This window comes from Vanacampus margaritifer, chromosome 19, assembly GCF_051991255.1.
Source record: "Vanacampus margaritifer isolate UIUO_Vmar chromosome 19, RoL_Vmar_1.0, whole genome shotgun sequence".
Lineage (NCBI taxonomy): Eukaryota > Metazoa > Chordata > Actinopteri > Syngnathiformes > Syngnathidae > Vanacampus > Vanacampus margaritifer.
Genome location: NC_135450.1, coordinates 14,645,969 through 14,782,949, shown reverse-complemented (window position 1 = coordinate 14,782,949; position 136,981 = coordinate 14,645,969). Strand labels below are relative to the sequence as shown.

Below are 136,981 nucleotides of genomic sequence, written 5' to 3'. Positions count from 1 at the left end.
AATTTACATTTTTGTTCCCAGTTTATAAAGCAAGGTACAATTGACACACCACATAAAATATGTTAACAACCTTAAATGCTTTTAAAATCGTCACGTTGAAGCTTCATGTGACTTAAGTCATTTCATTTCTCAAATATTGTGGGCGTGTCCGCCGAATGCTCTTAAAATGTATACAATCTGGACAAAAAAATCGATGCTTCTTTGCCTAGCAATTTTTTAATTTTTTTTTTTTTTTAAGAGCAGTGATGCTGAGCATGAACAAGTCCGAGAAGCTGTTAAGATGAAGAGAGGTTTTGCTGGAAGAAGGTAAGAGCTGAGTCTGAATTGTTGAGGAAAATATGCAAGAACAAACAATGTGACACTTGAATGAGGCCTCTACATCATCAGTGTATTTTTTTCTTTGTGCCGAAGTAATATTTTTTATTGCAAAAAGTGAATATATTATTTGCCTAAATTTGATTTGTTTTGCACCAGGGAAGCTGCTCTTTGGAGAATTAGATTTTTTTGTCAAGTATTTAATAGTTTAAGTTTGGTAGGATATCAGCCATTGAATGGATGAAGAGCCTCCTTGATTATTTTTTTTTAACTTCTACTTGATGGACTTTTAATTGTATCAGGTACCAAAACCTTCAGAGTGTCTCCATAAATTATCCAAGCACCAGCTACTCCGGTCTGGCCAAGGGTGCCAGGCTTCCTCCCAGGCTCTTGTTGAAGGAAATGTGGCCTCACAGTAGAGGAACCTCCCAGCTTCAGGACCGGAACTTCCACTCCTGGACTCCAGATGGAGAACCAGCTCAGGGGCAGCTCTGGACAGACGAAGCGGGACATTCGGGCCGGCAGAACATGTGGACAGTCGCAGCAAGCAGGGACAGCAACCAAGACCGGTATCAGGCCAGCAGGGGTCCCTCTTCACAACCAGACCGGACTTGGAACCCCAGCAGAAATATCTTCTGCAGACCTGGTGATTTTTACGAATTATTTATAGTTATTTTTAAAGACTGAAACTAATGACTGGTTTATACAACGCTTCAGAAACTGTAGCGGCAATTGTTGGAGGTGTCCAAAACGACGTGGATGTGTCCGTGCTTCAGCTCGCTGAGGAAGAAGAGAAGAAGCCACCAGTGGTCTCCAGCAAGAAGCAACCTCCAACTTATCCTCCAGGTAGGCTTGCTGATACGGCATTAACTCATTTCACTGGTGTGGACATTTATTGGGGAAGTCTTTTTTTTATTTTTATTATTGACAATAATAATGTTTTATGTGACCTCACTAGTCCAAACATGACATTCTGATTAATATTACATTTGTGGAATAAGAGTTATGAAGCAAAATCCAGCAATTTTTATCCATCTCAGGGGGCGGCCATTTTGCCACATGCTGGACTAAAAATGACATCAATGTTGCTCAGGTCTCAACCAATCACAGCTCAGCTTCAGAAAACAGGTGATCTGTGATTGGTCGTTGCCTGAGCCCTGAGCAACATTGATGTCATCTTCAGTTGACAGCAAGCGGCTAAATGGCCGCCCCCTGAGATGGATTAAAAAAAACGGCTGGATTTTGCAGCTTTTAACTTATATTACACAAATGCAACATTAACCAAAATACCATATTTAAACCAGTGTAGCTGAGTCAAAAATGGGGGGGGGGGGGGACTTGTCCTTTAAAATCGTCAACTGGAATCTGAACTTTGACTCCTACCACAAGTTTATTCTTCTGTTAGGCATGAAATTGCTTCTCGGCCAAGTAAATTGTTAATTTTTAACAAAGGGAGCCAGGAGGAGCGTTGGCAGCTCCAGATCGTCGCCAGAGGCCGAGTCAATTGTCCCAAATGTAAAAGTGTGAGCAGGAAGACGGTGGAAGGTCTCAAGAAGCACATGGACAACTGCAAACTGGTCAGCATTTCTCAAGTTGAATGTTTGTCATCTATTTAAATTGACAATAAAATGTAACTGTAACAACAATTTCAGCAAGCGTATTCGTGCCAACACTGCGGGAAGCAGCTCAAATCTTCCACGGGGATGAAGTATCACCTCATGGCCGACCACAGCAATCCGGTAAGTGCCATGGGTGGCGAAATACTTCGGCGTCTGAAGGCGATTCTAAACGTTGCGTTTTTCCTGGCCGCCAGCCGTCAGTGGAAGACGCCCAGGACATGGACGAACGCGCCGTCAAAGACAAGCTAAGGAAAATCCTGAAACAGTTGGGCAAGGTCAAGTGCTCCAAAGAGGTAAAATGGGATTTTGTTTGTTTTTTATTAGTGGAATTTTTGTTAGTATTGCAATACTTAGACATTTGCACAGTTGTAATGATTTCATTTTATTTTATATTGTATTCTGCCCTTGCTACGTCCCCGCTGTAGCCAGACAGATAGATAACTCCTTCAATGAAATGCTAGTTAATGAATCTTGCTACTTTATTCACCGTGGAGATGACTTGAGAAGGTGTAAAACTGTAACAACAAAACACACTTACATGCTGTTGTAAAATAAAATACAACAAAAGGTTGGGTCCCACTTGTTTGCTGTATGCTAAATAACACAATGAAATAGCATGCTAACCGTTAGCTCCATGCTAACCGTTAGCTCCATGCTAATCGCTGCCCTGAAGTAAATAAACGTTTCTAGTATATCTTTAATGCAAACGATTAACCCCTAATGGCTCCACATTTAACACAAAACATTTTCTATATACGTCACGCACAGGCTGTGCTTAGCTCAGACTTGAGGACACGGAGCAGCAATCTGTTTGCGTAGCTTTTTGACACGACGCTTAACAGGAAGTGCTTAACCCAACAACATCCGGTTTTCCTTTCACAATAAACGTAGAATTACTTTGCAAAAAAAGGCCGCTTTGTAACCATAGAAACAAAAAAAAACAATACATGGCTCTTCAGAAGCCAGTACATTGGAATAATTTTGTTAATGTAATCAGTCATACTAAGGCGGCACGGTGGCTACATTTAAAGAATATGTGGTTTACACAATATTTTGTTGTTCTGCATGTTTTTCCAGGGCTGCACAGCGACGTTCAGCAGCATCATGGGCTACATCTACCACATGAAGAAGTGCGGCAAGGAGCAGGCCGAACTGGACAAGATGCTGCTCAGTTGTTCGCACTGCGGGAAACCATACAAGTCCAAAGCCGGCCTGGAGTACCACCTCAAGTCCGAGCACGCCCCAACGAGTCCGGCGCACCAAGACGAGGCGACAGGGGTTCAAAGCCAGGCTGAGGCCGGCGGCAAAGTTCAGCGGGCTTCGGCGCTGCTGGCCAACTTCAACATGTCCAACAAGGAGCCATCCAAAGACGGGCCCAAGAGGAACTTTCAGTCTGACTTGGTGCCTGATGACAAAAAGGCAAATATATATAAAAGGTCCACAAATAGTGGGGGTTTACTATAATTTGTCCTTAAATGAGTTTTCTCGCTTTCAGTTGAAATACTCGCGACCTGGCCGGCCCACCTTCAGCCAGGAACTGCTGAGGAAGTGGAAGAACGAATTGAACGTGCACAAGAAGGTCCACTGTCCCAACCAGGTCATACATACCTTTATTCTGAAATTGTGTAACATTTCCTGCCTTTAACGCATATTTTCCATAACAGTCAGATTATAAAATATTTACTCAGCTACTCAAATCCATCTTCTATGTTTGTATAATCTTGTGTGTTTCAGGGTTGCGGGTGCACATACACCAGCGTGTCCGGACTCAAGGCTCACCTGGGACTGTGTACAAGGGTGCGGTCACCTCCTCCATATATCTGAATGTTGTCTTTTCAGATTCAAGTGCTATTTTGGAAGAAACAAACAAAAAAAAAAATGTTTTACCATCGTAATGAGGATAATCATGCGTGCCATTCCCTTGCAGGGCGACTTTGAGGTGGGAAAATACCGATGTCTAATCTGCGGCAAAGAGTTTTACTCGGAGAGCGGTGTGAAATATCACATCAACACCACGCATTCGCAGGTTACAACACACACGCATGCACCTAAAATACTTTTGATTAATTAGATGTTTAAAATGATGACGTACTACTGTATTAGCAATGCTATTGGTTAGCCCGTCTATGGCGTTTGCATTGTGTGTTAGCATCAAGCTAGCAGAAAACAAACTTGTGTGGTTGTTTCAAATATATGTCTTTGTTTTATTTTTTAGTTATCTGGGAGTGGCACTAAATAAATAAAAAAAAATCACACTTTTCTTGCTGGATGACATAATCTTGATGATTTATGGTTTTATGCTTCAGGAATGGTTTGTGACCAACAAAAAGGCTTCCATGAAGTTGAAAAAGCAACACAGAGAGACAGTCCACCTTGCAGAGCAGCAGATCATGGACCACCATCATCATCATCATCATTATCATCATCATCATCCTCACTCCCAGATGCAGCACCCGTCCACACTTCTGCTCACCCCTGTGGAGCACCCTCACGGTCCCATCTGGCTGGACAATGACGTGAGGGCCGAGCAGGCCCCAATCGAGGTGGAGGACGCCGACATGATGGCGGAGGGGAACCAAAGGGAGCGCGAGGAGAGGCAGAATGACGGCTTTCAGCAATGTGGCCGACACAGACCGGCGTTTCGGTGGAATCAGCGACAGTCGGACGGGATGGAGTTCCACGCCGAGGCCTCCAAAAGACAAAAACTGGATTAAAAACAATCAGAAGAGAGCAGTGAGTTGAGGAAGGTGAGATATTGTCATTACATGTACAACAAATGTAGTTAATGTGTGTTTTCTATGTATGTAACCCATTGTGTTCACCTACTTATTATAGAATGCTTTCGGCAGAACTTGTTACAATATGTGTGCCTCTTAGATTTAAGTGGTATCCATAAAATTTTAGTTGGAACTGAAATATTAGATTCAAATTAGCATCACCCATCAGTCTAGGAATCAAGGGAAAGGTGTTAACTCGTTAGTAGACAAGGCAGGAAAAGCACTTTGAGAATGTTGAGAATTTAATAAAAACTTATAAACGTGATGTTTGCATGTCTGACTATTTCTCCTTAGTCACGGTCATACACACATAAACTGTTTAATTAAGGAATACATGCTCAGACGGGGACTCAAAAAAGTGTGAAAATAACTTGACGTCCACTCGTGTCTCAAATTGGCGCATGCGTATTGGAGCGCCATACTATAAAGGGATGCAGTCCTCCTTTGCATCGACAGGGGGCGATGTGAGCCTCCCCCTCTCCTACTACAGTAAATATGGCGGACTGAAGGAAGCTGAGCGTGAGTTTGAATCAAAACAAGAGCTGACAATGCCTCTTTTATGTTTAAATCGTTTTTGTTTTTGTTTTATCACAATGTTATAGTAAAGGTGGTAATTGTGAAAATATTTGGCCTTTTTATCGCGTAGCTGAGCTTTCCGGGTGGGGGACTCGAACCCGCATGTATTGATCCGAACATCGTGGACTTGTACGCAGATAGTCAGCCTTCGCCACCAAAAAAGAGTGGACGACTGTACATTAGTGTGCTTTTATCTACCTCAGTTTTCCAAAATTTGAACTAGTTGGCAAGTGACATTTTAAAAAATACAGTATTTTAAATAAGGACTAACGGGGACCCGGAAAGCCACCCACTGTCTCCTGCGCAAATTAGCATTAGCCGTGTGGTGCTAACCCCGCTTGCGTGACACTGACAGGACATGTTTGACGGGAAGTGTAAATTACAAACAAAAATGTGCCACTGGTTGTATTTATTTTCTTACAAACCAATGCCGAATGAAAGAACGTGCCCATCTAAGCATAATTCCTTGTTCTGTTGAAGACAATAAAAATCGAGCCGTTTGAAGGAGGCTGTACAACGTAAATTTGTCAGAGACTTTAATGGTGTTTGGTTTTTGAGTCTAAATTCACAGAATCCATGGTTGATTTAATTTTTAACAAGTTTGCCTCAAACTGTAGTATAGAACAGTGTCTACTTTTTACCGGCGACATTAAGTACAGTAGTACATACAGTCCAGGGTGTAAAAGTCTAAATGAGGAAAAGCACTACTCGAGATGATGGATGGATACATTGATTAAACTTGTGCGTGTAATGATGCAAGGTTTCAGCTTACCAGCAGCATAATAAATAAGTGTGTGTGTTCCTGACTTGTTTTCAGTGTAGCTGCACTGCCGACGTGGGAAGACACATGACGGAACATCTGAAAACATAATGGTAAAGGAAACGGTGCTGGAAAATGCCGACGACCCTGAGCAAGGTTTGAATATTCAGCCACAATTTGCCATATTTATTCTTCAGCATCCTTTTCAGAAATGTTACATAACTTAAGAGGCACTCCAGACACAGAACTATTTGTATAAAGACATTATAGGGTAATGTCAATTTTCCGTAATATGTCTTTAAAAATACAATGGAATGATAACATGCTTATCCCGCAGGTCAAGAGGCGCCGTCCAAGCCCTACTACGATTTAGCGACCAGCTCAAGAGGTCGGCAACGCAAAAAGAACTCCAGATTTCTCGACTATGACACCACCGATGCAAACGAGGACCCAAAGGAGGAAGAGGTGCTGCCGAGGAAGCCCCCAGCAAAGGCGGAGACTCCCCGGAAGACGCCTGGCAAGAGAGGACGTCCGAGAAAGGTTCCGCCGGCGAGTGCGGACGTCCGCGCTTCACCTCACGTGCCTAATGGCGACATCTCGGCCCATACGAACGTTTCCCCCTCGCCCGTCACTGATGGCTCTTTGGAGAACGGGACGCCGAAGCCAAAGAGGAAATACGTGAAGAAGCGGATCGTGAATGTGGAGCCCGTCACGCCATGTGAGGAGGTTCAAGAAGAAGAACCTGAGGAGTTGCCGCCAGGAAGACGCCCAAGGAGGGGCGCTGCTAAAATGTGAATCACTGCTTTTGATTTTGAAATTAGCTTCTAACGGTATGAATGGAAATATTAACACTCTTCTTCAGTTTTAATTATCCTTAGTAAGTCGCAGTGTCCTAACTTATCAACATAGCAAAAAGGCACCCGTGTATGTGATCATCTTCGGACCTCCTCCTACCTGTGTACAACTGCTCGCCCATCCCCTCTCTGCTCAGCTGAGGAGAAGCGAGAGAAGAAAGTGCTTATTACCAGTGAAATTTTGGGCGAAATTATTATTATTATTTTTTTTTTATAAACATGGTAAACCGTCTAACTGCTAATCACCCCATTTGGCCCATGAAATTAATCTATTGCTCAAGAGAATTTTTTTAATAATTATTTTTTTATAGCATGCATTTCTTACACTAACAAAATGGCTGCAAATGAGAGGAGCTAGTTTTTTTTGTTTGTTTTTTTAGCACAGTTGGTTGTTATAACTTGGCAACTTTTCTGGCTAAAATTACTTTTAAATTTAATTAAAATGAATTAAAAAATTGTATTTTAGGCCATATCGCCCAGTCGCACCATGTTCCAAAAATCCAAGATGGAGTCCAAAAGGACCCCAATCCTGGCCTTAACATTATGTCCTCTGTGTTTGTCCTTTCAAAAACATTTCAGGGCGATGAAGTTCCTCCACACGATGGTGCAAGAGGAGGTCAGTTATTCCTCGGAAGGTCCGAGAACCACCAGCGACATCATCGCCAAAGCTGCACCGCAAACTACAGATGAACAAAATTCTCAAAGGACGAAAGGTACGAAATTGTGCGTCACATACGTTTTTTAAAAAGTAAATGTAATTTGACCTCCTCCAGGCCGCAGAGGCCAAAAGAGAAAATGTCCCGATGGCGACGCTGCAGACGACGAGGACTTTGTTCCTGATGTTGCGGAAACCGAGCCGGAGGAGGAGGAGGAGGAGGAGGAAGAGGAAGATGACGATGAGCAGGCTGACTCTGAATATCGTGATGATAAATACGATGGCCTTGTTAGTACTTTTTTGTCGTCCTTTAGACAGGAAGTGGCCATATTTGGTCATGTCGTATTAGATTATTATTTTTTTCAAAGGTTTAAAAGGGGTTAACTTAATGATCGATTTCTCTTCCAGGCCGCTCGAGTCCTCAAAACACCCGCCCTCTTGACCGATGCCGTTTTGGAAACCGTCAAGACTCACAAGAAATTGTAAGTCTTGTGTAGATTTCCCCATTTTTTTATGACAATTAATTGCGCCTAAAAAAAAAATTTTTTTTTTGTTGTTGTTTTGTTTTGTTTTGAAGCCGTGACGAGCAACTCAGCCGCTGGGTGTTCCCGGAGTGGCTGCCTTCCTCCAACGCCTGGCGTCGAGTGCCCTCCAGGTGCTTCCCACGGCAGCCATGTTGTTGCCCTCGCCGTTGGTAAACGCGTGGTGACGTTGGCGTGCCTTTTCCGCAGCGAACTGGAGTCGTACCTACCTCGGGAGAGGGTCTCGGCCGCTTTCAAGGTGTCCCGGGACGGTTGTGATGAGGGGAAGCCCCTGCAGAGACTCGACAGGTATAACGCGGCAACGCAACTGCTGGGCCACAAGTTTGCTCGTTATGAAATAATAGACGCTCATTATACTTCTATTTTATTTATTTTTTTTTTTTCTGGAGAGCTCAGTATTGTTCATTCGGCAATTTTACCGATTTGACATGTCATCATCATTGCTCTCCTTTTTTTTTTTTTTTTGTATGTGCGAGTGTGTGTGTATTCATTAGTTCACCTAAAACCTATTTTAAAAAATCCCATACCGTTCACCTAAATCGAACACTTCCAGCCAAAGTCGTGAGGCCGTCAGGAGACCCGAGGAAGGACCAAAGAAAAAAAAAAAGACTTCTATTTGTTTTTGCGCAGGTTCGAATCGTTACCCGTCCACCCGCAGTGCTGGGACATGCACCTGTTCACCGGCGGGCCGGTGTGGGCCATGGAGTGGTGCCCGACGCCCGACGGCGCGGCGGCTTCGCAATACTTGGCCATGGCGTGCCACAAGGACGCGGGGGACGAGCACTACTTTCAGGAAACGTGTCCCGGGCCGGCGCTGGTGCAACTGTGGGACGTGGGCACATTGGAGTACAACGCCAGGTTTGCATTTTCATGGGTTTTGATCAAACTATTGGGACGAAACCCTTGAGCGTTTCCTGTTCATGTGCAGGCCAAACTCACAGGCTGTTTTGGCGTACGGTCTGGCTCTGGACCAAGGTTTCATCTGGCACTTGAAGTGGTGCCCGTCGGGAGGATGGGAGCCGCCCACGTCACAGAAAGAGGTACGAGGTGGTCTTACGCGTCAATTTTGTTGCACTGAAATGTAATTGTGTTGGATTGGATTAGAGCCTCCTCTTATGTTGTGAGTCGAACGGACCCATTTCAAAGTGAAAGTAAAAAGTTGAAAGCTTATTACGGAAAAAATTCAATAATTTTTTATTTTTTTTTTATACTTTGTCCTTCACTCCCACAAACGTATACTGTATATACGTTTAAAAAAAATAATTATGATAGAGCATACAGAAGGATTTGATACAGCTTGAAGAGGTGGCTTAAAACAATGGTAGTTATTACAAAAAACGGCCAGCAGGTGGCAGCAGATTATAAGAGATCAACCAGGGCCATGCTGCAACGAGCTCTTTTTGTCATTGTTTTTTTAACAGGTTTGTGAATAATGATGACGCTTAGCTATATTCTAATGCTAATCCCTGCAAACGGAAACAAATACAAATATACTTTTTTTTTTCCTGATGAAAGAAGACACGCTAATCTTTCTTTTGGTAGGTTCCATGTTTTAATAGCATTAAAACAGAATATTCTGTGGACCTTGCGAAATCAGTCACAATTCAGTAAAACAGCCGGGAGCGAAGGGGGTTGCTTCAGTGAAAATGAGCTGGGAGTGAATGAGTTGATCAAAACCCGGGTCAAAATGATTTAGCATTATCATTGCTGTTGGGGGACAAAAGGAATCACAAGAGTGTTAGATAAACCGGATTACACACACAAAAAAAAATTCGGGCACTTTTGGATAATTCCACACGACCCCGGGCCAAATAAACCCAGGATGTAATTACTAATCCAGAAAAACAAAAGCAACACACGGGATGAAAAATTAAATATTGTCTTTGTTGTTAGCTAATGTGCGTCCACATAAAAAAAGAGTTCAGGATACTTTTGGATAATTAAATACACCTGCGGGTCATTTTGACCCGGAAATATTGTTGCTGTTCCTAAGAAATGACTAAGCAGCTTTTTACAGTTAACTTGAACAAAAGTTGAACAAACTATTATTTATCCTTGACGTCTGATTTCCAAACTGGTTCTCCATCAGTTGTTGTCCTGATGTAATAAACTGAGTTTAACACCCCTATTGTATGAATAAACAGTACACACATATGCCGTAAATACATACGCACATAATGCTAATAACGTCACTCATTATGCTTTCAAGGCCCCTCTACTTCCAAGACTCGGTCTCTTGGCCGTCGTCACCTCCACGAGTGTGCTCGCCATCTACACCCTGCCCCATCCTGATGCTCTGCATGCCGGCCAAAAACAAGCAGACACCGGTAAGACCAGCATACGCCTCCCCCCCCAAAAAAACTACAAATTGCAGTACATCTTTTTGTCCAGCAGAGGGCGGTGTTGGCCACACTTTCAGTCCTCAAACTCCAGTAGTCAACCCTTTCATTTTTTTTGTCGTCTCCTAGCATATATGACGATTATGTATGTCCATTGTCAATGTAAAGGTACATCGGCAATCACACGCAAGCATCGCCGTCAAGTCAGATTGGACCACATCACATATTCATATTCTTTTCTAATAATAAACAGACATATCCAACATATTAGTCTTTCCGAAAATCAGAACGAGCATTTCTCACATTATTAATAAGTATAGGTGTCTCTCCAGTAAGCATGGTTTTAGGAAAAATAATTCCACTTGACAAGCTTTGACCGAATCCATGGCAATTATTACAGATGTGATTGATCAAAAACTATATTCTATTGGATCTAAAAAAGCATTTGATACAGTAAATCATGAAATATTGTCTCTTTTTTTTTTTAGAGAGAGAGAATCGGAATTAAAGGTGTCGCTTTAGACTGGACACGAAGCTATTAATCTAAAAGATATCAATATGTAGGGAGCATGTCGAATAGACTCAAAGTCACATGTGGTGTACCCCAGGGCTCAGTTTTGGGTCCTTCATCATTTATACTATACATATATGATATTATACTCTAAATAGAGGGCTGAAAATCTCTTGTATTTAACTCTTTGACTGCCAAAAACGTTAAATAACGTTTAGTAAAATCCTATGGAGGAGTGCCAAAGACGTTAAAAGACGTTTTTTTTTTCAAAACAGAGGTGAAACTAACCATTTTCTATTGTTGATTACTCAAAAACGGAATAAGGTAGAAACAAACTTTTTTTTCTGATGAAAGATGAGAGTCCAATCTTTCATTTGGTAGTATGTGTGTTTCCATAGTCCAAACACATCATTTTCTGTGGACCTTGAAAGATCAGTCAAAATGCTTAAAATCGGCTGGCACCCACGGCATCCCTTTTCTGAAAACGTCTGGCAGTCAAAGAGTTAATATGATTGGTTTGGCTTTATAGGGTTAAAAACAAAGAAGCAAAGTCTTGACATTTCTCAACTTTTTTTTTTTTCTTCTCCACCCTCCCTCCAGCCACCCCCCCCCCCCTCGCCCAGTGCGCCATGGCCTTTCGTTAAAACTTTATTTCGTAGAAGCGGGTCATTGAGCGACTCCATCAGCCCGCCGCGTCCAAGCATAGCTGACGCGCATTAGATAGACTCCATAAACACACACACACAATATTACACTCTACTGAATTAATGTGCTGTGTGTGTGTGTGTGTGTGTGTGTGTGAGAATGTCCCAGAGAGAGACAAGTCTGTGTGTGTAAATGTACGCTTTGGCGAACAGATGCTGCTTGAGGACCTTTTCTTGCACAAATTTCCAGGCAAGCAGCGTCACATTTGCTGGTATTTGGGATGACATGAAACGGTCTGACGTGAACACGAGCGCGTTCACAGCAGATCATGACAAATGCTTTTGTCCTATGAATGAATGAGGTGTGAAAGAGAGGAGGAGGAGGAGGAGGAAAAGGGGCGGGGGGGTGTAAAAAGACAGAAGGTGCAAGGCGGCTTTGGAGTAATTGACTTCTGGTATCCCCCCCCCCCCCCTCCCCTATCAAACTGGGATCTATAATTGAAATGACAAAGAAGATGCATTACACGGCTGGTTGTTAGCGTCGCAAAGCTGTGAAATTTACGCCGCTCCTCTCACAGTCCTGTCGGTCATTCTGAGCCAACACACACACAAATTTTTTTTAAAAAAATGCAAGAACTAGAATACTGTATTCGTGTGGAGATGTGACGAAATGCGATTTTCATTTCGCAGGCGACGCCGGCCGGCCGACCTGCGTTTATAAGGTGAGCGCTCTGGTTTTCGATGACGCCGCCGCCCTCCTGTTGTTTACGCTAACGTCTTCCCTGCAGTGCGAACCCGTGGTCACCCTGAAGCTGGGCTCCTTGAAGGCTCCTCGCCTGCAGCACAGCGGCCAGATTCTGGCCATGGACTGGCTGCCCGTCAAGCCACATGACATCATCGCCCTCGGGTTCTATGACGGTAGCGTGTTCGTCTTGTTTCCTCTCAGAGAAGGAAAGCATTTTGGCATTTTAAGATGAATTAAATTTTTAGTTTACGTAGATTTTCATTGCCTAAAAAGTTGCCTTTTTGTGACCCAATAATTACTTCTTCTTTTTATTATTATCTTTGTTTTTGTTTTTTTAAGTGAGGATGATTTTTTTTTTTTTATAACGGAATTGTGATTTATTTATTTTTTCTCCCTTGATATTGTGATTGCGATTTAATATGCGATTATCTTTCATGGTCCTTTTCCAATATTTTTTTTTTTGCCAAACACATGCAGTAAATTAATCTTGATTACAATAATCAATATCAGATTTACTACCTAAAAATGTTAGTCTTAAATAAATAAATGAAATATTCATGTTATAAAAAAAATTAGGGATGTTCGATACCACCTTTTTCCAGACAGATACCGATACCAGATACAGACACCACAAGTACAAAAAATCCCCCCCACCCAAAAATACATATTTTTAAATAAAAAGACGTATAAATCCCATTATAGTATTTTTGCTTTAGAATTGCATGAAATTTATGGCAATTTTTTTATTCCTCAAATTTCTAGTGTCTGATTTGTAAAACGGCCACTAGAGGGCAGCCGATGCTGGTATCGGCCACCGTCCAGAGTACCAATACCTTAAAATAAGGCTGGTATCGGCACCGTCCTCGCCCATCCCTAAAAAAAAATATAAAACCTACTGACTGATTGAAATGAAGCCTTTGTTTTTTAATCTTTTGCGATTTTGGAAATCACATATTGCATCGCGACGTCAATTTGAATTTGATTAATTGTTCAGCCCTAGTTTTAAGGTAAAACCTAAAAGCCTTTTAATTAATAAGTAGAGGTTTTTTACACAGAAATATTGTACTTTTATGGCCAAACATATTCAAGACAACTTTATTTATATAGCACATTTGATACATAACAAAACTCCAAAGGTGCCAAGTAAAGAGAACAAAAGCAGCTTCCTAAAAATAAAAAAAATACATCGACAACATTTAAACGCATTTACAAACCAAATATTTTGAATAAAGACGTTAAAGTTGCAGTGCAGCATAACAGCTAAAAGCCTCCTCACCGTGTTTGCTTTAAAACTATAACTATATAAAATTATGAAAATCTAGCAATATTGTGGCAAAGAAATGAAAACTTAACCAAAAAAAAAAAAAGCATCCGCGTTTGTCAGAAATTCGTCTTCTCTCGTTTTAAAGGTATGGTTGGTCTTTGGGATCTGAACACCAAATCGGCATTGTTGCGCATCCAGGACTCGCAGGACCCTCCCATCTTGCTGCCGTACAAATGTTTCCTGGCTCACGATCACGCCGTACGAGTGCTCATGTTCTGTCCCGCCAGCAGGTAAGACGACGGGCGCGTTCAGAATGTGATCCCTTTTGCGGAAATCCACCTTGTCTCGTGTCAGACATTTTGTGGCAACCGCCGGGGAGGAACGCCTCCTGAAGACGTGGGATCTGCGCAGGCTCTACGGGCCAGTCACGGTGCAGAAACGTTCCTTGCTTAATGAGATGTGCTGGCCGGCCAGTGCGCCAGGACTGATGTGGGCCCAGGACGGCGCCTTTTCTGCGTAAAACACCTTTTTTTTTTTTTTTTCATCTCATCTGACTTGATCCTTAAATCCTAAGTATGCATGCTAGAAAATGTCACCAGTTTAGATATTGGTATTGGTTCTTACTTTTAATCTTTTTAAAACCTGCTTCAGGCTGAAACATACATAATGAATATTAACCTGCTTTTTTTTTCTTCTTTTTTTTTAGTTGGCATTCGAGGTCATAGCAAAAAAAGGACATTTTAACTGTTCTGATTTCACTGCTGTTTTCCATTTTTAGAATTTGATCAAAGGTGTCATTTTCAATGTGATGTTTTAAGGAACAAATGTCAGCTATTGTGTATTATTATTTTTATTAATTTATTTATTTTTAATTTATTTATTTTTAATTTATTTATTTTTAGCTCACTTAAATGTACAGAAATGGGGGAAAAAAAGTCCCATTTTTGATCAACAATCCATTTAGACTCTTAAATTTCCATTGTTATATTTGTCCACCAGATGGTGCTATTTCCGCTCATTCAAAGCATGAAGCAACTTTTTGTTGCATGCTTTGAATTTGTGGTACATTTTTTTTTGTTACTAGGAAAATCAATGTGTCCAATTTTGGGCTGGTTTGACATTTTAAGATTATTTACAGAATCGGGGTGACAATTCAAACCACGTTTTAAGGTCCTAGTGAAGAAGAAAAAAATACTTTTTTTTTAGTAAACCAAAAATAACGCAATCGTTTATTTTAACGTTTCAATTTAGACACCTGGATTCGAATTTATTTGTCCACCATGTGAAGCTCCTTCACTTCCATTCAAAGAATGGAGCAAAAATGTTGCTGCATGCTTTAAATGGAATTAAAAAGTTTTCTTTTTTTTGTGTCCCTTTTAACAACTGTTTGATTTTTCAAGTGTAGCTGTCAACATTTTAGGCTCATGTAAAGAGCATAGATGACAATTAGTCAAAATATGTACATCATACAAAATATCCCTGTAGCATCTCTTAAATGTATTTTTTGGGGGAATTTTTGGCTTCTATGTTTATTCACATTTGTCTTGCCCTTTTTTCCCTCCAGCAAATATACAAATGGAGTCCACTACTATGACCACCAAATCCGCTCTTACCTTGCAGTACCCAGGATGGCCACCATTTGGGTCTGTCCACGTGTGTTGTTATTATTTACAATTCGTATTTCAATGTCGGCCGGCCACGCACTCATGGCTTTCCTCTCTTGTCGCAGTCCATCTCTTACTCTGATTGGCTGAACGCTTTGCTGGTGTCAGACATGATCGGCGAGGTCATCCTCTGCATGTTACCTCCTTTGTTGCCCTGTGCTCTGCACGTGAAAAAGCCCGTGGAAAGGAGATTTGTAAGTATATATTGCATACATATATCTCGACAGGACTCGCACCTCCATGCTCATGCACCTTGTGTCTCCCCAGCCTGTCTACTTGACATCTTTGGAGCGCCGCGCCGCCGCCGGGGACAATAAAGAGGAGGAGCCGGAAGTGCAAGAGCAGGAGGAGGAGGAGGAGGATGAAGCAGAGGCAGGAAGAGGCGGCGACGGGAAGGCTGACATCGAATGCGGGCCCTCTGAGTTGTACAAAGAAGCCAAGAAAAAATACTACCTTCACCACACGGACAACAACATGGTAGGTAGCAGTGTGAAACTGTGAAGTCAATTCAGAGATTTCTTTCTAAATTCGTTATTGATGAAAACAGAGACTGAGCACTATGTAGTGTGAATCGGGTCAATTAATTATTGAATTAATTGATTGATGAATTAATTTCCCTCTATAGAACTTGAGCACATTGCGACTGGCTGTTCGCTAGCTCGCTAAACCCAAACATTAAAAATGCATTTTTGTCTTTGGATAGACCGTTGGCCTGGCCGCTTTAAAGCGCTTCGTTGTCTGCCATGAGTGCTTGCATAGATTTTTATTTTATTTTATTTTTTTTAGAAAGAAAGATATTCGCGGAATGAGCAATTTCACACAAAAGATGGGCGCAAAAATGTGCACATTTGGTGTTAAGTAGAGAAAGAAAAAAAATGCTTTAAAGCGCTTCGTTGTCTGCCATGAGTGCTTGCACAGATATATATATATTTTTTTAGAAAGATATTCGCGAAATGAGCAATTTCACACAAAAGATGGGCGCAAAAATGTGCACATTTGGTGTTAAGTAGAGAAAGAAAAAAATTGCTTTAAAGCGCTTCGTTGTCTGCCATGAGTGCTTGCACTGATTTTTTTTTATTTTTTAGAAAGATATTCGCGGAATGAGCAATTTCACGCAAAAGATGGGCGCAAAAATGTGCACATTTGGTGTTAAGTAGAGAAAGAAAAAAATTGCTTTAAAGCGCTTCGTTGTCTGCCATGAGTGCTTGCACTGATTTTTTTTTATTTTTTAGAAAGATATTCGAGGAATGAGCAATTTCACGCAAAAGATGGGCGCAAAAATGTGCAAATTTGGTGTTAAGTAGAGAAAGAAAAAAAATGCTTTAAAGCGCTTCGTTGTCTGCCATGAGTGCTTGCACAGATTTTTTTTTATTTTTTAGAAAGATATTCGCGGAATGAGCAATTTCACGCAAAAGATGGGCGCAAAAATGTGCAAATTTGGTGTTAAGTAGAGAAAGAAAAAAATTGCTTTAAAGCGCTTCGTTGTCTGCCATGAGTGCTTGCACAGATATATATATATTTTTTAGAAAGATATTCGCGGAATGAGCAATTTCACACAAAAGATGGGCGCAAAAATGTGCACATTTGGTGTTAAGTAGAGAAAGAAAAAAAATGCTTTAAAGCGCTTCGTTGTCTGCCATGAGTGCTTGCACTGATTTTTTTTTATTTTTTAGAAAGATATTCGAGGAATGAGCAATTTCACACAAAAGATGGGCGCAAAAATGTGCACATTTGGTGTTAAGCAGAGAAAGAAAAAAATTGCTTTAAAGCGCTTCGTTGTCTGCCATGAGTGCTTGCACTGATTTTTTTTTATTTTTTAGAAAGATATTCGCGGAATGAGCAATTTCACACAAAAGATGGGCGCAAAAATGTGCACATTTGGTGTTAAGTAGAGAAAGAAAAAAAATGCTTTAAAGCGCTTTGTTGTCTGCCATGAGTGCTTGCGCAGATTTTTTTTTATTTTTTAGAAAGATATTCGCGGAATGACCAATTTCACGTAAAAGATGGGCGCAAAAATGTGCAAATTTGGTGTTAAGTAGAGAAAGAAAATAATTGCTTTAAAGCGCTTCGTTGTCTGCCATGAGTGCTTGCATAGATTTTTATTTTATTTTATTTTTTTTAGAAAGAAAGATATTCGCGGAATGAGCAATTTCACACAAAAGATGGGCGCAAGAATGTGCACATTTGGTGTTAAGTAGAGAAAGAAAAAAATTGCTTTAAAGCGCTTCGTTGTCTGCCATGAGTGCTTGCACTGATTTTTTTTTTTTTTAGAAAGATATTCGAGGAATGAGCAATTTCACACAAAAGATGGGCGCAAAATGTGCACATTTGGTGTTAAGTAGAGAAAGAAAAAAAATGCTTTAAAGCGCTTTGTTGTCTGCCATGAGTGCTTGCACAGATTTTTTTTTTTGAAAGATATTCGCGGAATGAGCAATTTCACGCAAAAGATGGGCGCAAAAATGTGCAAATTTGGTGTTAAGTAGGGAAAGAAAAAAAATGCTTTAAAGCGCTTTGTTGTCTGCCATGAGTGCTTGCACAGATTTTTTTTTTTTTGAAAGATATTCGCGGAATGAGCAATTTCGCGCAAAAATGTGCACATTTGGTGTTAAGAAAAAAAGAAAGAAAAAATTGCTTTAAAGCGCTTCGTTGTCTGCCATGAGTGCTTGCACTGATTTTTTTATTTTTTTTTTAGAAAGATATTCGCGGAATGAGCAATTTCACACAAAAGATGGGCGCAAAAATGTGCACATTTGGTGTTAAGTAGAGAAAGAACAAAATTGCTGTAGAGAGAAATTTAGTCTTTAAATATTGTAACAAAAAATGTAATTGGCCTTAATGGGATTGTTAGGAATTCCTCAAAAAAAAAAAAAATTTGAGTGTTAAAAATTCCAACAAAATGTCATGTTTGGTCTCCTGCAGAAACACTTCAACAAATTGGGGAAACTGTGGAAGCAAATGAGAGACACGGAGCTTCTCAATAAGCTCGACATGGATGTGATGCCTTTGGCTTCGCTGTACAAGGTACACACACACACACACACACACACACACACACAGTTCAACAGCACATCATGAAAAGATCAAGTCCAAGGAGTGATGGACCAAGAGCCTCCTCGTGCTCCCGGTGTGTGCGCGCGCGTGTGTAATGATGTGTAAAATAAGAAAAATGTCGCCCAGGGTGGAAGTCGGCGGCTGTGGAGGCTTTTTGTGTGCTTAGTTTGAACAGAAGATGAGAAGGAGGAGGGGAGGGGGACCGCCAAGGTGATGATAGACGCTCAGCGGGACGAAACGCCGCAGGGTTTTTCTTTAAATGCTGCCGTGTGAAAAAATTTACTTTTAGTGGAACCAACTTCAACAAGAAATGCTAGCAAACAGCTCGAAGCTTCCGTTTCGTCACAATAATTTTGGCCGAGAGGCAGGGCACACCCTGGACTGTACGCCACCCAATGTCTGGATGTGTGGACAAACAACTGACTGGTCGCCAGCAAATGTCGAGACACGCAGACAAGCAATTGACTGGTCACCATTCAATGTTAGGACACAAAGACAAAACAATTGACTGGTCACCGGCCAATGTCAGGGCATGTAGACAAATATTTGACTGGTCACCATCCAATGTCTGGACAGATAGACAATTGACTGGTCGCCATCCAATGTCAAGACATGCAGCGGGGAAACAATTGATTGGTCGCCATCCGACGTTAGTACACAAACAAATATTTGACTGGTCGCCATCCTCTGTCAGGACACATGGACAATTCTCCAATGTCAGGACAGTTGATTGGTCACCAGTCAATGTCAGGATGCATAAACTGTAGAGTAAACAATGGACTGGTCGCCATCTAAAGTCAGGGAACCTATAGAAAACCAATTGACTGGTCGCCTTCTGTAGTTGGCGCACATTTGAACAAACAATGAACTGATCTCCAGTAAAGATTGGGCCACATATGGACAGACTCGATCGGTCGGCATACCCATCAAAGTCATAACAGGCACACTCTGGACTGGTCGCCAGTCAGTGGCAGGGCACATACAGACACCCTGAACTGGTCGCTGGACAAAATCAGGGCACATATAGACAACCAAGAGATTGGTTGTCAGTTAATGCCAGGCCGCCTATAGACACACTTTCAACTGGTCGCCAATCAATAGTAAGACACAAATTGGCACACCCAGGACTGGTCGCCAGCCAAAGTCTGAACGCAAAAATCCTAACTATAAAAAAATTTGAAATCAGAAACCCTGCATTTCTTTAGGTTGCTTATAATAATAACAGATATGTAAAATGTAAACAAATGCGAGCTTGCATGAACAGCACGCATTTGCGGCTCTTTTAAAAACATCCGCTGATGGCTTTGCCCTCTCCGGTGCCCGTCCTCGTCCCTCTTCATCGTCCCTCAGGTGCGTTTTAGTCCAAATCTGAGCTCCCAGACATGGATGGCGTCGGGGGGTCAGGCTGGCCTGGTGCGCCTTAACTGCGTCATGGGCCTGAACTACAAAGCCGTGCAAGACCTCATCCGTCGGGCCCGAGGTGGCCCCAAGGAAACCCCTACGGATGTCCCCCGGGAATCCCCCCAGGACGTTCCACCCGATGCCCCGCAAGACACCCCCCAGGAAACGCCACAACCCACTCCTCTATGACCACGGCCGCGCATTTGTGTCTTTTTCATCCCAGGTCTAAACATTTTTAGCTGAAAAACAAACGTTTTGTGGACGCCGTCAGCTACGGAATTACTTGAACGCACCGTGACCTCGCTGGCGTTGTTGTATATGTTTTAACAGAAAATGTCTTTATCATGAAGAGTTTGTTAGCCTCACTTTTGCATCTTGTTTACAGTCAACGGCGAGTTCCAACAGTTCCGTATGTCCCTATATACATTAACGTATATTAACAATAAAAGAGTGGATATCAGCTTCTTGTACAGAATGTATACACAATTCTAGTTGTTTGAAATTTCTTATGGAAAACATACTTTAAATATAGATTTTTGTATTCAATGTATTGTTTTGATGAATAAAGGAGATTTTGAACATTGGCTCATGTTGTTTGTTATGTTTACAATTTCTTACTATTCACTTGCTTCCTAGCTTAAATGCTAGCTTAGCTTTGAGTAAATATTGGCCTTAAAGGAGTTGTGTATTTTTTTTTGTAGTATTATGGTGGACTTTAGGACCATGCCTCTCACCCAGCAGGCATACAGCAGGGGGCGTGTTAATTGAAATGTTTGTTGGCGCGATATTCGCCATTCTGTTGTTGGCAGTGTTAAATAAAGACGTGTTTACCAGTCAGTCGTGTATGCTCCTTACTACTGCCACAGTATTAAATAGTTCCCATAAATAATTCAATAGTTAAATAGTTCTTCATTGTGGCATTTACACATTTACAGATGTCTACTGTAGCTCCTGTTATCGTAAAAAAAGACTTATTCCATAATGCAAACCAGGCAATAACAAGCCCCTCCCGGCATGCTCGGCAACATGCGGGCAGTGTTTGGGCAACGGTGATGTAACATCCTGTCAAAAATCAGGCCTTCAAAATAAAAGCAAGCCAGTACAATAATAATAATTCATCAGTCGTCTCAAGATATTTTGTGCTTGTTTATTAAGTGGGACTGCTAAATTAGCTAAACTGTTATTTTTGTGTGTGCTTTAAATTAATCTGAGTCCCTAAAACTCATTCACTGCTTTCGAAATCCAAGAAGATGCATTTTAACTTGGCTGTCAAGTGAGTTAAAAGAAGCCATTGTCAGTCCGTCATGTGCAATCTTTTATTTTGTGAAGTTACAAAAAAAAGTTACGACGTCACACAAAGACAAAAGGTTGAAAGTGTATTTTTACACGTGTAGACAAAATATTTACACAGACAACACGACACGGAGCGTCCACAAAAATCGGAAACACACTATGGTCATTACATTCATGAAATGTGTGTGTGTGTCATATTTCAGGAGTTTTCCCGCGTGTGATTGGCACTTGAGCACAATATATAGACACTCACAGCTGACGAGCATGCAAGCGTAGTATTTATCAATTAAAAATAAAATAACTCATTGGCTTTTTGTGAGATTAAATAAAATGTAAAAAAAAAACCCTCTTGAAGTGGCTTCACTTCCTGTTCCAACATAAAAAAAAAAGTCATTTATAGATGTCGGACATCAGTGGAAATGGGCAAGCTTGATTGATTTTTTTTTTTTTTTTATGAAGTAATTTTTCAATTGTCTTGATGCAGCATCAATCACAAACAAACACGCAACATGCGCTGGAAAAACAAGACAACAAACAACCACTGACATAAAACGCTTGCTTCAAATTGCACTTGTGGACAAATAGATCACATTTCATAACACATAAACGGACTTTTCATTAGGTACACCAGCCAAACTGTTCGTAATATTTTGTCCCTATAAACAAAGTTGAATTGGAGGCCATTTTGTTGGCGTACCTAATGAATTGTCTGGCTTGGTTGATCCCAAAATGGAGGGGCTTTAGTTGCTTTGGTGTTAAATGGGGTGCAGCCCTTTTTTTTGGGGGGGTGGGGGGGGCAAATCAACCGCAACAAGGTGATTATCAATCATATTATCAATTTTCCGATAAATGGCAGTGGATTTGTCTTCCCTTCAGACAAGTTCGGCAGTGAGTTTGAGCGGTTATGATCAGTGTTATTGATCACCAAGATATATGATCATGAATCGTCTGATGATTGGAATTGTGTTGTATAAGATGATTGGACCCACGTAATCAATGACATCAGCACCATAAACGGTGTCAGCAAATTTAAAACAGTCATGCAAACCACATGGTACATTGCATGTTTGATACATTTTTGCTGACCAGGATGGTTTAACCCTGGAGTGTGGGGGGTGGGGGGGGCAGCAAGTGAGGAACATTTAACATTAATTGGGGGGGGGGGGATCAGCTTGTCATCCAGATGAATCTGATGACTGTTTTGGTTTCAATGGAGATGTTTGTTGGACATTCCGCAGATTTTTTTTAAATTTTTTTTTGAGAGGGACGGGTGGGGGGGGGGGGTCTGGGGGTCAGTCCAAGGGGTCCTGACAGAGTCCGCAGTTTTGCATGTCGCTGTGGTAGCGTTCCACCTGGATGGTGACGCTGTGGAAGCCAAACTTGGTGTGGAGAAGCTCCGTGGCCTCCTGCAGGACCAACTGCGTGTCAGCGCCCTCATCTGGATGGTGGCGGTACAACAGACACAGTCAGTATACAACAAAAAACACAACCACACAAATATTACAGTACAGTGATGTCCATGCCCGTAAATGAAAACACTCGTTTGTAATTATATTTCTTGCCCGATTGAAATCAATGGAAATGGAATGAATCCATTCCAACCAACTCTAGGTTAAAAAAAAAATATTGTAATGTTAAAAAGGCAAATAGCACTCTATTTTACTTTATAAGCACATGTAGCAAAAGGGCCTGCCCAATTTAATCAATAAATATTAGCTGTTTTTAAATTGATATAAGAACATTTTTTGCCAATTTTTTTTGTTTTTTAGAGAAAATATTAAAGGCCAAAATACTGTAAAACGCAGAATGTTCTGCTTGTAATTTGCAACTTTATTAATATAAGCGTTGAGGGACCAAAATAACACCTCATTTTATTCATGATAAATTTTTGTTCATTAATTGGCTGATTAATTGGCTATCGGAATTTTATTCTGGCAAATACCGGAATTGGCATCAGCCTAAAAAATCCTTATCAGTTGGCCCTTAGTACTAAATAATTCCAATAGATTGTAAAAAATAATAATAATTTGTTTGTGCATCAAGATTTATTGCTTCAATTTAATTCAGTGTGCTGCTCCTTTTGGTGTGCCTATCTTGGCCACCGGGGGCAGCATAACACAGTCCTAAAGACACTGACTCGCCACTATTTTCATTAAGATGCATAATATTGAAAAAAAAAATTTTTTGGGGGGGGGGGGGGGGGGGGAGGACAAAAAAGATATGTTCGACATTTTTGCTACTTACCGACAGCCAGGTGCACGGAAGCCAGTGTCTGTCCCAGCGTGAGCGCCCAGAGGTGCAGCGAGTGGGCCGAGCGGACCGCCTTCACCGACAGCAGAACCTCCTTCACCGATTTGAACTCGATGGCTTTAGGAGAACCTGCAAATAGGAAGGTGTGTTTGCTTTTCCGTTGGCTTTGCGGGGTCTTGAATTATGGTCATGCGAGTATTTCGAAGTAAGAAAAGCTTTTTTTTGACTGTGTGGATTCTCTCATCCGCTTACTGTAGTTTGTTATTTACACACCACACCTTGCTTATTTCGCAATCCGGGTGGGAGCAACCCTCAAATTAGCGCGTTCACTTCCGCATGTGTGTGCATTTGAACAAAATGTCCACCTTCCATGAGTATCCTGAAGACGTCTTTGAGGATAGTGACGGTGGTGCACAGGACAAAGATGGAGAACAGGAAAGTGCAGATGGGATCGGCCACTTTGTACTCGGGCTGCCGGTGGCAAAAAATAGCTTCTTAACCAGTTAGCACACATTAAGCATCATATGTAACGTGCTACTAGTAAGCCCCCCCCCCCCCCCCCCCCGTATCAAAAAATCTGGTCTGACCCGGAAGTAGATGACAATAGCGGCCACCATGACGCCGACGCTCTGCAGCAGGTCTCCGACCACGTGGATGAACGCCGCCCGGACGCTGGTGCTGCCATGGGTGCCGCCCAGGAGGGCGTGGCCATGGCCGTGGCCGTGGCTGTGATGGGGCTGGGGGCTTTGGGCGTCGTCTTCGATGTGCTGGTAGCCGCGGCCATGGGCGTGGAAGGTGGTGGAGTGGTGCAGGATGTACGCCATGCTGAACAAGAGTGGCCCAAAAAAAAAAATAATTGGCTGTGAGTGCATGCCGAAGCAGTAGGTGGCGCTGAAACATTGAACTCACCATTTTAAAGTGTCCTATATAGTGAGGTGGCCATTTTGTAGCTTTTTAAAGTGTCCTATATAGTGAGGTGGCCATTTTGTAGCTTTTTAAAGTGTAGTATTCTCCAAAGTTAGTGGCGTTGGCCGCTTTAGAGCGCCTCATTGTCTGCCATGAGTGTGCACACGTCACAGTGAGAAAGGTAGAAGCATCATGAAGGGGCAGTTTCCTTTTAAAAAGTCTGACTATACAGCCAGCGTTTGGACTGGGGCTTCGATCTGGCGAAGCCATGTTAGAGTGCCTCATTGTCTGCCATGAGTGTGCGCATGTCATGAAAAATGCAGAAGCGCCAGGAGAGGGCAGTTTCTTTTTAAAAAGTCTGACTTAACAGCCAGCGTTTGAAACAGGGCTTCGCACTGGCGTTGCTACTTTAGAGTGCCTCGTTGTCTGCCATGAGTGTGCGCACGTCACAGTGAGAAAGGTAGAAGCATCATGAAGGGGTAGTTTCCTTTTAAAAAGTCTGACTATACAGCCAGCGTTTGGACTGGGGCTTCGATCTGGCGAAGCCGTGTTAGGGTGCCTCATTGTCTGCCATGAGTGTGCGCATGTCATGAAAAATGCAGAAGCGCCAGGAGAGGGCAGTTTCTTTTTAAAAAGTCTGACTTAACAGCCAGCGTTTGAAACAGGGCTTCGCACTGGCGTTGCTACTTTAGAGTGCCTCGTTGTCTGCCATGAGTGTGCGCACGTCACAGTGAGAAAGGTAGAGGCATCAGGAGGCGGCAGTTTTGTTTAATTTTAAAAAGTCTGACTAGACAGCCAGTGTTTGGACTGGGGCTTCGATCTGCCGTAGCAGCTTTAGAGTGCCTCGTTGTCTGCCATGAGTGTGCGCATGTCACGAGAAAGGCAGAAATGTCAGGAGGGGGAAAATTTTGTTTCATAAAATCTGACTTGGCAGCCAATGTTTGGACCAGGGCTTTGCACTGGCGTGACTGCATTAGAGCGCCTCATTGTTAAAAGCCATGACGACCCGGTAGGACATATTCCCTTCACCAGAAGCTTTTAGCAGATTTAGATCATGAAATTAGCTCCACTAGTGCGACATTCAGACCAAGCTACATAGTTGAACTGTCCAACTCACAGAATGTTGACGACGACCGCAAAGGCGGACGTGAGCAGCATCACGTGTCCCTCGATCTCGTAGTCGTTGCGGACAATCCTCTCGATGGCCAAGTAGACCAGCACGCCCGTCACCATCCAGATGGACATGACGGACAGCAAGGCACCGAGGATCTCTACGCAAGACACGGAGAGAAAATAGCCATCCCTCCATTTTGTCCTCATGAGGTGTCGGTCTCACCTGAGCGGTGCCATCCGAAAGTCATGTTCTTGCTGGCGGGTCTGGAGGAGATCCACAGGGAAAATATGCTGACCAGCATGCTGCCCAGGTCGGTCAGGAGGTGGGCCGCGTCAGTCATGATGGCCAAGCTGTGGGCCAGGTAACCTCCGATGATTTCACCAATCATGAAGACCAGGCAAACTGACGACGCAATGTATAGTTTCTTCTTTGCCAATATGGTGTGTTCGCCGCCGGTGTCCTCGCCGCCCGCCACCGCTACCGCCATGTGGTGATGGCAGTGAGCACTGGCCGGCCGCTTGAGATCCGCGCTGCCAGCCATGCCGCCATTCTTGAACGGGAAGTCGGGGAAACGCTCGCTCGGGTCTGAAAAGGAACTGCAGAATGATTGAATGACTGAATGGTTGCTTGGTTGACTGACTGACTAGTTTACAGTTTTTTGTAGCACTGTGTGAATTTAAGTAATATTAATAATCCATATTTGATATAGTCTGTTATTTTACAAATAATTTGGTAATGAATTTGTCTTAAATTTAAATTAAGGTTAGGGGATAGTTAGGTCAGATTGTACTGTACAGTACACTCACCATACTGATTTTCTTTTGAAAAATATTAAATAATAATAATAATAAATAATAATTATACTTCTTACTTACCATTTCAGTGTAATGTTATTGATATGTGAACATTTTGGGCTGTCTGGTTTTGAACTCAATTATTTTCTTCGAGTTGTCTGCTTTTGCGATGACATGACATCAAAGATGCTAGCGTGCTAACAGCACACAAGCTAACATTAATGCTACATCCTCGTGTTTACTTTTTGTGTGTGCTTCTACATTACATCCACAAAGTGGTACATGTGAGTATCAAACACACCCACATTGCCATGTGGGGGCTGTGGGGTGGGGGGGGGGCATGGTGATGATATGTTTAATGAGGTGGAATAAACCTCATTTGGACTCACTTGAGATAACCAATACACACGCGAGCATTTCATGACGATAAGGCTTTAACACGCACGGCACACACACACACGCACACTTGTCTTTGTATCATCGTGGGGACATCTCATTGACATGATGCATTTCCTAGCCCCTTCCCCTAACCCCAACCATCAAATTTTTTTGCCCACCCCCCATTCCTTACCTTAACCTCAACCATAACCCAATTCAAACACAAACTCTAAAACCAAGTCTTGACCCTCAAAAAGAGGTCTGAACTTGTGGACCAACCAAAATGTCGCCACAATTTCAAGTCGGTACCCACGATGGTAGTTAAACCTGGGAAAAAAACACGCGTGTCTGGGCCCCACAATGTAGCAGACAAAAACACACACACACAAGTGGAGAGGGGTCGATGTCCAATGTGAAGAAAAGCATTGAAGTGCGAAAGAGATTGTGCTGAATGACACCTTTGGGATGCGAATCTGATCTCGCTCACATGCACGTCTATTCTGTTACCCCACCATTTATTTTGATACATAAATCTAAGCTATATATATATATATATATATATATATATATATATATATATATATATATATATATATATATATATATATACTGTATTAAACAAGTTACACGTAATGTCACTGTGCAATGTTCTTTCTCTCTCTCTCTCTCTCTCTCTCTCTCTCTCTCTCTCTCTCTCTCTCTCTCTCTCTCTCTCTCTCTCTCTCTCTCTCTCTCTCTCTCTCTCTCTCTCTCTCTCTCTCTCTCTCTCTCACACGCGCACGTGATTGATGACCATCGAACTGGAAATGCTCGCTCGTCACCTTAAACCTGACATTTTCGTATTAACTTGACGTTTCACACTTTGCAGAAAAAAAAAAAATATACAGTCGTTTTTGACAAAATGATATGGTAATACAATAATCAGCAAATATTAACAAAAGGTTTAAATAATGTTTTTTTTAATTTTTTTTTTAAATTTTGCTGCAGGGCATCCTCATTCTTGAACAGTGAACGCCGCAGCGTTAAATTCTTGAAAATACGGTCTGGGTTCCCTTTTTTACAAACGACTCATAATAATCATCCGAATGTGAAACGTGCGAGCGAGATTTAATTTAAAAAAAAAAAAAAGAAAAAAAGAGAGAGAGAGAGAGAGAGAAAAACACATAGTCGGCCTTTCCTAGAGCAAAAAGTGCAGCAGTCAGTCAACACGCGCGCGCGCACGTTGCAAATGGTGCATGAAATGTGGTGCCAGATGCACCTCGCGGGCGTGCACGCGCGCGCGCACATATCTCTTCATCTCTCTTTTATTTAAAAAAAAAAAAAAAAACTGAAAATGAAAATGAAGCGATGATATCCGAAGCGTTTTATTTTTATTATTTTTAAGTGCTTTGCAAATCCTTCTTCAGCACGTTATGATTAATAAACGTAATTTTTTTTAAAGGTTCAATATAATATTATGGATGGCTGCGGAATAAAATAGAAGGCCACAAATATGCTGGTGTGCTATTGAAGGCCCATTTTCGTCCGTTGAAAGAAAAAAAAAGTTTAATTTCTTACGTTAAAAAAATATTATTTCTCTTGTAGAATTTTTTTTTCAAAGAGATGAACAACTGAAATAATTTTGCGGCAAAAAACTCTTTCAATTTTTATTTAAATCGCACTTCATTCGGTACAGAAAGGAGACAATAATAATAATGATAATAATAATAGTGCTACTTTATTTGGTGCTCTGTTACATATAAAAGTAAGAATTATTTTCTTCATAAATCTTAACAGCATGAAATAATCTTCATATTTCTAATCGTGCCTTTTTCCATTTAGTTTTTTTTTTTTTTCTGCGTATAAGACTTGCTTAGCAGGTGTGCTAATCGACGCGCAATTTGTCACGCAAGCTGTCCACGAACGAGCCACGCGTGCAAATGAACGCGAACCCGGGCGGAAAAGCGCGTGCGTGTGTCGTCTCCCACCTTTGCACGTGCTCGCAGTAGCTCTTGTGGTTCTTGTCGTGGATCAGCTGAGACTTCTCCGAACTTGACGCCTTTGCATCCATGGAGCTGCGCAGGAGGTTCTGGTGAATTGGGAGGTGGTCCGCCACTGCTGCTCGGTCCGGTCGGTCCGGTCGGTTGGGTTCGATAATCGACGTAGCCTAATCACTGGCGGAAGCGTGCAGGGAAAGCTTCATTGCTGAGTTTTAGTTGGAGGAGGGGGGGCGCGCGCCAAGAGTGAGGCACTATTTATTTATTTATTTTTTCTAGTTTATTTATTTATTTATTTTTAATAAATTGGGCTGCAGTTGGCCATGAGCAGCAGTAGGAAGGATAGGCAAGCACAGTGCACACTGCGGGTTTCCGGACGCGACAAATAGGTCCAGTCAAGCCTCAGTGCTGCTCAGCACGTCCAATAGCACGCGAGCAGACATTCTATTGGCAATACAGGTGCAATATACATAAATATATACGTTTTTTGTTTTTTTTTTAGGGCACAACATGTAACAAATTTCGCAAAAGACATTTTACACACATTGATAAAAACAACAACAATTTGCTCATTTATAATTATTTTAGTAGCATACACCAAAAATCCGATTATTGTTGATTTTTACTTAACCCACTGATGCAAATGTCCACCTTCAATAATCTTCACTAATATTTCTTTCTTTCTTTCTTTGCCACCTGCACATCTTTGGCTTAGTTTTAATTAAAAGTCAATTACGTTTATTATGTAATTTATGGCAGAAGATGCGACTTTTATATTTATTTCTAGTATATTATATTTTAAAGAATGTTTATGTTATGTATATTTTTAAGCTAGTCGCCTATTTGTTCACTGTAAAATGTCAAATGTTGTGTATTTGTATTATGCATGACAATATATTCAACATATATGTGAAGCAGATCTGAATCAATAAAATTTGCACGTGGATACATTGGAGGCGTCTGTGGATGGTCCGTTCAGGGCCACTGGAGGGATTCGTACATTTTAATACGCAAAAGTGACCACCTAATAAAACTCCCATTCTCTTGCCAAGTACACATAAACGTCATACATGGCGTGTTGAAAAAAGAAATTTATAAATAGACAAATTATTGTTGGATGTAAAGTAACAAACTAGTAGAATCCTGTCTATCTTTTCAAACTTATCCAAAAGCCCACGACACTTGAAGTACGCTCCCGCTTTACGTGCTGTTACGTCATGACGTCATCCATGTTTGTGTTCCGCGCCGTTCGGGGCAGACATGAACCCCACGTCGAGCGAGACAGAACCGGACGAGCTGTTTCCTCCCTCCGGTGGCGTGAAAGGTTCCGACAGAAGCATGTCCAGCCCCGACAGGTAGAAGCGACATGTGGGAAACGTGTTGTGCGTTGTGACGCTGAAATGGAGCGGAAACTGCAGGCTAGGCGTTGGGTGTTAGCAGGCTAATGTGGCTGGCTGGACAGTGGCTAGCTCTCTCTTGCTAGCAGCAGATAACTTCACACAAAAAACGTGACGTATTAAAAAACTTATGTGAGAGTTGACGTCACACACGTTTATATGCTATTGTGAGATATTTTTCATAAAAATCGTTAATGCCGTTGTCCTTTTTCAACCAATTGTATTCGTTATTGTTCATTCTACAGCGGACCCCCGCGTATTCGCGTTTCGGCACTCACCTATTCGCGTATTTTTTTCAGTATGTTTTCTTTTTATTCGTTTTATATTTTTTTCACCCCTTTTTCTCTGAAACCGCTTATTGAAGGTTTTCCTTTTTTTTAAAGAATATTTTGGGATATATTTTTTTGATGCTTTCTTGTAGCTTCTGCCATGTGATGACAGCCTTACTCATGTGATTTGCAACCCTACGTGTCAGCTGTCTCCTGGGCATCGTTGCGTATTCCTGGGGAGGGTCGGCACCCCCATATCACCGCCCTCCCCCTCAAGCGCACCGACAACAAAACCACTGTGGAGGTTTTTTTTTTGTTTTTGGGAGGGAGATCCCCGAGTGAGCGGACTTCCTGTCCTGCTTCCACAGGAACAGCGGCTGCAGGTCCCACAAAGTTTTTAATCATCATCATCCGACTGTTTTTGACTTAATCCATACACTGAATTTGGACAAAAGTAAGTTTTTTTTTTAATGCATTTTCAAATAAAATTAAAGGCTTTGTGGATCCTGAAGTTGCCACATTGACATAAATGCCTGTAAAGGAACAGTGTGGGGTCGCTATGAGCACATCGGGCATATCTGATGGCAGTAAGCACAGAAAATAATTTATCTCCTCCTTCTGCATTTCATGACTGATTTTCAACCCATTCTAACTTTAAGGCTCAGCATCTACATATCAACAGTCCAATTAATTCCACACAATACACAACATTTCGGTAGAAATGATTAAAAGTCAAATATTAATGTTAGCATGAGTTTTTTTTCTTTCTAATTTGTTTTGCTTTAAAACATCAGCGGGAGTGGCGAGGATTCCCTGGACGGCCTCAGGAGCTGCATCCCTCGCTGTTGCCCGCTGACCCCATCCTTGTCGCCCCAAAAACGTGCCACCAGCCAGTCCCAAACGGAGCCCCCGCTGCTGAGGACTAGCAAGAGGACCATCTACACAGCCGGCAGGCCCCCCTGGTACAACGTCACCGGGACCACCTTCAAGGAGGCCTTCGTCATCGGTGAGAAAATTGTGATTCAAGATTGTTATGCAAAAATATTAGGAACAGATATCATCGTTATCAAATTGTCTACTTTACAAGCTTTTTTTTTTGTGTGTCAGTGTTTTAATGTTGGCAACGTGTCAAGCACCAGCTGCTGCCATGGCTATGCTGTGTGCAGTGTGAAAGGGACTTTACATCTGGTATATAAAATAACGTTCTCCTGTGCCTCCTTGGGTTTTCCGCCTCAAGATGCGTCCATATGTTTAATCTCTCTCACACACACACGTTCACGGTTCGTTTCTCAGCTGCTGGGACTGTTTTACAGTGTGCATCAGTGAATAAAACCACCCACAGCGCCCTAATTTCCTTTCATTAATACTCTGAAAAATAAAATTAAAATACACATTATATTACAATTTTTTTATGGTTAAAATTGCCAGTATAGTAATTTAGGATTTAGTGTTATTTGTATGCCCTCTTTGCATTTTTTTCATATTCATAAAACACTTCAGTCAGTGGCGTAGAGTAGTCAGATGGCCATGAATTTAATCATCCTATTTTAGGTGGGAATGAATCTAATCTGTTTCAATTTAAGTCCTTAACTCATTCACTCCCAGTCACAAATTTATTTAGAAATGTGAGTAAAAAAAAAAATTTTTTCAACATGGCCCTGGTTCATCTTGTTTGCTCTGCTGCCACCTGCTGGCCGTTTATGTAATGACTTCAACCATTCTTTGCAGTTGAGAGCGGCTGCAGCAAAGCTTTCTGTATGCTCTAGCATTTAAAAAAAAACAAACATATAAAATGTGTAAATACGTCTTTAGGGCACTTAAAACATTTAAAATAGAACATATTTATACGTTTTTGGGAGTAAATGAGTTAACAAACTTCCCGAATGGCTGGAACGGGTTTGGTGGTTAAGAGTCTCTAAGTCAATGTGTTTTTTTTCCCCTTAGGTCTGTGTGGAGGAAGCGCTTCTGGGAAAACAACAGTGGCCAATAAGATCATTGAGGCTCTAGATGTTCCCTGGGTGGTTCTGCTTTCTATGGATTCCTTCTACAAGGTACTCAACAGGTGGCAACGTGAAAAAAAGTCTACACACCCTTTTTCGAATGCCATTTTATTGTGACATAAGGAATAAAACCAAGACAAGTAATTTCAAAACTTTCCACCGTTAATGTGACCTATAATCTGTACAACTCAATTGGGAGAAGTACTGCCTCTGGTTAACCCCAAATAAGTTGTTTGTGTGTTTGACAAGGTACTGAACAAAGAAGAGCAGGAACTGGCGGCCAAGAACGAGTACAATTTCGACCACCCCGATGCCTTTGACTTTGAGCTGCTGGTCAACGTCTTGCGAAAGCTAAAGAAAGGAAAAAGGATCAAAATCCCCATTTATGACTTCACGTCTCACTGCAGACGCAAAGAATGGGTACGTATCGCTCGCGTGTGTCTGGCTTTTCACAATAAAACATTGGCCGCAGAAAGTTAAACGTAAGTAAGAAGTGATGCCAGTAGATAGCAATAGAGTGACTGTTTTACTTTTTCATAGAAATTTTAACATTTTGCCAAACTATCCCAATATTTATTTATTTTTGCAATTTTCATCAAAACTTGCATTTTTTTGTATTTTTCCATCAAAATATTTTTTGTCAGTGTGGTGATTTTTCATCAGAATTTTTAAAAAAATTTTTTTTTGCTGTTTTTGTGTGTGTGAATTTTCTCTTTTTTTCAGCAAAATCTTCAATTCCCCCCTTAAAATTATTATTATTTTTAAATGTTTCTTTTTTATTTTATTTACTTTTTTGGTTAACAAAAAAAAAGAAGTCAATTTCGTCATGTATTGAATTTTTCAGTTTAATTTTTGTAATTTTGCCTCAATGTTTTTTTCCCCCTCAAAAATGCGTATCGGGATTTTATACTTTCATTTAAGTCATCTTTTTTTTGTCATTAAGATTTTATTGTCTTTTTTTGTCTTAAATATTTTGTTCGGAAGTTCTTTGTCAAAATCATCTTTTTTTTTGGTCAAGATTTATTTTTGTCATTTTTCATTAAAATTTTTAACTTTTTGACACTTAATGGCAAAACATTCCATTTCAGCAGATCTTTTGCATCGTGTTGGTGAGATGAAAAAATAAAATGAAAAAGAACAGAAGAAGCATTAGTGAGTGTAAATAATCGTGCTAGTTGGAGTGAATTTTTTCATCTACACTTTTACATTCAGACTGACTGAACTGTATGTACAAAAACAATAATGTAAGTTTTTATATAATAGTAAATTGTAAGATAGTATTATCATCATTACTTCCCGGCGTGCCTTGTGTACATAATTAAAAGGCCACCAACATGTTTTCTTCCATTAATGTGCCAACTGTGCACGCTAATGTGCTAATTATCACAGCGTTAGCACAATGCCCTTCTCACACGCGCGCACGCATTCAGGAATCAATCCGGCAGCGACAACTGTTCTCTATTTCTTGGCAATGTAATTTCATGGCTGAAAGGCACAAAGCCTCATGGGAAATGGCCTGTCCACACTCACAAATCCTTTTACGGGCGCTTTGCACCGGCTGCTGGTAATTAAAAGCCTGAAACAACCCCCATCGCTCCCCTCGCGGGTGCCGCACGCCCTCTTTTTCTCCTTCGTCGTCTTCTGTGGTGCATCAAGGAACTTCAGTGAGGTTCGGACAGTCGCACTTGAACGTGTTGAGCACGCACTAAATCAGGTGTGAGGAGAGGGCGCGCGCGCGTGTGCGCACACACACTCTCACTAAATGAAGCGGTCGATAAACACTCATCGGTTTCTTTACAATTCACAAAAAGCGCGGGCCGCTTTGTCTCGGCTCGGCTGCGCGTCGTTGGTCAGCTTTATCGACTTTTACGCGACACTGATGGAGAAGCTGCCTACTGACGATGGTGCGCCCTCGCCTCCATTTTTTTCTCTTTGAAGCTACAGTATGCTTTTTAGTCATGTTATCAGCATTTGATAAAATAGGTGTAGTTGGTTGAATGATTTTTAAAGATACAATAAATCTTGAAATTGATTAGTTTTTTCCCCTCAATATTGTGATTATGATTTAATTCTTTCATTCCCGCAGATCAGAAAACTCATCAAGTCAAATCATGACATATTTTCCCCCTTGTCAACGTTTTTTTTTTTTTTTTTGCAACGGACGGGGGAAAGTCTTGTTCTTGTGTACCTCTGGTTAGGGCTGCTTGATTATGAAGAAAATATTCATCACAATTGTTATAATAATTGAAATCATTATTAGGACGATAATTAGTTTTTTGGTTTAAATGTAAAAAATAGTAGGACAAATAAATGTATTTGAAACACTATAACTATGCAAGTTTCTTTTGGACCAAACATGATTTATTAAATTATTTTAAAATAAAAAAAATGTACAAATACATACAACTCAAAATTAGTATTAATAATCTTTTATTTTTGTTTATGATTATGCCAATTTTGTAATTGTGGAGTGTAATAATTGTAATTGAATTTCGATTAATTGCACAGATCTACTTTTGGTTTCATCTTTGAGCTGGGGAAAAAACAAAAGAAAAATACAGCAGATAGCAGCATTTTATAGCTTTTGCAGCAATGTGATGACTCGTACAAAAAAAACATGGCGGATCTTACGAAATACGTTTTCATGTGCAATTAAATTTTAAAAAAATGCAGTCTTTTTAAGCACTTACTACGACATTTTGCAAAATTCTACTAAACAAACGTAAATCATAAATTAGATTACAATAGCGCAAACAAATCTGTGACTTTCTCACGCTCAGCTTTTAATGTTTCATGTTTTTACTACGGATTTTTTTATTCACAGAAAACCGTGTACGGGGCCAATGTTGTCATCTTTGAGGGCATCCTGGCCTTCGCCAACAAGGAACTGCTAAAGGTTGTTTTTTGTTGTTGTTGTTTTTGTGATTTGTGAAAGCTACCTTCTTTTATAGCAGTGTGTCCTGCCACACCACGCGTTGCCTGTGTGTGTGTTTTGTGAGCTGGACCGTGGCGATAAGGCCTGCAGTCTCCCATGGGATCCCCCCCCCCCTCCATCACAGTTAATACCGACCCATGTCCGGGTGGTGATGAATGATGTTTAGTGGACCTCCGTGCTTACTAGTCGCAAGGATGGGAATGGAATGATATGCTAATGAGGCGCACTGGTGAGCGATAGCGTGTATGCTCGTGGTGGACCACTTCATTAGGTATGCTTGCATGGTCCCATGAGATCCTTTCAATTTCTGAAGTCTATTCCAGATGATTGGTCGCAAGGGGTTGTAATTGACATACATGAATCAATAACGTCATTGATATTTTTTTCAATTGGAACTATAAGGCGCTCATGCTAAAATGTAGTAGTTCACCGTGCTGTTGGTCTAATTAGCCGCAAATGTAAATATTCTGAGGTTAGCTTAGCTTGCGTTGATGTTGAATTTAACCCTCAAAGCCGACTGTCTGGTAAGCAGCCCATTCCTCACGAGCGCCATCTTGTGGCAGGTGGCATGTTTAGATTTACAGCACGCGACAACCTCCTCGCTTCATTGTGCGACTGAGTTATACGCGCGCACTCCTGGGAGACTCTCGTGTAAATCACACAATAGTTCCTTTTCATCTGGCCGTCCGGCAATGCCTCATTTTTGTCAGTTTTGTACCCCGTCATCGTCGTCAGAATTCGTTTGGCTCCGTTGATTTATTTTATTTTTTATTTTTTGCTGAGTGGCAGGATCACTTTTTAACTCTTTGACTGCCAAAAACGTTAAATAACGTTTAGTAAAATCCTATGGAGGAGTGCCAAAGACGTTAAAATACGTTTGTTTTTTTTGTTTTTCAAAACAGAGGTGAAACTAACCATTTTCTATTGTTGATTACTGAAAAACGAAATAAGGTAGAAACAAACTTTTTTTTCTGATTAAAGATGAGAGTCCAATCTTTCAATTGGTAGTATGTGTGTTTCCATAGTCCAAACACAATTTTCTGTGGACCTTGAAAGATCAGTCAAAAATGCTTAAATCGGCTGGCACCCACGGCATCCCTTTTCTGAAAACGTCTGGCAGTCAAAGAGTTAAAGACACAAAAGTAGACTCTATTTCTTCGACATGATTAGACTATTTTGTCCTGACCGTATAGCAATCTGTGACATTTCGATCTGTTTTTTTTTTCTTTCTTAAATTGTTTTTCTATTGGCAAGGTGAGGCTGTATGGCCAAAAAAAATGCTTTTATTATCTTGGGCGCTTCCTGAAAGAAAAAAGTGAAGATATTTACAAATCTTATTTTGTCGGCCAGCTGCTGGACATGAAGGTGTTTGTGGACACCGACTCGGACATCCGGCTGACACGCCGGTTGAAGCGGGACGTGTCGCAGCGCGGGCGGGACATCGGCGGCATCATCAAGCAGTACAACAAGTTCGTCAAGCCGGCTTTCGAGCAGTACATCGAGCCCACCGTGCAGCTCGCCGACATCGTGGTGCCCCGAGGTCCGCTCGACTCCGCTCGAGGGTATCCGGCCACGTTTGAAAATGACGCTGGGATGAGATGCTCTTTGTCTGGCCACAGGTGGTGACAACTTTGTGGCGCTGGATTTGATTGTTCAGCATGTTCACAGTCAGTTGGAGAAGGTAATGCCAAATATTTTACGCAAACGGTATTTGAGCCACCCCTCCCCCCACGGCCCCTAATCTCAGTGTATCAGATAAATAGTCCGCATGTGACTTATTTTACCACTTGTGTGTGTGTCCTTGTATGTGCATGGCCCTCCCACCCTACCTGGCTGAATATTGTGACCATCCCAGCGTGAGATCACAGTGAGGTACTACTATATTTTTTTATGACTCTTTACTACTACTTTCCACTCAAACTCAAACTTTTAAGATGAAAGCTGACACCAACTCACTTAATTTCCTTGCAAATTTAAAACAGACTTTCAAACCAAAACTCAGCTCTTGCCGCTAAGATTTTATTTTGAAATGATTTTTTGCAAAATTAATGCAAAATCCTTCTTTTTTTTATTATTGTTATTGAATGCAGCCTTTCAAATTAACTCTTTGACTGCCAGACGTTTTCAGAAAAGGGATGCCGTGGGTGCCAGCCGATTTTAAGCATTTTGACTGATCTTTCAAGGTCCATAGAAAATTATGTGTTTGGACTATGGAAACACACATACTGCCAAAACAAGATTGGACTCTCATCTTCCATCAGAAAAAAAAAAGTTTGTTTCTACCTTATTCCGTTTTTGAGTAATCAACAATAGAAAATGGTTAGTTTCACCGGTTTTGAAAAAAAACGTCTTTTAACGTCTTTGGCACTCCTCCATAGGATTTTACGAAACGTTATTTAACGTTTTTGGCAGTCAAAGAGTTAACTCTTTGACTGCCAAAAACTCTCCTAATACTGAAATCTAATGCCAGCCTTTCAATCTAAAAATCGACATTTTGCCTAAAAAAAAAAACTTGTCTTTTATTTTGAAGTGCAAATGAGCAGTGTGACTTTTAAGTGATCTTGAAATGTGGCAGAAAAAAAAGCAGTGAAGGTGAAAAAAATTCACCTCCGCGAAAGTGTCACAGCTGTGATGCCGTTGGCTGTTTGAGTTACTCGCTCATTCCTCTCCCTCCTTTTTCTGTCCTCTCCAACGCGTATCATCACTTCCTGTCACACCATTGAAGCGGCGCTGGGATATGTGAGGCACCTTGTTGCACTCTGACCTCGTTTGCTGTGCATTTCCACACCCTTGCTTTACCCCGACAACAGTGTGCAGCTTTCTGTGTTTCTGTGCCTGTTTGACCCGAGCAAACAATTTTTGTTGCGATAAACCTAACCATGTTGGAACTCACAGTGACCTCCATAATACCAAATCACTAACCTTGTCAAATCTAGACTGAAAACACACTTATTCCGGACTGTTGACTCATTTGAACATCTGTTTGTAATTGCTTGTTTTTATGTCCAGAATGTTGCCTATGAGTGAAATCAATTATTATTACTTTTAAAATAACAAGTAATAAATAGATTGAATTTGCATTAAAAGAGATATATTCATTAAAGGCATTCAAATAATTTTTCATTATCATTTTGAAAAAAAATATTCTTTAGAATTTGAATGAATTATTAAATAAATAATATTTAAATAAAAATAAATAATTGCATAATTATTGTAATTATTTAACATAAATAAAAAGTACATTATTATGCAATTAATCAACAAATTATATACCTAATAACAATCAAATAAAGGCATACAAAATACATTTGATTTATTTTAGTTTAAGTTTTTTATGGACAAGCTGCTAAATGAATATGTGAATGAATTAATTAGTTATTAAATAATACAATTAAAAATAAATAATTGCATAATTAATGTAATTATTTAACAAAAATACAACTATTATATACCCCAAAAATTTATTTTAAAAAAAAATTAGGGACAAACTACTAAATGAATAGAACAAGAGGTAATATATGGCCCGCAGCCCATCTTTTTACTACCATTCTTTTAAAGCCAATTTAAAAAAAAAAAAAAAAAAAGTCTATTTTCACTGAACATTTAATTGACATTACATTGATTTACTTCTGAGTAGCTCAGTCAATCAGCTGCTAATGACCAACTTGTTTGTGTAGCTCAAATCAAATTTTCATTTTCAGGTCTGCTCTGGCGTCGGCTCACCAAGGTGAGCCTCTACCCGACACACTGAGCGTCCTGAAGAGCTCGCCGCAGGTGCGCGGCATGCACACCATCATCAGGTAAGACAAAAGAGTTAATGATCACATTTTGTTATTTTTACTACCCCTCCTCTCATCTCTTCATTAGGAACAAGGAGACCAACCGTGACGAGTTTGTCTTCTACTCCAAAAGATTAATGAGGCTCCTGATAGAGCACGCCCTCTCTTTCTTGCCCCTCCAGGTGTGTTTGTCTTCATTTATGTGTTGTTGAGCAGCCGGGGATAACTACGACTTCTTTTTGCCTACAGCCCGCATCTGTAGAGACGCCTCAGGGTAGCGTCTACCACGGCAGGAGGCTGAGCGGGAACAGAGTAAGTCACTTTTCTTCATTATCAAAGTTTCCGCGGGGGCAATAAAAAGCATTAAATGGATTGTGCTGGAACTAAGGCCTTAAATGGCATTTAAAAAAATTTAATCGGATGTCCAGCAGCATTACAAATTTAAATACAATTGATGTAAAAAAAAAAAGCATCACTATAACACAATTTAGCAATAATAAATATGATAAAAAATATATTTATTTGCTGGGACTGATGACTAGTTGTAATTTACAATGAACTAAATAAACAAGTTGCTTCCTGTTCCAAATATAATTTGCTCTGAATTTGGAAAGAAAAATGTACTGTTTGTTTCAGTAATGTCCAACATGAAACACTAATGCAATCTAGTGGCAGAAAATTACCTCAGTACAAAATCTATGTCTCGATGTTTCACAGTTCTTTTAACTGTTTAGTGTCTCTTTTTGACTTCAACTATAACTTTATGAATTGCTTACTATAAAATTACTGTCTCAATGAACTAAACCATACAATCACATTAGTATTTGGTAACCATATTTGAACACATAAGACATGGGCCACAAATGAAAGCCTTCTTCATGCATATACTGTAAAGGAAAAAGGGTCTTCTTTTTTTTTTTTATGGAACCGAAATGACATTGGGGTAAATCTCTACTCTGTAAGATTTGCTATATTAAAAAAAATATTTGTTGAGTTGTGTTGTTGTTGTAGATTACGGGCGTGTCCATCTTAAGGGCAGGAGAGACCATGGAGCAGGCACTCATGGCTGTGTGCAAAGACATCCGACTGGGGAAAATCCTCATCCAGACCAACCATGACACAGGTGAACCGGAGGTATGCCGCCTCTTAACCGCCACGATCAATTATTTTTATTTATTTATTTTTTATTATTATTATTTTTATATATATATATATATATGTTGTGACTGTAGCTGCACTACCTGCGACTGCCCAAAGACATCAGTGAGGACTTTGTCATCCTGATGGACAGCACCGTGTCCACCGGCGCCGCTGCTCTCATGGCCATTAGGGTTCTGTTGGTGAGTATGCTGATTGTCATTCAAACTCCGGGCCTGCAGGGGGAAGCACCTGCGCCTCGAAGGAGAAACCTAAATGAGGATTTGGTAGGGACTGAAGTTCAAGTCGTGTGGGAAAGAAATCAAGCAATGTCACCAACTAGCTGAATGTCGTGAAATATTTTGCGTATTCTATTTTTGACGCTGACATTGATGTCGAAAGGACCATGACGTGGCGGAGGACAAAATTTTCTTGCTTTCACTGCTTATGGCGGAAATGGGCGTCCACTCGGTGGCCTACGCTTTCCCCAAAGTGCGCATCATCACCACTGCCGTAGACAAGGAGGTCAACCACCAGTTCCACATCATCCCCGGCATCGGTAAGAGGAGAAAAAAAAAGCATTTTAAAGAAGAAGTTTGCTTTATTTACACAGTTTTAAAGTGTTGTCAGGAAAAAATAAAATACACAAAGATAAAGAATTACAGCACACTTTTGTCACACTTTGCATTGCAGCTTTTTAGAAAATGTAATTGTGGTTTTATGACCATAAAAGGAATACAATATATTAAAAAGTGACTTTTTATGTAATATGCCCCCTTTTAACATTGTCTCAAAGGTAATTTTGGCGATCGCTACTTCGGCACCGACGCCCCTTCGGATTGGTGCGAAAGTGACGACGGGATGGACTTGTGACTGGGCCTGAAAGCAAAATCTCACCGAGCCTCTCAGGTCCACAAGACAAACACTCACGTGCCAATAAATACTTGATTTCGATTTTTTTCATGTTACACGTTATGTATTCATGTGCTTTGTTTTAGTTCTAGTGTTAAGCTACATGACATCAGAGAAGGAGGCTCAGTTTTTTTTTTTTTAATCCGTCCCACATAGCATTTACATTATCAAGAGTCTTTCAACTAAAACCACATGGATTCTGCCTGGATTCCGCATTATCTTATGATTAGAGTTAGCATCTCTGATGACAACATAGCAGTAGTAGACCAGCCTATACGACTCCTGTGTTGTTTCAAACACATGGTTCTTTAGTTTTTGGTAACTATGTTCAGTAATGTGACCAAGTTTTTGTCCTTTCATTGTTTACCACTGCCTTATTTGTTGTACTTTAAGGAGCAATTGACATTGTGCACAACTTCCTCAAAGGATTATAACAATTCGCTGTACTTAAATTACAAGATGATTTATGGTTTGTTTACCAATTATGTGCCATGTTCATTTTATTGTGCCTTTCATTATATTTGTGTAATTTGGAACCATTACAGCATTTTTTAATGAGCCAAGCTCTAAACCTTTAGTTATAAAATGACAGTCAGTTGTGTTAATTTTGCCGTTGTTAATTTTAATTTAATATTTATTTTCTATTTTCTGGTTTCAAAACAAAATGTCAAGTATTTGGAACAGCAACTGGTTGTGACCACATTTGCTGCCATTTCGAATGTTTTAATTTATTTTATAATTGACTGACTGACTTTACAGCCCATTTAGCTCAACGAATGTTACATTTTATATGATGGCATTCATTTTGTGAGAACACCAATATTTGAGAAGCTGTATTTCATCTGCTCTGCTCCACTGGACCAGAACATACTTAAAGGGAATTCACACCTCATGAATTGTTAGTGAAATAAACTTTTTGTTGTTAAAATTTTTTGTTTTGTTTTTCCTTTAAACTTTACCGCGTGCTTAAAATTAAATTTGGTTTACAATACCGGTTATTTTACTGTCTGAAACGTGCGATATTGTCCACCAGGGGGCGGAACACTTAGTGAACTTTTCTAATAAAGCGGAAGTGACGACGATGCATTCGAGTGTGGCCTTCAAAGGCTGTAGAAAATAATTATGGAAGTGCGTTTAAAAGTCTACCCGTGTTAATAGGTAGTAGGGACACGTTTATACTTTAACGCTTATGTTCACTATTTCGTTAGGTGTTGGCTATTATTTTCAACTGTGACGTTTTTAATTCTACATTTACAGCTAATATAACGTTGCTATCGTTATCCGAATGATCTGCTTACTATATTTTGTTTCATCTCTTGTAGCTTTGAATTACATTTGACAACTAATTAAAGTGTTAAACTTACATCATGTGTTTGTCACTTTACAAGTAGGATAGGAAGGACTTACACCGGTGAAGGTACTTGAACGCATCATCAGCCTCCAGGAGTGAGGCTTATCGGAGAGGTAAGTAAACAATTTAACTACTTTTAGAATGACGTTTATTCAGCACAGTCGTTATTTTGTAATCATTTAGAGAGAACACCGAAACAAACTTGGCTTCTTGCAACATTTTATAGAATTACCGCATTTTACGTACTCGTCTAGCTAGGTGACGTTCCAGTTTACCGGTAGCAGCACGTGACGCCGACATGTCAGTCAGAAACATCAACATTTGAAGTAGATTCCTTGTTTTTGCAAACACAATGATTTGTCACGGGAATACTACATATTTATTCTTTATTTTAGTTACCGCTCTATAATTCGGTGTTGTGGTCATCAAGGTTTGTTTTAGCACTATATTTGAAGTATTTTGCTGATATTGCGATGGATGCTTTTAACCTCCAGTCTAACAAGTTAATTGAATGACCGACGTAACGTCACGTATTTGCAGAATGAGTGAAGTCACGTTGAGTTTCATTGTAGCGTTATTACACTTATTCCATGACTGCTGAAATGTATTTTAAGATGAACGTTTGAACCATTACTTTAAATACATTAAGTGTGTGTGTGTGTGTGCATAGCTTATACATAATGTTTTAAGTTTAGGAAGATTCTACCATAAACTGCATTATTTTTCAGGCTCACTTCTTCCTGAAGCAACCGTTTGATGGCAATTGTTTTGTCTGTTGTTTTGTTTGACAGTGAGGATGGCGGGCCTGTGGCGGGCCTACCAAGCCCTGATTGCAAGACGCCCCTGGACGGTGCAGATTGTGACCGCCGGTGAGAGCAGTGCACCACACACAAACACAAAACTATATACTTACCTTGACTTTCAACTTAACTTAATTTTTTGTGTGCTTGGTTAAAAAATGACACAAGTGAACTTTACAGAGTCAACAAAGGCAAAGAACTTTGAACGTAACACACGTGCAAGCATATTTCATTTTACACAATCATGCTGCACCACAGATTAACATTCTCCAAGGATAAAAGTATTGTTACACGTCTTAATCAGGTAAACAATACAAAGTAACTGCAACAATTCTCTCATGTGAACTCTTCATTTAAAATCCTTCTTTAAAACCTGAATCCTTTCTAAAAAATTTTTTTTTTAAAAAACTCACTTCAAACTTACCCTGGCTTGAACCAAACATTAAACCAAAACTTTGTCTTGGAAGTCTGTTCTTAGACCCTAACTTTTGTTTAAAACCCAGGTTTTGAAGCTCCAATTTCTAACCCCTGGCTTGGCAATTCAAAACTCCAGGAAACTGTTATGATTGCAAAAAATACCACATTTTCCTTACTTTTCACCCCCTCTAGGTGTCCTATTATTTTTACGATCTATATGTTTATTTAATCTTTTAACCTACACTTTTAAGTAATGTCCTTTAGAGATTCATAATTACTTTTTTTTTTCAGAAATGTGCTGAGGTTTTTTATTGGTAATAAGACAGTCCTGCTGCAGTACACCATTTGACCATTTGATGGCGCCATTGTATATTCCACCTGTGATTCAAATAGACTGTTGATTTTGTTCTATGTTTTTATTTTATTTTTTTCGGTGTGCGTTCTTGCAGGCTCTCTGGTGGGCGTCGGCGACGTCATCTCGCAGCAGGTGATCGAGCGACGTGGACTCGCTCAACACGACGTGCGCCGCACCGCCAAGATGATGAGCATTGGATTCTTCTTTGTGGTGAGGGTCCAAAACCCCGCCCCCTCCTTTGGTTAGGGTTAGGGTGAATCCCTTCACGTGTTGGGAATTACTCCCTATAGTGAGTCGGCCATTTTGTAATGCATTATGAAAATGAGGTCAACGACCCATGGTAACTAGCTAACTAACTAATTTCATATTCCCTTATCACTATGTAGGGATTTTTATGTAAATTAGTTGACTTTATAAAATTTGATTAGCATCGTTGTTGAGATTTTATCCAGTGACTTCCTGTCTAAAGGGCCCAGTCGTCGGCAGCTGGTACAAGGTTCTGGACCGCCTAGTGGTCGGAGGAAGTAAGAGTGCGGCCATGAAGAAGATGCTAATTGATCAGGTCAGAAGTTCTCATAACACCGGTGGACTCAATTTAAAAAAATATATAATTAAAACATTCCAGTATTTAATAAATAATGATTTCTGTCTTTTGTGTCCAGTTGTGCTTCGCTCCATGTTTTTTGGGTGCCTTCCTGGCGCTGTCGGGAGTTCTGAACGGGCTGAGCGTGGAGCAGAACGTCGCTAAGCTGCGCCGGGTAAAATATTTTTTCTCTTTTATTACCTGCTTGCTATGTACTTCCGTGTAGCGAGCATGTTTTTGACATGAGAGGAAAAACCTACACAAGCACAGGAAAAACAAAGTCCTCGCGGAAGGTTCGAAACTGTGAGGCAGACGTGCTAACCGCTATCTCACCGTGCTGTCCCATTTGCTACAAAAAAACAATACTTGAGAACACATTGTGACTTATTGCCAAAAATGTGTTGTCAGATGAGATATGGATACTTAACATTGGCCCAACCTTTCATTGAGCGGACATTTTGTCTGTTCCGCAACAACAGAACATGCTGAGCTCCTTTTCATCCTCAAACTTTTTATTATCTCTCCACATGTCACACTTGGTCTTTGTTATCGTGCCCCTCCCCAAAATAACCCCAAAAGTAACCGCACCATTGGAGCCAAAGCAGAAGTGTTGGCTCACGCAAAATGTGTGTGTCTCTGTGTGCGTGTTTGTGCGCTAGCCGTACAAACACTGCCCTGCTCAATTATTGACGCTGGGAGGCGGGACATGTGACTGGTGATGTCACGCGGGACACAAAGCAAATGACAAAGAGGATGCTGATCAAACATGCGCACACCCTGTTGGAATTACACACACTTTTGCTGATGTTTGACTTGGAAAATGTCTTCTGATGAGATTTTCATCAGAAAACTCACAATATGTTCCACCCCAGTCCAATAGGTGGCGGTGATGGACATTGCAATATGATCATCAACTGCTACATATGTCAAGCTTTTTTTTTTACCACAATATTAATAAATTGAGCTCGGCTAAAAATAGATTTTGCATTAAACAATTGTATGTGACTTTAAGAGGCGGGGCCTGCCTGGTGAGTTACATGGGTGTCACCAAATCAGTGTGTAGTTGACTGGCTGTAAATGAGGCGGTAACTAAAAAAATGTGACATGTTCCACTCCAGTCCCATAGGAGGCGGTAACTGTCACATTATCAGCAGATCCATCCTTTTTTTCATTTTTTTTTCACCACAGCTCCATCTGCTGGTGGTTCACTGCACCCACTTGGACCCACTGCAAGCAGACTGTAACAACACACACATATAAAATAATAATTCTCACTCGGTTACTGCAGTTCTTAATGTTTAACCTCTCTAGTGTGGTCAAAATATTTTTTCTGAAGCCGTGTCCTTGAACGCAACATCTCACCGCCTGGTTGTAACATTGTTCACGTCGGCAAATCATGTCGACGTCGGCGCTGACGCGTGAAAACTATCCAAATGAAAAGTGTGTCAGCTGATAATTAGAAACATGTTTTACTCTGATAGCAAAGTCTTGCATGCCCAACTTTCCATTTTCTGTTGCACACGCTGTGACCTTCAACATGCACGAGTGTGCGTGCGTGTGATTGTTAATATTGTTATTGTGATGTCTTCACAGGACTACGCAGACGCGCTTATCTCCAATTATTACGTAAGTTTTTGTTCATTTTATTTCATTTATGTAAAAGTCAACGTTGTTGTTCAGGTGTAATTAGTTGTGTTTTGTGTGTCAGCTATGGCCACCCGTGCAGATCGCCAACTTCTACTTCATCCCACTGCACCACAGGTCGGTATCATACTCCACATTCTCCATTTTGCTGACCTTTGCCCTTAGTCTCCAAACGGATAAGAATCGTCTCACATAAATAAACACACATCAAAATGGTATTGCTGTTGTGCGTTAGCTCTCGACACTTTGGTATTACAGTCCACAGTCTCCACATTGCTGCATATTGCCCTTTATCTCCATCCCTTTTGGAAATATGCACATTCTCATGTAAGTTGGCCCCATTGTTGTATGCTAGCTCTGGATGTCGCGGTACCGTAAGATACTCCACAGTCTCCACTTTGCCCTCATTCTCCTGTTGGATAAAATGTGCTTGTCGCAAGTAAACACACACGCTAAAAATATCTGACACCATTGTGGTGTATTAGCTCTGGATGCCACAGTTCTGTATTACACTCTACAGTCCCCACTTTGCCCTCATTCTCCTGTTGGATAAAATTTGCTTGCCGCAAGTAAACACACACACTAACATTACCTGATACTGTTGCCTCAGCTCTGGACGCTGCGGTATTAATACTGAGTCCACAGTGTCCAGTGTATGCCCTCAGTCTCCCAATGGGTAAAATTGTCTCACAAAAATTAATTCACACAATTTTAGCTTACCCCAATGCTGTTCGTTAGCTCGGGATGTTACCGTTCTATAGTTCACAGTCAACACTTTACCCTCATTCTCCTGTCGGATAAAATTTAACTCCCACAAATAAACACACACGGAATAATTAGCTGAGCCACAGCTCTGGCATTATAGTCCATATGTCTCCACTTTGCCCTCATTCTCCTCATGGATAAAATTTGTCTCACACAATAGTGTTGATGCTGTTTCTTTTCTAGAAGCTCTTCTCTTATACTCTAGTCTCCGCTTTGCTGCACTTTGCCCTTAGTCTCCTCTCGGATAAAATTATATTATTATTTTTTGCCTCGGTCGAATGTTTTGGAATTTGAAGAACTTTGTGACACTCTCAGGTTGGCTGTGGTCCAGATAGTAGCCGTGGCCTGGAACTCCTACTTGACCTGGAAGGCCAACACCGTGTGATCCACCACAACCACCGTTTGGTTTATTTTGGTTTGTTGCTGCTCCTCACCAACCAACTTGACCAGATTGACTCACGGCTCCTTGACTGGATGACACGTTTAACACAAATAATTATGGAAATCACACGCGCACTTCCTTGTTAGTGTGTCACTAGTGTTGAACAAAACAGCGTTAAGTTTTACTTCTTTGTGTTAACAGCAGTTTTCATGTTGAAAGATTGTTCCCACTGTGAATACTCTATGTAGGCGGAGCTAATTGTGAATAAAAAAAAAGGGTTTTGCAGCAATGCATTTAAAGGAGGAAAAAAAGCCTATTAAATCCATTAGAGCACATTCACACACTCACGCATATGCTCTAACTCGGACCCACATCTCGCTGATGAAAAATTAATTTCTCTTTTAAGTGCTCTTATGTAAATGTTTAGTGGGCACAATAATTGTGTGACTTGATTTTCTGTGTGTGCGTGTGTGAGAGAGAGCACTATTCAACACTTTGGCAGGAAAAGTCCGTCATGTCACGTGATTAATTACGTTTTGGTGCCTCATCATCTTTTATTTTGTATCCAAAAATATACTAAGTGTCAAGACAAGGCAAACAAAGTGCGTGTGTGGGTGAGGGAAATGTTTGTGTCGTATCAGTGACATCACTGCTCATGTGTATAAAACAACGCGTGCTTGCCGTCCTGCGCGCACACGACCCTCTGCGGAACCCTGAGCCTGCACAAGCACGAGGAACAGAACAAGTAAGCTGCTTTTTTTTTTTTTTTTGTGCCACCTCATGCTATAATTTGATCAAGTTAAAAAAAAAGTATAATTGAAGTAAGGAAATATGTGTAATTTCTTGGCAACTTGGAAGTTACAATATGAAGTTATTGGTTCGTTGCCATTTAATGTATTTTTGAGCCAAAGGCTGAAACATTTATGAATGTTGTAATTATTTGTATAATTAAATTTGAAAATGGCAAGAATTAATTTGAGATTTTTTTTATTATTTTTTTAAGTTCAGTGTTAAAATTTCGTAGTTATGTGATTAAAAATGAAATTAAGTGTAATTTAAAAAAATATTTTTGTGACTGGGCTTTTTTGTTTTACTTTTTAAAGTTTTTTAGTTTGTTTCCTACAATTAGTATTGAATTACATTTTAAATAAAGTTTTCTTGTTTGTCAGAATTTATTTCTATTTACTTTTTGCATGCACACAAAGTTTAGTTAGTGTTTATGTATACAATATATATAGTTGTATTGTGTTTTAGGCTAAAAATATGTTTTAATTGATTGATTGATTGAACCACATTTTAATGAATATCTTAAGAACAAAACCTTTGTTTACAGACTACCGCGACGGTTTTAACTCAATTTCATGAATGATTCTTGCTTGTGTTTATGCAGACATGAAGTGTTGGTCCTTCCTCCTCTCCTCGCTCTTGCTGTCGGTCCTCCTTCCTCCGCTTCCTGCCTCCTCCTTCACCGGCCGCCCGCGGCCCCCTCAGCCGGCCCAGGCGCTCTTCAGGGCGGCCACCGGCGGGGACGTCACCACTGCCCGTCTACTGGGCTTCGGCGTCCCGCGGCTCTTCCTCCGGGGGACGCCCAGGGAGGAGGAAGAGGAGATTGAGAATGATGATGATGATGAAGATCAGGAAGTGGAGATGGGAAACGATGAAGAGCCGATCAAGTTCAAGACGCGCAGGGAGTACGCGCCACTCTCCATCGATTTGACCTTTCACCTTCTGAGAAACATGATTCATAACGCACGCACGGAGGAGCAGCGGATGCGCGCGCACATCAACCGGAAGGTGCTTGACGAGGTCGGAAAGTAAACTGCCAATTAAAAGGCGGCGAGACTTGTGACGTCACTTAATGCAACCATTGTAGTAAAACTAGCGAAATACTGTAAATAATGGAATCATTTTAGTATTCATACAAATAAATGAAGAGGCGGAACCTTTAAGCCAGCGATCTTGAGTTTGTGTCACATGATGGATGACGTCACCATAAGTTTGTTCCACCGTATGATTTATTGAACTATTTGTCATTAGCAGTGAAGAAGAAAAAATGTTGAATGCTGTCACATTGTCATTTATATTTTGTAATAAAACATTCAATATTCTTGGCTCACTCCAACTGTTTAGTATGCAAGTTTAATTCGTCTTTTCCAATTAAAATGGAACATAAATGCTATTAACACGTCCCAATGTTCCCCCAAAAACATTTGCAATGTGTTTTTATTAAAAATATTACTGAATAATATTTTACTTAATAAAACTAACATAAATAAATAGAAAGTAAAGAATTGAACATTTTGTGCATCATGGTGAATTCATTGTATCGCCTGCTGGTGTGCGACTTGGCCACCGGGGGGCAGTATAATACAGTCAGTATGACTCAAACAAAGAAGACTTTTACAACTACTGTGACTGCAAAGTAAGTTTCAAAGTAGAGTATCTATCGTAGTTTGAAGCAAGAATATATAAATGTTTTATTAACGTTAATTCCATATATAAAAAATATACACAGTGCACACAAGTACACACAAGTACACACAACAAAGAGTGTTGACAGGTCAAATTACGGCAAAAACCTCATGGACACCACGGACCCCTGCAGTGAGATAGGGGACCGTCATAGTGAATGCAGGGAGAACTTGAGAAACTTCCTGGACCACAATGTCCAAGTGGAGTGAAGGGAGCTCATGGAGAGCAGGTACCTTGGGGAGGCAACGTGGTTTTGACCCATGTATACCCCTTAAAGGGGAAAAAATAAAAATTCAATGTTGAATATTGTCATATATTGTTTTGTTACTGATTTTTTTTTTTTTTTTTTTTTTTGTGAAGGCGGAGGTTGGAGGCCGGCTATTTAAAGTGGTACACACCTCATCTTCAGCTTGTCTGCTCGGCTCACAACATGCAGATGGGAGAGCGTTCAGTCCACTTCAGAATCGTCTTCAAGGTCGTCTTCACCTGAAAGACAAATAACACACACGGTACGTACTGTATGTCAGGTGACTTGCATCCGAAGGCGCCATTGCGGAGACAACATAGCGCATATACAAACTGCGTCGGAAGTGGATATCTTTCAATATATCCGCAATGACGTCCACGTCGATGACAAAATGGCTCATGTTGTCGAAGGACAGCTGTGGTCGCAGGACGTTGGCGTCACGGGCGCATGCCGACATCCTGAAAACAAACGCACACTTGGAGTCGCGCGTGCAACACACATCACAACTACACGATATAACAACACACAGCTTACTTGTCCAGTATGACAGTGACATTCTATGAGAAAGACAGAAATAAAAATAGCGTCAGGACAAAAGTATTGGGAAGGGACACAGTGATGGAAAAATTAAGTATAAGGATAAGTGTTTTGGTATCATTAGCGTTAGCATCGTATTGGTATGTCATGAGGACAAAAATATTGACACCACAAGGACAAAAAATATATAGATGAAGACAAAAGTATTAGGACACCACAAGGACAATATTTTGATGCCATGAAGACAATGAGATGAGGACCATTTGGACACTAAAAGCGATGGAACAGGACTGAAGTCTTACTGCTTTGAATGTGACTCAGCTGGATGGATAATGGGATGGACAGATGGACGGACGGCAAGATATGTAGAAGACTGGCCTGGACGAAGACCGCTGCGTGTGTGTGGTCGGCGGCATGCACGGCCGTCTCCACCAGCTGCCTCCTGTCCTCCAACCGCTGTCCGTGCTCACCGATGAGTTGCCGTATACGCTGCAGCTCTTCGTCCTGCTCCCTGGTGATCAGACCCACCAGCTCCTGCTTGCGCTCGTCCAAGATGGCCGTCATGGCCTCAAACTGGCCGGCGAGTTCTTCGTGACAGTGGCGAGCGTTCTCCTGAGGACAGTACAGTGGCGCCTTGAGATACGAGTGGCCTGACTTAGAAGTTTTCGAGATATGAGCTGTTGTGACTTGACTATGGAGGAGAAATTTGAGACACAAGTCAGTTAGCTTAATGCTAGCAGATAATGGGAAACGCTATAGACAGGCTAACCCTTTTAGCAACGTATATTTGAACACAAATGTTGGCGCGACACGTTGACAATCAATATAAAAATACTCGCAGGTGGTCAAAGCGAGTTAGCTTAATGCTAACAGATGATGGGAAACGCTGTAGAATGGCTAACCTTTTTAGCAACGCATATTTGAACACAAATGTTGGCATGACACCTTGACAAACATAAAAATACTCGCAGGTGGTCAACGCGAGTTAGCTTAATGCTAATAGATGATGGAAAACGCTGTAGACAGGCTAACCCTTTTAGCAGTGTTTATTTGAACACAAATGTTGGCGCGACACGTTGACAATCAATATAAAAATACTCGCAGGTGGTCAAAGTGAGTTAGCTTAATGCTAACAGATGATGGGAAACGCTGTAGAATGGCTAACCTTTTTAGCAACGCATATTTGAACACAAATGTTGGCATGACACGTTGACAAACAAAAATACTCGCAGGTGGTCAACGCGAGTTAGCTTAATGCTAATAGATGATGGAAAACGCTGTAGACAGGCTAACCCTTTTAGCAGTGTTTATTTGGACACAAATGTTGGTGCGACACGTTGACAAACAATATAAAAATACTCGCACGAGGCCAAGGCGAGTTAGCTTAATGCTAACAGTTAATGGGAAACGCTATACACTGGCTAATCCTTTTAGCAACGTATATTTGAACACAAACGTTGGCATGACACATTGACAAACAATATAAATAATAATAAAATAAATACTCCCAGGTGGCCAAGGCGAGTTAGCTTGGCTAACCCCTTTTAGCAACATATATTTGAACACAAACGTTGGTGCGACATGTTGACAAACAATATAAAAATCCACCCAGGTGGCCAAGGCGCGCCCACCTGAAGGAAATGGCCAACTTAGTGTGTGTGCGTATTACCTGGACAGCATTGCAAACTCCCTCCATGTGCGTGATGGCAACCTGGATGTTGTCATTGCTGGCGACCAATCCGGCGATGCTGTCACTCAATTCCGTCTGCAAACGTTCACAAACAGAGTTCGCACATTTCATTTGGCTCCTTAGAGGACAAAAATATATATATATACGTCTGCTTTGGGCTCGTCGTCGAGTTGTGCATCTTCATCTCCATTTCAAATCGAGTGAATCAGAACGTGAGATGGCGGCAAAATGTCAACACGGCCATCTGTACGCGCTCACTTTTGTGCCTTTGTGACTCAAATGCTTACCATGACATCATCGCCACTGACCTTCACACTTCCCTTTTACATCTTCATGTTTGGGCACATTTGTCATCTTTTTTTTTTTTCAAACTCTGATTTCAGTTACTCATCCTGTGTGTGGACTGGAGAGTGGCGTCCTACAGGGTTGTATCCTCGAACCACTGTGATTCTATCAGGTGCCTCTTTTGCAATGAGATGCTTTATGTCCTATCACGTTCTGTTTTGCCATTATGTTCTTAATTATGTCACATTTTGTCCCATACATTACTAGTGTGTCCTGTTATGTCCCCTCGTGTCCTATTCTGTCCCCTGCTGTGTGCCATTTTGTTCAATAGTGTCCCCGTTTATGGCCTATTTTATTCCATAGCATCCCATGATGTCCCCTATTATGTCCCTCTTTGTTTCATGGTGGCCCATATTGTTCTATAGTGTCCCAAATGTCCTCATTATTTGCTATTTCGTTCCATAGAATCCCATAATGTGCCCTATTATGTCTCATTTTGTTCCGTCATATTCTATAATGTCCCCTTTTATGTTGCATTTTGTTCCCAAGTTGTAACCCATCAAGTCTCATTTTTCATTGTCATTTTGCTACCTTGAGTCTGAGAAAGACGCTGCTCAGCGGCGCCACGTCACACTCTTTGTGGCATCCAAACACTTTGCACATGGAGCATGTTGGCGTCTGGCAGGACAAACAGTAGATGTTAATCTTCTCGTCCTCGTGCTCCTCGCACATCAGCGACTCCGGCTTCACGCTGGACATCCTGTCCGGACAGGAAGTCACAGGTGAGCATAAGATGCTTTTTAAAAAAAAATTCTCAAGGCACGATTTTGTACCTTTGGTGTGCTGTTTAAATGATATCTCAAAATATCTTTTTTAAGAGTGTCAATTAAATAATAAAAATAATAACAAACATTTCTAATATGTTGGTAAAGATGATGGAAAGGACATTTGATTAAATATGATGTGCCATGTGTGGCCAATGAGAACAATCCCATCCATTATGGGATGGCGGCGTCCATCTGCAAACACAGTCAGCGTGAACGTGACACACACAAACACACAAATCATCATCACCACAATGTGACTACAACACTCACACACACACAAAAGCCTATTTTACACTTTTGCATCAACTCTACAATCAAATATTGTTCATACAATGTTTATTATAAAATATTTACAGGATGCATCATTTGCATGTGGAATATTAACATGTTATATTTTATATTATGATCATATTTTCATTTTTGTTTTGAAAAAACATTTAACCTTTCATCATTTTTTAAAATAGTTTTTACTGCTAAAAATCTAAATTTGAGCCCAAAGGAAGGCTTTTTGTCTGGTTAAAATAATTGTAATGATTCTTCACTGCATTGTTAAATAACATCCTTTAAAAAAATTTAAAAAAAGTCTACCGTGACGAAGAATGAAATTTAAAACAAAAATGGGTGCAATGCTTCCCTCTAGGGGCACTGTTGGTTATTACAACTGCCTTACGTGCGCATGATTTTTATTATTATTAGTTTACATAATCATTTTAATACAGTTTTTACTGTTAATTCAGATCAAAGTTTGAGCCCAAAAGGAATGCTTTTTGTCTGGTTAAAATAATTGTAATGATTCTTCACTGCATTGTTAAATAACATCCTTTAAAAAAATTTAAAAAAGTCTACCGTGACGAAGAATGAAATTTAAAACAAAAATGGGTGCAATGCTTCCCTCTAGTGGCACTGTTAGTTATTACAACTACCTTACGTGCGCATGATTTTTATTATTATTAGTTTACATAATCATTTTAATACAGTTTTTACTGTTAATTCAGATCAAAGTTTGAGCCCAAAGGAATGCTTTTTGTCTGGTTAAAATAATATCAATGATTCTTCGGTGCATTATTAAATAACATATTAAGTAAACCGATGAAGATTGAAATTGAAAACAAAAGTGGGTGCAATGCTGCCCTCTAGTGGCACTATTAGTTTTTACCACTACCTAACGTGCATATATATGCTTTTTATATTTACGTCCATTTACACTTTACTATGCCGTTTGAGATTATGAGTACTTTTACTACATTTTCAGCTTTTACTTGGGGATCCGACCTGTTGTCCTCGTGTCTCTGGCACGCGTCGATGATGTTCTCCACCAGCAGGTTCCTCTGCAGACCGTAGACCCCGTGGCGGTCCAGAACCACCTCGTGGCGACACGACGGGCAGCGGAAGCGACTTCCCACGCTGGTTGAGCCGCGGGACTGCCATGACGGGTTGGATGACTGCAATGTCACAGGTACCGTTATTTAATAACCACTATTCTAGGCTACAATACAAATAATGTGACCTTGGTATGGATGGCTGGACTAAAACTTAACGTAAAACCAATTGTAATTGATTTTCGCTTTTGATTGGATTGGATTAATTTACATAGGGAATTTTGAGAATAAACTAAAATTAGTTTTTTTCTAATGGCTTGAAATGGTCACAGACCTGGAAGACGTCGTTGGCGCACTTCCTGCAGAGGTTGTGCTGGCAGGGCAGGATGACGACGGGCTTGGAGAACATCTCCAAGCAGACGGGACACAGCAGCTGCTTCTGGAGGTTCTCCATGTTTGATCCTCCGCTCGCGCTGCCCGCTGGCTGAAAAGCAAAGTTGATCAAACGCTGATAGAGTCCGAAAAACAAGAAGGGGATGAAGTTTCCACAAGGTTTTGGAGAATGAATTATTTTCACTGTCTCGCCGTGCTGTGTAAAACAAGACCTCTGGTCTCTATCTCACTTAGTGACTGACTGAGTGACTGTTTCTATTTTTAGCTGCTGTGTTTGTTGTGGATTGTGTTTCTACCAAAAGCACATTCCAGTGCAAGTCCAAAAGTCTAGGCATGGACCACATGTCAGGGTGGGGGGGCCGAGGTGCGATTTTGAAGACCATTAATCATACACTTCATAAACCTTACTGGATTAAACCCTTTGTTTCCATTTTTTTTAAAACCCCATTCTTGTTTGAACTATAGGCGGCTAAGCTAGCAGCTTAAGCTACTTACTAGCTTTTAGCCTAGTAGGTACACTGACTAATAGTCTTTTTTTTGGGGGGGGGGGGGGGGCACAATTTATTTTAACATAATATTTTCATTAAATATTGTAATGAAGTTCTTGTCACTGCTGAGATTTGGACTAAAGATAAATTCCTTGTTAATATTTTGGGTGTAGCTATTTATTAGCCAGTAGGGCGCACTGATTAATGGTGACTTCCTTGTTAGCATCATCTTATTTTGTCGAACTAAAATCCATTTTTGTTTGATATATGTGTTATTTGTTATACTGTATTGTATTTCCTGTCATTGTTGTACTTTTTATTTGCAATAAACAATTCTTCATATTTAGCTGCCTCAAATGCAATAAGTAGTAGAAGAAGCTTTTAGCTACTTATTAGCAAGTAGCTTGGAGTCTCTTCTTTTTTCACATCTTCTGCTTTAGCCAGTCTCTCGCTCTCTCTTTGTCTAAAATCAATTTTACGTTAAATAGCTGTCACAGTTCCTGCAATTTCTTGACATTTTGACTAAAGATAATGCTTCTTGTTCATATTTGGCATCCTGTATTTGCCACATTTTAGTTGTTATTAGCTAATAATTGTCATAAATAAAACGTATATGATTCATTAAAAATTGCTATACAGTATATCAATTACGGGGTGAAATAAAATTTTAAAATTTGTCAGTCAACACTGAGCGGTAACATAAATGTCATCGTGAACCACTCAAGTTAAAAACAGAATCCCCCCCAGTGAGAAGGATCCAGTCCCTTTTTGCTGACCTTTATTAACCTGGTAGCGGTGTAAACAAATGAGCTCTTGGCTAATGAATACCACAAAGAACACTCAGCTACTAACAGGATTAGCACACTATTTATAGACTTGGCAACCAGTAATACTAATAATCATGTCAAAGCAGAAGGTAAGCAGAGCTGCAGTGTCACCAGCGTTAGCTACCGATAATAATGTTATAAGGCTAAGTTGTCAATGTGGGGGTGATGTTTTTTGTGTTTTGGCCATGTCATGTGCCTCAACGTTAATTGACAAGTGTAAATACAGTGCTGAAATGCTGTGTCAGCCTGTGTTGCTTTGCAATACAGTACTACCATAACCTCAGGGGCTCCCTAGAAACATCATTGTAATATTAAATAATTCAGGAAGAGGTTGACATTTTATTAAATGGCGATTATAATAGTGATTTTATTCTTATTGTCACTTTGATGAGATGAGAAGGATTTAAAAAAAAAACAGTCCATCTGCTGGGAAATTGTGACCATCCGGTTGTTGCTGAGTAGTAGCCCCGCCCTTCACTGACGTGTTATGATGACGCCATAAGCGAGAAACACACTTTGTCAAGCGCCAAGTACACCGGAAGTACTTGGCTATGGAAAAAGACACGCGTCATTGTTTCTTACGTCTAAGATTATAATACACAATAATACTGAATGTTATTATAACAGAGTGTAGTGAATTTAATACAATTAATTGTTTTGGGATTCAACCAGCTGCTCGCTGAGTAAAATGAAGAAAAGTTTATGGTTATATGTTGAAAACCCAAGCCGGAAATACGACGTCCAACTTGACTCTTCGAACGGCTCGAACCGCGAGGCAACCTCCTCCTCGGTGTGGGTTGCACACGTGGGGCATCCTTGGCAGCCTCGGGTTCCCCTCGCAAACCGGGAAAACTCAAACCAAACGTGCCGTCGTTCGCCACCTCTCTGATTCTTTTGAACATCATCCACCATTTTCTGCCAAACACCCACCGAAGACGACTCCCGGTGGTCGTTTTTTTCTCCCACTTTTAGCCCCCCTTTCATTTGGTTGTGAGTTTCACGTGGAAAACCGGCGGTTCGTGTCTGTGGCTGCCAGCAAGTAGACGGGACCGGGAAGTAGAACCAAGATGTCCGAGAAGAGCTCCACCACCACGGCGAGCCTGATTTTGGAGGACGGGACGCGGTTTACGGGAAACGTGTTCGGTGCTAAAGTGTCCGTTTCTGGCGAAGTTGGTACGTGAGATCTCGCCTCGTGTTGTTCTTCAACCAAATTTTATATTTTTCCCCTCGATATTCTGTTCGCCATGTTGTTGACCCAATTTCTAAAACCGTCTTGACGAACCTGTCTGTTTACTTGCTGGCTCATAATTCTTCTGTTTTTTCTTTTTGGGTTATTTTTTTTAATGCGCCACATGTGCCAAAGCAATCACAGACAACACACAAAACGTAGGATTTTGTGATTGTAAATGGTCTCAAATCTAAAAATAAATGAAAAAAATATATATTTTACTGAATGATACTCGTGGTGAGTGACATCACATAATTATGATAACAGAACCAAAAAAGTGTGATGTAGTTTTAGTCGTGATTTTTAAGACATTTATGTACAGTTGCAACTTTGGTTAATTCAAAATGACAACTGTCGAGAGGTTCATCTATCCTCACCAAATCTTTATTCCCCCCTCCCTGTAGTGTTCCAAACGGGCATGGTGGGCTACCCCGAGGCCCTGACGGACCCGTCGTACCGCTGCCAGCTGCTAACTCTCACCTACCCTTTGGTTGGCAACTACGGCGTACCGGCGGACGAAGAGGGCGCCTTTGGCTTGAGCAAGGTGCTGTGCGATTGACAGAAAGATATTTGAAAGGGATGATAGAGGAATCACGGTGTTGCGTTTTTTTTCTTCTCGCAGTGGTTCGAGTCGTCAAAGATCCACGCCGCTGCTCTCATCATTGGGGAGCTGTCGGAGAGTCCGAGTCATTGGAGCTCAGTCAAGTCCCTGGACCAGTGGCTCCAAGAGCAAGGAGTTCCTGGACTACAAGGTAGGGAAGTCAAAAATATGGAGTTGGTGAATCGGTTTATAAGCAGGTTTATCCCTGAGCCTTTTTGTGTTTTTGATGCAGGTATTGACACCCGCTGTCTGACCAAAAAGATCCGTGAGAAAGGGACCATGTTGGGGAAACTGGTTTTGGAGGGGACCCCTGAGGATGGCATTCCTTTTGACAATCCAGACAAGAGGAACCTGGTCCAGGAGGTGACCATGAGGGTAAGATTATCATAACAGGCTTTTTATTATTATTATTATTTTTTTTAAATTATTATTATTATTATTTTTTTTTTTTTTTTAACACAATATGTAAAAAGTGGCCTGGTTGGTCTTGTGTCCAGGAGCCGCAGTTATTCAACCCCAATGGCACACTACGGATCACCGTGGTGGACTGCGGCATCAAATACAACCAAATCCGCTGCCTGGCCGAGCGAGGGGCCCGCGTCACCGTTGTACCCTGGGACCACCCGCTGGACAGCGCAGGTCAACATCGCAGGCGCAGCCGAGGCTCTTCAAGTCAGCCGTCGCTGATTTGCTAATGCGTTTTTAGTTTCTCCCCCCTCCAGAATTTGACGGTTTGTTCATCAGCAACGGTCCCGGCGATCCGCTTCTCTGCCAGGCCACCATCGACAACGTGCGGAAGGTGGTGTGCGGGGGTCACCCCAAGCCAGTTTTCGGAATCTGCCTGGGACACCAGCTGCTCTCATTGGTCATCGGAGCAAAGACGTACAAGATGAAGTCAGTAGAACTCGCCACGGTTGTATTTGGGTCATTGTAACTATAACACCTGCCGCAATTTTTTCTATCACATCTTTGGGTTGAGTTGGAATAATGTGTGGCACACGTTTGTCTTCAGTGACCCGCTTCACTCAGTCCTGATGTGAAATGCGTCCTCTCATCATTCTCAGCAGCCGAGCGTCCGTGTTTTGATTCAAGCCGAATAAACAAAGCGAGAAGAACGCCGATTTATCGGGGTCGTCCAAGGTTCCCACATCCAGCAAATGTTCGCGGAATGACAACTTGTAGCATGTCCTGGTGGGAAAATGTCAATTAGAGCAGGGGTGGGCAATGTATGGCTTGTGGGCCAGAAATAGCATTTTGATTATAAGGAGTATTTGTTGCATACAAGTTATTTTCTTACAATAAATAATATAATCAGGGATGTGATTTTTCCGCTAATTCGCGGAATTCCGCTTTTTTTTATCTCCCCCCCCAAAAAAAAAATCCGTTTTTTTTTTTTTTTTTTTTAAGTAGTTCATTGTGTATGCACATGACTCCGACAGATAACATCTTCTGCTATAACAAAGACATTTGTGGTATGCTCTAATATGAGTTACTTTTCATTTGGTCATGATACAATTATTTGTTCATGAAATTTGAACTCTTCAACATTATTTATGTGTTAACTTAGTAATCACATTAGTTAGATATGATGATATTCTCAGTGATAGTTTTTAAAAGCAAAGGCAGTCCAATGTTTTTGAATGTGACTGATTTTGAGTTGACTAAAACTGCCATTTTATATGGGATAGTTCAATATACATTGAAAATTTATGCTGTTGTTTTGTCTATTTCTTTGTCATGTGAGTGCATTGAAAGTACTTAAAAACACGGAAAACCCATGAGCTCCGGAGGGCTACGTCCCCCTTGTCCCCCCACCAGCGGCCCCCAGACCCCCGGCTAAATTTTCAGATAATTTCACTTTGGTCAAATCACATCCCTGTATAATAGAAAAAATAAATAAAAATGCATGTATTTGTCTTCTGTATGATTTTCTCAATGTAGTCATGTCTTTATTGTGGCAGGTATGGCAACCGTGGCCACAACCAGCCTTGCCTCCATAAGGGCACCGACCGCTGCTTCATCACCAGTCAGAACCACGGCTTCGCCGTGGACCCCCACACGCTGCCGAGCGACTGGGACGTCCTTTTTACAAACGCTAACGACCACACCAACGAGGGCATCGTGCACAACACGCAGCCGCTCTTCAGGTACGGCCAGCCAATTCGGAAATCACAGTCCCCGCTACTTCATGGCTTTACGTATTTGTTTCCGCACTAGTGTCCAGTTTCATCCCGAGCATAAGGCCGGCCCGACGGATCTGGTCGGTTTGTTTGACGTGTTCCTCGACACCGTCAGAGACCACAAGGAAGGCAACGCTGGCAAATCCGGTAATCTATTTTTATTTTTGCTCTCGTTGCCTCACATGAGATTTGTGACCTGATTTTCCGTTTTGTTTCCGCAGTGAAGCAGCGTCTGATGGACCATCTCACCTATCAGGCGTCCCCCAAGCCCGACGAGGTCTCCCGACCGAGGAAGGTCCTCATCTTGGGCTCTGGGGGGCTTTCCATTGGCCAGGCCGGCGAGTTTGACTACTCGGGCTCTCAGGTTGGTCGGACTCCTTTCACACTGAGCTGGCGCCAGTTCGCACCGTGTTTCTTCTAACGCGTGTAATCATTCTTTACACTAACACAAGGGGTCTGCAACCTGCAACTCTGGGGCCACATGTGGCCCTTTAGCCCCTTTTCAATACTTTTTATTTTTAAATTTTTTTTTACATATGTATCTTTAAATTAAAACATGATTAGATAAAAAAAAAAAAAAAGAATAATTAAATATTCAAAAAATGTCGTAGTCCGAATTTTTAGGTTGTCAGACGAAAGTTTGATGACATCGTTTTTTTAACTCTTTTACCGCCAAAAACGTTTAACGACGTATAGTAAAATCCAAATGAATCCAGCCAAAAACGTTAATTTACGTTTATTATCTTTTTTTCCCCCTCAATGGGCAGTGGAAGTTGTTGCGCAGCGTTGACTACTCAATGGACTTGTGAAATCACAAACACCCACTAACTATGGCCAGCAGATGGCAGCATTGTATCTCTTTTCAACGGGCTCCCGTTAGTATAGTACACTAACACACCGCTTCCTTCATCATAATGTTCAAATGTTTTGCGGCTCCACACATATTTTTATTTATTTATTTGGCCTAAAATGGCTCTTTTGACAGGAAAGGTTGCTGTCCCCCGCAATAATATGTATCTTTTTTTATTTAATTTTTTTTAAAATAGGCTATCAAGGCGTTAAAGGAAGAGAACATCCAGACAGTGCTGATCAATCCCAATATAGCCACAGTACAGACCTCCAAAGGTCTGGCGGACAAGGTTTACTTCCTGCCCATTACGCCGGAATATGTCACTCAGGTATGTCTCTTGTCATGAAATCATAAAATCTGGTTTCTGGTCTTTAACTCATTCACTGCCATTGACGGTTATAGACGTCAAATATTAATTTTAACTATTTCTATTAGTTTAACATTTTCTTACTTTTTTGTTAACAAGAGTATGAAAACCTACAATTTTTTTAATTTTACTTTTAGAACGAAAAATGTGTGATTAACCATGAGTTAACTCATGAAGTTATGCAATTAATTACGATTAAAAAATTGAATTGCCTGACGCTCCTAATTTTTTAATAATCTTTTCTTTTCTTTTTTTATCTCATCAGGCGATTCAATTTTTTATTATAATTAATCGCATGACTTCAATAGTTAACTCCCGATTAATCATACATTTCATATCTGTTCTAGATGTACAATTTTTTTTTTCTTTCTAGGTTTTCATACTATTGTTAACAAAAGTGGAAAAAAAATGTAACTAATAGAAATAGTTTAAATTAATTTTTGACGTCAATAGCCGTCAATGGCAGTGAATGAGTTAATCATTTTTTTTCTTCCCTTCGCTTATATGACAATGGCAACACGTTATTTTTTTTTTTATTATTGTTTACTTTTCGTCGTTCGCTACAAGGTAATTAAAAACGAGCGTCCAGACGGCGTCCTGTTGACATTCGGCGGGCAAACGGCGCTGAACTGCGGCGTGGAGCTGACCAAGCTGGGCATGCTGGAGAAGTACAACGTGAAGGTTCTGGGCACGCCAGTGGCCTCCATCGAGATGACCGAGGACAGGAAGATCTTTGTGGAGAAGATGGAGGAGATCAACGAGCATGTGGCGCCCAGCGAGGCCGCCCTCTCTGTGGAGCAGGTGAGCAGACGTGCTTCCCCGAATTGAACCCTTGGAAGTTATTTTGTACTTCTAGTGATTTTAGTTATGTTCTAAAAAAAGCAACGAGTTTGCAAATTGGAAATGGCAAAACGGATTCCTTGTCCACCTCTTAGGCGGTGGCCGCCGCGGAGCGCCTGGGCTACCCCGTGCTGGTGCGCTCGGCCTTCGCCCTGGGCGGCCTGGGCTCGGGCTTCGCCAACAACGGCGAGGAGCTGACCTCCCTGGTCACGTCGGCCTTCGCGCACACCTCGCAGGTGCTGGTGGACAAGTCGCTGAAGGGCTGGAAGGAGATCGAGTACGAAGTGGTGCGAGACGCCTACGACAACTGCGTCACGGTGAGTTTAAAGCATGATGTAGATTTTGCTTAATTCAATAATTGCATTGACGTGCATATCACTGATTCACATTCCAAACTGGTTTGACATTTGAATCCCCCAAAATCAACATCAGGTGTGTAACATGGAGAACATTGACCCTCTGGGCATCCACACCGGCGAGTCTATTGTGGTGGCGCCCAGTCAGACGCTCAACGACCACGAGTACAACATGCTTAGGAACACCGCCATCAAGGTCATCCGCCATCTTGGCATCGTGGGAGAGTGCAACATCCAGTATGCGCTTAATCCCGAATCGGATCAGGTATAAAAAAAAAAAAAAATGGATGCAGCGTGGTCAAACTAGTATCTTTTTATTCACACCAAAGTGTATGTATGCTATAGCTAGCTTAAAGTTGTTGTCGTTTCATCGGCGCCATTTTGAATCTCTCTCAGTACTACATCATCGAGGTGAACGCCCGCCTGTCGCGCAGCTCCGCCCTGGCCAGCAAGGCCACGGGTTACCCTCTGGCGTACGTAGCAGCGAAACTGGGCCTGGGAATCCCGCTGCCGCAACTCAAGTACGACGAGAGAGATGACCTTCGTGTGTCTCCAGGCTTAATTCATATTTCATATTCAATTCCTGGTTGTTGTTTTTTGTTGTTGTTGCTGCAGGAATTCTGTTACCAACTCGACCACTGCCAACTTTGAGCCCAGTCTGGACTACTGTGTGGTGAAGGTGCCTCGCTGGGATCTGAGCAAGTTTCTGAGGGTCTCCACCAAAATTGGAAGCTCCATGAAGAGTGTCGGTAAGGGACAGTGTTATTAATGGGGACATATTGTGTTCAATTTACCTTATAATAAGTTATTTTGTTACTGCACTGAGTGGAATTTCTGCTATTTGATTTTTTTGATTTTTTTTAAGGCAAATTGATTTTTTATATATATATATATATATATATATATATATACGCAATTTGTTTACCTTATTATTCTGCTTCTTGTCCAGGGGAGGTGATGGCAATCGGCCGCAGCTTCGAGGAGGCCTTCCAGAAAGCTCTGAGGATGGTGGACGAGAACTGCGTGGGCTTTGACCACACCATCAAGCCGGTGTCTGAGCAGGTGAGCAACTCAAGCTCGCAAAAAGGTGACAAAGATACCTCCTCCAAAGACTTTGGACTTACAGATTTGGCAAAAATACAAATACCTGGGGTTAAAAACACTACTAAAAGGAGAGAAAAAAAGTACAAACTCTGAAAGTTTAATAAATACTGAACTCATTAATTCCCAGCCATTTCAGAGCATTTTGTCTGATCTTTTATGTCATCTAGTGAGATTGAAAAAGTAATGAGCCTATTTTGATAAATGAAGGAGTAAAAAGTCCAGACGCCTGTTTTAAAATGGGAGGTAGTAAACGTAAAAAGTTGCTCCACAAATAAAGCATAAAGATCTTCAAAAAAAAAAAAAAAGTATTTTGTTACTTCCCACCACTGCTCACAGGAGCTCCAGACGCCCACTGACAAGCGGATCTTCGTTCTGGCCGCCGCCCTGCGTGCCGGCTACACGGTGGACCAGCTGTACGAGCTGACCAAGATCGACCGCTGGTTTTTGCACAAGATGAAGAACATCGCCGACCACGAGCGACTGCTGGAAACGTACAACCAGGTGGGGACAACAACAGCAACTTTTTTAAAAATTTATTTTTGGTTATTTGTTTTAAAAAATAAACATTTTAAAGAATGCTAATGTGATTTATTATTTTTTTTTTTTTATGTCTATAAGAAAAACCGTAAAACCGCGTTTTTTTTTTTCTCAGACAATAATCGTACACCAAAATCTGAAAGCGGTGCACCCCTAGTCCAGTCTGTTAATTACTTCTCTGGGATCTACTGTGCAGAACGAGAGCCTCATGCCACCCGAGGTGATGCGCAAGGCCAAGCAGCTGGGCTTCTCGGACAAGCAGATCGCGTTGGCTGTGCAGAGGTGAGGACCGCTTGAATTTGAACGGTTCTTCTGGTTTAAACTAGGGCTTGAGTTTAGTGCTCAGGATTTGGTATCAAGAGAAATAACCAAAGACAGAAAACTTCTTTTGAATAATCTTAGTGACTTTTTCTAGAAGGAGAAATAATTCATGAATCATTTAAAAATCTGATTTTTGACAATGAAATCAGGATTTTTATTGGCCATCCCTTGCTCGAACATTTTGCCCCCCTTTCGACCTCAGCACCGAGCTGGCGGTGAGGAAGCTGCGCCACGATTGGTCCATCCTTCCCGCGGTCAAGCAGATCGACACGGTGGCGGCGGAGTGGCCGGCCTTCACCAACTACCTGTACCTGACCTACAACGCCGCCCAGCACGACCTGAGCTTCAGCGACCTCCACGTCATGGTGATTGGATCGGGCGTGTACCGCATCGGCAGCAGCGTTGAATTCGACTGGTGCGCGGTGGGCTGCATCACGGAGCTACGGAAGGTGCGTCCCTCAAAAACCGACACTCGCATGGGCCATCACGGCCATGTCGTTGATTGTTTTATCTGCTGTCTTCATGCAGATGGGCTACAAGACCATAATGGTGAACTACAACCCCGAGACGGTCAGCACGGACTACGACATGTGTGACCGTCTCTACTTTGACGAAATCTCCTTTGAGGTATGTTTTGTTTTGTTTGCCCCAACATTTTCTAATTTAGTCGGTTGGTACACTTGAGTTAAAATCGCTGATCAGCCCTAATTTGTATACTAACATTAGAAACTCTTCCTTGTAAATAACGTCTTATTTGAGAGGCAGCCGTCCGGGTTTTGATGTCGTGTGCGTTTTGCTCTCAGGTCGTGATGGATATTTACGAGATGGAAAACCCCGAGGGTGTGATCCTGTCCATGGGAGGCCAGCTGCCCAACAACATAGCCATGTCGCTGCACCGCCAGCAGTGCCGCATCCTGGGAACCTTGCCCGAGTTCATCGACTCGGCGGAGAACAGGTTCAAGTTCTCCAGAATGCTGGACACCATCGGCATCAGCCAGCCGCAGTGGAAAGAACTCTCTGATACCGAGGTAACATTAATACGATTTTCTTCCTAACTGGAAATTAAGTGAAATATTTGTCACCTAATTCTATTATTATTCGCCCTACCTGAAATCCAAACAATGCCAATTTATATGTCTCTGCAGTCAGCTATAAGTTTTTGTGAGACGGTGGGCTACCCATGCCTGGTTCGACCATCCTACGTGCTGAGCGGTGCCGCCATGAATGTGGCGTACAGTGACAGTGACTTGGAGAAATACCTGAGCAGCGCCATGGCTGTGTCCAAGGAGCATCCTGTCGTCATCTCGAAGTTCATACAGGAGGCTAAGGTGAGACCCCCCAAAAAAAGGAAGTGACTTCCTGTTGATATTGGACCACGTGTTGTTGATTTTGGGGCACTTTGGAGTCACTTCCTGTTGATTTTGCGGCACTTCCTGTTGAATATAGGGCACTTATGGGTCACTTCCTGTTGATTTTAGGGCACTTTTAGACCGCTTCCTGTTGATATTGGGTGACTTCCTGTTGAATTTGGGGCACTTACAGGTCACTTCCTGTTGATATTGAATCACTTCCTGTTTATTTTAGGACACTTATGGGTCACCTCCTGTTGGTAGTGAGTCTCTTCCTGTTAAATTTAGGGCACTTACAGGTCACTTCCTGTTGAATTTGGGGCACTTACAGGTCACTTCCTGTTGATATTGGATCACTTCCTGTTTATTTTAGGGCACTTATGGGTCACCTCCTGTTGGTAGTGAGTCTCTTCCTGTTAAATTTAGGGCACTTATAGGTCACTTCCTGTTGAATTTGGGGCACTTACAGGTCACTTCCTGTTGATATTGGATCACTTCCTGTTTATTTTAAGGCACTTATGGGTCACCTCCTGTTGATAGTGGGTCTCTTCCTGTTAAATTTAGGGCACTTACAGGTCACTTCCTGTTGATTTTAGGGCGCTTACAGGTCACTTTCTGTTCAAATTGGGTCACTTCCTGTTGATTTTGGGGAACTTCAGCCGGGTCACTTCTTGTGTCAGGTTCTCAGTAAACCAAGCCCAGCACGTTTTTCTCTTAAACAAACTGGTCCCATTTTGGGGGTAATGTAAAGGACGTCGGGTTTACGTTGTGGTTGTTTGTAAAATAATCTGATCCAACAGGAAATAGACGTGGACGCGGTGGCGTGCGACGGAGTGGTCATGGCCTTCGCCGTGTCTGAGCACGTGGAGAACGCCGGCGTGCACTCCGGCGACGCCACGCTGATGACACCCCCCCAGGACCTCAACCAGAAGACCATCGACAGGATCAAGAGGATCGTCCACGCCATCGGGCAAGAGCTGCAGGTCACGGGACCCTTCAATCTGCAGCTCATCGCAAAGGTGACGAGATTGGAATTGTCTGTTGATTCGAACCAGTTTTTTTTCGCATGCTTTCGGTTGTTGTACTGTTTTACGAATGTTGTTATGATATCATTAACCTTTTGAATGTCTCTGTTGCCAGGACGACCAGCTGAAGGTGATTGAGTGCAACGTTCGCGTCTCGCGCTCTTTCCCCTTTGTGTCCAAGACCCTGGGCGTGGACCTCGTCGCCCTGGCGACGCATCTCATCATGGGCGAGGAGGTGGAGCCAGTGGGCCTGATGAGAGGAAAAGGGATTGTGGGCGTCAAGGTAAAAGCTCACACTTTTTTTCTTCTTCTTCTTCTTCTTTATATGTTGACATCAAGTGTGTGTGCTTGTTCCTCTCAGGTTCCTCAGTTTTCTTTCTCACGGCTGGCGGGCGCAGACGTGGTCCTCGGCGTGGAGATGACCAGTACTGGAGAGGTGGCGTGTTTTGGTGAAAACCGCTATGAGGCTTATCTCAAAGCCATGCTCTCCACCGGATTCAAGATTCCCAAGAAGAACATTCTGCTCTCCATCGGCAGCTACAAGGTACTTTGTTTCTTGTCGGATATTTTTAGAACTCCGACTAACATCCTGGTACTCAGCCCTTTTTTTTTTTGTGTATGTTTGGTAGAACAAGAGCGAGCTACTGCCCACGGTCCAAGCTCTGGAGACACTGGGTTACGACCTTTACGCTAGTCTGGGTACGGCTGATTTCTACACGGAACATGGCGTCAAGGCAAGTTGACCCAAAAGTTCTTGTCTGATGTTTCATCGCATAAAAATGTTGCGTTGTGGACTTAACGCCATGAGCTGGTTCATGTCTCGCCAGGTGACAGCCGTCGACTGGCCCTTCGAGGAGGACGACAGCGATTGTCCCACCAAGGAGAAGCAGCGCAGCATCATGAACTACCTGGAGGAGAACCACTTTGACCTGGTGGTGAACCTCTCCATGAGGAACAGCGGGGGCCGCCGCCTCTCCTCCTTCGTCACCAAGGGTTACCGCACCCGCCGCATGGCCATCGACTACTCGGTGCCGCTCATTATCGACATCAAATGCACCAAACTCTTTGTTCAGGTTCGCACTTTTGCAAAATGTATTTCGCATCAGAAATATTATATGAAATTCATCATTTCCAGCCACAACAAATACCAAAATATCTTTGTTACATTTTTAATGAAGACTACTAGCACTGTATTGTAAAAAAAAAAAGAAAAAAAAGATAAACATGCTTGTTTGCAGGCTCTCCGTCAGATTGGTCCAAGTCCGCCGGTGAAGACTCACATCGACAGCATGACGTCACAGACGCTGGTCCGCCTGCCTGGTGAGTGAGTCCAAGCTTCCTATGCAAATATAGAAAGTATGGAATTGAATTTTTGACATTTTTAGGTCTGGAAAAAAATCCTGAGATTCTGTCAGATACTGATCCCTGAACCCTTTTTGTGCCGGTAGTTTTTCCATGTTGTGATTGCTGGCTTGTGTTTTTGTCTCCCAGGTCTTATCGACGTCCACGTCCACTTGCGGGAACCCGGCGCCACTCACAAGGAGGACTTCTCCTCTGGCACAGCGGCTGCCCTGGCTGGCGGCGTGACCATGTTGTGCGCCATGCCCAACACCTCCCCCGCCGTTACCGACGCCACCTCTCTGGCCCTCATACAGAAGGTACAGCACATGTGAAAAAATGAGTCAAAGGTGGGCGAAAATGACTTGACTTAACCCTGGAGAATCCACGGGGTCAAATTTGGCCCCTATAAATTCTGCTACTCAAATAACAAAGACATTCTTTTTTTTTTTTTACAAATTTAACAAAAGTCCAGAGTGCCACTTCTGAACCCTGCATGGGGCCATCTAGTGGATGAATATTGCACTTACATGAGCCAGAGTGGTGGTGACAAGATGGCTGGCAACATGCTGTTTTGTTGAGCTGGAAATCAATACAAACAAAACCATCTTCTCAGCAAACCATCAGATAGTAAAATGTTGTTAATCTATTTCATATCATGTTGCAGAATGCCTAAGAGTATGTTTTATATATATATTTTGATAAATTAGCAACTCTGAGCTAGTTCAAAAAAAAGGGTTAAAATTGAAAAAACATATTTTGGTGTTCAGTGAACTTATAGCAGTCATTTAATGTATAATTCATAATTTTCCAAAGAAGAAAAGGGTTCTTGGGTTCTCCAGGGTTAAGTCAGGCTTAACTCGCCAATTTTTTGGATTTGGGACTTGCTTAGATCAAACTTAATACTCGACCCTCATGTGCCGTCAAAGCTCGCTAAAGCCGGCTGCCGGTGCGACTACGCCCTGTACTTGGGCGCCGCCTCGGACAACGCGGCAGTCCTGCCGTCCATTGCCAGTCAGGCCGTCGGCCTGAAGATGTACCTGAACGACACCTACTCCACCCTCAAGATGGACAACGTCTCACTGTGGATGGAGGTACGCCCCGCAGGCGGAGCCATCAATTGTGACCCGCTTGCTAAAACGCGTCCTGGAGACTCCGACTCATTTGCTTTTATTTCATCATAAGCCCAATCATTCATTATAATAACTATAAAGTATGTTGGGTGTACGATGCAATATACTTTGCCACATGTCATGATTTGCAACTTTCTTCTCTTTGAAGCACTTTGAAAAGTGGCCCAAGCATCTTCCCATCGTGGCACATGCTGAGAAGCAGACAGTGGCCGCCATCTTGATGGTGGCTCAGCTCTACCAGCGACCGGTGCACATCTGCCACGTGGCCAAGAAGGAGGAGGTAAGATGCTCTCCTTTCATGGGCGAAGAACGTGAATGACTTTTAATTATAAGAAGCCACAAAAAAAAAAAAAAAAATTAAATTCAAAATAATCAATATAATTTACCTTGACTCCTAGATCGTGATCATCCGGGCCGCCAAGCAGAAGGGCATCCAAGTGACGTGTGAGGTGGCGCCACATCACCTCTTCCTGTGCGACGACAACGTGGTGGAGATCGGTGATGGGCGAGCGCAGGTGCGACCCATGCTGGGCTCCCGGGAAGACATGGAGGCGCTGTGGGAGAATCTGGACATCATCGACTGCTTCGCCACGGACCATGGTTAGGAACGGCCTCACCCAGGACAAACTGATTAAAAAATATTTTTTTTTTAAATCAGGATTCAGATCTATTTATTGTATCATAAAAAACATTTTTTCAGCTCCTCACTCTGTGGAGGAGAAAAACAGCGACCATCCTCCCCCAGGCTACCCCGGCCTGGAGACGATGCTGCCGCTGCTGCTCACCGCCGTCAGCGACGGGCGTCTGACTTTGGACGACATCATCCGCCGTCTTCACGACAACCCGCGCCGCATCTTTAACTTGCCCGTGCAGGAAAATACTTACGTGGAGGTACCCGGTCACAACTCTCGACGCTCGCTGAGAAGGAGGGGGGGGAAAAAAAAGTTCATCAATGTAGAGTTGGGATAAAAGACATGTTATAAATCATGATATTTCTTTTTCTTTTGCGGACCAGGTGGACTTGGAGCAGGAGTGGGTGATTCCACAGGCCATGCAGTTCACCAAGTCCAAGTGGACGCCGTTCCAAGGCATGAAGGTGAAGGGTAAAGTTCGCCGCGTGGTCCTGCGAGGGGAGGTGGCCTACATCGATGGACAGGTAAACATTTATGTAGTGTTTTATACATTAGTGGTTCTCACACAGATGTTGCTTATTCCAAAAGAAGTCCACAAAATCTGTAGCTTGGGGCTTTACAAAAAAATAGCTATTAATTGGAACCCCCCACACACACACACACACAATTATATATATATATATATATATATATATATATATATATATATATTATTTTTTTTTCAGTTTTGTTAATTTACTAAGGTTTTCAGGTGAGTTCAATTGTTTGGATTTTAGCCTCTGATCATATGCATTTTTGAGCACCAACAAAATTTGCCTATGCAAAACTGTTAGACATCGTGATTAACGTTAGCACACTAGCGATGATCTTTTAAGGTAAACAAAACACTCACCATTTAGTTTACACATACATAATTATAGCTATATGAGTTGAATTGAGTGGTTATGACTAATTATTTATTATCTTCTGTGCATGAGCATTATTAAAAAAACAACAAAATGGGCCAATGCTGAATGGTTAGCAATCGCGATTAGCATTAGCACGCTAGCAATAGCGCGCTAGCAATTACTGATTAAGATATGTATGAGGCATGTAATACTGCCTTAAAAGTTAAGTCACTTACAAATGATGCTTCAATAGTCCATGAGTAAAAGTGGAGCCGAGCTGCCTCTTAGCTACAATGAGCTCAATAACTTCTGGTCCACTGCGTGGTGCTGCAAAAAAAAGTCAGTGTGGAAACATGGATGGCGGCGCAAACATGTTAGCGGAGGTTGGAGGCAGACATTTTTAGTCGACCTATTCTTTTTTTATTAATTTTTATTTTCACTCGACCTATTCTTAAAGTCAACATATCCCCCAGCCCTACTCTTTTCTTCTTTACAACTTTTCAGGGGTTACCATGGCTTGTTTTTTTAAAAAGTGTTTTTATATTTATTTATTTATTTTTGTCAGGTGTTGGTGCCCCCAGGCTACGGTGAAGACGTAAAGAGCTGGCCAGTGGCTCCCGTCCTTTCCCCCGAAAGTCCAATGGTAAGGAGTAGAAATCCAACACATAGTACATGTATACACTGAGGTGAGGATGTTGTTTATCTGCTTTCAGACACCCGAGCGTCCTCGCCCGACCCCTCCCCGTGAAGGTCTGGTGCGAACACGACCCGCCAGCCCTCGGCGTTCAGCTGGAGAAAGTCGCTACCTGCAGCCCGCTCGCGTCCACCGCTCTTCTGATCCGGGAATGCCGCCAGGTAGGGCTAACCCAATTTGATTTTTTTCCCTAAATACTGCGAAATCTGGACTATTTTGTTGTTATAAATTTCATAACCGCGCAGAGATGGTCATGCTGCCGCCCTCGGGAATGGCCGAGAGCTACAGCCACCCGCCTCCGCTCTCCAGGCTGCTGTCCCCCCAACCCGGGCCGGGCCCGACCCCCGGCGGCCCGCTGCCCCACGCCCACATGTCTCCTTTGCTGCACCCCCTGGTGGGGCAGCACGTCCTGTCCGTCAGACAGTTCAGCAAAGAGCAGGTAGGCAAAAAGTGACACATTGAAGATACACGAAACTTGACGATAACATTTTGCGCGTTTGTTGTTTTTATTTCAGATGTCTCACCTGTTCAACATTGCACACACGTTACGTTTGATGGTTCAGAAGGAACGCAGCCTGGATATACTTAAAGTCGGTACAGGGATTTCCCCTTCCCACCTTTGTCACCACGATATAGTTTGACGTGACACTTTGTCGTGATGACTTTGACAGGGCAAAGTGATGGCGTCCATGTTCTACGAGGTGAGCACCCGCACCAGCAGCTCCTTCACGGCGGCCATGCAGCGTCTGGGCGGCTCCGTGGTCCACTTTTGTGAGACCACCTCATCCACGCAGAAGGGCGAGTCCCTGGCCGACTCGGTGCAGACCATGAGCTGCTACGCCGACGTTCTGGTGCTCAGACACCCCACGCCCGGCGCTGTGGAGGTACGGCCATATTCTCTTAAAGGGGATACTTGACTCATTTAGCCGTTTTCAGCTGTAAAAAGTGAATGTTGTGTCTGAAATTAATTTGATAACTTCATTATTCTTCATGTGTAATTACTACTTTAAAAAAAAAAAAGATGACATCGCAAGTGATCAGGAAACGGGTAACGACCAATCATGGCTCAGTTTGCTAGCGTCACATGACCCAAGCCAGAAAACAGGTCAGCCGTGATTGGTCTGTTTCCTGAGCACCTGTGATGTAATTTTCAGTTGACAGTATATGTTGTTTTTTTGTCTTCCTTTTTTGGAGGTTGCTACAACTTTATTCACAGAAGATTTTTTCCTCCCTCCCAAATGACAAAATATGTATTTATTCCTGTAAACATGATCTTTTTTTATTGGAAAATGTAGCTTAATTCTCATAACATTGAATAACTTTTTAATAAATAAATATATATATATATATATAGTTGCAGTAGTAGTAGTTTTTTTTTTAAAATAGGCAATTTTTAAAATTCCAATCACATTCACAAGGTTTAATTGGAAATCATGAAATCTTGGAAAATGTCTCCCTTTTAAGGAGTCTGTGGAGTCAAAAGGTTGTGAGAACCTATTGTTTAGCTAAAATGTTAACAAAAAAAAAAACTTGGGAGAGGTTCGTATCTTAATTTGATCTTCATTCTCTGCCGTCTTCCAGAGCGCGTCCCGCCATTGCCGCAAGCCAGTGATCAACGCAGGCGACGGCGTGGGCGAGCACCCCACCCAGGCTCTTCTGGACGTCTTCACCATCCGAGAGGAGCTGGGCACGGTCAACGGGATGACGGTGAGGCCCGCCGCCACCCTCCTCGGAGCGCCTGGCGTATAAAAAGGAAGTGACTCTTCAACGTTTGCGTTTGACATTTTCAACCAGATCACCATGGTTGGCGATCTGAAACACGGCCGCACCGTCCACTCGCTGGCCAAACTGCTGACTCAGTACCGCATCACGCTGCGCTACGTGGCCCCAAAGAACCTCCACATGCCGGCCGAGATCATCGACTACGTGGCCTCCAAGGGCATCAAACAGGTCGGTTTGCGTTTGTGAACCCGCTTGTAGGAATGGATGACTCGACGGGACGTTGATGTCGTTGGCAGGAGGAGTTTGAGAGCATTGAGGAAGCGCTGCCTGACACCGACGTCCTCTACATGACCAGGATTCAGAAGGAGAGGTTTGCATCTGAAGAGGAGTACAAGGCTGTAAGAGAAAGCACTTTTCAATTGTATTCAATTGTTGTCCAATTATAATAGATATAATACTATATATGATTTTTTTTTTTTTTTTTCGTGTGCAGTGTTTCGGCCAGTTCATCCTCAGTCCTCACATCATGACCGCAGCTAAGAAAAAGATGGTCGTCATGCATCCGATGCCCCGAGTCAACGAAATCAGGTTTGGTCCCCGGCAGATCCATTTTTATTCCAGTAATCGGATAAAAATTTATTTTGCATTATTAAACACAATAACATACATGTGAGGTGCTGGTATTATTTTTGTCCACTCGGGTCGCCCTCCTCGTGTTCTACTCGAGTATTGGTGACTTTTGAGTGTGTATGGCTTTAAAAGGTGGGGTCTGGCCTGGTGAGTGACATGGGTGTCAGCGAACGAGAGTAGAGTTGGCTGGCTGATAGCAAGTCTGCGCGTTTCGGTTTAATTTGTGGAATGAATTTACTTTTTGTTCAGTAAAGCGATTGAAAGGTGGTAGCTAACTTCTGCGTAGCCGATTGTGGACATGTAGCTGAAATGATACTTGGTTGATTCCTCCCGTAAGGTCAATTAATTTGTCTTTTGTTGTCATGTAGCGCCGAAGTGGACACTGACCCGAGGGCCGCCTACTTCCGCCAGGCCGAGAACGGCATGTACATCCGAATGGCCCTGCTGGCCACTGTACTCGGACGATTGACTGGCGCCACCTATTAGAGCCAGTAAGTAGTTGAGCTCACTGACAAGTTTTTATTTCTCTTTTTTTTTTCTGTAATAAAAACTAATGTTAACAAACATAACGTCGCTCTCTTCTTCTTTGCAGTCATTCCTGCCGTCAGTTATTTCGGGACCAGCTTTTAAGGGCATCCCTCAGGGGAAAGAAATGCTGCTTTGATCAACAACGCTGCTGGATTTGGACAACTTAAATGCTATTTCGGTAGTAAAAAGTCTGTTTTTCCCCCACTTCTGTGATATACCTCATCTTGTTTAAATGTGCAACATTACCCCACAATCTTTAACTGTAATTTTTAGGTGGTTTGGGGTTTTTACTCTCAATTATGTATCATTGTTACAGATCAGAGGCAAAGGTTACTTATCAAGAATATGTCAGTGCAGTGTTGGAGACTGTTTTTGTATTGTGCGAAAATAAATAAAATGATAGTAATCCCTTTTAAATTGATGTTGTTGAATCTGACACTTAGATGATGACACATATTTTCACTGAACATACGTGAGTTTTAAGGTGTGTTAGTTTAAACATTTCAATTCATTCAACTCCAGCGAATGACGAACTTTCCCGCTGTGACATTGAACGCATCACGACGTCATTCCCTAGAAAGATCTTGAGAGCGGGCTGTGATTACACCGGCGCGGTTCGGCTTGGCTTGGCTCGGTTAACGGCGCCGCCGCATGAACCCTAGACCCCGGCTAATGTTCCCCGCGCGGTACCGAGCCCATGACTCGGGGTCCGGACGCTAAACCAGATGATCCAGTTAGCATCCCGGCGAGACAGACACACCGCGTACAGTTAGCATCAGGTAACACATACGCACCCACACACACACACACATTAGTTAGCATGATGCTAACCGGTCGAGGATAGGCCTTTACCATTCAAAAAATAAATAAAAATTAGAAAGAATAACCATCTGGCGTCAAGATCAATTTACTATCAATCTCATAAAGATGCGGTTATTTTTGTTTTTGAGGTATTATTGAACATCCATGTAGACATTTCTATGCAGTTAAGAAACGATGTGAAGACTCATAACGTTGATGTGTGCCGAATCAAAGAAGACACTCATTTTGGTAGTTTAACACATTTCAACATTTATGATGGTTTTAACTGAACACTCAAATGTGGGGAATGTTAAATTACTCAACATTCTAACGCGGTTTGGTGGTACTCTAATAGCTGTTATCAGATACCTTGTAGTTGAACGCACCAGGGCGTGAATACATGGCTTTTTATTTCCTACGATATTTTCCTGGCAATGAAGTTCTCACCGAAAGTGATTTGCTGTCAAGTGGAATAATAGAAAGTAGTTAATTGTCGACGTGCCGGGAGATTAACATTAGCCGGAGGATTAGGTCTAGCCAGGCAAGGACAAGGGCGACAATCACGCAGTGTCACTTCTGCCGCGACAGTATTATCAACACATTGGCGAGAGTCCGAAACGCTTCTTAAACTCTTTTAGAATATTCCTTATGTCGTGTTTATAACGGGTTATATTCAACCATAATGAGCTAACTAATGAGGGTGAATCAGGCGAGCCGGCCTGGTTTGCCCCAGGCTGCGTTATGCCCTGATTGTAACCTCACAGGTAGGCTTGTCCCGCCCCCGCCAACCTGCCATCGGCAGCACAGCTAAACTTTGATGTTGAAAAGACGCAATCAGAGACAAAAACACTTCCTTTTAATCTGTCTGATTAGTTGGTGCGTAGAAATATTCCCCTCAAGAGTCACGTTACTAGTTGGTGTGAATTAGTAGTGGGTGCTCGCGAGCGCCGCCATCTGGGCATGTGTGTGTGATTAAAAGAAGGGCGTTCTTGATCTGTCATTTCTGTGTCGGGTCGGCTTTTAATTACTTTGATACGCTTTCAGAGGGCAGTCAGTTGACCCTAGGCGGTCAAGGCCTTCCCGCGCCACACGTCTGGATTAATGACAAAAGGAAATAATACCATGATAATGACATTCAAACATTTGTGTGTGTGTTTGCGACCCTGTGACCAGACTGATCCTCCTGCTCATTATGTGGGAGGTCAGCAAAATGTAATCGTCTTAGCTTAATGACCCGTATGCGTGTGTGTGTGTGTGTGTGTGTGTGTGTGTTACACTCGGTAGCTACTTCATTAGGTACACAGACTGACAAGACGACTAATACAAGAGCTGAGTCAGTGATGCAAATTTCAAAACATTTTTCCCTGGTAATCGATGGAACCGGAAATAATGTGTTGTAAGGATGTATGAATAAATTGGGGTGCACTGGAGCTCCTCTGTTAGCAGCCATGTTGCTAGTGTAAACAGTGCAAATCAGTGGGGACAAAAAAAATAAAAAAATGTAAATCTTTACTGGACTTGTATTGCTGACTGTTGTTTTGTTGTTTTGCATAGAGCGGAGGTGAGCCATGGCTAACGCCAATCCCCATGCCAGCAGCCCCCACGGCCCGCGCGCCCAGAGGAAGATGTCCACGGCGGGGGAGAGCGTCTACAAGGTGTTAGGCCTGGAGAAAGGCGCCACGGCCGAGGACATCAAGAAAGCCTACAGGTCAGAGGTCACGTCAAGCGATTGGAGTTTTGAAGCCCTAACCCTGATCTGAAAACCCTCCTTTCCTGTCCCGGCAGGAAGTTGGCGCTGAAGTACCACCCGGACAAGAATCCGGACAACCCGGAGGCGGCGGAGAAGTTCAAGGAGATCAACAACGCCAACTCCATCCTCAACGATGACACCAAGAGGAAGATCTACGACCAGTACGGCTCCATGGGGCTCTACGTGTCCGAGCAGTTTGGAGAGGAGAGCGTCAAGTATTACTTCCTCATGTCCAAGTGGTGGTTCAAGGTGGGTTCATCATGCAATAAAATGCACACATAGAAAGAACATCGCCCAACATGCTCATAATATAAGTCAATAGCAACATTTAGCAAAGTTTGACTGACTAGATAATGCCATTTTCTTTGCTGTTTGTTTACGTTTAGCACTTCCCCTTTCTGATTTGCTAGCTAACAGCCAATCAGAGTGATCTATTGTCACCGACGGCCATTTTGCTTATATTGATTCTGACAAAAACTGCTCACCTATTGATGGCTTATTCATTCAAGTTATATTAACAAAGACAGAAGTCATACACCTTTTTTTTAAAAAAAAATCATGATTGGTTTAAAAAAAAATGTGAACAGAGATGTTAAACAAATACAGTATTTGGGGAAATTTAAATATATATATTTTTTTTTACAAGACTTGACCCCAAAAATGCATCTCTCGGGTGTATGCTAGCGAGGTAGCTCAACTGCGCCTCGCAATTGAGCCGATTGACCACTCATGTCCTTATTATGATAATAGCGCTTTTAAAATCTCCAAAAATGGGGCAACATTTGGCTTTAAAAACACACACACAATAATGCATTACAACATAAAACAAAGATAATGACATTCAAACATTCCTCCCACCCAAAACTAAAATTGTAAAAAAAAATTAAATGGGAAGATTTTTGCTAATTTTTTACTTTGTTGCAAAGTTAAACAAATACACAAGGACAAGAGTCAAATACATATTCTGCCTGTAAGTCATATCTTTATTGCTGTAAATGTTAAAAGACCAACAAAAAAATTAATTTTTATTCATTTTACTTTTTTTTTTTTTTTTAATTAATCGGCCAGTTAAGCGGTTATCGAATTGGCATCGCCCTCAAAAAATCCATATCCATTGGGCCCTAGTTTTAATACAGTGGAGAAGGTGGAACTCGTCTGGGACACTGTAGCCGATGTAGCCACGCCCCAAAAAATCAGGAAAACAAAAATAGTGAAAAATTCTCTTGTCAATATGTTTAACGTATTTAGAAACAAATATCAGAATTCATTCACAGGGTATTTAAATTAATTTTACCTGCAAGGGTTTTACTGCATTTTTTCTGTCCCAATTTCCCCAGTCCCATTTTTGGCCCCTGAGCATTGCCGTGGTCTCCCATTTGTTGGCGGTGATGATGCGTTTGTGTGCAGGCTCTGGTGTTGTGCTGCACGCTGTTCAGCTGCTGCTGCTGTTGCTGCTGCTGCTGCTTCTGCTGCGGCAGGTGCAAGCCCCCGGACGAGGACGACAGCTACCAGTACGTGGACCCCGAGGACCTGGAGGCGCAAATCAAGGCGGAGCAGGACAACGGTGAGCCTTCCGCCGTATATTTTGCCACCATGAGATGTCAAGTTGACATTCACGGAACGTGGAAACGCGTTTTTGAAGAGACCGAGTTGCGACTGGATTGTTGAGGGAGCCGCTGCGAATGTCAAAATGTTATCAATTTTCAAAAACAGGCAACACGGTAATCATAAGCCAGCCCTCGTCTAGCGGGGGCACCCAGACCCCGGACGGCAAAAGTCCGCCCATCCCGCTGCCCATGCCGCCCCCGCCGGCACCCGAGCCCAAGCCCCAGTCGCCGCCCCCGTCCCGGCCGGAGACGACGGAACAGCGAGAGGAGGAGAAGCCCCGCGAGAGCTTGCCTGAGTCGAAATGACTCGTAAGAGCCGCCGTTTGCTTCGTCCGATCCGTCGCATGCCAGCCGCCGTCCTCAAGCGGACTTTTTTTGTCTTCACGTTTGTCCTTGTGTTTGTTCGACTGCCTGAATGTCACACCACACCCGTGCGTCAATATTGACTTGAAACATGACGAAGCATATTTGCATGCTAACGACTCAGATGACACTTTCGCTAATGTGAATGATAATAAATGCTGTCAATTTGCTTTTCTCCACCAGAACGATGACAATAGACGTCATGAATCAACAAGAGCAAGCAGGTACACCATTATTATTATTATTATTATTATTATTATTATTATTGGTATTTTTATTTATTTGTTTTTACACAAAAAAAATCTCATTAAAAAGCATTGTCAGTAATTTACTTTTTACACATTTTGTTACAGCCTGATTCTCTTTTTTAATTTTTTTTTATTAATTTATGTGGGTTGCGCATTTCATTCATTTGATTTTATTTAGCCAAATTTATAAAACTAAATTTTACGTTTATTAGCTAAACCAGGGTTGTCAAACATACGGCCCACGGGTCAGAACCGATGGAGGACCAAAACGTCCAAAATTCAAAATAAATAAAGGACTAAAAGTGAAAATAAAAACGGATATAAAAAAAATATAATTAGAAAATGTAATCCAAAAATAATAAACATAAATGGCAATAAAAACGACTATATATATATATTTTTTTAATAATTATTAGCCATGTCCCAATGTTCAAATAATATCCGTTTTCTGCTCGTTTTTCCCTCACTTCCCACGCAGCGAGTGCCGGACCACCACCACCGCCCCGATTCCCGACCTGCCGGACCTCCTCCAAGGAAAGCTGCTTCTCGTTGTTCTTCTGTGGTCCTCCTGCGTCTTTCTTCATCCATCTCATCTCCACGCGGTGCTCGATCCCGGGAATGAGCAGGAAATGCCGCCACACTGTTCAGAGAGGAACGGACCGCTTTCCTCTTCACCTCTTTTGCGAGGCGAGGACGGATGGGAAATTAAACCTGCATGCGTTTCAGTTTTTTTTTTTTTTTTTTTTAATTGGGATGCATGCACTCCAGTTCCATAGTGAGATGCAGAATCTGCTCCCAAACTTCTTTTTTTTTTCCGTTCGTCTTGTGCACTGCAAACAAAATAATCAACCAGCAAATTGACTGAACCACTAAAACGGACCGTTGATGGATGGACGCAAGTTCTCCCAGGAGCTCCATGTAGCCAAGTGACAGTTGCGAGATCTGCTCCGTGCCAGCAGGTGTTCTCTATTGCCATGATCATCATAGCAGCGTGTCAACTCATTTCACACATCATAATCACGGAAAGCCGCAAACGGTGATAAACAACCCCCTTTTTTCGTGGAGAATCCTTGATGAGTCAGCAAAAAAAAAGAAGCTGAATTTGAGTCACCCACGTGTCTAGAATAGCAAATTTACGCCTGAAATGGCAGCGTCAAACAAAGATATATTTTTTTGTCTTTTTCCACATCCTAATGTCGAAGCTACATTCCCGTGTGTGTTGTGCCATGAGCAAGATGTTCAGCAGACACTTGAGGAAAAGTCTTTTTTTCCCATTTTAGACAAACCCAAATTAATTAGAATGAACCCAAACTGATCTGATTATATACATGATGACTGTCTGATTTTAATGGCAAACGTCACTATGCAAAATGATCATCGATTTGCAAACAAACCAGCATTTTTTGAGTCATTGTCTTGTTGGAAAATGGAAGGCAATGAAACAATTCCAACATTTGAGATTATTGGTGAGAGTTAAGTGATTTTTTTTTTTTTTTTTTAATCATCATGTGTATATTGTTGAAGAGCACATTTTGAAGTCCGCTGCTAAAACTGAGCTAAAACTTGACAAGTTGACATTGAAGTTGTATAAATGTTGCTAATTTCAAACTCATGTTTACCGCATATAGCCAATTTTTTTTTGTCATTTATGACATCATCAGCAAAACACTTCAAAGATGACACTTTTATTTTTGTTGTAAAAAAGGCATAAAACTTGCTTTGCTGACATTTTTATTCACGTGCTTCAAGTGTAAATACATTTTTTTAAGTTATGTGAAAATGTTTGCCGCTAACCTGTTAGCATGTTTATGGTTAGCCCGCAGCTATTGCTCAAATCCCTTCGTAATAAAAGTTGGACAATCTGTCTTTAATTTAAAAAAATAAGAATCTTTGAAACAATAAGGTGATCCGATTAAGACTGACCTTTTCTGTTTGTGCGCTGCAATTTGACCAAATTAAAAAAAAAAACGTTTTTTAATTTCCACCATTTCAGAACGTTTTTTTTTGTAGATTGTGTGCGTGTTTGGTCTCCTGGCCTGTAGGTGGCGCCTCTTGATTGTTTCTGTATTCAATACATTAATGCTAGCATATTAACTGCTAAGAATAGATGTGAAACGTTTTGCCAAAGATCAAGAATTATACACATTTTTACATTTATAGTACTGTATAGGCAAATTTTAGGAGTAGTTCTCTGTTGTGTGGCAAATTTAAAAGATTTATTTTTACTCCACAGGTGCTGAGTATTTTTTTTTAAATCACTCTTTTTGACTTGGAGGCGTTGTAGATATATATAAAGAAGAAAAAAAAGACTAAGTCATTTTGTTTGGAAAAGATTTAATTCTGGCCAAGTACAGCTAATGCCTGGAGGAGTTAAAAAAAAAAAAATCCACTCATCTGTGAAGGCTCTAGGCCAAATGTGTACCTCAAAGTGATAAGTAAACAACAGGCAGATATAAACTGTTAAGTTGTCTCAGTAGTCATGCTGACAACAAAACTAACCAGATGTCAACTCACATCACAGTTAAATAAAGATAACTAATGCAATGTTGAAAGTTATATAATTATTATATGACACGGCGTCACCTTTTTAGATGAGTTTCACCAAAGCTCCTCGTACGCTCAGTTTCCGGTCGGCGGCTAATTTCTGCTTGGCCAGCTCCTTGTTGGCGTCTTTGACTTTGCGTTGAAGGCCATGCAGCTCGTGCGTCTTGTCGTTCAACGTCAGGATGAGCTGCGCTCTCCTCTTGGTGGCCACCTCGGCGTGACTCTGCAGGAGCTCCTTGCTGTTCCTCAGCTGCCTGTCCAGCACGGCGTCAAACATCAAAGAGCTGAACTTGTTTTGGGACTTTTGGGGGGATTTTTTGCACGCGATCCTCACGACTTCCTCCATCAGGCCGCCCATGGGTTGCCGGTCATCTTCAAGGTAGAGCGGCGGCTCCAAGGGCTCTGGAGAGGGATCTTGTAGGACGTTCCCAGAGTTGGACTGTGTTATCACTTCAAGCTCCCGTGTGACTTTTTGAAGCTTAATCTTGGCTTGGAACACCTCGTCAGTCTTCTCGTTGATGAGTTTGATCAGAGTCGTCCGCTCCTTGATGGCGGTCTCCACGTCTCTCTGGAGAAGCTCCTTCACATTTTGCAGCTGCCAGATGATCGTCTGGTTGAGTCTGGTTTTCCGGCTCCAATGTTCCTGGGTACGTCCCGCGTCCGCCTTGGAATCTGGGGCCAGATTGTCCGCCGCTTGGCTCACGAGTGGCCCCGTAGCTGGGAGGTTGATGCCAAAGAGCTGCGAGCAAACCGGAGGTTGGAGTTTGTGGATTTTTTCCGTTATTGTGGTGAGTTTGGCTTTCAAGTCCGCGTGTTCCTGATCAGCTCTCCGCTGGATGTCCAGAACGTTTTGGTGGAACTTCTTGCGCATCTGGTCCATGTCCCGCTCGAGTTGGTGTAACTTCTGATCCCGAGTGTCGAAGTCGCACTTCAAGTTGTTCAGCTCCAGACGTATGACGTTCTCATTGGGGTGCTTCTTCATGATGGGGTTTCTCAAGTGCGATCGAAGTTTCATAATTTGCGCCTGGACTTTCTTTTGCTCTTGTTTCAGCATCTTGACATCCAGCGATCCATCCACACGCTGGTTTTTGTTCTCCTCCGTGGCGACAAAGACTTGGATTTGTTTCCTCAGCTTGTCCTTGTGGTGCAGGTCCTTCTTCTTGCACTCATTGATGAAGGCGTCAAACTCGCTGTAGCGTTTGTCGTGATCTTGCTGCAGACTGTGGATGAGGCTACTCCAGTAGTACTCGCGCTCGCTCAGTTTGGTCTTCTCCTTGTTGGTCAGGTCGTGTTGGAGCAGCTCCAGCTTCTTTTTGTACTTTTGCTCCGTCTGCAGGAGCTGCTCGTTCATCTCCTGTTCTCTCCTGGCCCTGTCTTCGTTGTGCTTGGCCTTCACCGTGTTGACCGCGTCCTCGATGTCCAGCTGTTCGTCCAGTATTATCTCGGCACGCTCCTTCTCGTAAGGCTTGACCTCCGTGTCGTCAGCCTTGCGCAAATGCTTTTCAAAGTCCTTCTGGTGCTTCTTGAGATCCTCCTTGTAGAGTTTGATTTCGCCCAAGTACTCTTTGATGTCCTGCCTGTGGTTGAGCTCGTCCGCCTCGATTTCGTTGTACAGGTTGACAAACTCGGCGTTGGTCTCCTCCAGCTGTTGGCCTGTTACTTCCCAGAATGTGCGGAGCATGTCCACCTCCAGCTGGAACTTGTTCCTCGCCTTCATTTCTGTTTCCACATCTTTTAGGAGCTCTTCAACTTGTTTTATGAGGGCCTTCACCTCCTCTGACAATTCAGGCGGCGGCTCGGGCACTGATGGTGCTTTGGGCTTCTTTTCCTTTTTCTCCTTTTTGCCTTTGCCTTTCTTGGGAGGCATCTTTACTTGACAAAAATGACACTTGCGATTATTTGAACAGATTGCAACTAGGTGGAAACCAAAATCCTGGAAATGCAGACGCACACCAAGGCATTCATGTCACAAATGTGACATCATCAAAGCTTTGTTAGGCTGCTTAGGTCATATGTCTTTCTTTTGCTTCCTTGTGACAGCAAAGACGCATGTCATCATTAGCTAATTTTAAAATTAGCTTGTCTTTTTGGGGGTTTGAAGACTGAACAGGGGTGTCAAACTTATATTTTCGTCAGGGGCCACATTGTATTTATCTTTTTCTAAGGGCCGTTATGACTGTGAAAGCTATATAAATGTATAATCTGTTATTTGGTTTTGGCTGCTGCCTGCCTTAACCATCTTTTGGAAAGGTTATTAACCTAAATAAGACTAACCTAATTTAATAAAGGTTTAAAATCGAATATTATTTAATTATGCACAGTGTAAATTAAATTTAAAAAAAAAACATACTTTTATAATAGTCTTTAAAAATCTATTTTACGACGCAGGTCATCACGGGGATGTAGCTCAGTGGTAGAGCGCATGCTTTGCATGTATGAGGCCCCGGGTTCGATCCCCGGCATCTCCACTACTTTTCTTCCAGCAAATGTGGTCATGTGTTTTTTTTGTCTAACCTGTGTTCGCGCTGTAAATCTTTATACCATTAGTAATATTATAACGACACCACGCAAAGTCCCATTTAGAATCGGTTTATATCTGCATATTTGATCTGAGTTTTAAAATATTAACTGTAGAGCGACGGCTACATCCAGCTCATATGTGTATTTTAATCTCAAACGTAAATCCATTCGATACAAACGTCCGAAATTGATTTCCGTCGTTTTAACGCACCACAAATCGTCCCGAGCGGTAACTAAGGAGATCAGTTTTGTTTACTGTACAAGGCCAATAGACCTTGTAAACGTCATCACTTTGCGACATAGTACAGATTTTAAGAACCCGGATGTTCATTTCTGTATCTTCTTAGATGGAAAACAATTGTTGATATTGGTTCCAGCCCAAATATCTAAGACAGTAAGTGTATCTCCTAAAGTGGGAAATTATATTTTTCCACAGCGACGGTAACAGTGACCGTCTGCTAACACGATGACGTCAAAATCCCGCTCCTTCTTCAAAAGATTCGCGATGACGTCGTAAAGATGGCGACTGTTCCCATAGCAAAATAGTGTGGACATCCCAGTAGGCGAAGCCGAAGTCAGCCTCCTCCATGGCACCGAGCGACGCCTCAGCTTTCTGTTTGCTCACCAAGTTGTCGTCTATGCAATATGCCAGCCCTCAAAGCTACTAATTAGAGAGAAAGAGAAAATATCGACGCTGATTTTGGTTTTGGTCTTAACTCGGACATCCAAACATGCAGCTGAAGCATTTAAAGACGCTTTTAACACCTCAGGTAACAAGCTAATTTAGGCGGTGCTAAATTGGGACTTGTCTGTTACCTTCGTAAACAACGAGCGAGATTTGGTATTTTGCTTCAAAATGTCTGGATTTTCGTGCTTAATAATGATTATGATTATAATCGATTTTCTTGTATAGCATCTTTCAACGACTCAGTAAAACTCGACTGTGTTAGATGTCCTGTAAATAAAAAACAACATTCATACGTGAACCGGACTCTAGTTTCAACATTTAAGACTGTTAAATAATATATCTCTCCCTAGGAGGCTTCGGCCAAAGTGACTTGCATGGCCTGGGCCCCGAACAACAGCAAACTAGCTGTTTGCACCGTGGACCGGGTGGTGCTTCTGTATGACGAGCAGGGCGAGAGGAGGGACAAGTTCTCTACTAAGCCCATCGACTCCAAGGTCTCTCCTCTTAAACCATTGATCACCACTGAGACTCACCTCAATGCCAGTTAAACACACATTACCAAACAGGTCGAATAGATGTTTACCATTTGTATGGTGTGTTTTCTTGTCAGTATGGGAAGCAGAGTTACATGGTCAACGACATGGCGTTCTCTCCTGACTCTACCAGGATTGCCATAGGCCAGTCGGACAACATCATTTACGTGTACAGGATCGGAGAGGATTGGTAACATACACCACGTCACTGTGTCTCACTTTCTGTGTATGTATATGACTTAACTATTCTCTCCTTTGCAGGGGAGACAAGAAAACAATTTGCAACAAATTTATTCAGACAGTAAGAACATTTTTATTTTTTGTGTTACTTGTTCCTTCTCTTAATGGGAATATGAGCCTATATGTACATATATGAGCATAGAGTAATTATTAATGATCAATTATGTGTTTTTCAGAGTTCTGTGACGTGTCTGCTTTGGCCTGCAGAGCATGCTATTGTTTATGGTTTAATGGATGGAAAAGTAAGAGCCGCATTGCCACGAATGAACTCATTATGTACACGTCACATGAAACAAATTGTCCACTTCTATGATTGACATAATATGCTGTTATTAGTAATCCTAATTCTGAATATTTGTGATTCGTCACAGGTTCGCCTAGCCAACGTTCAGACAAACAAGTCGTCACCCATCTACGGCACAGAGTCCTGTGTTGTTTCGTTGGCCACCAAGTAAATCTTTTAGTCCTAATTTATAACCCTCCAAAATGCTTTTGGAAAAGTCAATATGAACATATTTTTGCTGTATGTATTTTCCTCAGCGTTTCTGGCAAAGGCATCTTGTGCGGCCACGCGAACGGGAATGTCGTTCGCTACTTCTTTGACGACGAAGGCTCGGGTGAATCTCAGGTTAGCTCAATATTTATTTGCTAATTCGGGATGGGCATGTCAAAACTTTAAGTACCACTTGTAATATAACAAGAGCCAAAACAATAATGCTCCAAATATTTACTCCCAAAATAATACTACAAAATACACAAATGTAAAATGAAAAATATTAAGGGGACATTTTTGTTAAATAGTTGCTGTAATATACACAAATATTAGGGAAAATATTGAGAAAAAATAAACATTTTGGATATTGGCAAATAGTTTATTTACAGTTCTATAATATAAAAACATTACAAAAATATATAAATTACCTCACCAAATGCAAAACATTCGGACAAAATAAATAATTTAAAAACTAAAATAAAAATATTATAATATAATGTAAAGTATTGAGGGGAAAAAATAAAAACAAGAAATGATTAAAACAAAAATTTTGGACACTTAATATATTAGTTGCAAGATACAAAGATGTTGACTGAAAAATACTGAAATATCAACAGAAAAATACACATTGTTAATTGTTGGCTATAATATTTTCAAAAAATGCTATGTAATCAAAAATGTGCAAATATTTGATGGAAATACTAAGAAAAAAAATCTTAAGTCAAAGTTTAAAATATTAGACAAAATGTAAAAAATACCAAATAATTCAGATGGAAAATATGCAAATAAGTGTGGGGGGGAAGCAAAAATATTACAAAAATATTCAACAGAATACTATAAACAATATTCATTCTGTCTTTGTAAACACAGCTTCAAATGTGTCATTATTTCCACAGGGCAAGCTTTTGACGCACACGTGCCCGCCGTACGCCCTGGCCTGGGGCGCCAACAGCGTGATGGTGGGAGGCTGCGACAAGAAAGTGGTGGCCTACAGCCGCGATGGTCACATCCTGCAAACCTTCGACTACAGCCGTGACCGCAGCGAGAGGGAATTCACCGTCGCCGCCAGCAGCCCCAGCGGCCAGTCGGTGGTGCTGGGCAGCTTTGACAGGTTTGTGAGCGACTAAACCGAGCTTTTTTTTTTTTTTTTCCTGTTTCATTATGACCAAGGAACACAACAGTGCAGTGTTGCTTTGAGATTAAATATGTTTTTTCCTCAATACTGTGATTGCGATATCCTGTCCAGGCTGCGGGTGTTCAACTGGGCGCCTCGGAGGGGCGTGTGGGATGAGGCCAAGTCCAAAGAGATTGCAAACCTTTACACCATCACCAGCTTGGCTTGGAAGAAGGACGGATCTCGACTTTGCGCTGTAAATACTCACCCCGTGAGGTCACTTTATGTGGAAAACAATCAACATAAGCAATACAAGATTGTTTTTTTTTGACAGGGGACGCTGTGTGGTGGGGTGGAGCTCTTCGACTGCTGCCTGAGAAGGAGCATCTACAAGAACAAGTTTGAAGTCACCTATGTGGGCCTGAGCCAGGTACGATCAACAGCTTAGTTCTCTCACACTGACTATTCACAAATTTGAGATTTATTTAGGAATTACCGATGAATCAAAAATATGCAATGCGCAAATTTATTTTCACCATTTTTAGCTCAACAGTTGTTGGATTTGTCCTCAGATCATCGTGAGGAACCTGTCGACGAGCGCGCGGGTTGTCCTCAAGTCGTACTACGGCTACGAGATCGAGGAGGTGAAGATCCTGGGCAAGGACCGCTTCCTGGTGGCCCACACCTCCGACACACTCCTGCTGGGCGACATGCTGGCCAACAAGCTCAGCGAGGTGACACGCTTGACTTTCGTACAAATTGTTTTTTCATATATAATTAACTTGCCTTCATTTTCAGGTGCCGTGGCCTGGCGGTGGTGGAAATGAGAAGTTCTTTTTTGAGAACGAGTCAGTAAGTATCCCCTTTCAACTTTTACACTCCAAAAAATTCAAGTTAGGAGTCACAGAGGTTTATTTCATTGTTTTTGTTGTAGGTATGCATGATTTTCAACGCCGGGGAGTTGAGCTTGGTGGAGTACAGTGACAACCAGGTGCTAGGCTCCGTCAGAACGGAATTTATGAACCCTCACCTCATCAGGTACTGCCTACCAATAAAACAAAACAAATGAAAAAGCAATATGTTTGCTATTGTGATGTTCTAATGGACTGCTTTGTTCAGGAAGTGCATCTAAAATTTTCCACAATATTAGAGTCATTATCATCTCAATTCAGAGTTTTTCTTAATTAAAAAAAAATCTGTCATTCCCCTTTCGTACACTAGATGGGGTTGTAAAGCTGTCTTTAGAAAGAAATACTCCACAAACTTCAGGAGTCACTTTCTTTTTCTTTTTTTTGCGATAATGTTTATCTCTTTTTGTTGTTAAATAACAGAAAGAAAAAAATATTTAGAGCAGAATTGATAAAAGCAGCCATTTTGACTGTAGCAACCACCTTTGCTCCCGGCTGTTTTACTGGAAAACAAAAGAAAGATTAGAGTCTCTTTTTTCATCAGGAAAAAAAGTATATATTTCTATCTTGTTTCCGTTTATGCAGCAATTAGCATGAGAATATAGCTAAGTTTCATCATTATTTACAAATCTGTTTAGAACTGTGGGGAAATCAGATTGTTTTCAACATGGCCCTGGCTGATCTCTTATACTCTGCTGCCACCTGCTGGCCGTTTTTATAATTACTACCATTGCTTCACCCGTTCTCTGCAGTTCTAAGGCTGCATCAAAGCCTTCTGTATGCTTAAGCATAAAAAACAACAACTAAAAAACGTATAAATAAGTCTTTGGGACACTTATAAATAGAACATATTTTTGGGGAGCAAATGAGTTAACTATGACAATTTATTTAGATTCATGTTTGATACCTTTTCACTGTTCAGTGTGCGCATCAATGAAAGAAAGCACAAAGGAACCCAAGACAACAAAAAGCTTGCATACCTGATCGACATAAAGACCATCGCTGTTCGTAAGTGCTTGTCCCTGTGCAGCTTGAATGAAAAAGAAGCTCGTTTGTCCAAACTGCCTCACTCTGGCTGCTCTTCTGATTAAAAACCAACCTCCCCCTCCTCTCCTCAGTGGACCTGGTGGCCGGCTCCACCCTGGGAACCATCAGCCACGAGTCTAAGGTGGACTGGCTGGAGCTGAACGAGACGGGCTGCAAGCTGCTCTTCCGTGACAAGAAGCTGCGGGTGAGGGAGATGAAACCTACATGGGGGGGGGCTTCAAACTATTAAACAAGATACTAACAAGAAAAATAATCAACAATTCCACGAAAAAAAAAAAAAACCTCAAAATGATACTGATAATTTTTTCTTTGTAGCTTCATCTGTACGACATCGACAGCGGCGTCAAAAGCACGCTGCTCAGCTTCTGCTCGTACGTCCAGTGGGTGCCTGGCAGTGACGTGGTGGTGGCCCAGAACCGAGGAAACCTCTGCATCTGGTACAGCATCGACAGCCCTGAGAGCATCACCATGTTCCCCATCAAGGTGACAGAACTCGCACATTTGGTTCAGCAAAGAATTGAACTTGACCAGAAGCTTGAATGTGAGTGGGAAAGCATATTATACTGCCCCCAGTGGCCAAATCAGGCACAGCAGAAGGTGCCACAATGCATTCTCTGATTGCATTCATTTTTGCAGTTTTTCCCTCTGAGTGTCTGTTTAAATCAAATCACATATCCCCACACACACTCTCCGTCTTCTCTCCGACTTGCAGGGCGACATCAAAGATCTCGAAAGAGTGGACGGCAAGACGGACGTTCTGGTGACCGAAGGTGTCAACACGGTGACGTACACGCTGGACGAAAGCCTCATCGAGTTTGGCACGGCAGTCAACGACGGCAACTATGGAGCGTACGCTACGCCACCGGCGCCATCCTCGCAATACTTTTGCAGAGCCTTCCCTGATGTGTGTGTGTGTGATATGCGTTTGTCCAGTGTCACGGCTTTTCTGGAGAGTCTGGAGATGTCATCGGAGACCGAAGCCATGTGGAAAACACTCCGTAATCTGGCGCTTGAGGCCCGTCAGGTGCACATTGCAGAAAGGTTTGAAAAATGCACACATGACTCACCAATTTTTGCAAGTGTATGTATACTAGTGTAAAGGTATACATTGTATTCGTTAGTAACGCTTTGTGGAAGGCTAGGAAATTAATAGCCAAAAATTGCCCTTGATTTAATCAACATGAAATTGAATTTGTATGAAAAGTATGAAAGTTCCTTGCCTGAAATTGAACAGGAAGTCGGACATTTTGTTTTGGGTTAATTCCCTTTGTCATGCCTGGCTAGTTAAAAAACATTAACCCCTGACATAAGTTGAACTAACTGACACAAATTTGGGTGGACATGAATATCATGACAGTTTTTTTTCTGTTTTATCACATTTTAACGCAAAAGTCAACCCCGAAATTTTCTTATCAATAACATGTTCTTTGCACAATGTAACTCGCCTGTTTTCTGAGTTTGGTCATGTGACATTTGCAAGCTAAGCCGTGATTGGTCATTACCTGAACGCTGCGATGTGATGTGATGATTTTTAGTCAACAGCACGTGGCAAAATGGCCGCCCCCTGAGATGGAGGAAAAACGGATATATTTTTCAATTTAATTCATACTCCGAATACGAAATATTAGTCAGAATTCCATGTTTAGACTCGTGGGGATTTATTGAACAAAAATGTAACTTTTGAGAGCAAGATCTAGAGCTGCTCGATTATGAAGAAAATATTATGATTATTTTAGTAATAATTGAGATCACAATGAGGACGATCATTTATTTTTTGGTACAAAACAAGAAAGTGTTTAAACGTAAAAAAATATTAAGACAAATCAAATTATTTGAAATAATTATGCAAGTTCCTTTTGGATGAAACAAAATGTATTAAAATTATTTAAATTTTTTAAAAAGGTGCACATTTATAAACAACTCATACAACTCAAAATTAGTATTAATTATTATTTATATCTTTTTTAAACAATTATGCTGATTTTGTAAATTGTGGATAGTAATCATTGAAATTATAATTTCATTTTGATTACCGGTAATTGCACAGCCCTAGCCAGATCTATTTGATTCAGTACAACAATAAGATGATGAAGTGATTTTCTCTACTTGTGCTACAGGTGTTTTGCCGCTTTGGGCGACGTCTCCACTCTTCGCTACCTCCACCAAACAAACCAGATCGCTGAGAAGGTTTCAAAGGAAATGGTGGGCGGCGTGCGTTTTCATGCACCCCAAAAAAAATCCTGCCTTTCCAAAGCCTAGTCGTGTATGTCTTGGTATGTCCAGGGTGGCGATGGAATGATGTTCTATCAAGTTCAAGTGCGAATGGCCATGGTGGACAAGAACATCGAGTTGGCCGAGATGCACTACATGGAGCAGGTCTGCTTACACGTTGGCGGTGGGAGACTTCAGAACAATTAGTCAGTCCCGACGCGTGAGTGTCCTGTGTTGTCATAGAACGCCATTGATGAAGCCATCGAGATGTACCAAGAGCTCCACATGTGGGATAAATGCATCGCGGTGGCCGAGGCCAAGGTAGGCTCCGCCCTCGGTCCGACTTGGCCGACTGGGTTGACCGTGTTTCGGTTGACAACTTAGGGCCATCCGGAGCTGGACACCCTGCGTGGGAACTACTACCAGTGGCTGACCGACACGGGCCAGCACGAGAAGGCCGGCGAAGTGAAGGAAGGCGAAGGCGACTACCAGGCCGCCATCAATTTGTACCTGAAGGCGGGGCTGCCGGCGAAAGCCGCCCGCCTGGCCGTGAGCCAGCCTAACATCACAAACAACAGCGACACTGTCAGCCGCATCACCGCCAGCCTCGTCAAGGCCGAGTACTATGAGCAGGTGCGTGATCTCTGTCACCTTGGTTATTTAATACAAATATAAATGAAAAGAATATATTCAATAAAAAAAAATATTTAAGTGATTACACTCTGGGGTGGGGTTGTAATCCCTAAATCATTTGAGCTAAACCTGAAGAAAGTCATTTTTGGAAAAGGAGACCTGTTCAGAGTTTTTGTTTTTATCACAAACATGGAACTTAGCCCCGCTTTGAGGGGGTGGTCCTATCTTGTCAAAAATGAGTAACTGGTCACCTTGCCCCCTTGACTGTGGAACCGATGTCGAGTGCGGCTGGCATTGTTACCATGACAACCAGAGGCAGAGCTACTGTAGGTGGTTGCGACAAGGCAAGCAGCTTCCTTGCATTATTTAAGTCATGTTTTATCGAGAACCAAAGAAGAAAAAAAAAAAGTCATAATTTTTAGAACGATAAATGTCTTTTTCAGAGTTAGGAATTTTAATGTTATATTAATATACTGGAATAAGTTTTTTTAAATTCACATGTTGAACTGATATTTGCCAACCGTTACTAATCTGCCATCTCATATTCTGTCTTTTTTTTTGCACATAATTGCCAATTTAAAAAAAACACACAACAATACAATGTACGACATTGAAAATGATATTCAAACCTTCCGCCCCAAAAAATCTGCAGATTAATTTTTTTCTCTCTCTGTTGCAACAATCAAATATTCTGCCTTGTAATTTATATCTTTATTGTTAAAGTGTTAAGGGATTTAAAAAAAAAAAAAAAAAAGAAGAAGAGTGATTTTATTCATCATAAATACTGTATATATTTTTAATTAATTATTGGAACCTATTTTATTCTCTTTATTTTATTTAATTTTTAAAATATTTTTGGGGGTCTTTTTTAGCCTTTAATTGGCAAGACAGCTCAAGATTAATATTGCGTCTTTATCTTGGAAAAACATGTCTTTATTCTAATATTTGGGCTTTTTTTTCTTGACAAAATACATCTTGGTTCTTTTAAAGATTGCCTTAAAAAAATAAAAAAAAAAGATTGCTTGGAAAAATTTCAGAATGAAAATGTTGTCTTCTAGGCTGGTGATCTGTACGAGAAGACGCGCAACCACAAAAGAGCTTTGGAATGCTATTGCAAAGGAGCCGCTTTCAGTAAAGGTACAATTTGGTCACCATCTCACACACACACACACACACACACACACGGAGCATCGTCCATTTCAAAATATTCTTGTGTGGTGCAGCCGTGGAGCTGGCTCGCCATTCCTTTCCCGCCGAGGTGGTGAAACTAGAGGAGGCCTGGGGCGACTACCTGGTCCAACAGAAACAGATGGATGCTGCCATCACGCACTTCATCGAGGCCGGGTAAAGTGATCTGAAGTGGAGAGAGAGAGAGAGAGAGAACTTTTGTAGCCAGATGGAGAGCTGAGAGGATGAGTCACTCATGAAAACACTCGTGGTCTTTAATGCTTGCAGTTTGCAGTGTCTGGAGAACTTATGGCTGCATAATTGAGCGCCATGAAAAAGGTTTTGAGCTTGAACAACTTTGATAAATGATCTGTCAATCAAAACTGAGCACCCACATTCTTTGTATCGGGTGTTTGTTTACATTCTCGAAATTGAAGGCCTTTATTATCTATAAAAGTGACACTTATGCTTTAATTCACACATTGAGCACGCTGTTAATTTTTTTTTCTGTCGTCCCACTGCAGCTGCTCCATCAAGGCGGTGGAGGCGGCCATTGCAGCTCGCCAGTGGAAGAAGGCCGTCCACATCCTAGAGCTTAACGAGGACCCGGCGGCCGCCGTCTACTGCCTCAAGATCGCTCAGCATTATGCTTCCATGCAGGAAATGGAGGTGAGCAATGTTTTTTTTTTTTTTTTTTCATTTTAAGCATCTGGTCCAATTTTGTAACAGTTTTCAAGAATTTAAGATCTTAATATTTTTTTGTTTTATTTTTTGTGTTTTACGTTTAAGATTTCAGTGTCGGAGTGTCTGCAGATATGTAATAAGTCTTACCTAAAAAAAAAAGACATTTTAGGCTGGAGTAAGTCATGAAATGTCTTAAAAATTCACATAGCACCCTCTAATGGTCATTTTTAGTGAATGCAGAGGTAAGGGGATTTTTTTGACTTGCTACTTATTTAAAAGAGAATTTTAGAAAGCTATCAAATGTTTTCAAACTGTCACTAAGATATTGTTTATTTTTTTCTTAAATACCCCCCCCCCCCCTCCCCCAGCAGAGTCTTTTTCACTACTTAGGATGCTCACCTAAAAATGAAAGGTGTATTTCCACTAGGGGGCGATGTTGTACGAGCCATTATTAGCCTGCATTTTTCCATCACTAAATTACATGCAAAATGGATGTCTGGTTCTCTGGAGCTGGCAAAACAATCAATACATTTTTAAACTAGCATTTCCATATTTAAACACAGATGAGATAAACTCTTAAGATTTGAGATTGAGGCCATTTAACTTCCAATTTGCATAAATGTGGCCTAATTATACAGCATGACATTTGCCTCACATAATCCTTTGCAACTAAGAGCTGAAGTGGCAATAATTCAAACAACACGTCAACAGCCTCAGGATCAACTGGGCGCAAGTTTGTGCCTTTTGCAAGTTTGTCACAGCGCCGTGAATAATTGCTGACGGGGGGAGAGTGGAACGAGATGAGACATAAAATGCAAAGAGAGGAATAAAAGCGACGGCAAGACGCCAGTTGTGATGAGCTCAGCTTCGCCGAGCCGCCTCTGCAACGCTGAAAATAGTCGTCTATTTGCGTCCGTTTGCTCCGCGGGCACATTCTGGCAAAGTCATTAAGATAACAAGCTCACTACCGCCTGCGGGAAAGTGTGCTTCTCTGCAAACTGTAACAATAAAGGCCATCGAGGCGCGCGCGCGCACCTGCGGGAAACAATGACGTGACACTTTTTAATTAGCACAACTGCAAAATGCGCATTGGATGCCTTGGGTCCTGATATCTTTACATCGCCGCTTACTCCAATGTAATGTTCTTCAAACATTCACAGCCAATATGAGAGCTAAAGTGACAGTTGGGACGCTTTACTTGCGTCATGCCTACTCATGAAATGTTTACATTTTATTTTACGATTTGACTCGTCTCCATAATTGAACAATTTGTTTTAGGTGGCAGAGCAGCTGTTTATCAAAGCGGGCCACATGAAGGACGCCATCGACATGTACACGGCTGCGGGTTGCTGGGAGCAAGCTCACAAGGTTTGGTTTTATGTTTTTAACGATGAAAACGTTAAACGTCGAAGATGGCAATAAAAGATGCTGTTTTTGTCGTGTGAGCACAGTTGGCGCTCAAGTGCATGAGCAAGGAGGAAGTCACTGAGCTTTACGTGAAGCGAGCGCAGGAAATGGAGCGAGACGGCAAATTGAAGGAGGCTGAGAGGTAAAAGTGTTCTTAAAAAAAATGTGAATGTATTTATTTAATAAAGTTTAAGTCTCTACCAGTCACATTCAAAGACTCACTTGTCCTAGAAATTGTATCCAATTACTACCTTGTTTTTTAAAACCCCTGAAGCCAGTTTTAGTGAAATGAAATTTACTAGACATATTTACCATGAGAAGACCCACAAAAAAGTGTCTTGAATTCAAACCCAAAAGGACACAGGAAGTCAGCCATTTTGTTTTGAAGTGGATTTTTTAATGTCACCCCCAAGTGACTTTCAAATGATTGTCCAACTGAACTCCGATTGTTTCTGATTCCCAATTTCCCATTCCCTCAGGTTGTTTTCCACAGTCAACCAGACAGACCTGGCCATCACTATGTACAAGAAGAAGCAGATGTTCGACGACGTGGTCCGCCTGGTGGCCAAACATCACCCCGACCTGCTGACCGAGACCCACCTCCACCTGGCCAAGGTGAGCTCCACAAACACCTTGTCAAATTGTCATCTGTCTTCTGGCAATTCATCAATTTCATCAAGTTTTTAATTTTTGCATGACTTATAAAGCTATCTATGTGTATGAAGGTTAATGCTGGGGGGGGGGGGGGGGGAATGCTTTAGCAGTCGTTGGTGACATGTTTTCTGGGCTGCAGGAGCTGGAAGCCGAGGCCAAGTTCTCCGAGGCTGAGCATCACCTGATGGAGGCCAAAGACTGGAAGGCTGCCGTCAACATGTACCGACTTCATGACATGTGGGAGGATGCGTATAGGGTACACATACATCGACGCCTTGTGATACAAGTGTCCCAACTTATGAGGTTTTCTACATATGAGCCGCCATTCAGTCAATATTTGTGTGTGTTTGTTTGACGAATATGCTAATTCTCACAGGCTTGTTGTTTATCTTCTAAGAAAAGGACAAATACTATCGCATCTTACCGAGTCACTTACATTAGTAGTAGAAGTAGTACTATTTGTTTGTCTACTTGAGTCTGTTATACTGCCTCCCAAACGGTTTAATTCTTTACATTCTGTTGTGACATTATTTTGCACCAACTATAATGTAGCTTCCACACGCTAACTCCCAAATAGTCGCTCATTCGCGGGCTAACCATTCACCCACACGCTAACCCCGAGATAACTCCTAAATAGCCGCAAAAAAAAAACGGCTAATAAATTAGCCCGGGAGCTAACCCAATAGCCGTTAATTCCAGTTAGCTCGCGGGCTAATAGCCGCTAATTCGCGAGCTAACGGTTAGCTCGCGGGCTAACCGCTTACCCGCACGCTAACTCCCAAATAGCTGCTAATTTGTGAGCTAACTGTTAGCTCGCAGGCTAACCGTTCTCCCACACGCTAACCCCCGGGAAAACTGTGGGAAAAATAGCTGCTAAAAAACGGCTATTAGGATAGCCTGCGAGCTAACCGTTCGCTCGCGGGCTAATAGCCGCTAAATGCTGCTTATTGGCTGTTAGCACTGCACGAGCAACCACTCAGATGATGCTGTGGGCAGGTCAAGGCTGCAGGGAGTCAACAGCCGCTGATGTCGGTATTAATAAAATGCTGAATATCGCCGCCAATTATCGGCCAGGCCGATTATCCGTCAATCCCTAATTTCAATGAGGAAAGACAATTGGAGCTAAATTAAGATTTAAAAAATATATATAATAAGATCTTCATGTATTTTGTGTGCCAGATTGCAAAGTGCCACGGAGGCCCCAACGCTCAGAAGCAGGTGGGCTACCTGTGGGCCAGGAGTCTGGGCGGGGAGGCGGCAGTCAAGCTGCTCACCAAGTTTGGCCTGCTGGAGTACGGCATCGAGTCGGCGTTAAACAGCTTGTGAGCGCCGTGCCGACTCGCGCGTCGAGAGCGAACTCGCGGCCTCGTTCCCAAAATGCAAATCCATTTTTGTTTTGCTCTCGTAGTTTATTCGACTTTGCCTTCGAACTGGCTCGTCTTTCCAACAAGGATAAGATACCTGAGATCCACCTGAAGCACGCCATGTACCTGGAAGATGAGGTAGACATGGAGCTAATACATTTTAAATTTGCGGCTTTCTACTAAAGATTGTCCATTTTAAAAGGAGACTCAAGACACTTTTTTAGTTTGGTATTTAAGTGATCTTTTTAACCCCTTTTATTTTTTTTCTTTGTTCCTAGTTTTATAATATTGTCTTTTAGCTTTGTTTTTGCCTTTTATTCTTTTTTCTTTTAGCCTTTAACTGTCATTTTGTTGTCTTTTAGTTTTTAGCTCCGGTGTTTCCTGGGTGCCTTTCCTCACATGGTTTCTCTGTGCCCCACCATGTTTTTTTTTTTTTTGGGGGGGGGGGGGGGTTATGTTGGGGGAATGGGTGTTTTTCCCCCTTTTTTATTCTATTATAGATGTTTTAATTGTTTAGCACCTTGAGTTGCATTCTAATCTTATGATAGGTGCTATATAAATAAAGTTTGATTGATTGTTTAAATTTTGTTTTTAGCACAAGTTTGCAGAGGCCGAGCTGGAGTTCATTAAAGCAGGAAAGCCCAAAGAAGCTGTGCACATGTGAGTACGCGTGCAACCTGTTTAACATTGTGCTTTGAAATATGTTTTACGATTATAAATAAACATGATCAATTGCAAGAGGATTTTAAATGGGATTTTCCAAGTTATTATTATTATCATTATTGACAGGACAACAGAGACATAAAATAATCTTTAGCATCCTTTCCAGGTACGCGCACAACAAAGACTGGGCCGATGCGCACCGCGTGGCCGAGAGCCACGATCCAGAGAGCATCCCGGAGGTTCTGGTGGGACACGCCAAGTTCTGTTTTGAACAGAAAGACTACCAGAAGGCCGAAGCCCTCCTGCTCCGAGCAGAGAGATCCGACCTGGCTGTCAAATACTACAAGGTGAAATTTACTCAACTTGTACTTGATTTGACCCGTGATTGGTGCCATGACCCGGATTGCAAATCTAAGTGGTGTTTATGTGTTGTTGTTGTGTTTGTTCAGGATGCGGACATGTGGAGCGACGCCATGCGCATCTGCAAGGAGTACTTGCCCAACCAGCTTTCCTTTCTTCAAGAGGAATATGAGAAAGAGGCCACAAAGAAAGGAATGAGGTGAACGAACGTTATGTCAAGATAATGGTGACGTGCATTAAAGTAAACGCAGTCATACATCCTCCGCTGACTCCTCTGGTTGCCATGGAGCAAAAACATCTGATTAGCTTAGCATTCATCTACTCATCGACCTCGGCGTCTAATGATGCTGAGAGATGTCGACATGAAAAGAATTTGGAGTCTCCGGGGGTGACTTGAAGGACCGCCGTCAGTATCACGCATGCACAAAGCTGCAGAGGCGCAGCTCGGCCCAACCAGTAATAACTTGGCAGCTCGCCTCCCCCCAGGCGAGCTGGTGGGAGAAAACATCAAACGTTACCCGTGGAAACCGCGGAGGAAGAAGGCCGTTTTAAGCAAGGCAACACTGAATTATTCAACTCGCTGATTTTGGTTTTTTCGAGCATGCGACGCATTCTGCCTGGAACTAAAAGCTTATGTGAAGGATGAAAAATACACTCTTTTTTTTTTCTACATTCAGGCTCTGTTTTAGTTAAAATAATTTTGATATTTTAGTAGTTGGATCATCAAGAGTACTGTGATATAATGTCACTTTTGGGTAGAAACACCATGTGTCCAAATATGGTCAATTTCATTGTTTTCCATACTATTGGTCTATTTTGATGTAGTCTGTTGTTTTTAATTTAAAGTGTGGAAAATAGCGCAGATGCTACAAAAAGTGGATGGATGGAGTTGTAATTTGGACTTTTTACACTAACTGGAGTCTTAAAGGGATACTTGACTCATTTAGCCATTTTCAGCAGTAAGAAGTTCATATTTTGTCTATAGTTAATGTGATAACGTGATTATTTTTCATGAACAATTAATACCTTTAAAAATGAATTTTTCCACTTGCTGTCGACTGAAGATGACATCACCTGTGCTGATGAAGTAGGTAACGACCAATCACGGCTCAGTTTACTGACCAAACTCAGAAAACAGGTGAGCTGTTTGGTCGTTACCTACTTCCTTAGCACAGGTGATGTCATCTTCAGTCGACAGCAAGTGGAAAATTTTATTATTAAAGATATTAACTCATTCACTGCCATCGACGGCTATAGACGTAAAAAATTCATTTGAACTATTTCTTAGTTTAACATTTTTTTTCCACTTTTGTTAACAAGAGTATGAAAACCTAGAAAAAAATTCTTGTACATTTAGAACAGATATAAAATTTGTGATTAATCGTGAGTTAACTATTGAAGTCATGCGATTAATTACAATTACGCCCCTAATTTTTAATAATCTTTTCTTTTTTTCTTCTTCCTTTTTTAAAGATTATATATTTTTTAAATGCTTAGGTTTTCATACTCTTGTTAACAAAAGTGGAAAAAATGTTTAACTAATAAAAATAGTTTAAATGAATTTTTTGACGTTTATAGCCGTCAATGGCAGTGAATGAGTTAATTGTACATGAAAAATAATGAAGTTATCAAATTAATATCAAATATTACTTTTTCACTGCTGAAAAATATTCCTTTAATGTTGTGATGTCATGTTGTTGATGTGTTTTCCGTACGTCTGTCCAGAGGCGTTCAGGGTCTGTTGGAACAGGCTCGGGAGTGGGAGCAGTCGGGCGAGTATTCCCGGGCGGTGGAGTGTTACCTGAAAATGAAGGACGACCCCAACGGGGCACTGATGGAGAAGTGCTGGATCAAGGTGTGAACCCTTCGATTTTCGTCCTTTAGTAGTTTGGACTCATCATGTGGTCAGATGTGGATGTGCCTCAACTCCAACCAGAGGAAGGAAATCTTATTCGGGTTATCAGTATTTTGCACATCCACACACAAATGGGTTGAAAAGTAGTATAATTTTATTTTATTTTTTTAAATAAAAAGCCTGTCCTATATTTGACCATTTTGCTCTGTTTCTAGGCCGCCGAGCTATCAATCAAGTTCTTGGGTGAGGAGCGAGCCGTGAAGGTGGTTCAGGTGGTGGGACCTCGCCTGGCCCAGCTCAGGAAGTACAACACTGTGAGTCCAGACATACACACACACACACACAGCTAGTCTGAAGTTTTTTATTTTCATTTTTTTAACAATCATGTCCACGTGTCACAATGAAGGCCGCTGAGCAGTACTTACACGTGGGCCTGATCAAGGACGCCATCGATGTCCTCATGGAGGGCGAGGAGTGGAACAAAGCCAAGAGGGTGGCAAAGGAGCTGGAGCCCAGGTATGACAAGTCACTCGCTCACTTATTCACTCACTCACTCACTCGCATATCTCCCACAGGTACGAGAGCTACGTGGACCAAAAATACAAGGAGCACCTGAAGAACCAGGGAAAAGTAGACTCGGTAAGTCTAATCTGTACCAACCAAAATGCACCAACGTCTTATGCAAATGCAATGATGCCATCTAGTGGCAGAAAAATGACCTCAACACAAATCAATATCGCACTCGTTTTTTACAGTACAGTACATCTTTTTAATTTTAACTCAATTTAATGAATTATTGTGAAATTATTGTATCAATCAATGACTAAACGATGCAGACATATTTGTATTAGTTTAACATTTTTTCCACTTATATGTTAACAAGAGTATGAAAAACATTTCATTCGACATTTTATTGTACTTTTGGAACAGATATAAAATTTGCGATTAATCTTGGGTTAACTATTGAAGTCATGCGATTTGATTCCGATTAAAAATTTATATTTATATATATATATATATATATATATATATATATATAATTGAGGTAGTTATAATTACTGTATCTCTATTAATGTAACTAGAAAAAGCTTTCTATTGTTTGATTTGCTTCACAAACTTTTTTTTTTTTCCAGGAGAGCTCAGTATTGTTCATTCGATTTGACATCATCATTGCTCTCCTTTTTTTTAAAAAAAATAATAATAATAATTAAAAAAAAAAAAAAATTCTCTCATTTTTTTTTTTTAAATATATATACATATATATACATATACATATTGCTTCACAAACTAATGGATGTTTTTCCTTCAGCTGGTGGGAGTGGACGTCATGGCTGCTCTGGACATGTACGCCGAGAGAGGACAGTGGGACAAATGTCTGGATACGGCGTCCAAGCAGGTGAACAAAAACATGGCAAGTGGCGCGTGTGTGGTCAGGTGGGTTACTACTTTCCTCATGTTATTTCAGAACTTCAAGATCCTCCACAAGTACGTGGCCCTGTATGCCACGCATCTCATCAAGGAGGGCTACGCTCTCAAGGCGCTGCAGCTCTACGTGCAGCACGGAGCGCCACCTAACCCGCAGGTAAAAAAAAAAAAAAGAAGAAAAGGAGACATGATAGGAATTACAGTATCTTCATTCAGTCATCACCTTGCTTTTTTTCCTCAATCCTCTCCTCAGAACTTTAACATCTACAAGCGGCTCTTCCTCGACATGCTCCACCTTCCCGAGGCGCCGGACTCGTACCGCACGTGGGCCGACCTCCGCAACGTTCTGCTGCAGCTGGTACCAGCCTAACTAGTCACTCTTTCCGATGTCATCATCTTAGCTCTTTGACTGCCAAAAACGTTAAATGACATTTAGTAAAATCCTATGGAGGAGTGCCAAAGACGTTAAAAGACGTTTTTTTTTTTTTCAAAACAGAGGTGAAACTAACCATTTTCTATTGTTGATTACTGAAAAACGGAATAAGATAGAAACAAACTTTTTTTTTCTGATGAAAGATGAGAGTCCAATCTTTCATTTTGTAGTATGTGTGTTTCCATAGTCCAAACACATAATTTTCTGTGGACCTTGAAAGATCAGTCAAAAATGCTTAAATCGGCTGGCACCCACGGCATCCCTTTTCTGAAAACGTCTGGCAGTCAAAGAGTTAAGAAATAAATCAAACTACAAATCGTTATTTTTTTTTTTTTTTTACATCAGTGTGAGAACTTGTCCAAGTCGACAGGTGACAACTCTCCGGCCCACGGGGACTTTGAGCAAATGCTGCTTATCTCACACTATTACGCCACGAGAGCCGCCGTCACTGGGCTGGAAGAGCTGGTAGGTGCAACAATTTTAGGACAGAATGGAGGAATTTGGGAGAGTTACAGCTCCATGGCCATATTTGATTTTTAAAATGGACGAATGGGTCAGGGCTTTTCCGAGATGGGAAAAAAAAGAGAGAGGGAAATAAAAACATTGTATGTAAAATACGCAAATATTTTTCATTGGAATGATGAAATAATTATTACTCCTCATTCCTAGTTTTATTATTTATAATTGACTTATCCGTTCATCCATTTTCTATACCATTTATCCTGTTTAGGTTGGCAGTTTTTGTAATTAACAAATCATTTATTTAAAAAAAAAGAAACTATAATGACCAAATTATTAATTAATTTTAAAATGATTAACACCATTTCTGAATTTATGTACAAACATACTACGTACTAAAAAAAATAAAATTCAAATTTTCTGAATGGTCAGATGTGGGTGTGCCCTAACTCCAATCAAGTATCAAAATCATCCATATAACATCTAAAAATTTGAAAAATAATGTTTATAAGATAAGTAACAAATTATAAAAATATTTTTATAATTGTAATTAATTGATACAGTAAACAAAAAAATATTTTTTATTTTACCAATTTTAATTGTAATCTTTTTTTTTTTAAAGGAAGAATAGTAAAAAAAAATATTAGTTTTTGGTAAAACGTTTTATTTTTGTGTTTTTATTAAGAATAAAGCAATTATCCATTTCTATTTAATATTTGATACAATTAAAAAAAATGTTAAATGCATATATTTTTTTATTCATTACTAATTTATTGCTTTTTACTATCTACAATTAATCAATGACCCAATTATTAAATGAGATAAATGAAAAAAGTAATACTAAAAAAAAATATATAAACTTGAGATATCAGATTTGTTTTTTCTTAACATCTACTTATCGCATAAGAAACAAATGCAAGGAAGTACAAAACAAAACAAAAGATGAAATACAGCTTGACGTTGTTTGCAGACGAGCATCTCAGCCAAGCTGTCCGTGTCTCTGCTGCGTCACACCGACCTGGTCCCTGCAGACCGAGCCTTCTACGAGGCCGGCCTGGCCTGCAGGGTTAGTTGCGTCCTGCATTTTGGCTCTTTTCCTCAAATGTTTCTTCGACACTGACCTCCTTGGCCCCAACAGGCAGCCGGCTGGGAGAACATGGCCTTCATCTTCCTCAACCACTTCCTGGACGTCTGCGACGTGAGGCTCCTCTCGTAATGTTAATGAAATACAGCGAGCGCATCGAAATTGAAATCAATATAAAACTCTATATTACCTTCTTTGTGCCAGGCCATCGCCGACGGGACGCTGGACTCTCTGGATCACTCGGATTTCTCCGACACTGACATCCCCTTTGAAGTTCCCCTTCCTTCCAAGCCTTGTGTTTCTGTAAGGACCACCTCACCATACGCCCTCCCCGCCTCCACCCTAATTTGTGTGCGTGTACGTTGCAGGACCCCCAGCGGGAGGAGATCCGCAACTGGGTCCTGACGGTGGCCGTGTACGGTCGCCTGGAGCAGGTTCTGCCACGAGACGAGAGGAACTCGTACGAAGCGTCTCTGGTGGACGCCAACAGCGGGCTTCGCTCGCTGCCTTGTGTTCTTACCGGTAACGCGCGCACACAAAATTTATGGGGGACCAAAAATGCCAAAATTGAAAATAAATAAATGATTAAAAGTGAAAATAAAAATGGATATAAAAAAATATATATAATTAAAAAATTAAATTAAAAAAAATATATATATATAAAAGGAATTAAAAACAACCCAAGACACGCTTAGGACCGCCCCCTCATTTGAATAACATTTTGTCCTGGCAGTATGGACCAAAACTGCCAAAATTGAAAATAAATAAATGATTAAAAGAGAAAATAAAAAATGGATATAAAAAATATATAATTTCAAAATTAAATTTAAAAAATATATATATAAAAGGAATTAAAAACAACCCAAGACACGCTTAGGACCGCCCCCTCATTTGAATAACATTTTGTCCTGACAGTATGGACCAAAACTGCCAAAATTCTAAATAAATAAATGACTAAAAGTGAAAATAAAAACGGAACTATAATTCAAAAATTAAATACAAATGTGTATAATATTTTTTTTTATATATTTTTTTTGGGGGGGGGGGTGATTTTTTTTTTTAATTTTCACTTTTAGTCGTTTATTTATTTATTTAGTCATGTATTTATTTTGAATTTTGGCAGTTTTAGTCCGCCATAAAAATTGCATCTATCAACTGTTCAATATCAGGATGCTGCCTTGCCAAAAGGATGAGGGAAGGTCCTCGTGTGACTTTCTGTGTCTAGAAGTTATTAATTACATTGTCAAATACTCGAATTCATTGATAAACACTTCAAAATGTCTTCCAGGCTATCCCGTTCTACGAAACAAAATGGAGTTCTCGTCAGTGGGAAAAGCTGCCAACAAGGAAGACTGGAATAAATTCCTCATGACCACCAAAGTGAGTGAGGTCACTTGAAGCACGCTTTTAGTTGTTGTCATTTATTTCAATTCATGCATTTTTATTTTTTTTATTTATTAAAAAAATATATATTTAGACCAGTCACAGTCCGGAGTGTCAGGACGTGCTGAAGTTCATCAGCCAATGGTGCGGCAGTCTCCCCGCGTCCGGATTCTCTTTCCACTGATGCCCGCCGAAGGTTCTCAAAGATTCCACTTATTTATTTATTATTGATTTCTGATCGGCTTTTTATTGCAAGGCTCAAATGCAGTTTCTTAGTCCGACTAACTTCCGTTTTTTTTTGTTTTTTTTCCCCCTCACACGATTTTTAGCCTGGAATAGCAACGACCTCATTTAACTCTAAAATAAGACCTCAACTTTCAAATTGAGTTTGAATTTGAGATTTATTATGAATATTATTACTCATGATTGTTTTTGTAGTGTGTGTTTTTTGGTCAAGTTTCCTATATAAATGATCTCATTTTGTTTACTCCCGGTGAGTCTGTTCACTTTTAAATGAACTCAAATGAGTGAGTGGTGTGGCAATGACATTTCTTTATTGACAAACCACAATGTTTCTAGGTCTGTGTTTTTGTGGTGACTGTTTGTTTATTTCTCAACAGTGATGAGCACTGACTATTAACTTATATGTTATATTTTTAACTTTAAAAATATACTCCTTGGTTAAACCATTTCATAAAAAAAAAAAAAAAGTCATATCCTTGGAATAAGGCTGTAACAAAATGTGGAAAATGTGAAGCACTGCGAATAGTTTCTGGATGTACACACAGACTCAAATCTCAAAAACTTTTACTTTTGCATCCTTCTGAGTCACCCCATCTGGTTGCCAAGGAAACTCATTCCTCCAACTCTCAGGAGAAAGATTCGTACTCTCTTGCCTGTGATGGCATCATCGGCATTTTTTTTTAAAATTTTATTTCAAAGTTAGAAGAAAAGTCAAGATGCGTTGATGTCTTTCCTTCGTGAGGCACACAGGGAGAAAAAAAAACCTCGCTGGTTATTTGTGTACCAGTTGTCTTTTATTTGGTCAAACAGATACAATAAATCACAGTTTTAAGCATTTTTTCCTCCACGAGCTATTCACAAAATATTTTTAAAAAAAGGGGTTGCCAATTACAAAACGATCGTAGTGCTGTTGTGCAACTATACTGCATCACACAGATTTCTGTTCCTTTATTTTACAGAAAATTACAAATCATGAAGACGCTATCGGGTGTACAGTTAAAACTATTGCAATGTACTAATAAACATTTTAGTACATATGTGAATGTGTTGCCATGTTCTTTTATCACAATTTAATGAGGCTTACACATTCAATGGCACACGCAGCAAAATGTTTTTTATCTTATTCAATAAAACAAGTTTTTTTTTCAATTAAGGTGACTAAACAGTGTTGGATGAAGGCATTTTCAAAGCAAATATTCACGGTGTTAATTAACACAGAAGATTTGCCCGCAAACCATGCTAGCGGCGCGTTCTTATGCAATACCCGACGTGACCTTAGGAGGCACTAGTGAGCCGGTTGTATGTACAGTCCGCCCTTTAGCACAAAAGAAGAACACAAAAATGAACGGTTTTAACGTTTTTTTTTTAACAGTTAAAATCCCAAAATAACTCAGTTTTAACATTTTTGCTACAATAGAAATAAAAAATAAAGGTGTAATCTTAATTTTTAACTTTAAAATTTAAATTTGTATTTTATTTTGTATTCATTTATTTCATTTAATAATTGGTTGATTTTTGTGTGTGACTAATACATTAAAAAAAATTATATAGTGTGCATAAATGTAATGTTTTATTTTTATGTATTTCATTAAAGGATTGCGTAATTCATTGATTATGAAAATAATTCATTAAAGTAAGCTTAAATTCAAAAACTGCTTTACTTTTTTTTTTTTTAACTTTTGTCTCTTCTAACGTATGTTTTTTTATGGGTGGGTGGGGGGGCTTGCTGCCTTTAATTGATAGGACAGCTGAAAAAATGAATTGTTGACCTTGTGCATAAAAGTTTGCACACCCCTGAGGAGAAGACCAACATTTTATTGCAAGCTTCAAATTCGTATTAATGATTCAACCTCCATATTGATGTGAACTAGCATCAGCAAAAAACACTGGAGGCCTTAAACGCAACAAGGATCTTTATGGATTGTTGACAGATCTTAAATATTTAGTTCTTACATTTTAAATCTTTACCAGCTGAATCGAGCTCATCCACTTACGTTACGTTACATTGATAACCACATCATTAAAAAAAAAATCTTTTGTATGAAAATAATCTAATGTGCTGCTGTTGTTCTTAGGCCTCTCTCTTGGCATTCACCGCGTGCCTTAATTGTATGGACATTTAAATCAAGGTCCGCTGTGAACACGACGAGAGACGACCCGTTTTCCACGTGACTGCCGACTGCATCGGCTGGCCTACTTTTCCTGCAGAACCCCCCCCCCTCCCCTTCCCCCCAACATGGTACACTCTGTTCAATTCCACCGCATCCCATCCTTGCATGCACCTCCATCACCTTCACTTGTGACCTTGTGGCTGCCACACCAACTGTGAGTGTTTGCACAAAGCACACCCAGCCAAGTCCAAATGTTGACGAATGGACACTAAGCTCCCCGTTGATGCAATGCGTTTTCTTGTCTTCATGTCAATGGCAACCGAATCGCAAGAGGCCTGAGGGTGTAAATGAATATTTTTCGACAGAGGATTTCGCATTCAATGCACCATGGAGCATAAATGGTGCGGGGTGGGGGGTTGTGCACAGGCGTCAGGTAAAAGCAGCGGAATGGCCCTTTAGGCAGCACTTGGGCCCATTAAAACCTCCAGCCTCCATTATCTAGTAGCCATAATGCACCTTCTTATAGAGCGCTGCATTAATGGCTCAGCTGCAGGGGTGGGGGTGGTGGAAACGATGATGCTGATGCTGGGACTTGACATCATCACCCCGGATAGAACCCCCCCCCCCCCACCCCCCCATGAAAAAAAAAAGAAGAAACAAAAAACGGACTTCCTGCAGCATTTTTTGGAGCTGCAGTATAAAACATGCCAATGACCCAGATAGCGTGAAGCAGCTTCAAATGCAAAAAAAAAAAGAAAGAAAAAGGAGAGAGAGGGGGGGGGGGGGTTGCTTGCCTGCCTTTTGTGGGGGTCGTGCGTAAACATGACGCCCACAGAAATCATTCAAATTGCCACAGAATCACACATTTTATGTTTTTTTTTACAGTATGTTAAATGAAATTGAATATGATGCATGTATTTAGGACAAGGGCGTATGCGCAGTCTCGTACAAGTTGCGCATGCACAGCACAACCGCACATTGCGTCTTTTTTTCTTCTTTTTTTTTTTTCGAGACGCAGCGCTGAAATTACGACTTAAAAAAACACGAACATTTAAAATGGTTGATGAAAATGAAATCGAAACATCAAGTACAGTTGAAAGAATACCTGTCCTGGAAAATGGCGCAGTTAAATTTTTTCTTTTCTTTTTTTTTTTTTCTTTTTAGTTTTGTTTCGTCTTTTTACCGCACGGATGCCTTTGTAAGCGACGGCCGATGCGTCCGACGACCGGGCGCTTTGCAGCGGCTTGCCGTTCGGTCCTCGGAGCTCTCCGCCGGTGGTCCTCGCAGGGGGTGGGGGGGGGGGGAGGCATGAGGATGCTGCGGATGCTGAGAGGCAGGGATGCGAACGTCGGACCTACATCCTTTTTTTTGTTGTTGTTGCATCCTCAACTGTGTCCAGGGAAGCTCCCGAGGCATTCCAACGAGAATAGTGGTTCCTAACAGCTTTTCGGAGCGCATGAGGCTGCAGCAGGATGAGGATGAAGGATGACGATGAGGAGCTGGGCGCAGTCAGATGGAGAGAGGAAAGGATGGGGAGGGGTGGTCCTCTGTTACATCCTCAGCCTCCAGCTCTGCACCCCCTCCCCTTTTGCATCCTCCTCTATGTACCAGCTCAGTCAGGGCCCAGTCTATCATGTTTTTTTTTGTTTTGTTTTTTTAACATGAGTGAGTCAAATCAGCTAAATAGTCATGATCCCTATATGACACTGAATGTTACTGGGCTTCCAGGGCTACTGATGTGAGGAAAATGGTGGCAAAAAAAAAAAAGATGCTCTGTATGTTTTTTTCCCTCTCAAATGGAGGCCTTGTGTTGTAGCGATATGAGATTGCAATTTGGTTTCACTGCATGCATTAATGCAGCTCATTTCTCCCCCGCACCGTCCTTTTATTTGCTCTCACGTGAATTTAAAAGGACAAGCAGTGATCCACGTGGTCTCGTCTTGCATCCCCCATGTCCATTCCTCCCCCACTATAAGCCTGCAGACTGACTGATGGGGGCTGGACTGCGCCACTGCAGCCACATACGCCATGAATATCATTATTAAGGAGACCCCTTTATTTTGTGTCAAAGTGAGTAACACACAGCAACCTTTATTCCATAAAGTGTATGCTAGGTAGGACCTTCCAAAATTCACCCACCGGCCACTTTATTAGGCAAAGCTTCTACGCCTACATTTTTATCACCATAAAAATAATCTTGTTTTAGGAGGTAATTTAACAATATGTGTATGATTGTTGTTTTAGTTTGAATTACAATTTGCTGCACTGCATAGTACAACCACAACATTCTTCTTTTAAAGCCGAACTCTATTGGGAATTGGTTTACTTCAATGTCGTTTTAACAAAAGGTCCACAAAAGCGTTACAGTTGAATTGTTTTATGATGATATAATGCAGTGTGAATAATTCGGCCTGTGAATTGGGTCTTTTTAAATGTTTTAATAGTAGGTACGGGACGTAACACTAGCAGTAAGTAGTGCAATGCTGTACGTATGACGTCATTTTGATGCGGCAATAGCAGAACAGAGGTCAATAATTCACCCCAGAGAAGCCACTTATATACTTCCTGTGTCTTGTCATGAGTGTTATTGGGCAAAGTAACGTAACGTGTGATGTTACACAAGCGTTACTTGGGTAAGCAGGTGTGTGTTACGTAGGTAAGCTGCTATCCGGGCTGTCTTGCTCAATGGTCTTCTCCTCCGCCTCCAGACTGAGTCTTATTTGGCGACATTTTGTCAACAGTCGAATGGGAGAAATGGCCTCAAAGACTCTGATTCCAAGCCCGGATAGAGCGTTACAGGGCCGGACTGAAGCCATCAAAGTGGCCGGTAAGTCTCCACTGCACGGTGTAGCTTAAGCAAGCTAGCTTCGGGATGACGACATGAGTTTCGCTCGCTTGTAGCGACGTAACAACGATTTGTTGACGGTGATGTAGTTGGTGGACGTAGTAAAGATTCAACAACAATCGGTATAATGTCTAAATTGTGCAAAAGCAGTTTTTAAAAGTTTCGATTTTTGACGGATATGCGCACGCGCAAACAGTCCACTTCCGCGTAAACAATGAAATCTTTAAGGAAGACATTTGCTAAGTTGTAAAAGATTGAATACAATCAAAAATTGCTTTGGTTCTTCTGTTTCAATATATATATATATAAACTTAACCCATCTCCACCTATAGCCCCCTCTTTGAGCAAAAGAGCAAGAGAAGCCGCAGTAAAACAGGCCAAAATCTGACAAATGTTGTGGTGAGGCAGGGTGAGAAACTCGTTTTTTCTCGGTCTGGTTAAACCAAAGAGTGTCGACATTGTGGACATAAAAACAATCAATTGTGTTGGGACATTAAGAGACACGATTCACTGTATTAGCCAATTGTTGTTGTAACATCACGTGACACATTGCGGACTGTCCTCCCTCCCGTTCGTCCATCTGCTTATGCAGGATATGTACTCTTTATTTTTAGTATTTGAGATGGGAATGTGTGTAGGAAACAACAAGGCTGCTGTCAGCTTTAATCTGGCAGCCGTTGCCGTTGGCACCGCGGCGCTCCCCTCTTCAGTACGAGTGGCGCTGCTGAGTGTTGGCGCGCCATGAATAGACGTGCACTGGCATCCGAGCCGGAACAGAAGAGCATCCATTTATCTGCCTTTGCCTTTCACACAGAGCGCAGCCATGGCAGGATGTTGCTTCAATTGGGTGTGCTTTCACACAGCAACACAAGAATCCTGCCATCAGATTAGCTCATCGCCACCAAGGGAAAAGGGGAGAAGCGGTAGTAAAACAGGCCAAAATTCAGAAGGCCAGGTGTGGTTTAACCAAATGCGAGTGTCGAAAGTTGTCTTGTGACTCCTCTATCCTGTGTCGGTGCTGTTTATATAATGAGTTGTGGGAAAAAAAGGGTTGCTTGAGGTAGAACTCCTTAACAGCGCCCCCTGTAGTCGAGCAGTGTATGGAGGGCTTAGAACAGGTTAAGACTTTTAAAAAGGGATAGTCAATGGTGATGTAACTGCTGCTCAACGCCAATTGGCTGATTCTGACGCGGGTAGGCCGAATGGAAATAGAGCAGCACTAATATGTAGTGTGTGTGTGCGTCATAAAGCATCCACGATTGTTTTTTTGATAAGCTTATGGCGATGACAGCCGCACACGCAAACACACACACGTTTATTGCCACTATTTTTGTGTGTTTGGTATTTTCCTCAGTAAATATGAGCAAAAACAAAACAGAATATTCACTTGAGAAACTAAATATTTGTACAGAGAAAAAGTAAAATACACACGAAAAATAATTAATAAAATAAATAAGAATAAATGTGAAATACATTTAAAAACGTTTTAATAATAATTAATAATAATAATTTTTAAAAAGTTCCTATTTTTCTTCCTCAGCCAAACACGATGTCAACGGCAACAGAACCACACCACCGTTCCCAGAAGACACGCAGATGATAGTTTTCGGTGAGTAGTTATGGTCCGAACATCTTCAGACCTTAAGTAAGCAGCGTTTCAGAATTTCATATACATAACATAATTTCATATTCATAACATGGCTGACTGTGTGTGTGTGTGTGTGTGTGTTTGGTGGTGTCCCGCAGGGATGGGCTGCTTCTGGGGTGCGGAGAGGAAGTTTTGGCGCCAGAAAGGCGTTTATTCCACTCAGGTGGGCTATGCCGGGGGGTACACGCCCAACCCCACCTACGAGGAAGTGTGCACAGGTACACGCACGCACAAACACGCACACATTTTACAATAACATGCCATATTAATGTTACATAAGTGTAACTTTGATCTCATGTTAAGGCATGACTGGCCATGCCGAGGTGGTCCGAGTGGTCTTTTATCCAAACCAGATTTCTTTTGCCAATTTGCTCAAGGTCTTCTGGGAAAGCCACAACCCGACGCAAGGTACAGTATGCAATATCTAGCTAGATAGATAGTGGATTAGCTAGCTCGCTAGCTATCAAGCTATGTGTTACCTAATAAGGTATCTATCTATCTATCGAGCTAGCTAGCTAGCCATCTATCTAGCCATCTAGCTAGATTGATGCTATCTAGCCAGCTAGCTAGATGGATGCTATCTAGCCATCTAGCTAGATTGATGCTATCTAGCCAGTTAGCTAGATGGATGCTATCTAGCCAGCTAGCTAGATGGATGCTATCTAGCCATCTAGCTAGATTGATGCTATCTAGCCAGCTAGCTAGATGGATGCTATCTAGCCAGCTAGCTAGAGGGATGCTATCTAGCTAGTTAGATTTATAGATAGTGTTTTGCCAGGACGTACTGTCAGCTACCGCCATTACTGGAAATGATGCGTTTTGTCTTTCAGAATAAAAGCATCATACAGGAAGTGTTATTTTAACTACCTAAATGTTGCTTGCGTTCAGGTATGCGTCAGGGCAACGACGTGGGTACGCCGTACCGCTCGGTGATCTACGCCTGCGCCCAGCAGCAGCTCGAGGAAGCGCACGCGTCCCGAGATCAATACCAGAAGGTATGCACATTGTTATTTGCGGTGATTGATTAGGATGGCAGTTACATCAGTGCATTGTGCATTTATTTTTATTTTTTTGCAAATGTGATCCAATTGTGTTGCCACTCCACGATCGTTTGGTCATGACTTGATGTCAAATTGATAGGAAATATGTTGCTGAGCGTCTCCATTTGCTTTCTTCTATTTTCTCACCAGATTGCCCAGACCCCCCACCAAACCCAATTCCCCCTCCCGCTCCCATCTGTGTGCGTGTGTACATGTGAGCAGTTGGCCCATAGCAAACACACACACACACACACACACACACACACACACACACACACACACACACACACACACACACACACACACACACACACTGTTGCCAAACCATCTGGGTCCTAAATCTGTCCCCCACTAAAGTCACTTGAGTTGCAAAACTAACACACACGCGCACACACAATGTTCCTAAAAGCTTTAATTGAGTTATTTATTTAATTATTTGAAGTGTCAATCCTCTCACGTGTGTCACATTCTTCACGTTCTTGAGAAAGTTGTTACATTTTTACGGGCTTTTGTTGCTTTGATTCGAGTTTGTGGCAAGAAAAGACTTGATTTGCTAATTATGACAGCAGAAGCTCCTTGGTGGAGGTAACCGGACAGTTTGCGTCCCATAATGTAAATTGATCGTCGCCGTGTGTGCTCGTGCAGGTTCTGACCGAAGGAGGATTCGGAAGCATCACAACAGAAATCGCGGAAGGCAAACCCTTCTACTACGCCGAGGACTACCACCAGCAATACCTCAGCAAGAACCCGGGAGGCTACTGCGGGCTGGGCGGGACTGGAGTCTCTTGTCCAATAGGAATCAAGCAGAAGGCCTAGACGGCCCAATTGCAGCCAAGGATCATCACATTCAAAAAAAGATTCAATCAGGTGCATTTTCTGGGAATGGTATAATCACATTTCACAAATGAATACTTGATTTTATGTTGTACAAATCTTCATTCTTGGAAAATTTAATTAAAGACATTTTGATGCTCTAAAACATTAGTGCAAGAGGATAATGCAGTAGTGCCTTGAGATACGAGTGACTTGACGACAAGTTTTTTTTTTTTTTTAGATACAAGCTGTTTTTTACTTTGACATCAAGCCATGGTTATGCTAGTTATTTGCAGGACACGGGGAGTCCAAACCGGGTTTTCACTTTGATCACGTGACATTTGCAATCAAGCGCGAGAAGCAGTTGTGTTAATTTTAGCCGACAGCAGAGGGCGATAGTCACTATAGTTGACTTGGAAAATGCGGCTCACATTCCCGCCCCAGCTCCAACTCCTGAATGATGGCAGAATATTCTGCTCAAGTATGAAATATTCCTGAGATTTCATGGTTCCTGGGAGAAGATGGAGTCATTCAAGTCCAGAAGAAGTAAAGCAGCCACACAACTTCATAGTGCCATCATGGCTAACATAACTAAGTGCCTCATTACTTCAAATAAAAGTGTGTTAAATTCACACTTGATAGGTGGGAAGGTACTCAAGACACAAATATTTGTATACAACAGATTAAAAGTCATTTTTCTCAATAAAGCTCAGGCTTGACGTCTTAAGTGTCACCACCTACTGCCACCAGAGGGCAACAGAGAAGCGGCTTAGTTCATCTCCAGAGTAGTGTTGCTTCACTTCTCTCATAAATAATGTAACTGCGTGTATTTTTACGTATTTTTTTTTAACAGTGGCTATAATTTGAACAGCTGTCATCAACATAATGATAATCGGCACATATCGTGAATTATTGGGAAGCTGCTTACATTACAATACTGTACGTGACAATTACGACAAGAACTAACGCAGAATCCACAAATCACCGCTCCAAGCCGGAACGTAAAACACAAAAGATTACGTGATTAGATTTATGGAGGTTTAAAACCAGCTAAGGGAACAGGTTTGACGTGTTTCTGTTGTCGTTGTCATGGTAACGTACTGCTTCCCAACGGGTGTCGCACTAAAATTGATCCGAGTGAGAAACATTGGCCACGTTGATTTGTGTCCGAGTGGCAAGCGAGGCAATAAATTCTATAGTTCCGTCACCTAAAAATACTGTATAACGAATTTGAGTGAAGTATTTTTTTTTTTTCACGTCGGTCTGAAACATGAACGACCATGTCAATTTGTACAGGAAGCCGCGAAATACTTCATGATAAGAAAACAAAAAGCTACGTGACAAGACGTCTTGATGATAAGTTAGCGACTTCAAGGACACACAAACACATTTTCTTTTCCACATGAAAAGTATATATATATTTTTAAACTTAGCAAGTTTATTACAACTTTTTTTTTTTATAGAACGTTCAATGTACATAAGTAGTCACAAATTTCCCAGCCTTCTTAAATAGTGGCCACAAATTAGCATTTTGTGTGCATATGATAGTGAAATTGCGGCCTCAATTTTTATTCCTCCAATTTGTTGGCATTTAATTACTGGTTGACTTGGATTTGTGATGGCAGCATAAATTCAGTGACACCTTGAGGTACTGTGGTTATTTGTTCCATGGCGTACTTATATAATCTTTCCCCATTAAACTGAATCAAAATGCCATAAATCCGTTCCTCAAAAAATGTTTTATTTTTTTATTTTTTTTAAACAACACTCTATAACCTTTTAACCAAAATAACTAAAAATACAGTGTAAGAATTATTTACATTCAACTGAATGTAAAGAATTAAGCAGTTTGTGCAGCATAACATAATTCATGATAATTCATTGCGCATTATGTGTATAACTTGACCACTGGGGGCAGTATAATGCAGTCATGAAGACACAAACTAAGAAGACTGAACTACTGAATGTGACTTAATAAACTGTAGTAATATTAATCTTTTTTTGCAGAGGAATGACAGCTCATGCCACAAAACTCTTGTAAGGCGGGTCCCTTGTATCTTAAGGTACCACAGTACACTACTTTTGATACATTATGCTAACAACGGATCTTGCCAAATTGTCCCATTCTATTGGCAGATGGATCAATATATTCCTCATTTCATTACCTTCATTCTTGTTTTTAAGATTTTTTTATTTTTATTTGTTCATACTTGTAATTTCTCAACCATTGGCAAAGAGAGACTCCTCACTGCAGAGGTTGTCGTAGTAGTTGTAGTCGTTGTGGTCTCGGCCTTGCGTAGTTTCTTGTGCAGGAAGGCCGGACAGAAGACGTCCAGGTAGGCGTCCTTGAAGCCCGAGTGGCAAAAACAGTAGACCATCGGGTCCAGCAGGCAGTCCATGAAGGACAGCACCATGAGCGCGTCGTAGACCTGAACCACCACGTCCTCCGCCTCCTGCCATTCTTTCAGACGCACAAATAGTAGCGCCGCTCGGGCGACGGCGCACGGCAGGAAGCAGACGGAGAAGATGACCGCCACCGCCACCACGACGCACATGGCCCGCCTCAGTTTGGCCTTCTCGCCCACCGTCTTCTTCTTGAGCCGATGCACGATGCGCACCGTGCAGTAGAGCAGGATGATGAAGGGGATGATGATTTGCGAGAAGAACACCACCTATGGTCAAGAACCGCCGCCAGACAACACGCTTAGAAAACCACAGACGGCACAATAACAACTGAGGGTTAGGGAGGTGTTTATTCCAGTTGAGGCTATTTGTTGTTGTGGATGACACACTTTGGGTAAAATAGGTGCTTATTTAGTAGATGCTGTGCTTAAGGAAAGACAAGGTTTCATTTAAGGTGAAGCCATTATTTGTTTTAATGAATGGCAAATTTAGTGGGTATAGGAGGTGTTTATTTGATGTAAGAATTATGCGCTTAGAATTAGAATTTTTTTATTTGAGGTAAGGCGTTTTTTATTTTTTTTTTATAGAAGATGAATCATGAGCGGGTTTATTTGAGTTGACGGTCTTCTTGGACGTAGTGGAAGATACATTTGGGTAAAAAAGAGGTGTTTATTTGATGTAAGAATTATGCGCTTGGAATTATTTTTTTTTTGATTTGAGGTAAGGAGTTTACTTTTTTTTATAGAAGATGAATTACGAGCGGGTTTATTTGAGTTGACGGTCTTCTTGGACGTAGTGGAAGATACATTTGGGTAAAAAAGAGGTGTTTATTTGATGTAAGAATTATGCGCTTGGAATTTAATTTTTTTTTCTTTGAGGTAAGGAGTTTACTGTACTTTTTTTATAGAAGATTAATTACGAGCGGCCTTATTTGAGTTGACGGTTTTCTTGGACATAGTGGAAGATACATTTGGGTAAAAAAAGAGGTGTTTATTTGATGTAAGAATTATGCGCTTGGAATTTTTACCTTTTTTATTTGAGGTAAGGCGTTTACTTTTTTTATAGAAGATGAATTACGAGCGGGTTTATTTGAGTTGACGGTCTTCTTGGACGTAGTGGAAGATACATTTGGGTAAAAAAAGAGGTGTTTATTTGAAGTAAGAATTATGCGCTTGGAATTTTTACATTTTTTATTTGAGGTAAGGCGTTTTTTTTAAATAGAAGATGAATTATAAGCGGGTTTATTTGAGTTGACGGTCTTCTTGGACGTAGTGGAAGATACATTTGGGTAAAAAAGAGGTGTTTATTTGAGGTGAGGCATTAATTTGTTGTGGTGGATGATACACTTGAAAAAAGTTTTTATTTATTTTTTATTTTTTTGATCCATGATTTTTGAGAGAACTCGTCAGGCTCAATACCTCTCTGAAGGTGTCTGCGATGTCGTTGTCGTCTCGTCCGTGGCTGTTGCAGCATTCAAAGGTTTTGACCATGGTCGGGATGGTGAGGGGCAACAGGAGCAGCCAGATCACCCCTGAAATTTCCGGAGATTTTTTCAGGACCTTGACAAAGCCGCAAGAGTTGATAAATAATAAAGGAGGCAGGTGGATTTGAATCCAAAATGTTTTTGAAAGTATGCTATAAATCGAGTTGTCGAACAAAGGATACCTTAACGTAGTTCCTCCGTCCAAGGTACACCACGTTGAAGTAGCGATCCAGGGACAGGATGACTAAGAAGGCGATGCTTGCCCCACGGTTGAGGAAGAGCATGAAGAGCATGGCTTTGCACATCCAGTGATTGGGACTGCGCCGCTGGCCCAGCTGGTAGTTGTAAACCTTGGCGGGAAGGCAGGCCACCAGCAGGAAGTCGGCCGCCACGATGTTGAACAGGAACACGCTTTTGTTCTTCCAGAACTTGAACCTTCAGGGGTGACAAGGAAAGTAAGGACGAGGAGGAGGAGGAGAAGAAAGAAGGAGCACAAGGAAGTAGAGGAGAAGAAGGAGACTTATTTCCTATTTACAAATGACACGATAGAAAAAAATGTTTACGAGTGGTAAGGCATTTATTTGTTCTAGCGGATGACGGTTTAAATCGATGTAATGGTTGGCACTTGAAAATGAGGTGGTGTTTATTTGAGGCAATACATGTTCGATTTAGGGGATGACATTTGTAAAAAAAAAGTACGTGTTTACTTGAGGTGAGGTGTTTTGTTATTTTAGTAGATTACATAAAAAATGAGATGTTTATTTGAGGTGCAGCATTTATTTGATATAGTTGAGGGCATATTTGACGACAAGTCTGGTGGGGCATTTATTTGTGGTTATGGATGATAGAGACGTCCATTTGATGTGAAACACATGGGGGGGGGGCAGTTATTTCTTAGGATGTAACACAATTAGGGAGGTGTTTAGTCACAGATAGTAGTGGATGATGCACACGGGAAAATTTATTTTAGGTGAAACGTACATTGCTGTAGTGGAGGATGAACTTCTAAAGATGTTTTTTTTTTTTTAGGTGAAGGCATTTATTGATTGTAATGGATGAGGGGTAGAACAAGTCTAAAATTGTGGGTGATTTTTTTTAAATTTTTTTTTACATTGACCTGACATGAGGTGTTTATTTCTTTTTGTGGATGGCAGGAAATTTCAATGCTAGGTGAGGTGAGGCATATATTTATGTAGATGATACTCCTAAAAAGAGGTGTTTATTTGAGGTAAGGTGTTTATTTATTTTCATGGATGACACATGCAAAAGAGCAGATGTCAATTTAAGGTGATTATTATTTTTTTTTAATAGTAGATAGCAAACTAAGGAAGTTTTTATTTGAAGTGAGCTCTTTCTCGTAGTGGGGGGTAATTATTTGAGGCGAGGCATGTAGTGGAAGAGGCACTTAAGAAAGGATGTTTATTTAAGGTAAATCATGTACTTTTTTTCATGGTTGACGTGGAAATAATTGATATTAAATCGAGGTGTTTGTTATAGCGGATGACATACTAACTTATTTGAGATGAGGCATTAAAAAATTCAGTCAAGATTGACTAATTCTTCCTTTAAGCAGTTTGATAAGCACAATGGATATTTTTACCCACGAGAGAAACATTTCTTTGACCATCACAGAGATTTAAAAGCTTTTAGAGAGCAAGTCTTTGTGCATCAAATGGAGGTACCTGAAAATGAAGATGTAGAGGACGGACAGGTTGAGAGGCAGGCCGAGCAAAAACTGCCCCGTGATGATCCCGGAGAGGACGTTGTACGTCCTGGCGTTGCTAATGTTGCAGTGATGCAAATTGTTGTCCGCGGCCGACGCGTTGGTCCCCATCGTCCTCGTCCGTCTCCGCTACCCCCGGTGCCAGTTCTGGTTCACGTCAAACTTAACGGCGTCCTTCTGAGAGTCTGGCGAAGCTTGAGTCACATTCCCAGAAAGCGCTCAGTTATTAGTAAACGCTGAGCTCAAAGGTGGCGACTGTTGTCAAGACAAGACGAGGGAAGGTATAAGAGCCAGGCCGTCCTCGTCTCGTCCTTCCCACGCAAGCGGACTGAGTGTGAGAAGGGGCTTCACACTTGGAGGTGTGGTCTCATGTCAGGCCTCCCCTGACTCTGCATCCTCTTGATTTGGCTCCCATTTTTTTTCCACGCATAAACTCCCCGCTAAATATGAATGAATGCGTCACAAGTTGACGGCGTTTCCCGAGCCCTTGGCTGGAAAGAGTTGGGAAATTCCTCAGCTGTCCGTGACAGACACTCACTCATGTCTGCACATGTCCCGCTACCTGCGAGACCACCAGCACACCTCTGGCCCTCTGGTGGCTTGTCTTTGTTTGAGGCGAGGCCTTTATTTGCTGTTGTTGACGGTGCACTTGACACACTTGTTGTAGTGAATGGCTGACTTGAAAAACATTTGATGCTTCTTCGAGGGGAGGCGTTTATTTGTTGGATTCGGCTCTTGAAAATAGGAGGTGTTTAGGCTTTAGGTTTAAGGTTTATATGTCATAGTGGATGCCATTTTGAAAAGAAATGAGTTTATTTGAGGTGAGGTGTTTATTTGTTGTAGTGGATGGTGCACTTGAACCCAAAGTTTGTAGTCGATGACGGATTTGGGTTCAATAGACATTTATTTGAGGTGAGGTGTTTGTGGGAGTGGCACTTGAAACAAAAAGGGATTTAGTTGTTTATCTGGCTTAGACACTGAGGTCTTAGACTCTGTTTGTGGCGAGGCATTTATTAGTTGTAGTGGATGACACATTTGGGAATCAGACGGTGTCCATTTGAGGTGAGGTGTTTATTTGTTGGAATGCTTGGCTTGCAAGGAGGCATGCGATTTGGCGTAGACAATAATTTCGTGGACATTTGGAGAAAAATATGTTTTCATTTGATTGATTTGTTTTACTGAAAGACACTTGAAATAAAGAGTTTATTCAAAGTGAGGCATTTGTTTTGTCAAAGATAACATTTGGAATCAGGCATTATTTGTAGTTCGTTACACATTAGGAGTGATTTCAATGTTTTAATTATGTGAGGTGAGGTGTTTATTTTTTTAATGGATATATTTGAAGCGAAGAGGTGTTTATTTGTTGTGGACACCGAGGTTGTAGACTTTCTTTGAGGTAGGAAATTAATTAGATGTCGTAGAGATTTTAGTTGTGAATGAGACCCTGGCAAAAAAATTTTTTTATTGGAGGTGAAGCATTTATTTCCTCTAGAAGAGGATGTAAGAAAAGTTTGAAGTTAGGCTGTTTGCTGAAACATGTCCTTGCCTGATAAAAAACCTGGCCAATGATTGAAGAGTCAGATGGCAATCATTTCTTAGCAGGTTATTCGCTCGGCTTCACGGGCGATTTGTGACGTTGCCATGGCGACAAGAAGATGACGACGCAGATGAACACATTTCGTCTTGCCGTTTCCGCCCTCGGACGTGCCACTCACTAACCGCGCATCTTGTTTTGCAATCTCATCTCTCCCTCTTCCTGTTGAGCGCTTCTCGATCGGTGAGCGAGATCGGCTACTTTGTAAAAAAAAAAAAAAAAAAAGCACTATTTAGAATTCTGAGGACTTCTTTTGGGGAAAAGCTTGCGTGCTGTGACACATCCCACGCGTCATTCCCAGCTTTTATCTCCTCCATCGAACCAAAACTGCCTTGCCTGGTGTTCCGACATGTCCCACCAGGGCCGAGAATCACAAAACAATACAACAAGACAGCTTTGTTTCATTGTCGTTATTGCAGCACTTACAAAAAAAAAGGGCTTATTTGAGGTGAGGCTTTTAATTTTTTAGATGATGATGTAGAGGTGTTTGTTTCAGGTTTGGTAATTGATGTAGTCGATGGCACACTTTGGAAAGATGATGTATTTATTTGATATGAGGTGTTTATTGTACTCGATGATTTGCAAAAGCATGGAGTTTATTTGAGGTGAGGTGTATTGTAAAGTGGGAAGCACACTTGGACAAGAGCAGATGTTTATTTTAGGTTTGACCTAAAAAAGAAGAGGCTGTTTTTAGGTGAGGCTTTGAATTTTTGGGGTTGCTTGATGCACCTGGAATAACAAATTTAGGTTTGGAAAAAGGGGGTGCTTATTTGATGTGAGGTGTTTATTGAAGAGGATGATACTTATAAAAAATAAAATAAAAAAAATACTAAAAAAAGTTACTTGCGATGAGGCATTTATTTTTTGTAGAGTCTTGTTTACATTATATATTGGTTAAGAGTAGATGATTAATTTAGGTTTGGCATTTCTTTTCGTGGATGACATACACCAAATGAAAGTTGCTTATTTGAGGTGAGGCTTTTATTTTTTGTCATGGATGATGCACTTGGAAAAACAAGGTGCTTATTTGAAGTCAGCCTTTTATTTTTCTAGTGGATACCACACTTGGATCAACATTATTTGAAGTGGGGCATTTATATTTTTTTCGTGAATGACACATCTAGAAAAAAAAAGGGGCGTGATTATTTAAGGTGAGGCTTTTATTTTTGGAAGCTTATGATGCACTTTGAAAAAAGTTTTTTATTGAATTGGATTATGCATTTGGACAAGAGTAGAGGTTTATTTTCGGCCTGGCGTTTGTTGTAGTAGATGCTAAAAATCTGTATTATGAGAGTGATATACATTTAATGCAAAAATGTTTCTGATGCTCTATCTACGAGTTCTCCATTTACTGGAAATGCTTTTCATCTGTTCCCATCTAAATGTTGTGAGGTGTCGCAGATGACACACGTACACACACTGTTATTACAACACATGGTAAAGGTAGACAAAACGATGACACACATTAACAAAGTTAAATGGAAATCAGATCATGCTGTCTTACATCTTTTTTTAGCTCGCCGTCTGGATGACATCACACGACTCATCATAATCCAGGTGACGATTGCTCTGGGTCTTGTTTTCCTGGGAATCCTTCCGTACATACACGTAATAGTTTTTAATTCATCAATCTGAATTTTTGTCGGATATCAACAGTTTATGATCTGACGTTTTGTTCCCTTGTGGATGAAACAAACCTGTCCTCCCCTGTTAAGCCTTTACGGAAATCAGCAACGACAAAGTGACATGAATAATCGGCATCTTCCTGTCAGGACCTTCAGATGTTACGCAACACACATTGTGAAGTCATGTAGGATTTCTGATTATTTTGTCATGTTTGTCAAACACGAGAGCGTGTTTCTACTTCCTCATTACCACACTGGACACATCATTAGCTACGCCATCAATTGATATCTAACGGGAAAAAAAAAATGCTCACATAGATTTAGGGCTGTTTAGAATTTATTCACAAGGAAAGTGCCACGAGAGCCACGTTATTTGAGGTGCGGTCTTTATTTTCTAACTTAGGAAAAAGATGGTACTTATTAGAAGTCAGGCTTTTATTTTTGCAATGGGTGACACACTTGGAAGAACGAGGAATTTATTTGATGTGAGGCATTTTTTTTTTGTATTGAATGGCACACTCAACAAAAGTTGTTTATTTGAGGTACGGTTTCTATTTTTGTTGTGTATGATGCACTAGATGACGCATTTGTACAAAAATAGATGTTTATGTCAGGTTTGGCATTTTTACAATGGACAGGAGCATAACAATTTTTTATAATGAAGTGGGAAAAATTGACTTGAATTGAAAATGAAAATTTAAATAATAGCAATCATGACAAAGGCCACTGGAGACACAAACTTCATTTATTTACAAAAAATGACGTAGACGAATGACATACAAGTAGAACGAACACCTCGTGATAAGGTACATTTCATTTTCAAACTCACGTTCACCATAATCTGATTAATATTTTCATTCAGTCAGTCAGTAATTGGTTTTGAAAACCAAGACAAATGTGTCCTCTTTAAATCCGGAATGTCGGACCTTTTGTCCGCCGTGCAGCTGAACGCACTTTAATTCTTTAACTCATTCACTGCCATTGACGGTTATAGAGGTCAAAAAATTATTTGTTAACAAGAGTATGAAAACCTATATTTTTTTTATTGTACATTTAGAACAGATACAAAATTTATTATTAATTGTGACTTAACTAGTGAAGTCATGCAATTGATTCCGATTAAAAATTTTAATCACCCGACGCCCCTAATTTTTAATCATCTTTTCTTTCTTTTTTTTTTATCATGTCAGGCGATTATTTTTTTTATTGTAATTAATTACATGACTTCAATAGTTAACTCACGATTAATCACAAATTTTATATCTATTCTAAATGTACAATATTTTTTTCCTGGGTTTTCATACTCTTGTTAAAAGTGGGAAAAAAAATGTAACTAATAGAAATAGTTCAAATGAATTTTTGACGCCTATAGCCGTCAATGGCAGTGAATGAGTTAAAAAAAAAGAAAAAGAAAAAAAAAAGCAGGTCTTTGTGTTGTTGATTTCATGGAGTCCCAGCTAACGAATGAGGTCCAGTATCGCCCCCCCCCCCTCAGATGACGTTGTTGCGTTTGGGGTTGGACGTGGTGTTCCCCGTGGAGCTGTCCATCGGCAGCGGGCCTTCCTTCAGCAAGAAAGGGAAATAGTTGGACAAGTAGAGCGCCTTGAACTTGGTGCTGCAGAAGCAGTAGACCAGCGGGTCCAGCAGGCAGTCCAAGTAGGACAGAACCATGAGGCCGTCGAAGGCCACGGTGGCCTTGTCCTGGTACGACTCCTGCCACTCCTGCACGCGGGCCACCAGCAGCACCACCCGGGCGATGGTGCACGGCAGGAAGCAGAGCGAGAAGACCACCATGACCGAGGTGACCAGGAAGACGGCGCGCCTCAGCTTGGTCTTGTCGCCCACCGTCTTCTTGCGCAGCCGGTTGACGATGTGCACGGTGCAGTAGACCAGGATGGCGAAGGGGATGAGGATTTGCGTGAAGAAGACGGCTTCCCGCAAGCTGTCCACCACGTCCTGACACATGGCGATGACACAAAGAAGAAGAAGAAAAAAAAAAAAAAACATTTATTAAATTTTTTTTAATTTATTTGTTTGTTTTTTTTAAAAAAAAAGGAGAGCAATGATGATGTCAAATCGAATGAACAATACTGAGCTCTCCTGAAAAAAAAAAAAAAAAAAAAAAAAAAAAAAGATGAAAGTGAAGTCCCCTCAAAATACAACTTCAAATGGAACATCAAAAGTGGAAGTGTACCCAAAGATTTTCTTTGCGATATTATGTGCCCCCCCCACTAGTCGAAACATATTTGTGGAATATCATCCACTCGTTTTTATTAGCTCTTTGACTGCCAAAAACGTTAAATAACGTTTCGTAAAATCCTATGGAGGAGTGCCAAAGACGTTAAAAGACGTTTTTTTCAAAACAGGTGAAATTAACCATTTTCTATTGTTGATTACTCAAAAACGGAATAAGGTAGAAACAAACTTTTTTTTCTGATGGAAGATGAGAGTCCAATCTTGTTTTGGCAGTATGTGTGTTTCCATAGTCCAAACACATAATTTTCTATGGACCTTGAAAGATCAGTCAAAATGCTTAAAACCGGCTGGCACCCACGGCATCCCTTTTCTGAAAACGTCTGTCAGTCAAAGAGTTAGGGGTGTCAGAATTAGTGCGTTCATTTTTAGTTCATTTAAAGTTCCTTTAAGGCCACTATTTTTTTTTTAATGCGCGATTTATGACTGCCCCTTACTTGGAAAGCCTGTACTTGGCGAAATCCAGACGCAACGAAGCAATTTAGCAGTAATACATTTAATAATTAAAAAATTCAATGTATATATTTTATTAAATAAAAAAATGCATATATTTGTGGAGACTGGAGACAAGTCGTATTTTACAATTTTAAAAAATTTGCAGAATTTCACATGTTACTTCATGCGAAAGATCAGATAGCTCTTAATATGAGAGCTGTCACCAATGTCTTACAAATGCAATTATGCCATCTAGTGGCAGAAAAATGACCAACAAGAATCAATATCACTCGTTTTTTTACAGTACAGTGCATCTTTTTTAATTTTGACCAAAAGTTTATGAATATTATGAAATTATTGTATCAATGACTAAAACATGCAGCCATATTTTTATTAGTTTATTTTTTTAAACTTTTATACTAACAAGAGTATGAGAACATTTTTATTGTACATTTTATTGAACAGCAAATTTGCGATTATTCGTGAGTTAACTACTGAAGTCATGCGATTAATTACGATAAAAAAAATGCAATCGCCTGACACCTAGTTTTTATCCATCTCAGGGGGTGGCCATTTTGTCACTTACTTTCGACTGAAAATGACATCACAGTTGCCGAGACTCATGGAAGGAATGACCAATCACAGCTCAGTTTCAGAAAATAAGTGAGCCGTGATTGGTCGTCACATGGGCTCTGAGCCAAGCCGGATTAATTAACCAATTTTAGCTCTTTTAAAATCAGCAAAAAAATTGTCCAATTTAGCCTTAGTCTTGCATAGTATGTGTGTGTGAGCAGCAATGCTAAGATAGCGCTACATATACTTTTTTTTTTTTTTCTCTCGGCAGCTGACCTTCCACACGATCAACTTCACTCATGTCAGAGATGGATCAAATACAATTAACGGTCTTGAAAGAGCATACTTGTAAATATCAAATATAATTTATTATTTAACTCTTTGACTGCCAGACGTTTTCAGAAACGGGTTGTCCCCAGTGACAGCCGATTTTAAGCATTTTGACTGATCTTTCAAGGTCCATAGAAAATGTTGTGTTTGGACTATGGAAACACACATACTACCAAATGAAAGATTGGACTCTCATCTTTCATCAGAAAAAAAAGTTTGTTTCTACCTTATTCTGTTTTTCAGTAATCAACAATAGAAAATGGTTAGTTTCACCTGTTTTGAAAAAAAAACGTCTTTTAACGTCTTTGGCACTCCTCCATAGGATTTTACGAAACGTTATTTAACGTTTTTGGCAGTCAAAGAGTTAATTAGTATATGTTAAAAAAAAAAAAAACACGATTTAGAGGGTTCCACAAACCTAACTTTAATTTATGTAATACAATTTAGAGTCTCAGTATACACAACATACAAAATGTGCTTTTCTGAATATTTGAAATCCGTTTGGACTAACGGACATTTTTATAAACCCTGAAGACAATTTACAGTCTTCAGTGTACCTAATGTACATTTCTATATACATCAAAGACAATTTACAGTCTTCAACATGCGCCACATATTTTGCTCTTGTAAATATGAAAGATTTGTTTTGTAAACACAGAAAGCAATTTAGCTCAATCAGTGCATGCGTGTTTTTGGACTGTGGCAGGAAGCCTGAGAGTAGCAGCCGAGATCCCATGTAAACCTTCTTCCCATGAGGCCACAGTGCTAACCACCGAGCTAACCGTTCTATTAATAGACTGGCACTACACGTCAAGTATGGAGCCAGCGAAGCGGTTTTATGAACAAGGTTCGACTGTTTGCTACAAGGCCCAGTAAAGTCTTCCCCTGCTGTGTCGTGGTTTATCTTTTTTTTAACTCTTTGACTGCCAAAAACGTTAAATAACGTTTAGTAAAATCCTATGGAGGAGTGCCAAAGACGTCAAAAGACGTTTGTTTCAAAACAGAGGTGAAACTAACCATTTTCTATTGTTGATTACTGAAAAACGGAATAAGGTAGAAACAAACTTTATTTTCTGATGAAAGATGAGAGTCCAATCTTTCATTTGGTAGTATGTGTGTTTCCATAGTCCAAACACATAATTTTCTATGGACCTTGAAAGATCAGTCAAAATGCTTAAAATCGGCTGGCACTGGGGACAACCCGTTTCTGAAAACGTCTGGCAGTCAAAGAGTTAATTAACTCTTTGACTGCCAAAAACGTTAAATAACGTTTCGTAAAATCCTATGTAGGAGTGCCAAAGACGTTAAAAGACGTTTTTTTCAAAACAGGTGAAACTAACCATTTTCTATTGTTGATTACTCAAAAACGGAATAAGGTAGAAACAAACTTTTTTTTTTCTGATGGAAGATGAGAGTCCAATCTTTCATTTGGTAGTATGTTTGTGTTTCCATAGTCCAAACACATAATTTTCTATGGACCTTGAAAGATCAGTCAAAATGCTTAAAATCGGCTGGCACTGGGGACAACCCGTTTCTGAAAACGTCTGGCAGTCAAAAGAGTTAATACAAAAATCTCGAACCCGGGGTTCACCGTACCTTGATCAAGGTGTCCTCCTGGTTGCCGTCGCTCTTGTGGCTATTGCAGCAGTCAAAGTTCTTGAGCATGGTGGGAATGGTGAGGGGCAGAAGCAGCAGCCAGATGAAGATGGAGATGTGCGGCGACTTCTTGAGCGCCTTCAGCAGGTTCTTGCGGCCCGGGTGCACCACGTTGAAGTAGCGGTCGATGGAGGTGACGGTGAGGAAGGCGATGCTGGCGCCCCGGTTGAGGAAGAGCATGAAGAGCATGGCCTTGCACACGGCGTCGTTGCTGTTGCGCCGCTCGCCCTGGATGAAGTTGTACGACTTGATGGGCAGGCTGAAGAGCAGCAGCATGTCGGCCAGCACCAGGTTGAACAGGAAGACGTTGTTGGTGTTGGACTTCCAGAACTTCAGCTTGAAGATGAAGAGGTGCAGGACCGACATGTTGAGGGGCAAAGCCAGCATGACGATGACGATCATGACGGCGGCGTAGAACTTGTACAGGCCCTTGTGCGTGGCCTCGCAGTCCTCGATCAGCTGGTAGATGGAACCGTTTGCCATGTGGGTCGCCGGAGGGTCCTTGGGGAGGAAGCGTGGAAGGAATTGGTCAAACTCGAGTATGAGAGCAAAAAAGACACTGCAGGGTAGAGACGGCTTTCGTCACAAGTGCTAAAGCCAAACTGTGGCAGGGGTTTTTACTTTCTGGACCTAAAGCTCCCTTCTCTGCTGCAGTTGTACCTTGACTCTACTGTAAGTGCGCCGCTGTGGGAGTGGTCACAATTATATTTTATATTATAGCCAATCAAAGTGGCTCTTTTTCTGGCGCGTCACATACTAGAGTCTTGACATTGCGGAAACACATCTGCTTCGTCGGATGGGTACTTGGAGACCACACCCCCCCCCCCCCTGGCCCCGGCCCCACCCATCGCAATTATACAAACTATAATAGAGTGATTTAGAGGATTTGATGCCTGCTGTTCATATATTTATGAGTGAAATATGTCGCAATAGACGAGCTATCTACCCTGTGCCGGTCTTAGACATGGTCTGAGCAGGTTAAAGTTAGATCAAGGCTAGTTTAGATCAGATTTCTGCTATCAAACGGTCACTCCGCCATACCCAGCCTGTTGGAGACCGATTGACCAAGTAGCCCTTTCAGTGCCTTGCTCTGATACGAAAATAAGAATCCGCCGTTTTTTTGCGCCACTCTTCCTTAGACAGGCTGGCAAATGTGAGGCCCTTTCCTGCACAAAGAGCACTTAGAAACCGTAACTCATAACTTTTATTACATCTCCATTGGATGAGGAACTTGATTTTGGAGTCAGCCAGCTCACCTCCTAACTGGAGTATGTAAGAAGGGCCACATAACTCTGATTCTAGCCTCCCTGCTCTGGCATTGTAGAATATCTTTTAACTCTTTGACTGCCAGACGTTTTCAGAAAAGGGATGCCGTGGGTGCCAGACGATTTTAAGCATTTTGACTGATCTTTCAAGGTCCATAGAAAAATTATGTGTTTGGACTATGGAAACACACATGCTGCCAAAACAAGATTGGACTCTCATCTTCCATCAGAAAAAAAAGTTTGTTTCTACCTTATTCCGTTTTTCAGTAATCAACAATAGAAAATGGTTAATTTCACCTGTTTTGAAAAAAAACGTCTTTTAACGTCTTTGGCACTCCTCCATAGGATTTTTACGAAACGTTATTTAACGTTTTTGGCAGTCAAAGAGTTAAAGATGAATTTATTTGTTATAATTTTAAATCATTAAATGGTCTTGCCCCCCGCTGTACCTCTCTGAGCTACTCCATTCCTTCACCCCTGCCTGGTGCCTGAGGTCATCTGATCAACTGCTCCGAGAGAAACCGATGTCTTGCAGACAAATACAACGGACAGCGCTATTTTTTTCCGTTATAGAAAAAAGACGCGACAAAAAATTGCCGGTGTTTTTGTGAGCAGTCTCGAACGAATTCATAGAAAATCAACGGTGAAGGAAAACTAAATTGGATGTGAGCTAAATTAAGTTACGAGCTTACTTGAGTCAACAATTTAAGAAGTTAAGAGCCCGTCTGCTGGTTTTGCCGCGGATGATCCCATATTGCCTACCTGGGGAAAAGAGCTGGAAAAGGTTGTGTCCAGCGGGGTGGGCCAAGTCCAAGACAATTTTGCCTGCCTTGATTTAATTTCTTGCAGCTTGCTAGTCCTCAAAAGTGGGTAGTGGCGTACCGATTATAGCGACTGAAAACCCAACTCGTTGGGCATCAAGTAAAAAAAACAAACAAATCCTTATCTTCAAACCCCAGAATCCTGTCCGACTGGTTCCTTCTGGAATGCGCGCCAAAGATTTTAGCAAGAGGGGGTTCCTGGTGTTCTGCGGGGTTCCCGGCGGACGCAGGGGTCCTTGGCAGGTCGAGGGGTGGGGTGGGGGGGGGTGGGGAGGGTCCTGCCTGTTTCGCTTCTGTTCACGCCAGCGAGCTCCAGCTCTGCAGGTGATTCACAGCGGGAGAGTGGCGTAACTGGTTCCTGCGCCGCAGTCAAGGCTCCTCCTTATAGCCCCGGGAGGTGAGTCACCCGGGAGGGCCCAGCGTGTACGGCCCAGGCGGTTGGACGGCCCAACGTCAGCACGGACGTGCCTATGGACGTACATGTAGACGTGGTTGTGGACATGCTTGACAGGCGGCCGCAGACATCCTGCAATCTCTTGGCAGCAAGTGTGAGAACTATCTGCCGAGCTATTCCGAGGGCTGCTTTTGTTCGGTCTCACAAGCTCGCGTGTAGCTGAGATATTTTCTCATGAGTGACAGCTTTCTCAATGGCTCCTCCTCTGGACTTAGCATTGACAGCTGGAGTCTCCATAGGCGTTTTACAGTAGTTTCTCCGGCGTTAGCCTCTCAGTGTACCCCCCTTAGCGTCACTTGCTGAGCTTGAGCTGCCACTGCGGGATTTGCTTAGGACGGCTGGGAATTTTAACGGTGGAGCCGCTGATTTATGTCCCTGCCAATGTGGAAAGGAGAAGCTGCGAGGAATGCGGTGCTCCTCAGGGAAGAGGAGGTGGTAGTGGAAGGGTTCTCCCGCGCATTCCCTCCTGACTCGACAAGTCCGGGCAGCTCATTCCACGGCAAACTTTCTGCCCGTCAGACAGACGAAAAGGCACGACAGGCTTGTTCACTTCTAGGCCTTAAAACTTCAATCTGTTTTTGCCCCCTTAAAAATCAAATGGTTGACTCGTCCACTAAACACAAAGATCTCCGCCTGCGCTCACATGCGTCATGTTTTTTTTTTTTTTTACTTAATATTTCTATCTGTTTACATTGGAGCTGACTTTTGAATCCTTTCTCTTCAGGCGACACTTTATTTGTCCACGAATGGCAGAGGATGAAGGCGCGCCAGGATCGTTGTAAAACTCAACGGTCTGCTAAAGTGACAAACGACTATGAGGCACATTTATGGACTATAAAGATAACGAGTGACTGTTTATTGAAGTGCATCGTAATGTCTGACTGGTCGCCGGTTGCCAAAGTAAAGCGTTTTTGGTTTCATATTTTTTTTCCATAGCTTAGGACTTGCACTATTACGACTGACGGTTAATATTTGTGTGGTATGTTGTATGTTGTGGTATGTAACATACAAAAAAAAAAACATTTATTATTTTTTTTTAATTTATTAGTTTTTTTAAAAAAAAAAAAAAAAGGAGAGCAATGATGATGTCAAATCGAATGAACAATACTGAGCTCTCCTGAAAAAAATAAAATAAATTTGTGTGGTGTTAACAACCGCAGGCAAGTTTATTTTCTGACATTTTAAAAAGTAAAAAACAACTTGATTTTTCCCCTAACATGGCTTTTTTTAATTATAAAAAAAATACAAAATCTTATCATTACAAAAAAAAAAAAAAAGAGTTTCTAAAAAAAGTCACCATACAACTTTTTAAATACATTCTTGTAAGATTACAACATTCATTCACATCACAAATGTTTTTTCCCAATATCATAGTTTATCGAAAAGTGTTTCTTTTTGACCCTCAATTGACGTCATCAGTTGTTATGACTCAGCTGAGTCAGCGTTAAGTTAATCATTCGGACACTTCATCAACTCAAATGTGATTCAGTTTCACTGGTGACAAATGATGACCTGGTGCCGCTGTTTTTAGTGACGGACCCATTTCAAGCAGTTTTTATGTACCAGTAACGAGCTGGTATCGAGGATTACACTTTCCACTTGAACGGACTCCTTTTGCCATCCAAGCGAAACTGATTTGATCTCACAGTTGTCAGTTTTGGCTTAAATCTTTCATTCCTTTGCCTCGCCCGCCTTGTTTTGCCCCCGAGACATCTTTGATTGACGTGCTGACACCGAAGCCGACTCAAACGCATCTCATGTAATTACGCGCAAACTCTGTCAGACGTTTAACCTCCAAATCACTGGCTGATAGCTTCATTATGCTTTTTTATGCTTTTAACCCTCACCCTACACCTCTCAGCAGTTCGTAATACCCATGCCTTAAACACATAGCATATTCTGACCTTGTTCTTTGTGCGGAATCACAACAACTGCCCCCGAGAGGGTCGGCAAAAGATCCCCTGAAGAGAGTTTCAAGAACTCAGGAAGTGGTTTTAGTTTTTTTTTTTTAGGGCAGTGGACGGAAGGATTGCAAACAAATAACAGGAACTGAAAGAAAAGGTTAAAAGTTAACCTTTATGTACAGTTTATCCATAGCGGCAGTTCACACCTGTAGGAGGAGCTCTGGCTGTGAATGTGGACTTGCCCTACTGTCATTAATAATAACCTTTGTTGGAGCAACCCTATATGATGATATTTGGTAATAAAAATGTCCAATTTCAAAACACACACGTCTTAATGTGAAATCATTCAAATAGAATGAATCAGTTCCTGGCTCAAAATTGCAACATCCAAACACATTTTAGGCAATGTTTGAGCATTTTTTGGTAACTTTCCCAACTGAACTCAGTAAGTTAAAGTAAAATTCCGGTGAAGACATTTTACATAAATGAAAAGTTAAGGAGCGCAACATCTGTCCTTTTAATATCTAAACACGTGCTTTAACGAATGTACAAATTACTAACTGTCACTAAGTGTAACATTTAGCTACAATTAAACTAGTTATCCTTTGAAGATAACTTGTACAGTATTTGCATACAGTAATGGATAAGGGAACGGGAAGGGAAATACCATCTTGTTGTTAGCATTTAGCCTTAGTATCTTTGCTAGCGACACACAGCCTACTGCTGTTAAGCCAATTCATTAAGCCATTTTAAACCAGTTTATAAATGTCATAGAAGTTTACAAATACGTTGAACATAACAACTTAATAAAAGTGAAATGAATACAGCGAATGGACGGAGAACACGAAAGTCAACCGTCTGTGTAGCCTACACATGTGTTAGCTTAGCGTTAGCCTAAATAAACAAATGTAGGCTACGTATTTTATCATTCTCTTCTAATGATTTGACATGCTTGAATTTAATGCACATCCCCCCCCCTCATTTGTGCTGTTTTATTTATGTGGATCACACTGAATTTCCCTCACGATGTTCACACAGTTGAGCTCATTTGATCAGTTTTTGTGTGTGCAATGGTGGCTGATAACAAAGACCACAGAGAACATGGAAGTCATGTGATGGAGACCATTTCGGAGAAAGTCAAAACATTTGCTGGCATCCACTGGCCTTACAATCAAATGCCGGGATCTTTTTTTCTCTCTACAGTGGGTTTCCTACTAAACTGCTAACTTTTTCTTCTTCTCTTTTTTAACAGATATTGTGAAAATAATTGCTTTTTCTTGGGTCAAAAAAAAAACGGAGGTTTACTTCCTGAATATCTCATCAAAGTATATATCACATAGTAAGTCTCCCGGACTGTCTTTGAGGAGTTGGCCTTTAAATAAATCGTTTTTTTTTTTCATCTAAAATTTGATTTTAAATATATGTTTCATCTTTGTTTGTAGAAAGAGCGGATAAGTGGTACAAGCGAACCAGGGGAGGTGAAGCTGCAGTAAAACAGGCCAGAATCCAGACTAATTGCACATTAGGTGTGGTTTAATGTTATGCTATGTTGGCGATTCACTGAGCTGAAGTTTTTCCTCTGTAGTTGAATGAAGTTTGACACTGGATCACTTTAACACTGTAAACAACTACAAATGGGCCTACATGCAATGTTTTACGATCTAATCACTTTTACAGCACTTCATCCAAAATGTAAAGCACTTGCAATTCTAACATTGGATTATTTTTTTTGTAGGCTTCCAAGTAAATTTAAAACTTGTATGTGCACCTTTTCGATCAGGATGTTTTCATTTGTCATTAAAAGTGTTTTCAGATGACAAATACGCTACGCTTAAGAGGCAATCATTCAACATGTGCACACAAACACCACACAAAACTATTTGAGCTGAACCCCACCCCCCCCCCCCCCGCCCCCCTTTAGCAGACGAGTCGTTGCCTGTGTGTTGTGATATCGTCATGGCTTGCCTGAGTGAAGGCATGTTTCAAGCAGCCTCTGTATACACATCTTTAAATATACATAAATGTATGATGACAAGTACAAACACAGTTAAATTTTTCTTTAGCGCAAATAGAGACAAACTGTGCAAACAAACTCCTACGCTGTAGTGTTAACAAATGAGTCAATAAGCAGGTCTGAAACTATGCAACAATTGCGACAAGAATAGAGCAATGCTGCCCTCATCTGGTTTTCGTATAAACCGTTTTTAAAAGAATATTTGGTGGACTGGTGGTTAAACTCTGCACTTGAGCAAGGCACTGATGCACCCTCTCAATTGTAGCTCATGAGGTGCCGGATTGTTTACCTTGGCCTCTCTCCTCAGTGCAACAAAAAATATATACCAGAACATAACATGATTTCCCCTTGACGGATTATAATTAGTGCAATAAATTGAATTTGCCACACATTTTTCTATACACATTCTCCCCTCGCCTTGCGGTTTGGGATTTAAAGCTTACCGTGGCCTTATTTAATAGGTGAAGTAAAGCGCACTGAAGGCGTGTGCAAACAAAACATGATAATGATTCTCTGAAGGAGGGCATGAGGTCAGTTGTGAGTTTTCCTCCAATAGGGACCCCTATAAACAGGCCTGTTCAAGGACCTTTAACTTTAAACTTTGTTCATTTATATATATTTTTTTAACAATTTATATTTCCCTTTTTTTTTTTGTATGAACCTAACATGGATGTTTTGGGGAAGTGGGCGGAAGCTGGAGTACCTGGAGGAACATAAAAGGATCCCTCATATTATATTTACTTATTTAAATATCGTGTAAATTTGAATAAATAAATAAAAATCCTGATTAATCTCGTCAACACCAAAACTCATGCCCACTTCGACCTTTCTTTATTAAGTTGTATTATAACTTAATTCTAAATGTATTTATTTTTTTGGGACTACGGGACTTACAAAAGAAGGGCAATCGTTTTATTTTTTCAAAGGTTGACGTACAGACGTCCACATTATTTTTTGTGACGACGGGTCGCCGTTTCCCGGGTTAAAGGACGTCAAGCTTTAAAAAAAAAGATTTTTTATTTTTTACGATTTTATGTTACCCCTGCAAACGCGTTCGCGTTTTTGGCCGTTCATTTTGAGTGGACGTCGGAAACTAACCGGAAACGAATTTACTGCTAACTCTAAAAATCGGAAGTGCGTCCAATATTTGCTAGCTTGACAATGTTGCCTGAGTGAATGTCCCACGCTCCGTGAAGGCCGCACGGCTGAGCAACATGACAGTCATGTGACGTTGAATCATGTGGCGCAGTCACTTCCTACCGAGCGATTCTTCTGCTGGGGCTATTATCATGTCGTCCTGCTGAAATGCCAGGCCGCTCGAGCATGTTTTCACCGAAACACGGCCGGCGGCGCTCGCCTCTCGGGCGCCTGATTTTCTTGGTGGCTAGTTTGGGATGTTTGCTGGTCCTCTCCGGAGCGACGACGACGACGACGACTGCTGCTGCTGCTGCTGCAGCGGCGGCGGCGGCAGAGGAGGAGAAGGAGGCAAGCCTGTGGTACCAGGACCTCTGCAGGTACAAACATACCTCCAGTGCAAATGAACAACACAACGTATGCTTTAATTTCAACTCCCAAATGATAATATGAACATGAAATAGCCTAATCACTCACATTCAAGCTGTCATTTTGATCATGTGATCGCGCTCCCGCCTCTTGACATTCAAAGGTCTGGAACATGAGTCAGCCATTGCTTTCATCGTCTTGTCAACTTCTTAACAATATTTGTTCTCGCCCGAGCCGTCTTTTTTGTCACAAGAGTGTCATGAATACCTTAGCAAGCTCATTTCGACTATATTTTATGCTGACGGTCGTGGCCGTCGGAGCTGGCTGTGGTCAAGCTAAAGTAGCGAGCTAGCGGCTAACCGGTCAACAACATGAACTGTGCTGACAATAATAATCTGCCACTAGCAACGGTTAGCTGTCGAAGTGCTGAAAAGTAAGCAAATATTGACTCAGCAGCACCGAGCTGACACGATTATATAGTCCAATGAAGACTCTTCGATGAAAAACATTCAACTTTTGAGCCGGGCTTTAGCATTCCCCCGACACTCAAATTTTATTAACAATTCTCAAGTCTGACTTTTCAGTGACGGTCTTTTGTAAAATAAATAAATACAGTACATTAACTTTACATAACGTATCGCGATACATGGCTTACGATACAAATCAAGAACGGTACATTTTCAAGTGGAACAAATGGATATGTAAAAGATCTTCAATGCCCAAACTATTGAAGTTAATCAAATTCAAACAGGTGTGCATCTCAAAAAAGTTGATTCAATAAGGGTACATTTATGGTTCATTTAAATCAAAGCCGATTGTTTAATTCGAGTCTATTTTCATTACACCCCTAGTAGACATTTTTTTAAAGAATATTTCTCACCCAAATTAGCTCATTTTAGGGATATTATGTCATACCAACATAGTGCTGACAACTGACTAAATATTTTGGTCTGCTATTAATATGAGCGCACATTGAGATTCAATTGCATTATTGCTGCAGCATTTCATCACCAAGTAGAAACAAGCGGCTCCGCTGGCAACACTTG

The 136,981-nt window shown here is 41.3% G+C and overlaps 15 protein-coding genes, 1 long non-coding RNA gene and 1 other non-coding gene across 36 annotated transcripts in view; 12 read left to right on the top strand and 5 right to left on the bottom strand.

Moving 5' to 3' along the window:
- The window catches only part of znf512 (zinc finger protein 512), a 9,939-nt gene extending 4,963 nt beyond the window's left edge, over positions 1-4,976 (top strand). For 2 of the 3 annotated variants that reach the window (XM_077552434.1, XM_077552432.1), the window contains 11 exons: positions 239-306; positions 618-961; positions 1,033-1,161; positions 1,768-1,892; positions 1,968-2,054; positions 2,129-2,227; positions 3,012-3,353; positions 3,430-3,531; positions 3,669-3,731; positions 3,862-3,960; positions 4,241-4,976. In XM_077552434.1, the coding sequence (XP_077408560.1) occupies positions 281-306; positions 618-961; positions 1,033-1,161; positions 1,768-1,892; positions 1,968-2,054; positions 2,129-2,227; positions 3,012-3,353; positions 3,430-3,531; positions 3,669-3,731; positions 3,862-3,960; positions 4,241-4,648 (1,824 nt within the window). In that variant the 5' untranslated portion in view covers positions 239-280 and the 3' untranslated portion in view covers positions 4,649-4,976. The remainder of the gene's footprint in view (positions 1-238; positions 307-617; positions 962-1,032; positions 1,162-1,767; positions 1,893-1,967; positions 2,055-2,128; positions 2,228-3,011; positions 3,354-3,429; positions 3,532-3,668; positions 3,732-3,861; positions 3,961-4,240) is intronic. The other variant, XM_077552433.1, reaches the window with a different exon arrangement.
- Positions 4,533-20,301, top strand: gtf3c2 (general transcription factor IIIC, polypeptide 2, beta). 2 transcript variants are annotated; one of them, XM_077552424.1, is made up of 20 exons: positions 4,533-4,681; positions 6,105-6,203; positions 6,385-6,838; positions 7,481-7,614; positions 7,675-7,844; positions 7,965-8,038; positions 8,134-8,211; positions 8,288-8,386; positions 8,729-8,956; positions 9,027-9,138; positions 10,308-10,425; positions 12,283-12,314; positions 12,381-12,510; positions 13,747-13,891; positions 13,956-14,117; positions 15,166-15,244; positions 15,331-15,459; positions 15,533-15,742; positions 18,185-18,286; positions 19,667-20,301. In XM_077552424.1, the coding sequence occupies exons 2-20, from the start codon at positions 6,158-6,160 to the stop codon at positions 19,904-19,906; spliced, it is 2,742 nt and encodes a 913-aa protein (XP_077408550.1). In that variant the 5' UTR covers positions 4,533-4,681; positions 6,105-6,157; the 3' UTR covers positions 19,907-20,301. The 2 variants fall into 2 exon arrangements, with proteins under 2 accessions (XP_077408550.1, XP_077408549.1); XM_077552423.1 differs by lacking the exon at positions 4,533-4,681 and adding an exon at positions 5,172-5,230.
- A 718-nt stretch (positions 20,302-21,019) lies between these two features.
- slc30a2 (solute carrier family 30 member 2) lies at positions 21,020-28,888 on the bottom strand. Its single transcript, XM_077552440.1, has 7 exons — positions 28,420-28,888; positions 25,503-25,876; positions 25,284-25,437; positions 23,848-24,085; positions 23,626-23,731; positions 23,255-23,389; positions 21,020-22,448 (listed from the first exon to the last, which is right to left on the bottom strand). The coding sequence occupies exons 1-7, from the start codon at positions 28,500-28,502 to the stop codon at positions 22,303-22,305; spliced, it is 1,236 nt and encodes a 411-aa protein (XP_077408566.1). The 5' UTR covers positions 28,503-28,888; the 3' UTR covers positions 21,020-22,302.
- Positions 28,889-29,655: 767 nt separating this feature from the next.
- LOC144039267 (uridine-cytidine kinase-like 1) lies at positions 29,656-43,051 on the top strand. Of its 4 annotated transcripts, XR_013289396.1 has the most exons (17): positions 29,656-29,783; positions 30,889-31,100; positions 32,039-32,145; positions 32,344-32,514; positions 34,919-34,990; positions 36,380-36,569; positions 36,649-36,710; positions 36,885-36,901; positions 38,731-38,829; positions 38,897-38,990; positions 39,058-39,120; positions 39,820-39,942; positions 40,041-40,148; positions 40,348-40,504; positions 40,742-40,854; positions 42,249-42,321; positions 43,000-43,051. XR_013289396.1 is itself a non-coding variant. In XM_077552435.1 (15 exons), exons 1-15 carry the CDS (start codon positions 29,689-29,691, stop codon positions 40,816-40,818), a joined length of 1,647 nt encoding a protein of 548 aa, XP_077408561.1. In that variant the 5' UTR covers positions 29,656-29,688; the 3' UTR covers positions 40,819-41,788. The 4 variants fall into 4 exon arrangements, 2 of the variants coding, with proteins under 2 accessions (XP_077408561.1, XP_077408562.1); XM_077552435.1 differs by lacking the exons at positions 42,249-42,321; positions 43,000-43,051 and having other exon boundaries at positions 40,742-41,788; XR_013289397.1 differs by lacking the exons at positions 40,742-40,854; positions 42,249-42,321; positions 43,000-43,051 and having other exon boundaries at positions 39,820-39,931; positions 40,348-40,496.
- mpv17 (mitochondrial inner membrane protein MPV17) lies at positions 42,253-47,447 on the top strand. Its single transcript, XM_077552459.1, has 8 exons — positions 42,253-42,321; positions 43,000-43,077; positions 43,875-43,990; positions 44,250-44,342; positions 44,443-44,538; positions 45,957-45,989; positions 46,072-46,124; positions 47,088-47,447. Exons 2-8 carry the CDS (start codon positions 43,005-43,007, stop codon positions 47,155-47,157), a joined length of 534 nt encoding a protein of 177 aa, XP_077408585.1. The 5' UTR covers positions 42,253-42,321; positions 43,000-43,004; the 3' UTR covers positions 47,158-47,447.
- Positions 47,448-47,732: 285 nt separating this feature from the next.
- Positions 47,733-49,276, top strand: uts1 (urotensin 1). The gene is made up of 2 exons (XM_077552461.1): positions 47,733-47,899; positions 48,545-49,276. The coding sequence occupies exon 2, from the start codon at positions 48,547-48,549 to the stop codon at positions 48,970-48,972; it is 426 nt and encodes a 141-aa protein (XP_077408587.1). The 5' UTR covers positions 47,733-47,899; positions 48,545-48,546; the 3' UTR covers positions 48,973-49,276.
- trim54 (tripartite motif containing 54) lies at positions 49,152-55,009 on the bottom strand. Of its 10 annotated transcripts, none has more exons than XM_077552447.1 (9): positions 54,866-55,009; positions 54,485-54,654; positions 52,977-53,145; positions 52,080-52,175; positions 50,789-51,022; positions 50,408-50,430; positions 50,203-50,331; positions 50,025-50,112; positions 49,152-49,896 (listed from the first exon to the last, which is right to left on the bottom strand). In XM_077552447.1, the coding sequence occupies exons 1-8, from the start codon at positions 54,983-54,985 to the stop codon at positions 50,109-50,111; spliced, it is 945 nt and encodes a 314-aa protein (XP_077408573.1). In that variant the 5' UTR covers positions 54,986-55,009; the 3' UTR covers positions 49,152-49,896; positions 50,025-50,108. The 10 variants fall into 10 exon arrangements, with proteins under 10 accessions (XP_077408573.1, XP_077408572.1, XP_077408568.1 ...); XM_077552446.1 differs by having other exon boundaries at positions 50,207-50,331; XM_077552442.1 differs by having other exon boundaries at positions 50,025-50,331.
- LOC144039283 (uncharacterized) lies at positions 49,972-55,754 on the top strand. The gene is made up of 5 exons (XR_013289403.1): positions 49,972-50,135; positions 52,484-52,557; positions 52,983-53,167; positions 54,465-54,668; positions 54,864-55,754. It is a non-coding gene; the product is annotated as an uncharacterized LOC144039283 (long non-coding RNA).
- A 1,210-nt stretch (positions 55,755-56,964) lies between these two features.
- On the top strand, positions 56,965-74,971 carry cad (carbamoyl-phosphate synthetase 2, aspartate transcarbamylase, and dihydroorotase). Its single transcript, XM_077553638.1, has 45 exons — positions 56,965-57,412; positions 57,872-58,011; positions 58,090-58,219; positions 58,301-58,443; positions 58,566-58,707; positions 58,791-58,962; positions 60,030-60,215; positions 60,286-60,395; positions 60,470-60,612; positions 61,295-61,426; positions 62,033-62,266; positions 62,401-62,622; positions 62,738-62,926; positions 63,058-63,182; positions 63,277-63,410; positions 63,611-63,723; positions 64,102-64,266; positions 64,499-64,584; positions 64,826-65,072; positions 65,152-65,250; positions 65,427-65,651; positions 65,769-65,951; positions 66,773-66,991; positions 67,113-67,280; positions 67,359-67,541; positions 67,627-67,731; positions 67,825-68,070; positions 68,236-68,317; positions 68,489-68,655; positions 69,265-69,429; positions 69,617-69,748; positions 69,867-70,068; positions 70,169-70,359; positions 70,484-70,624; positions 71,553-71,630; positions 71,701-71,842; positions 71,927-72,120; positions 72,197-72,271; positions 72,353-72,565; positions 73,263-73,388; positions 73,476-73,631; positions 73,700-73,801; positions 73,897-73,991; positions 74,402-74,524; positions 74,626-74,971. The coding sequence occupies exons 1-44, from the start codon at positions 57,307-57,309 to the stop codon at positions 74,517-74,519; spliced, it is 6,726 nt and encodes a 2,241-aa protein (XP_077409764.1). The 5' UTR covers positions 56,965-57,306; the 3' UTR covers positions 74,520-74,524; positions 74,626-74,971.
- Positions 74,972-75,121: 150 nt separating this feature from the next.
- Positions 75,122-81,312, top strand: dnajc5ga (DnaJ (Hsp40) homolog, subfamily C, member 5 gamma a). Of its 2 annotated transcripts, XM_077553653.1 has the most exons (7): positions 75,122-75,340; positions 76,917-77,070; positions 77,148-77,361; positions 78,520-78,676; positions 78,826-79,028; positions 79,266-79,306; positions 79,809-81,312. In XM_077553653.1, exons 2-5 carry the CDS (start codon positions 76,931-76,933, stop codon positions 79,023-79,025), a joined length of 711 nt encoding a protein of 236 aa, XP_077409779.1. In that variant the 5' UTR covers positions 75,122-75,340; positions 76,917-76,930; the 3' UTR covers positions 79,026-79,028; positions 79,266-79,306; positions 79,809-81,312. The 2 variants fall into 2 exon arrangements, with proteins under 2 accessions (XP_077409779.1, XP_077409780.1); XM_077553654.1 differs by lacking the exon at positions 78,826-79,028.
- Positions 81,313-81,677: 365 nt separating this feature from the next.
- LOC144039903 (dynein regulatory complex subunit 4-like) lies at positions 81,678-83,812 on the bottom strand. The gene has a single exon (XM_077553643.1). The coding sequence runs from the start codon at positions 83,739-83,741 to the stop codon at positions 81,918-81,920; it is 1,824 nt and encodes a 607-aa protein (XP_077409769.1). The 5' UTR covers positions 83,742-83,812; the 3' UTR covers positions 81,678-81,917.
- A 458-nt stretch (positions 83,813-84,270) lies between these two features.
- Positions 84,271-84,342, top strand: trnaa-ugc (transfer RNA alanine (anticodon UGC)). The gene has a single exon. It is a non-coding gene; the product is annotated as a tRNA-Ala (tRNA).
- A 550-nt stretch (positions 84,343-84,892) lies between these two features.
- On the top strand, positions 84,893-106,485 carry ift172 (intraflagellar transport 172). The gene is made up of 48 exons (XM_077553129.1): positions 84,893-85,164; positions 85,433-85,576; positions 85,693-85,805; positions 85,877-85,916; positions 86,032-86,097; positions 86,227-86,306; positions 86,396-86,483; positions 87,245-87,459; positions 87,595-87,718; positions 87,797-87,892; positions 88,035-88,196; positions 88,261-88,314; positions 88,397-88,500; positions 89,293-89,378; positions 89,489-89,601; positions 89,733-89,900; positions 90,130-90,266; positions 90,351-90,458; positions 91,535-91,619; positions 91,701-91,793; positions 91,872-91,949; positions 92,013-92,261; positions 93,320-93,398; positions 93,485-93,605; positions 93,953-94,097; positions 95,391-95,480; positions 95,564-95,661; positions 95,999-96,134; positions 96,313-96,429; positions 97,353-97,495; positions 97,582-97,675; positions 98,133-98,197; positions 98,367-98,547; positions 98,650-98,759; positions 100,286-100,415; positions 100,631-100,729; positions 100,822-100,931; positions 100,991-101,054; positions 101,725-101,811; positions 101,881-101,997; positions 102,094-102,198; positions 102,619-102,738; positions 103,703-103,798; positions 103,871-103,930; positions 104,021-104,119; positions 104,185-104,338; positions 105,105-105,196; positions 105,294-106,485. Exons 1-48 carry the CDS (start codon positions 85,126-85,128, stop codon positions 105,381-105,383), a joined length of 5,244 nt encoding a protein of 1,747 aa, XP_077409255.1. The 5' UTR covers positions 84,893-85,125; the 3' UTR covers positions 105,384-106,485.
- A 3,018-nt stretch (positions 106,486-109,503) lies between these two features.
- Positions 109,504-114,088, top strand: msraa (methionine sulfoxide reductase Aa). Of its 4 annotated transcripts, none has more exons than XM_077553309.1 (7): positions 109,504-109,623; positions 110,262-110,380; positions 111,939-112,007; positions 112,145-112,264; positions 112,350-112,454; positions 112,935-113,041; positions 113,732-114,088. In XM_077553309.1, the coding sequence occupies exons 2-7, from the start codon at positions 110,299-110,301 to the stop codon at positions 113,900-113,902; spliced, it is 654 nt and encodes a 217-aa protein (XP_077409435.1). In that variant the 5' UTR covers positions 109,504-109,623; positions 110,262-110,298; the 3' UTR covers positions 113,903-114,088. The 4 variants fall into 4 exon arrangements, with proteins under 4 accessions (XP_077409435.1, XP_077409433.1, XP_077409434.1 ...); XM_077553307.1 differs by lacking the exon at positions 109,504-109,623 and adding an exon at positions 110,036-110,194; XM_077553308.1 differs by lacking the exon at positions 109,504-109,623 and adding an exon at positions 110,042-110,209 and having other exon boundaries at positions 110,295-110,380.
- Positions 114,089-115,619: 1,531 nt separating this feature from the next.
- LOC144039691 (12-(S)-hydroxy-5,8,10,14-eicosatetraenoic acid receptor-like) lies at positions 115,620-119,921 on the bottom strand. The gene is made up of 4 exons (XM_077553304.1): positions 119,468-119,921; positions 117,968-118,220; positions 117,721-117,861; positions 115,620-116,571 (listed from the first exon to the last, which is right to left on the bottom strand). The coding sequence occupies exons 1-4, from the start codon at positions 119,617-119,619 to the stop codon at positions 116,104-116,106; spliced, it is 1,014 nt and encodes a 337-aa protein (XP_077409430.1). The 5' UTR covers positions 119,620-119,921; the 3' UTR covers positions 115,620-116,103.
- Positions 119,922-123,451: 3,530 nt separating this feature from the next.
- On the bottom strand, positions 123,452-130,493 carry LOC144039808 (12-(S)-hydroxy-5,8,10,14-eicosatetraenoic acid receptor-like). The gene is made up of 3 exons (XM_077553495.1): positions 130,002-130,493; positions 127,915-128,475; positions 123,452-124,683 (listed from the first exon to the last, which is right to left on the bottom strand). Exons 2-3 carry the CDS (start codon positions 128,455-128,457, stop codon positions 124,219-124,221), a joined length of 1,008 nt encoding a protein of 335 aa, XP_077409621.1. The 5' UTR covers positions 128,458-128,475; positions 130,002-130,493; the 3' UTR covers positions 123,452-124,218.
- Positions 130,494-135,646: 5,153 nt separating this feature from the next.
- Positions 135,647-136,981, top strand: part of igf2r (insulin-like growth factor 2 receptor) — a 30,984-nt gene continuing 29,649 nt past the window's right edge. Inside the window, exon 1 of the mRNA XM_077552021.1 lies at positions 135,647-135,946. Within this exon, the coding sequence (XP_077408147.1) occupies positions 135,738-135,946 (209 nt within the window). The 5' untranslated portion in view covers positions 135,647-135,737. The remainder of the gene's footprint in view (positions 135,947-136,981) is intronic.

Excerpts from the sequence above, each read along its gene's own strand:
- gtf3c2 (XM_077552424.1), top strand. The coding sequence starts at position 6,158 with ATGGTAAAGGAAACGGTGCTGGAAAATGCCGACGACCCTGAGCAAG. Across the intron at positions 8,039-8,133 it reads GTCAAGACTCACAAGAAATT|CCGTGACGAGCAACTCAGCC; the intron begins GTAAGTCTTGTG and ends TTTGTTTTGAAG. Across the intron at positions 15,460-15,532 it reads AGCCCGTGGAAAGGAGATTT|CCTGTCTACTTGACATCTTT; the intron begins GTAAGTATATAT and ends GTGTCTCCCCAG.
- slc30a2 (XM_077552440.1), bottom strand. The coding sequence starts at position 28,502 with ATGGATGCAAAGGCGTCAAGTTCGGAGAAGTCTCAGCTGATCCACGAC. Across the intron at positions 25,438-25,502 it reads TTTCGGATGGCACCGCTCAG|AGATCCTCGGTGCCTTGCTG; the intron begins GTGAGACCGACA and ends TGTCTTGCGTAG. Across the intron at positions 24,086-25,283 it reads GCGGTCGTCGTCAACATTCT|CATGGCGTACATCCTGCACC; the intron begins GTGAGTTGGACA and ends ACTCTTGTTCAG.
- LOC144039267 (XM_077552435.1), top strand. The coding sequence starts at position 29,689 with ATGAACCCCACGTCGAGCGAGACAGAACCGGACGAGCTGTTTCCTCCC. Across the intron at positions 32,146-32,343 it reads CTATGGATTCCTTCTACAAG|GTACTGAACAAAGAAGAGCA; the intron begins GTACTCAACAGG and ends GTGTTTGACAAG. Across the intron at positions 38,991-39,057 it reads TCTCTTTCTTGCCCCTCCAG|CCCGCATCTGTAGAGACGCC; the intron begins GTGTGTTTGTCT and ends TTTTGCCTACAG.
- mpv17 (XM_077552459.1), top strand. The coding sequence starts at position 43,005 with ATGGCGGGCCTGTGGCGGGCCTACCAAGCCCTGATTGCAAGACGCCCC. Across the intron at positions 44,539-45,956 it reads ACGTCGCTAAGCTGCGCCGG|GACTACGCAGACGCGCTTAT; the intron begins GTAAAATATTTT and ends ATGTCTTCACAG. Across the intron at positions 45,990-46,071 it reads CGCTTATCTCCAATTATTAC|CTATGGCCACCCGTGCAGAT; the intron begins GTAAGTTTTTGT and ends TTTGTGTGTCAG.
- uts1 (XM_077552461.1), top strand. The coding sequence starts at position 48,547 with ATGAAGTGTTGGTCCTTCCTCCTCTCCTCGCTCTTGCTGTCGGTCCTC.
- trim54 (XM_077552442.1), bottom strand. The coding sequence starts at position 54,985 with ATGGAGAACCTCCAGAAGCAGCTGCTGTGTCCCGTCTGCTTGGAGATG. Across the intron at positions 54,655-54,865 it reads GCGCCAACGACGTCTTCCAG|TCATCCAACCCGTCATGGCA; the intron begins GTCTGTGACCAT and ends GTGACATTGCAG. Across the intron at positions 50,431-50,788 it reads ACGCAGCGGTCTTCGTCCAG|AATGTCACTGTCATACTGGA; the intron begins GCCAGTCTTCTA and ends TCTTTCTCATAG.
- cad (XM_077553638.1), top strand. The coding sequence starts at position 57,307 with ATGTCCGAGAAGAGCTCCACCACCACGGCGAGCCTGATTTTGGAGGAC. Across the intron at positions 62,927-63,057 it reads TTAATCCCGAATCGGATCAG|TACTACATCATCGAGGTGAA; the intron begins GTATAAAAAAAA and ends AATCTCTCTCAG. Across the intron at positions 70,069-70,168 it reads CTGCTTCGCCACGGACCATG|CTCCTCACTCTGTGGAGGAG; the intron begins GTTAGGAACGGC and ends ACATTTTTTCAG.
- dnajc5ga (XM_077553653.1), top strand. The coding sequence starts at position 76,931 with ATGGCTAACGCCAATCCCCATGCCAGCAGCCCCCACGGCCCGCGCGCC. Across the intron at positions 77,362-78,519 it reads TGTCCAAGTGGTGGTTCAAG|GCTCTGGTGTTGTGCTGCAC; the intron begins GTGGGTTCATCA and ends GTTTGTGTGCAG. Across the intron at positions 78,677-78,825 it reads CAAGGCGGAGCAGGACAACG|GCAACACGGTAATCATAAGC; the intron begins GTGAGCCTTCCG and ends TTTCAAAAACAG.
- LOC144039903 (XM_077553643.1), bottom strand. The coding sequence starts at position 83,741 with ATGCCTCCCAAGAAAGGCAAAGGCAAAAAGGAGAAAAAGGAAAAGAAG.
- ift172 (XM_077553129.1), top strand. The coding sequence starts at position 85,126 with ATGCAGCTGAAGCATTTAAAGACGCTTTTAACACCTCAG. Across the intron at positions 88,501-89,292 it reads ATGAACCCTCACCTCATCAG|TGTGCGCATCAATGAAAGAA; the intron begins GTACTGCCTACC and ends TTCACTGTTCAG. Across the intron at positions 93,606-93,952 it reads ACGCACTTCATCGAGGCCGG|CTGCTCCATCAAGGCGGTGG; the intron begins GTAAAGTGATCT and ends GTCCCACTGCAG.
- msraa (XM_077553306.1), top strand. The coding sequence starts at position 110,131 with ATGAGTGTTATTGGGCAAAGTAACGTAACGTGTGATGTTACACAAGCG. Across the intron at positions 110,381-111,938 it reads TGAAGCCATCAAAGTGGCCG|CCAAACACGATGTCAACGGC; the intron begins GTAAGTCTCCAC and ends TTTCTTCCTCAG. Across the intron at positions 112,265-112,349 it reads CTACGAGGAAGTGTGCACAG|GCATGACTGGCCATGCCGAG; the intron begins GTACACGCACGC and ends TCTCATGTTAAG.
- LOC144039691 (XM_077553304.1), bottom strand. The coding sequence starts at position 119,619 with ATGGGGACCAACGCGTCGGCCGCGGACAACAATTTGCATCACTGCAAC. Across the intron at positions 118,221-119,467 it reads CTCTACATCTTCATTTTCAG|GTTCAAGTTCTGGAAGAACA; the intron begins GTACCTCCATTT and ends TCACCCCTGAAG. Across the intron at positions 116,572-117,720 it reads TCGCAGACACCTTCAGAGAG|GTGGTGTTCTTCTCGCAAAT; the intron begins GTATTGAGCCTG and ends TCTTGACCATAG.
- LOC144039808 (XM_077553495.1), bottom strand. The coding sequence starts at position 128,457 with ATGGCAAACGGTTCCATCTACCAGCTGATCGAGGACTGCGAGGCCACG. Across the intron at positions 124,684-127,914 it reads AGGAGGACACCTTGATCAAG|GACGTGGTGGACAGCTTGCG; the intron begins GTACGGTGAACC and ends GCCATGTGTCAG.